The 135,532-nt window shown below is 49.4% G+C and overlaps 2 protein-coding genes and 1 pseudogene across 3 annotated transcripts; 2 read left to right on the top strand and 1 right to left on the bottom strand.

Moving 5' to 3' along the window:
* Positions 1-13,837: 13,837 nt before the first annotated feature.
* On the top strand, positions 13,838-100,740 carry LOC149363294 (glutathione hydrolase 1 proenzyme-like). 2 transcript variants are annotated; one of them, XM_089573439.1, is made up of 13 exons: positions 13,838-13,957; positions 26,258-26,551; positions 46,086-46,208; positions 51,251-51,336; positions 52,100-52,292; positions 54,768-54,904; positions 56,085-56,244; positions 60,945-61,007; positions 69,905-69,971; positions 78,765-78,922; positions 81,838-82,066; positions 96,825-96,932; positions 100,575-100,740. In XM_089573439.1, exons 1-13 carry the CDS (start codon positions 13,944-13,946, stop codon positions 100,722-100,724), a joined length of 1,782 nt encoding a protein of 593 aa, XP_089429565.1. In that variant the 5' UTR covers positions 13,838-13,943; the 3' UTR covers positions 100,725-100,740. The 2 variants fall into 2 exon arrangements, with proteins under 2 accessions (XP_089429565.1, XP_089429566.1); XM_089573440.1 differs by lacking the exons at positions 96,825-96,932; positions 100,575-100,740 and adding an exon at positions 81,382-81,496 and having other exon boundaries at positions 81,838-82,044.
* Positions 61,607-67,760, bottom strand: LOC149363295 (uncharacterized). Its single transcript, XM_089567495.1, has 2 exons — positions 64,731-67,760; positions 61,607-61,627 (listed from the first exon to the last, which is right to left on the bottom strand). The coding sequence occupies exons 1-2, from the start codon at positions 67,641-67,643 to the stop codon at positions 61,607-61,609; spliced, it is 2,934 nt and encodes a 977-aa protein (XP_089423621.1). The 5' UTR covers positions 67,644-67,760.
* Positions 100,741-109,781: 9,041 nt separating the features above from the next.
* LOC149363293 (uncharacterized) lies at positions 109,782-124,177 on the top strand (annotated as a pseudogene).
* The last annotated feature ends 11,355 nt before the right edge of the window (positions 124,178-135,532 follow it).

The raw sequence follows: 135,532 nt of genomic DNA, 5'->3' as shown, positions 1-135,532 counted from the left end.
GCTTGGTTCCAATATAAGCGCCAGTGGGTTCGGGCGGCAATTGAAAGAAAGCGCGGCTCCTGTTTTTCGGCGTAATTCACACGACGTTATCAGGCTTGTTATATGCGTCTTTGCTTGCTGGGATATTGCTCCCAAATTCAAACTCATGAGATTGTCATCGTTCCTCCGCATGCATTCTACGCTAATGTTTGGTTTGGTTTATGGGGTTTAACGTTCCAAAGTGACTCAGGCTATGAGAGACTCCGTAGTGAAGGGCTCCGGAAATTTCGACCACCTGGGGTTCTTTAACGTACATTGACATCGCACAGTATACGGGCCTCTAGAAATTCTCCTCCAAAGAAATTCAACCGCCGCGGCCGGGATCGAACCCGAGAGCGCAATTGTCGCCACAGAAACGGGAGACGCGCTTTCTTTCAGCTGTCGCCCGCTGCCACTGGCACTTATCTTGGAACCAAGCGCAACGTGAAGCCCTGTCTTTGGCAGCACGAAAGTCACGAAGCGAGTGATGGTTGTTACAAAGCACGGATGAGAGCCGCGGCGCATCCGGGCGCACGGAGCGCGCAGTCACGTAGTATTTTTTAAACTCCGCGGGCTTCCGTTTTTCCCGAATAAAAACGGCCACGCTAAGCCAATCTCGTTGGAAGTGCCTGGGTTGGACAATATTTCTGGAGCTCCACAAAATTCCTATTGACGCCTGAACGTTACAAGCTATATTTAAGAAGTTAATTTTTTTTATCTCGACTAGTTATTCAAATCGGAGGACCGAAATAATAGTACTGTAACTTTAGATAAACCCTAACATCCACGCAATTTCAGTTCTGAAGAACTCTTAGTTTTTATAAATCTTGCTCCAAGTTAGCTGGGACACCCTGTATATATATATATATATATATATATATATATATATATATATATATATATATATATATATATATATATATATATATATATATATATATTGTGCTCCTCTGAACCGTGGCTAGAGTGAACGAAATCAGCTGCAGGCAAGGCGCGACGACCTCATTGCTCCGGCAGGCCGATATGTCGACAGTGGTTGCGGCGCCCGCTCGAGCCAGTTAGCAAGCGTGATGGTGCAAGTTGCAGCGAACGCATCGAGCATTGTGACTGCGATGAAATGGCGAAAAGTGACAATACACAAATGCGACGGCATTCCCTCCGACTGAAGCAAGTATTTTACTTATCTTGTTTTGCCTCTTAGGGACGAATAAAACTCGCCGCATTTGTGTTTTGGTGATTTGTTTTGTATTTCGGGGGCTTTCGTTGGAGGTCGGAAAAATATACTCGCGAGGCTTTCCTTATCGCAAATAAATGGAATGGGGGTTTCTGAAGGCGCTCTCTAACTTAGCTATTCACATCTGCTGTCTAAAGTCAATATTTACGCATTTAGAAAAATTATCTTAATTGCTAAATAATTAATTGCAAAACAAAAAAAATACCTATGATGCGCAAGTTGGTTGGTAGCAGTATGTAAGTGGTTTCCCTGGCCTACCTCAGATTTTTTTTACCCTTGGCTAAAGTTAGCCTGGACACCCTGTATATGAGAGAAGCCAACAGCCACAGCAAGGAAGGAACACAGGGGATTTTTTTTTACATTTATTTATTTTGTGGTGTTGATCAAGGCAGAACATTACTGAATATTGTAACGTGGCGGCCAGCCGAAGAATGAGACGTGGTGAACCATGGCTATGAGATGATTTAATGGCCGCTGGCCTAGCGCGAGCGCTTCGTCCCGCGCCACTACCAGCGTCACACTACCCGCGTCACACTACCCGGGGCCTCCGAGCGATCGTCCCGATCGGTGACGAATAGACGGCGAAATGGCGATGGTCTTGAGTGGAGGGTCTTGAACAGTATATACAAGATGGTGCAGTGCTGGCCGCCACGATGAGAACGATGAGAGAATGAGTCCCGGTCCACGAAGCATCCGGGCCGGAGGTTGCCAGGAGCTGACGGCCGAGGTCCGTGGACGCACCGGACGGCAGGGGCAGGGGGGCGGCGTCTTCACGTGTGGGTCTTGGGTCTTGGGTCGGTCGGGTCTCGGGTAGGTCGGGTCTCGGGTCGGTCGGGTCTCGGGTCGTCGTGTCTTGTGGTCCGGGCGGGGGACAGGGCTGGGGTGAGCGGCGAGGTCGGTTCAGGTCCGGCGGGCTGGGGCACGGCCATGCGGCGCTGACCAGGTACTCACGGCCGACGTCCACGGCAGGCCCAGGACACCGAAGCTCCGTGACCAGGATGGCGATGAAGGGACCCCAGCACCTCCACCAAATGTAACGTGGCGGCCAGCCGAAGAATGAGACGTGGTGAACCATGGCTATGAGATGATTTAATGGCCGCTGGCCTATAGCGCGAGCGCTCAGTGTGACGCGGGTAGTGTGACGCTGGTAGTGGCGCGGGACGGAGCGCTCGCGCTAGGCCAGCGGCCATTAAATCATCTCATAGCCATCGTTCACCACGTCTCATTCTTCGGCTGGCCGCCACGTAACAATATGTTATGGCTTAATGTGGGTGGCGCTGATGAACACTTTCAAGGTTAGGTCACTTGTAAAAATAAATAATACCCCCGAAAGCAGATCTGATTGCCGTCGCCGTAGCTCAGCGGTAGAGAACCGGTAGAGGGTTCGGATCTCAACGGCGGCATGTCGTTGTTTTTTCTTCTGCTTTTAAAATCAATTGGCTTTAAGCGATAGAGTGTTCATCGGCGCTGATGAACACTGTAACCTTGAGGGTGTTCATCAGCGCCACCCACGTTCTTAAGCGGCGGACGTATCACGTCCTGAGTTACCGCTGATGTGACGTAGGACGTCATCGAACGGAGAGGGTGGAAGCTGTGTGAGCACGCTCTTATGCTTCCTATGGCGTCAAGGCTGCCAGTACCGAGACCCTCGCTAAGCAATTAAGCACGCAAGAGAAGGGGAATGAGGGGCTCGTTATAAATATGAGAGAAGCCAACAGCCACAGAAACGAAGGGACACAGAGAATTTATAATATATTGATTTATTTTGTGCTGCTATTCGATTTAGAATATCACTGAACATGTTATCGCTTAACGCCAATTGATTAGAAAAGCAGAAGAAAAAACAACCACATGCCGCCGGTGGGATCCGAGCCCAGGACCTCCAAATTACGCGTCCGGTGATCTACCGCTGAGCTATGGCGACTGCTGTCAATTCTTCTGCTTTCGGGGGTATTTATGTTTACAAATAAGCTAACCTTGAGAGTGTTCATCAGCGCCAGCCATGTTCTTAAGCGGCGGAGAGAGAGAAAAAACTTTATTTCAACAGGAATTCGAGGCACGCCCCAGGGTCCCCGCACGACCCCACTGCACTCAAGTGTTTATGTTCCTAAGGTCCATAACACTGGCAGCACGGCCGGCGGCGATAGTCTGCACGGCCGGGTCCTCCGAGCGCAGCATGATCTCCCAGTCCTCCCAGGTATTGAGGTTCTCTAGGTCCCACGGGGGAGGGTCCGCCGGGGAAAGGGAAATATTGTGGAGGTTACCGCTTATGTGACGTAGAACGTCATCGAACGGCGAGGGTGGAAGCTGTGTGAGGACCCTCTTATGCTTCCTATGGCGTCAAGGCTGCCAGAACCGAGGCCCTCGATAAGCAATTAAGCACACAAGGGAAGGGGAATGACGGGCTTGTTATGTATGAGAGAAGCCAACAGCCACAGAAACCAAGGGACACAGGGGATTTTTAATATATTTATTTATTTCATATATTTATCTCCTCGCGCACGACTTCATGGAGGGCAGCGGCTGTCGGATCAGGCGAGATGATGTGGAGTTTCCGGAGCTCCTCGCGAACTACGTCTCGGATCAACTCTCGCAAAGATTAATGTTCACCGGCGCTGCACGGAGCGGCCACCGTGCTGAAAGGCTGAACGCATGCAGACTCGTTATTCGGCAACGTTGCTGCAGGGCTCGCTCAATGAGGGTTGCTTCGCTGATGATGTCGGCAACGGTCTGGGGGGGGGGGGGGGGGGGGGGGGGATTCCGCACCAAACCAGAGAAAAGATGTTCTTTTACCTCCTGTATCAGGTGGCGCAACTTCGCGGCCTCCGTCATGTCGGGATCAGCCCACCGACAACGACGGGTCACGTCCTCGGCAAACATGGCGACGCTCTCGTTGGGCTTTTGGATACGGGCTTCCAGGAGGCGGCGTGCTCGGTCGCGGCGGTCAGGGCTGGCAAACGTATAGGGCAGCTGCTGGCGGAAGGCATCACAGCTTTTAAGACCGGTCTCCCGGTTCTCGTACGAGGATTTGGCGCCGTCTTCGAACGCGAAGTATACGATGCGCAGCTTCATGGCAGAACTCCACTGATTAAAGTTGGCCACGCGTTCAAACTGCTCAAGCCAGTCGTCGAGGTCTTCAGCAGGAGCGTCATAAAAACTGGTCGGGGGGTAATGCCACGTTTCCACAAGCAGCCGCTGGGCGGCTGCTCTTCGCAAGTCTCGTGCACCGGCGAGTGAAAGAAGAAGCTCGGTCCCGGCCTGCTCTGGGTGCTGTAATCTTGGCTTGCTCTCCGGTTTCGTCCAGGTCAACCCCCATTAAAGCCTTTAGGTTACGAGCTCCAACGGTTACGTCACAATATATACCAGGCGTCCCAGTTAAATGTAACCAAGCTTTTAAAAAACACGGGATGTCCGACCAGTCTGAAACCACCTGAAAATTGTTTAGAGTGGCGTGACCTAGTCTGCAGTATTTTAAGGCGAAAGCCTTTAATGTCTCATCGTTGTAAGCAGCAGTTGTCGACAGAGAATGTCACGCTTTTCAGTTGGTCGAAACGGTCGTGACGTCACAGTGCGCCAATTTCAAACGGGGCCAATTGTACTTTGGCTAGTAACCATGCAACCAATTGAAGGGACCATATAGTGATGCTCCAAGTGAGTGGGACTGAGCTTAGTTAATTGCTTAATTACCCAATTAGCCTAATTAACTTCTCTAGTCAGGCCATATAAATAAATAAAACCTAGTAAGAAATTGGTCGAGCTCGGGAATCGAACCCCGGTCTTCGGAGTGCGAGACGAGCATGCTAGCCACTCCGCCATGCCAGCTCGATGGTTTGGAATGAACAAAGGCACGTCTAGTGAATACGGTGTCTTCGCTCACTGCCATCCTCCTCCCTTCCCTTCCGGCGAGGTTTAGGTGTCCACCGAGATACGAGAGAGAAATACATTTCCTTTCCTCAAAAACCAATTTACCGACGAGCGAGGCGTAGAACCGAATGGGCGATGGCGTTCTATGGACTCCCTGGCAGCGTTGCAAGACGCTCTCACGTTCCACTCTTAGAGGCGAAGCTTAACATCTTAACCACACATCAGTGACCACACTTTAGGTCAAAAAAGTGCACCCCCCCCCCCCTGAATTTTGACGGGTGTCCACCGAGATATGTGAGACAGTTACTGCGTAATTTTCTTTCCTCAAATACAATTTTCATTTTCTTCATTACGGGCCATCTTCGTCTTTCTTCTTTCACTCCCACTTCCTCCGTTCCTCTACGGTGCGGTTCAGGTGTCCACCGAGATGACAGAGATTTACTGCGCCATTTCCTTTCCTCAAAAACCGTTGCGTTGAAACGGCAAGGCATCGCGCCGAACGGGTGGTGGCGTTCCGTGGACTCCCTGGCAGCGCTACAACACGCTGTCGCGTTCCACTCCTAAAGGCGAAGCTTAAGCTTAAGCTTAATTAGCAGTTAATTAGTATTCAAGCATTGATCCGTAATTAACCATTAATTAGTGATTGTCATCACTTAGTAATTAGTACTCAATTACATGTGACGCCACCAGTGCCACAGAAGCACTGAAAATGGTGCGGAAAACGCTTTCGCCTCTACGCACTTTAGACAGTCAAAGTGCCCCCTGAATTTTTTTTTGTTCTTCAATGCTAACTAATTAGTTGGCTTAATTAGCTAAGTTTTTAATTATTGACTTGAGCAATGAAGTGTCAATGGAAATGTTGTAGATCACATTGAAAAAATTGGCGGGGGCTTAGCTTTGGTTAAGCCTGGTAGGTTGCGAAAGCGCGCAGCGCCTCCAACTGAAGGAACGCAGTGCGCCGCGTCTACAGGTCACGCGTGGCTACCGGCTCTTTGAGGAAAGGAAATGGCGCAGTAATTCTCTGTCATCTCGGTGGACACCCTAACCACACCTTAAAGGAAGGGAGGAACGCCACCACCCGTTCGGCGCGATGCCTTGTTGTTGCGACTGAAAGAAAGAGAACTTGTAGAACGCCGCCGGGCTCGCCATTCTGCGGCATAGGCGTGTTGCTTAGCTAACCGCTCTTGCCTTTCTCTTTCTTCATCTGTCTCCTGTGCACGGCGCCGGCGTATGCGCGCAGCGCGTCGCTCCAGCGACGCCTTGTACAACTCCTCAGACATGACTAAGCGGAGCGCGCTTGCGGCGCCCCGTTTATCCTCTCCTAGCGAGCGCCCTCACGCGGCGGGCAGAGCAGGCCGTCACGTGGTAGCCGCCGCGCCGAGCGAAGGAACGACTACGGCCGAAGAGACGAATTGGGGCCCCTGCTCTCCCTCTCCCCCTGTCCTTTCTACTGCCCCCTCATCCCTTTCATTTCACTTCTACTCTCTGCCTGCTATCCTTTATTTCGCTGCCCCAGCTCAGGTGCTTCCAGTCGCGATAGCAGATGCCGGGGGTGGTGGTGGTGAAAACATTTATTCAGAACAGGAGGTGTTTGGATCGACCCGTAAGGGACCGATCCTTACAAACACTAGGTGGAGGTCCCTAGTTTGGGACCCCAGTGGCGGTAGCCGCCGCCCGGGCGCGCCCGACTAAGGCTTGTTGGGCCTGTAAGTCGTGGCAGCCGAGCAGGGTCGCCTCCCAGTCCTCCCGGGTTGGGTTGGGGATAGGGGGAATGGCCGGGTTGGAGGGGCAGGCCCACACCATGTGATAGGTGTCCGAAGACACCGCACCACAGTGCGGGCAGTTGCCGCTAAAGGAGGGGTCAAATGTTTTAGTGCTGCCGGGCACAGCAATGTATTGGTGAAGAGGCGGAGAAGAAGCCGCTCATCCGCCTTCTTGAGGCCTTTACATGGGCTAGGGTAAAGGCGATGGCTATCTTGAAAGTAGGTTGCGATATTTTTGAACGTATAAACCGGATTAAAATCGGGTTCCTGATCAGGTGGGGAGGAGAAAACAGCCCGGTGAGAGAGCGCGCGGGCTGCTGCGTCTGCTGCCTCGTTTCCTGCCAACCCCTGATGAGCAGGGGCCCATATGAGGTGACGGTGTGCGGGGTCCGTATCCCGTATGCAATTTTGGTATATTCGATAGGCTAGGAAGGGAGTGCTGCCTTGTTCGACGTTACGACAGGCCCCTCGCGAGTCGGTAATTATGTATTTTGAATTGGAATGTGAGGCCGCGAGAGCAATCGCGACCTCTTCTGCTTGTGTTGCACTGCGGGCTCTGAAAGTGAGGCCGTTAACTGTGTTGCTGTTGTGAACTACCGCGGCCGTGTACCATCTCCCGTGGTGAGGGCCGGAGGCGTCCACGTAGTATACACCTGTTTTGTTGCCATAATATCGGGCTAGCGCTTCCGCTCGTGCCAGGCGCCGACCATTATGGTCTTCATGTGACATGTTTGCTGGAAGAGGCTGCACGTGGAGGGCACGTCTCCACAGTTCCGGGATGCGAAACCTGTCTTCCATTGGAGGGGTGTGTTGTATATAGAGTCGAGCAAGAAGGCGGCGACCCGACTCCGTTAGCGACAAACGCGTGTACTGGTTTGTAAGGTGCGCCTCCCGGAGCTCCCGGAAAGTATTCACCACCCCAAGGGCCATAAGCCGGCTGTTTGAAGTAGTGATGGGGAGGTCAAGGGCACGTTTAACAATTTTGCGAAGGATGACCTCAAGGGCATCCTCCTCTTGTTTCCGTAGGTGGAGATAAGGAGTCGAATAGAGAATTCGACTAGTTACGAAGGCGTTTGCCAGCCGCAAGGCATCCTTACTTCGTAACCCTCCGCGTTTGTCGGAAACCCGGCGGACCATACGGCCCACCTGGTCCCCCACCTTACGGAGTTTGGCCAATGTAGTGTCTGGCCGCCTGTGTTTGTGGATGTAAAGTCCGAGTACCCGTATCTCATCACTTTCGCGTATGGGACCACTCTCGGGAGAAAGAGATATTTTAGTTGTGCACTTCTGTGAGGGGCGAAGGTGCACAAATTCCGATTTTTGAGGGGAACATTGAAGACCGCAGCGGCGGGCGTAGCGGTCTACTATCGTCGCCGCTGTTTGCAGGCTGGTTTCAATATCCCCTGTGCTGCCCTGCGTGGCCCACAGAGTGATGTCATCGGCGTACAGGGCGTGCTGCACGCCGGCGACACCACTCAGCAAACATTCTTTTACATTCCATATCAAATGTTGAATAAATAACCACTTCATCATCATCACCCTGCTCTCCTCTGGTCGTGACGTCACGCTCCGCCTACGGCAGAAAAGTGCTAGCAATATTGCTTTCGCAATAAAAGCGTTGCGTTCAAAGGGCAATGAATCGCGCCAATCGGGTGGTGGCTTTATTGTGATCGAGGTCCCAGCCAGCGGAAACAGGCGAGCCAGGCAGGCGCCATCAAGCTACCGTGACCAAAAGCGCTGTTCGGAGGAAGCGCAAGAAACGCCGGCGTGGGGGCGGCTACTGGCGATGACGTCGCCGTGAACAAAGGCGTCAGATCCCCCTTCGCCGGGGATGCTGAGTGCGGTGTTTCTCCCGGACTGCGCATTCCCGTGGACCGACGGGAGACCGAGTGGCGGCGACGGTGGAGGCGAGGGCGGCGCCAACCCATTGCCCGCGTGCACCCTGAGCAGCCGACAAAGCGGGGGTGGTCACGGCTGATTGTCCTTCCCTCGTGAAGAGTCCACCGGTTCGAGCCAACAGATCTCCTGTTTCCTGCGGCAGGATCGCCGCACAGAGGCCGACGACCCTTGGGCCTGGTCAGCCCGCGAGAAACCACGCGACTGCCATGCGCCGGGATTCCTTCTTGCCAGCACGTGTTTCCGTGTTGTGGGCGCGGTCACGTGGGGAGGGCGAAGCTTAAGTAGAGGCTCAAGGCCCATTGGACGCTCGACCAGATACCGGATTCCCTGGCTAGGTGGCTAGGGAATATCAACTGTACTTAAGCCGCAATCTGTCATGTGTACAGAGCTTCTTCCCTGACCTTTGGTCTCTCTGTTTATATTGTAAATAAAAAAAATAAACCTCCAAGCTTACTGCGACTCCTGGAGGCTTCCCTCCGCAGTCTGCCCACCTCATCCTCATGCGGTGAAGACCCTGGTCCGGACCACCAAGCACATCAGCATTCCGTGGACTCCCTCGCAGCGCTACAACACGCTGTCGCGTTCCACTCCTAAAGGCAAAAATTAAGCGTCATTAATTGACAGTTAATTCATGCACCAACAGAATGTGAAGTGAGAAATCGCGTAGCAGAATGCAGCACTCAGGTTTTCGCCTTTCACCACTTTAGTCGCTAAAGTTCCTCGTAATTTTTCTGTACCATCTGTGAGTACACACACACACCGGCTCTTCTAGTAATGGACCTAGTAATGTTTTCGCATTAAAGAATTCTCCAGAATGCTGAGGCTGATGTGCATGACAAGGAAATATTTGCCCGGGTCTGTAATCACAATGCGTTCGTTTAGCCGTTATAAGTTACCTGCGCCTTCATCAGGATGTGGCAGCCACGTGACATATCATCTCTCATTCCCTCATTTATCCCTTCAATTAAGGCGCTGTTCAGGCGTCCACCGAGACATGAGACATATACCTCGCCATTTCTTTTCCTCAAAAACCAATATTCAAGATGTTCAACAAATATTCCTTCATCACTGGTAATTATCTCCTGCCGCGTCAGAGGTGATCGGGCCGGGAAACCTACCAAAGTTTATGCTGACAAACGGCTAACTGGGAGTGATGAGAATCCCACACAAAAATTCACGGGGCACTTTGTCTGTCTAAAGTGCGTAGAAGCGAAAGCATTTTCCTCAACACTTTGACTGCCTCTGTGGCACTTGTGAAGTCACACAAAATTAATGACTGATGAATAAGTAATGAGAAATCAGTAATTAATGGTCATTTACTAATTAATTACTAAATACTGATTAACTGCTAATCAATGACGCTTAAGCTTCGCCTTTAGGAGTGGAACGCGACAGCCTGTTGTAGCGCTGCCAGGGAGTCTGCGGGACGGAACGCCACCACCCGTTCGGCGCGATGCCTTGCCCTTTGAACGCAACGCTTTTTGACGAAAGGAAGTGGCGCAGTAATTCTCTGTCATCTCGATGGAGACCCGAACCGCATCGGACAGGACGGGAGGAAGTGGGAGTGAAAGAAGAAAGAGAAAGAGTGGTTGTAATGAAGAAAATGAAAATTGTATTCGAGGAAAAGAAATTATGCAGTAACTGTCTCACATATCTCAATGGACACCCGTAACCCGCCATCCGTTTGTAGAGGACTTCGGCCGCTATCTGTTTTAGAGCGCAGCTCTTTGGCGTCCGTTCCTGGGTTTCGCGTCGGCGTCGGCCTCGTAACCAGCTCCGCCCCCAATGTCACGCTTTTCAATTGGTCGAAATGCTCGTGACGTCACAGTGCGCGAATTTCAAATGGGGCCAATTGTACTTTGGCTAGTAACCATGCAACCAATCAAAGGGATCGTATAGTGATGCTGCAACTAAGTTGGACTGAGTTTAGTTAATTGCTTAATTAATCAATTAGCCTAATTAATATAGAGGAGAATGAAGAGGTCAGAAGAAAAGAAAAGACGCGCGCCGCAGCGACAACAGCGTCCGCGGAAAAAGACGCTGCTGAAAAAAAAAAACAGATAAGTACGAAGCCGCGTTCCCTCCACCACCACGCACTTCCCCACTCAGTAAGACGTTGCTCGTTTCATATACGTTGTGTCGAACATCCTAGACAGTTCCAACAATTGACAGGTTAATGACAGAACACGATGGATAGAAATAAAATAATATAAATATGAAATAGTCTAATTAACCTTTCTAGTTAGACCGCATAAATCAATAAAACCGAGAACGAAATTGGTCGAGTTGGGGAATCGAACCAGGGTCTCCGGAGTGCGATACGAGCACGCTAGCCACTCCGCAATGCCAGCTGAATGGTTTGGAATGAACAAAGGCGCGTCTAGCTAATACGGCGGCTTCGTTCACTCCCATCTTCCCCCTTTCCCTTACGGCGAGGTGCAGGTGTCCACCCAGATATGCGAGAGAGATACATTTCCTTTCCTCAAAAAATAAATTTACCGTCCAGCAAGGCGTACAGCCGAATTGGCGATGGCGTTCTGTGGACTCCCTGGCAGCGTTGCAAGACGCTGTCGCGTTCCACTCTTACAGGCGAAGCTTAACATGTTAACCACACATCAGTAACACACGCAGACAGCCAATGGACGCGTCATTCGCTGGCAGCACTTGATTCATCATTCACAACCACATTCTTAACGTACGCTCCCTTGCCGCACATGCCAAGGACGTACACCACGATCACATTCTGCGCCATTCCTCTGTACTTTGCTTTGCTGAAACCTGGATGGATCCCGAAGAGCCTCTCGAAATCATTTCCTATACTGCTGTGGTGCTCGCAGAGACCACAACAGAGCGGCGGGAGTCGCTATCTACTTGCGCACAGGTCTCTCTGCAATACCAGTCGAAATGTTTGGCACGTCACATGAAGTTGGCGAACTGTGCGCCGCAAAGTTGCCCAACGGCTTGCTGGTAGTAGCTGCCTACTTCGCCCCTACCGCACTCACGAAAGACGTCGTGCACTTCCTGCAACTCGCATTAACCGTCCATCGATCCACACCGATGTTAGTAGTGGGGGACTTTAATGTTGACATAAAGACAAACAGCAATTTCCTAACACTTATGCGGGAGAACATCCCGTTCCTCTCGCTCGTAACGCGTCCCACGGCTGTGACAACCTCACGAGGCACTTGTATAGATCTCGTCTTTGAGAATCAAGCATTGCTGTACCAAGTCGAACATATATCAGTCTATTTCTCCGACCACAAAGCTTCCTTCATGACTGTCAAGAACTGTTAGTGGAGTCTTTGTTAAAGGAATACGTGTGAAAAATTAAAAAAAAAAATTTGTGATAGCGCATACATGTGTTGCTCGATTTCTTTGCCTCAATCTATCGAAAGGGTGAAACAGCTTATTTGCTGCGCTCAAATTTCGCATTAGGAAGTAACGTAATCGTCGGTAATTTTTTTCAGCAGCGTCCGCTCCGGCGGACGATGATGTCCTCAGACGCAGTTGTTGTTGCTGCGACGCGCGGCTTTTCTTTCCTTTTTCTCTTTCCTCTGATCTTTTAACTCTCCTCTATCTGCACACAGATCCGGGTTGTGACAAGAGCCCTAGAAGTCGCCGAACGGCTCGGGCTCATGGCCACTTGATGGGGCTATAACCCCACACCGTCAGATACATTTGTAGACGAAAATAAAGTTTATCCTCCTCCTCCTCCTCTATCTGCACGTGGCAGCGGTGGTGGCTTGGCTCGAGCCAGTAGGCAGGCCCGTGCAATTTCCTTTTCATCCTTCTCTCAGTCAGAACAACAACAACACAGAGGAAGGGAGGAAGTGGGAGTGAAATAAGGTAAAGATAGAAGGGCCGTAATGAAGAAAATGAAAATTGTATTTGAGGAAACGGAATTACGCAGTAACTGCCTGACACATCTCGGTGGACATCCGTCAAAATCGTGACACCTCTGCTGACAAGCTTCTGCTGACAGCCTTCTGTCGACAACGATGAGGCATTAAAGGCTTTCGTCTTAAAACACGACGGTCAGTCAATGACAACGTTGCGCCGTTATTGGCAGTAGATGGCCTTCAGAATACTATCAGCTGACGAAAGACGCCTTGCTTGCCCTGGGTGGCCCGCTTCATGGAATGACTCCAGCTCGTCGGAATTAAAGAGAGAGAGAGAGAGCATGCGTAGCGTTCAGTCAATAATGCTCCGGCTGGCATAGGCGACAAATTCTTCAGCATTCGAGTGCGTGGTAGTAATCGGAATCTAACATAAGAGCTGCAAATTAAAAGAGAGGATGCATGTGCAAATACATTTTCTATAAAAAAATCGTCTAAACTTTTTAGATGTACAATCGACAATGCATAAAGAAAAATCACTGTGCGTTGTACTGATTGGCCACTGCAATGCGAAGGTAGAGCAGAAGCAGACGGGAAAGTATCATGGAACTGCTGCATACTTGGAATAACAGATTGGTACTCTGTTAGAATTTGCAAAAAGAAAGAACCCATGGATCACGAATATCTCTTTCCACGAACGCCAGAGCTGGGAATGGACATTGTATGAGCCCGCATGCGCAGTTTAAAGACGAAATAAACCACAACCTGCGCCTATCAATGCATCATGCAGAATCTAGACGCATATCAGTTATCCGGGGAATTTCGCTTTATTTGAAACACATAATTCCGATACTGCAGTTCTCCTCTATCAGTTCTCTTCTTATCGTGCATAGAGAAGAACGGATATCATAAGAATGTAAAAAAAGAATAGATCAACATCACCACCAACATAACTTCGTTCCAATCTTCGTCAATAACAAAAGCAAAGTTGGAGAAGAAAAAGAGTGTGAAAGACGAAAAAGAAGAAAGGGAAGAAGGAGAAAGAAAAAGAGTAGTAGTACCAGTCATTCCACTACTCCACTTCGCCGCCTCATGCCTTTTTCTCCCTGCGCAAATACTATACGGTTTTCCTCGGCTTTCACCACCATACCTTGGCCATTTCACCCGCATGCGTATGCGCCGTGTTCACTGAGGTAAACGAGAACACGGTGTCGTCTAGAAGAAGAAAAGGAAGCGGTTGCGGTGTCGGTGGGCGGCCGCGTCAGCAAGGGCAGCAGCAACAAGGTCGTTCTTGTCCCGGCCCAGGGAGCATCACTCAACGCACCGACGATGAGTGCTCCGGAGTAAGTGCACATTTTCGTGTGAAGCCTTTCTGTGTGGTTAAGCGGGAGTAATAAGGCAGACAGAATCGGTGGCCATCTTGCCTCGAGCAACTGATGATTCGAAGTCCGAGGTGGTGGCGTCTCTAAAGTCTAGTCCCCTCGTAGTTGCCCCTTTCATGCTCTCGAGGTTTTTCTGGAAGTTGTGACTAGGGTAATTCTGCTATCATTGAAATACAGTTCATTTTGTCCCTTGGAGACACGGCAGTGGCATGTCTTCATAAATCGAAGGGACGCGCCTCAGCAGTCGGGAAGAGCGGACGTGTCTCACGTCGGCTCCGCCGAATTTTATGATCCTTTCCCGAAGCATTTGCCGAAGCGCTGCGACACCATCTGGCTACACTTCCAGAACAACGAGGAGACCACCCACCCTTGTTCAGGTGGGACCGTTTTCTCAAATCCTTCGAGAATTTGAAGACCAAGCGGATCGCGCGAGTTGCTAAGCCTAACAGTTAGGCCACGACTCAGCTGCCCGCCGCGGCTCCGCGGGCAAATTCTGCCGCAAACCATGACGACCCTGATGGGATACGACCCGGAGGGGATGCAGATTGTCACCATGCCGCAGGCGAAAACCCCAGTTTTCGACAAGGTTACGGAGGCGATTATCCAACGCAAGATAGAAGAGTGGGAACGCGCATCAGCCCGTGACAACCACTCGGCACGGCAAAAAGGTCGAACGCCAGATGGACGCGTCACCGCGGCAGGGGATACGCCGCTGCAGCAGACGCCCCGCACGCAAGTCAAGCGTTGGAAGCCTCCTCCGCAGCCGCGTCTGGACAAGCAAGATGCAGTGATCATAATCAAACCTAAAGGAACGCTGGATCTCAGCAAATTCAGGGGAAGCAACGCGGTCGGAGACGCCTTGCACATTGCTGCTGGCGTCGACAAGGGCTCAGCCGAGCTCAGCGTTTGGCCCATATGGGAACAGAACATCATCGTCGTCGGGGCGCGAGACGCCCAAATAATCAGAAAGATCCTGGCAATTCACGAAATTCAGCTTGGGGACAAGGCACAGGCAGGGTACTCCTACCTCCGCCCCTCCGACGACACTTGCAAAGGAGTAATACAAGTGGACCCGAGGGTTTCCAACGAAGACATCACGAACGCGCTTCGCTCCCCGGACGCACCAGTGGTGAGCGTGAGAAAATTAGGTTCCTCCAACGTGGCGGCCATCACGTTTGAAGGAAGAGAGGTTCCGTTTCACGTCTTCTACTACGGTGAAGCGGTTCCAGTACGCCTATACAAGAAAACAACGCCAGCCTGCGCACTGTGCGGGAAACTTGGACACCGGGCGGATGTTTGCCCTTGCCCTTCGAAGTCAAGATGTCCGCAGTGCGGTCAGCAAGATGCTCCAGAATCCCACGACTGCCAACCCAAGTGCACGGTCTGCGAAGGTCCACATCCCATGGGGTCGAATCAGTGCAAGTACAAGTACCGAACATCACAAAAAACCAAGCCCAAGACAGGAGAATTCAACCACCGGTCAAGATCCAGGCTTCGGAACCGGTCTGGCAGCAGAGGTCCATCGAGCAGCGGGGACCGACTGACCCACCAGGACCAGTCCAGCGACAACTCAGCACCACCCGGCTCACGCTCTTCAAGCAATGGACCTGGGACTACCGATAATGTGTCGCCCAACAACGGCAGTCGTCCAGCCGAGAAGACAACAGGACCCCATAACAAGGAGCAGCGCAACGGCATCAAGGTGAGCTGGGCAGATGTAGCTGCCTCCTCCCCCGAAGCGTTGGCTTACAAACGACTTAAAGCAGAGATAGAACAACTAAAATCAGAAAATAGCACATTGAAACAGCAGTTAGTCATCGCAGTCAATCCAAACAACACATTACCTCCATCGACGCAACAGGCATGTCCGATGGAAGAAGATAGGGCAGAGCTACACCCTCCGTCTCCACACCAGTTAGATGCTAGCACCCCCGAGAGGCAAGCAACTACACCAGACGCACCCCACCAGGCACCAACTCCGCAGGCACCACCATCGCAGGCACTAAAGCAGCAATATACAGAGCACCCCCAAACCCAGGAACGCATCACTCGCTTGGAAAAAACAATTCAAGACCTCATTGAAAATAAATTACAAATTATGATCGAGACGACAATCAAAAGTATGTTCGAATCAGTTATTAAACCCATGATAGAAAACCTCGAACCAGTTTTAATAAGGATGCAATCGCAGGAGATCAGAATTGACCGCAAACTTCAGGAATTATCAGATGTTTCTCACAACAGAGGCACAAAGCTGCAGGGTAAAATGGGAACTCGTCGTCTGCCAAGCACTCAGCCAGATCTACAACCTGAGGGCGCACCACATGATGAGGCACAAGTTTCTAGCGTTCAGCATGGCTCCACAATGTAGACATAAACTTACTATCCTACAGTGGAACTGCAGGGGACTAAAACGGAAGAGGGAAACATTACAGCAATACATAGACTCTCATCCCGATACGCCGCAAATAATAGCCCTGCAAGAAGTGAATATGGAGGCTAAGATCAGAGGATACTCAACACATCAAACAAATCCCTCGACATGCATCTTGGTCCACAAATCATGCACGGCAATCACTGTAGACCTTAATCTAGACAGCGACATTGAATATACCTTCATAAAAATACTGCCACAGCACAGAAACAGCAAGGGCACCTATATACTGAATATATATAGTCGCCCCAAACAGCACCGCGTAGCCTTCGACGTGATCTTTCTTAAAGCCCTAAGAGAAGCCCAAAAAGCTCCCCTAGCTATAGTTGGCGACTTTAATTCTTCTAGCTCCCTATGGGGATACCCCAGGGAAGACACGAAAGGCAGAAAACTAGCATCCGCCATCGCTGACATGGCCCTGACCCTACTCACGAACCCGCAGCACCCGACGCGAGTCGGCACCAGCGTAACGCGGGATACTTCTCCCGACCTCACGCTCGTCCGCAATGCCCGCAACTATGAGTGGCTCAATACAGGAGAGACCCTAGGCAGCGATCACTACCTGCTGCAGACCATCTTCGAAAGCAACAAGCACAGAAAACCACGAGGGCAAGCCAGAATAACAGACTGGGAGACATTCAGAAAGGACACCAAACTAACCACATCCGAACAAATAACCAGCTACGAAGATTGGGCGGCTTCCATTCTCGACCTTAAAGAAAAGCTCACAAAGTCTCTTGCCACCACGGAGGACCACCCAGCTGTTGACAACCACCTCCTACACCTTTGGAAAGCAAGACGTAGTCATATAAAACGGTGGAAAAAACAGACACAATAGGAAACTAAGACTTCGAATAGCCAAGCTTACTATTCAAGCAGACCAATACGCATGGGACCTCGCTCGCACCAATTGGCTAACGAAGTGCGAATCCCTCAAAGGCCGCCTAGACACCAAGGCTACATGGAACCTTCTGCGATGCCTAATTGACCCTCCGAAAGCGAAGAGTGAACAACACAGAAATTTGCATCGAGCCCTACACAGCTTTCAAGGCACGGATCATGAACTCGTGGATGAACTGACGCGTCGCTATATCTGCACCGCGCGAGACCCACAACCCTACAATAAGGAGTACCGTGGGGAACCGAACGAAGACCTAGACAGAGATTTCACTTCAGAGGAAATCATTGCAGCACTAGCAGATATGCGCCGAGGCACAGCCCCGGGACAAGACAAAATTACTGTCGGACTTCTGGCCAATCTCGGCACGGAGGCTCTGCAGCAACTCACGGATTACATAAACGAATGTTGGCGTACCGGCACCATTCCACAAGCATGGAAAACAGCCAATGTACACTTTATTCCCAAACCCGGCAAGAAAATCAGCATTGAAAACCTGCGCCCCATATCCCTCACGTCGTGCGCAGGCAAACTCATGGAAAAGGCAGTCCACACCCGTCTCTCCAATTATCTTGAGGACAATGAGCTACTGCCACACACGATGTTTGGATTCCGGGCACACTTGTCCACCCATGATGTGCTTCTGCAAATCAAACGTGAAGTCATTGATCCCGCACGCACAAACAGTAACCGAGCGCTTCTAACACTTGACCTCAAGGGAGCGTTTGACAATGTCAAGCACTCAACAATCCTCAACAACCTCCAATGCATGAACTGCGGACAGCGAGCCTACTCGTACATCTGCGATTTCCTTACGGACAGAACCGTCAACATCAGCACCGGCTCAAAACACACAACGCAAGTGAAGATGGGCACGAGAGGCACTCCGCAAGGGGCAGTACTATCCCCACTTCTCTTCAACATTGCACTCCTAAATCTCCCACCTCTTCTCAATCAGGTACAGGGCATACGCCACGCCCTGTACGCTGATGATATAACCATCTGGACAACCACGGGAAGTATGGGAATGATTGAAGAACAACTACAAACCGCGGCGACAACAGTTCAAAATTATGCCCGGGTGTGTGGACTAACGTGCTCACCCAAAAATCCGAACTGATAGTCTTCCGTCAACGCAAGAATCAAGACACCATCAATATCCGCGTAGACAACCCACCCATCAAGGAAGTTCAGACCATGAAGATACTGGGTCTGTACATAAATATCAACGGCAACAACCTTCTTGCCCTCCAGAAACTACGGCTCGTGAGCGAGCAAGTCGCCAGGATGATCGCCAGGATAACGACGCGCAAATCAGGGATGCGAGAAGACGATACTCTGCGACTGGTGCAAGCTTTCGTTGTAAGCCGCGTCGTCTACGTAGCGCCCTACCTCCGCCTTAAGAAGCGTGACATCAAAAACCTCGACATCATAATCAGAACTGCCTACAAGAAGGCCCTGGGACTCCCTCTTGCGACATCGACGGACCGGCTCTTGCGACTGGGTGTGCACAACACGATCGATGAGCTGATAGAGGCACACCTTACGGCGCAGGTGGTACGGCTCTCCACAACTCGAACTGGCCGACAAGTCCTGAGTGATTTAAACATCAATTGCCCCCGACAGCTAGACACCAAAACCGACATCCCAGCCTCATGGAGAGGACAACTCAAGGCAGCTCCACTACCCAGGAATATGCACCCTGATTTTCACCAGTCAAGACGACAAGCACGAGCCGAAGCCATGAAAAGACACTACGGCGGGCGCGAGGGCGTGTTCTATGTCGATGCTGCGGGTCCCGAGCAGGGAATGACGGCCGTCGCGGTAGTGCACCAAAATACAACAGTAGACGGACTAGTACTGGCTAGCCAGGACATACTGGCTGCGGAAGAAGTGGCGATTGCTCTAGCTGCAACACACACTAGCTCAATATACATTCTCACAGATTCACAGACAGCGTATCGCAATTACCTCAGGGGCAGGGTCGCACCGCTAGCAGCTAAAATCCTGCAAGATAGCTACATCCGTGGCTACCAACCCACATACAAACACTTAATATGGGTACCAGGTCACCAGGGCATCCCAGGGAACGAGAGCGCACATGCCTCAGCCCGAGCATTTCTCCCCCGGGCACCCAGTGCGGATGCCGTGGAACCTCCTACCCCACTACTAACTTACAATGACATACTTCAGCACTTAAGATTATCCCGTCGGGTCTACCCTCCGCCGGCTAAGACACTAGATAAAGGGGAGGAACAACACCTCCGAAAGCTACAGACCAACACTTACAACAACCCACGAAGACTACATGCCATAGACCCGGAGTCATTTGACTCACAATGCAAATTCTGCGGGGAGAAGGCGGACCTGTACCATATGGTATGGGCCTGCCAACGAAATCAGGCGATCACTGTTAATAACCAGCCAACGCAGGAGGGGTGGGAGGCAGCTCTGTCCAGCACGGACGGAAAGAGTCAAAAGCAACTCATCGAAAGAGCCCGGACAGCAGCCTACGCCAATGGGGTTCCGGACTGAGAGCTCCAACCACGGCTACAACCTCCTAAACCATTTCATTAAAATATTTTCACCACCTTCATAAATCGAAGGGGAAAATGGTATAATCCCGCCCTTTGAATTCGGGATGTGATGAAGTGAGTAAAAATGCTCAAGGTTCTAAATACATTCTGAATATTTTCTGATGATGCTGTCTGGGCTTTGTGGCAGCACATTGCCCTAGACACAACTAATTGGTCAGTGCATACAGTTGTCCTTGCTTTGTTTGCACATTACATGCATAGCGTCCGTTAAACCTGCAAAGTGGCAAAGTCAGTCCTTGCTAACAGAAGCTATTTTTAAAGGAGCTCTTAATGCGTGTGCGCTTTCTTTATACCTCACATTTAGGACGCCGTGGTGGCTCAGTGGTAATTGTGTTCGGCTGCTGACTCGAAAGACGCGGGTACGATCCCGGCAGCGGCGGTCAAATTTCGATGGAGGCGAAATTCCAGAGGCCCGTGTATTGTGCGATGTCAGTGCACGTTAAAGAACCCCTGGTGGTCGAAATTTTCGGAGCCGTCTTTCATAGCCTGAGTCACTTTGGGACGTTGAACCCCATAAACCAAACCAAACCAAACTAAACCGACTGGTATACCCGAGTGAACCGGATGAGCTTCTACGTAAGCCCATGTAGCCACCAACCGGGTCTAGCAGATTTGCTTGGTTTTCTCGAACATGCGGGAGCATATAGCCCATGTGCGCAAGCTAAGAAATTCCTGTGTAAACAGCCAAGTGTTTTCAAAACGCTTGCTTCAGGTGGCTGCAGACATAATCACCCTGTTCCCCTGTTCTTCTGAAGAGCGCTAGGAGAAACGGCAGTTGCAAAGGTGACGGGCTTGTGTTGCTCTTGACGAGCTGAGAAATCAAAAGCATGCCAAGGCCTACACAAGCTACGAGTTATGGATCCGCTCACAGTGACACGAGGGACTCCGCAACCCCATACCAGGGCCATGTTTTGTAAAGATTTCCGAATTCATTTCATTTCGTCGCGACCTCAGGCATGACATAAACAACACGAGGCATAAGTAAGCAAACGAAAGATCACAAACGCGGCTCCATCGCTAGTCACCCTACGGCCCCATACTCGGGCCGTGCTCCGCCGATTTCATCGCAGAACCACTGCAGTTTCCTCATAGGTTTCCTTGCTAAGTCCAGATTAGTGCGACTAAGGTGTCCACTATCCCAGGGGGCCATCCCCAACCCAACCCGGGAGGACTGGGAGGCGACCCTGCTCGGCTGCCACGACTTACAGGCCCAACAAGCCTTAGTCGGGCGTGCCCGGGAGGCGGCCACCACCACTGGGGTCCGATACTAGGGACCTCCACCTAGTGCTTGTAAGGATCGGTCCCTTACGGGCTGATCCAAACATACCTCCTGTTCATTCTTAATAAATGTTTTCACCACCACCACCAGGGGGCCAGTTATGCGCCTTTCCTTTGCTTTAGAAGCTCCCGCTCATCAATTTCCGTAGCCCTTCACTACGGCGTCTCTCATAGCCGTAGTCGCTTTGGGACGTTAAACCCCACAAACCAAACCAAACCATCTTCATCGGTTTCGTAGCTTAAACTGCGACTGAGGTGTCCATGGTCCCAGGGGGGCCAGTTATGTACCTTCGTTTCCTTTGCTTTATATGAAGGTCAAATGAAGGTGAAATCTCCAGACATGGTGACCTTCGCTTTACCTAGCGTAGTGAAGCTTTCGCTTCAAAAAATGGCTGATTGAAATCTAGAGGTAACGTAAAGTTTGCTGCGCATGTATGCTTTTTTTTTCATCTGTTGTTGTTGTTAGTGGCTATTTATTGCTAAGAAAAATAAAAAAATGCCGACGATTACGTCACTTCCTAATGCGAAATTTGAGCGCAGCTCATCAGCTGTTCCAGCTTTTCGATATACTAAGGCAAAGAGTTGCAGCAAGACATTTATGGACAATTACAGGCAGCTTGTTATTTTTCACACATTTTCCTTCATCAAGAAACACTGCACTAACAGTTCTTGATTGCCATGAAGGATGCTTTGTGGTCGGAGAAATTTATAGATATAAGTTCGATTTTCTGCAACAATGCCTGGCCCTCAAAGGCGAGGTCCATGCAAGTATTTCGCGAGGTTGTCGAAGCCTTGGGAGGCGTTACGAGCGAGAGGAACGTGATGTTCTCCCGCATAATTGGTAAGAAATTATTGTTTGTCTCTGTATGCAAAAATTCAGGGTGCACTTTGACTGTCTAAAGTGCGTAGAGGCGAAAGCGTTTTCCGCACCACTTTGCCTATGTGACACTGGTGACGTCACCTCTGGATGATGTCACACATAATTGATGACAAATTAATGGCAAATTACTATACACTCAGCACTAATTGACTGCTAATTAATGGCGCTTAAGCTTAGTCTTTAGGAGTGGAACGCGACAGCGTGTTGTAGCGCAGCCAGGGAGTCCACGGAACGCCACCATCCGTTCGGCGCGATGCCTTGCCCTTTGAACGCAACGCAAGGAAGGGAGGAAGTAGGAGTGAAAGAAGAAAGAGAAAGAGGGGCCGTAATGAAGAAACTGAAAATTGTATTTGAGGAAAGGAAATTACGCAGTAAATGTCTCACATATCTTGGTGGACACTTGTCAAAACGCGGACACATCTGCCGACACGGCTGCCGACACGGCTGCTAACGACAGTATGAGGCATTAAAGGCTTTCGCCTTAAAAGGAGGGTCTGAGAGAAGAAAGGAAGGAAGAGATGCCGCAGTGTAGGACTCCAGAATGATTTCGACCACCTGGGGATCTTGAGCACTTACATCGCATAGCACACAGGCGCCTTTTCAGACACGCATTTCCTTCCCTTAAAACCAATTTTCATTTCATTTCATTTTCCTTAAGGCCCTTACGGCGCGGTTCAAGGTATCCACCGAGATATGAGAGAGACAGGCGTCGTTTCCTTTCCTTAAAACCAATTTTCTTTTCATTTTCCTTCCCTTACGGCGCGGTTCGGGTGTCCACCGTGACGTCACGTAGTTCGCGTATGCGCACCTGTGGCTTTTTCTGACGACGGGACCCACGCTAGCCTCGGTGTTGACTAGCCTAGTGAAGCTTTTCGCTTCAAAAGCCAAGCGGGCGTCCCCGCCTTATCTTCTCTTCCTTCAATGTTTACCAAACCACCTTGTTCAAGTGTTACTGTGGTTTGAGCGCCTTTGTGGGGCACTTCATACTTGTGTAGTAGACCGCCGCGGTGGCTCAGTGGTTACGGCGCTCGGCTGCTGACCCGAAAGACGCGGGTTTGATCCCGGCCGCGGCGTCTGAATTTCGATGAAGGCGAAATTCTAGAGGCCTGTGTACTGTGCGATGTCAGTACACGTTAGAGAACCCCAGATGGTCAAAATTTCCGGAGCCCTTCACTCCTCATAGTCCCTCATACCCTGAATTGCTTTGGGACGCTAAACCCTAATAAAACAAACCAAACCATACTTGCGTAGTAGGAGACTACTTGGTTTGGTTTTGGTTTAATCGCATTTAAGGTCGCAAAGTAACTCAGGCTATGAGGGACGCCGTAGTGGAGGGTTCCGGATAATTTCGGCCACTTCGGGTTAACGTGCACCGACATCGCACAGTACACAGGCCTCTAGCATTTTGCCTCTACCAAAATGCCACCGCCCTGGCCGGGATCGAACCCGCGTTGTTGTAGCGAGAGCTACACTACGCCAGCCGCTTCGCGAAGTCAGTGTGACTGAGCGCTGAGCCGTGGCACCACGGGCAAGGCGTCGCGCCGAACGGGTGATGCGTTCCTTCGTAAAATTGGAAATTGGTTTTTGAGGAAAGAGAATACGCAGGAACTGTGTAACATATCTCTACGGACGCCCGAACCACGCCATAGAGGAAGGGTAAACAGTGGGATCAAAGAGGTGGTTTATGGGTTATGAGGGTTAAAGGTCCTAATGATACTCGGCTATGAGGGACGCCGTTGAGAAGGGCTCCGGAAAATTCGACCACATGAGGTTCTTACGTGCACACTCATCGCATGGCCTACCTGGTCGCCATACATGCGGAGTTTCGCGAGTGCTGTGTCCGGTCTGCGTTGTTGGTGAATAAAAAGGCCAGGTTGCGGATCCCCTTGGCCTCTCTAACCGGACGGAGTTGAAGTAAAGGGTCGTCCCGAGGGGAGGGACCATTCTGGACAAATTGTGATTTGGTGTGGCAAGGAGGGGGACCTTATACGGGAGCACACCACAGGCATTTTCTGGAATATGTATGAAGTATGTGCATCCCAATATTTGCTACATAAGGCGTGAAAAGAATTTCATCGTCGAGGCGCGCTTCGTGACGAAAAAAATTATAGGGACCTCTGCTTGCGTAATGGCAAAGAGATGGCATTAGACGCTATTGATGCATTTGGAAGCGACTTCTCTAGTGGTATGGTGACGTCTTTTCCCCGCAAGCAATGGGCGAACTTTCACCAATGGCACATTTTTTTCGGGGTGAATTTTTACTGCTGTCCCATGATTATTGGCCGCAACTGTACAAAGCTGCTGGTTCTGTGGTACGGACTGTTTACTCTGGCGAAGGTCAAGGTAGGTAACCGCACCTGACGCCCAAACCCGGACCTTGATGGAGAGTACACTTCCTCTCAACCCCGAACCCACCCATCCATTTATATACCAATCATTTCTGGGAAGACTCTCAATAATTTTCAAAAATATGTTTTTTGAGGAAAAGGTATGACTTTTTCAGCATACTATACCAGCGTTCGCGGACACCAGAAAACCGGTGAATCGTCTAAAGTAGTAAGCTGGTTAACTAGTTTTAATAATTAAATATTAACTAGTAGGGTTATGTGCCTAGTTAGATTTGCAGCCGGTCGTTAGTAATAGCCATATCAGTTTCTAGAATTTCGAAAACACGATTACGTGGGTTCGATCCCGGCCGCGGCGGTTGAATTTCTTTGGAGGAGAAATTCTAGAGGCCCGTGTACTGTGCGATGTCAGTGCACGTTAAAGAACCCAGGTGGTCGAAATTTCCGGAGCCCTCCACTACGGCGTCTCTCATAGCTTTAGCCGCTTTGGGACGTTAAACCCCATAAACCAAACCAAACCGAAAACACTATTATCCTTGGCGCTGTGGCTCGACAAAATTTGGTTGCATCGTGCTAAAATACATGCACTTTCGAAAAGGATGCAGGCAAAGCAACCTTTCCAGTGCACTTAAGAAGTCAAAAAATTTGGCAGAGGCTTAGCTTGGTTAAGCGCGGTAAGTTGCGAAAGCAATAGCCCTGGCTGCGCCTGGTTTGGCTGGCGGTGTGTCTTGGTAGTGCTCAGTAAAGCTTATGTTTATGAAAGTTTTGCCCATTTGTTTTACATGGCATTATACTCATCACACGAGGGTCCTCACGTGCTGGGAGATTTATGCGTGCCTCGGTCGCCAAAACGAGCGGCTGACGCTAACAGATGATTGTCTAGAAGCTTCCCTCTTCTTTCACTCCCACTTCCTCCCTTCCTCCACGGTGCGGTTGGGGGTCCACCGAGATGACAGAGAATTTCTTTTCCTCAAAAAGCGTTGCGTTCAAAGGGCAAGGCATCGCGCCGAACGGATGGTGGCGTTCCTCCCTTCCTGTGGTTCGGGTGTCCACTGAGATGACAGAGAATTACTGCGCCATGCCTTGCCCTTTGAACGCACCGCTTTTTGAGGAAAGAAAATGGCGCAGTAATTCTCTGTCATCTCTGTGGACACCCGAACCGACCGCTAAGCGCGCCGCGCGCGGCAGGAGCGGGAGTTAGGCCGCGCTTGGTAGCTGCGGCCTCGCTACGCGACGGCGCAAGTTGGAGCCCCGCTCTTGCAGCTGTGACGTCAGACGGCTAAGCGCGCCGCGCGTGGCAGGAGCAGGAGTTAGGCCGCGCTTGGTAGCTACCGGCCTCGCTACGCGATGGGCTGAAAGTGCAACTAGTGTTGCTTTCGCAATAAAAGCCAAATTTTATCGAACCACAACGCCAAGTGTAATCGCGTTTTCGATATTACGACCAGTTGCAAACATCTAATTATGCCTAGGCGCCTACCTCTACTAGTCAAATAGTTAATTATTAAAAAATTAGTTAACCAGTTAACTAGCTTACTACTTCAGTCTACAAACCGGTTTTCTCGTGTCCGCCAGCACTGGTAACGCTATGCTAAAAAGCCGTATTTTTTCCTGAGAAAGCCTATAGTTGAGAATTATTGCAAATCTTCTCTGAAACACCTGGCATGCAGGCTATACGGCAATTCGTGGTTGTTAAGTGGCGCTAATTCGCCGCCGTGTGTGGCGTCATCAATGACTTAAATCAGTTCGCTCAACAGCTAGCGCTGAAATGCCCTTTCCCTTTCTGCGAACAAACTCAACGCACTCAGCGTCCCGCATTGCCGCTTGCGCAGGGGGGACGAAGGCAAGGGGGGCAGCCCGGCGGCAACCGTAGTCGCCGAAGGCGGCGCGCCCCCCACGGGCACAGGCGGCGAGACCAAGGCTCCCTCAGGCTACAGCTCGACGACGGTGGCGCTGGGCCTGTGCGGCTGTTGCTGCTGCACCTTCATCGCGGTCGTCGCCATTTCCACCCTGCTGGCCATCTGGGAGGCGTACGCGGAGCTCAGGCAGCAGCTCATGCCAGAGAAGTTCGAGTACGGCCAGTGGGCGACCGTCTCCGACGTGAGCGAGTGCTCCAACGTCGTACAGTAAGCGCCCCTTGCGGAATCACGCGGGGAGAAAAAGAAGGAAGAAGCCAATCTATTAGGTGCTCGGGTGAAAACGAGTGCAATCGGACACACCGTTCCCTGGCAGTAACAGGGCTCGATCTGTGCTACTGTTGGTTCGTCTGGCAGCCTGCCATTGGTGTAACGATGTTGTAGAGCTAAGATAACCGGCTCACTGTATGGCGGAAGCTAAGGACCTTGTCAGCACAGCTGCACCCTATTAGCAGCTGGACGACGCTAGGTTAAGAAAATTAGAGCTTAAATAACTTGGTGAATATGTATTACCCTGTGGAATTACTTCGTACGGATTTTGTTCGGACACCTTGAAGATTCGAGTAAATAGCAATGTTAACAAATGCCGCAAAATATACAGCATATGGTGTTTCAACGGATGGTACGATTAAAAAGAGCATGGCTAAGTTTTCAGACGTTTTACTTACAGAGAGGATACGTAAGTACGTAATATATACAAAACAATATTTCAACCATGCGTTTAAAAGTGTAAAACCTAAAAGCAAATTTAACCAAACTTCAGAATTTCTTTTCATCTGGGCTAGACAACAGACGATTTGAGGCCAAGCGAGTCACGCAAAAATTTGGTGGGGACACTTAAGCTCCGCCTTACGGATCTGACGCTATAGCGTAATTAGTTAATTCCCATATATGCTCAGGCTCATTCTCTGCTTTACATTCATAGATGAATGGGAGTCTTCACATCTCTCCTGGAACAGTGGTGCAGTGGTTAAGCGATGCTCCACTGACCTACGATGGCAGGTGCTGTCTCAGGTGGGGCTTGTACGACAGAGGTTGCTCTTCCCGAGCGACCAATCATTAATTTATCTGCCACCTGTCACGCTGTGCAGTTCGCTGACATTCCGGTGGGCAGGTGGTGATGGCGCCGCAAGGTCACGTGACCTGAGTGGCCCACCTGCCTCCTAAGTGGCTTCTCTCGGGATTTTTCGCTCACGGTCAACGACGCCTGCGGCGACGCTTGATTTTCCACGACACGAGCTCATTAACGCTGTCGCGTTAAAAGCGTGTAGATCACCGCGCACTATTTCCACATGTTTTGTGCTGCCTCTCAGAGCACATTTACGCGCTACAAGAGGTCTTTATTGCAGAAAATTAGCTGCGCTTTAACTACTGCTGAACCAGACAGACAGACAGACAGACAGACAGACAGACAGACAGACAGACAGACAGACAGACGGACAGACAGACAGACAGACAGACAGACAGACAGACAGACAGACAGACAGACAGACAGACAGACGGACGGACGGACGGACAGACGGACGGACGGACGGACGGACGGACAGACGGAGAGACAGACAGACAGACAGACAGACAGACAGACAGACAGACAGACAGACAGACAGACAGACAGACAGACAGACAGACAGACAGACAGACAGACAGACAGACAGACGGACGGACGGACGGACGGACGGACGGACGGACGGACGGACGGACGGAGTATACGCGGCTTGGCGTGTGTAACGTTGAGTGCGTTCCAACGCCTTTCCTTTTAGGTGTCCACTGACCCAGGAGGGGGGGGGGGGGCGGTAGTATTTTTCAGCAGCCCCGTAGGGAACAGCGCTTCACAAGTGATAGTGAGGTGCTGGAAGTGGTAAGGGAATAAGGCTATTTTACTTAGGGCAGGCAGGGAGCGCTGATCCGCATCATAAGATGGAAATAACGAGAGAGCGCGTATGGCTGGTTCTCTCAGATCCTGAATGGCAGTTTACCAATATCCCTAAAGAAACAAGTATTCAATATTTTTTTACAGTTGCAAGTTAACTACGAACATATTAAGGCGAAAGCCTTTAATGCCTCATTGTTGTTGACAGCCGGCTGTCAGCAGAAGCTTGTCAGCAGAGGTGTCACGCTTTTGACGGTGTCCGCCAAGATATGTGAGACAGTTACTGGTAATTTCCTTTCCTCAAATACAATTTTCATTTTCTCCATTACCGCCCCTCTTTCTCTTTCTTCTTGCACTCCCACTTCCTCCCTTCCTGTACGATGCGGTTCAGGTGTCGATGGAGATGACAGAGAGTGAGTGAGTGAAAACTTTATTAGCTCTAGATTCGGATTGTGTTCGGCGGTTTTGAGATGGCTTCGTCCATCTTGCTCAAAGGTCGGTTGCCCTTAGTCCAGGGCTCCGCTGGATGCTGCTGCCAGTTTTGCTCGCCGAATCAGGCCTTCTTGGTCGACCCGGCGATCGCTGGAGAGCACTCCCTCCCATTGCTCCGCACTCGGGTTTGTTATCACTGGTACCACGCTTATCCTCTGGCATGCCCACGTTATGTGGTACAGCATGGGGGGTTCTTGGCACCAAGGGCATTTGTCATTGTATTGTGTTGGATATATTTTGTTGAGTACGTGTAGGTTCGGGTAGGAGCCCGTCTGTAGCTGCCTCCACGCGACAGAGTCCTCTCTGCTAAGGGAGTTGTCCGGTGGTTGATACCGCTTTCTGCAGCCCTTGTAATAATTTAGTATCGCCGAATAATCTTTGGGTACAGGTTCGTTCCCCTCGAGGTCGCCTACGTTGGATGCTCGGTAATAAGTGTACCCTCGAGCTATCCTGTCCGCCTCTTGGTTCCCTGTTACTCCCGTATGTCCCGGCGTCCATACTATCGTATGCCTGATTGGTTCTTCGTTTGTTTTTCGTTGTGTTATGTGGCCCCCAGAGCGGAGTATGCGGAGCGCTCTGTGCCCTATTCTGCCGCGTAGGTAGTTGCGGCATGCTGTTTGTGAGTCTGTAAGGATTTTTAGAGACCGTTTAGACCGATAGCCCTCCGCTGCCGCTAGAGCGACGGCCGCTTCCTCAGCCTCGACTATCGTACAGTCTTGTAGTGATGCGCTGGTGATCTCGCGTAGGGTTGAGTCAATCACCGTTGTTGCCGCATTGCTGTTGTGCTGCCCCGCTGTTCTGGTGTATGTGGCTGCGTCCACGTATACCGTCGTTTCTTGGGGTGCTAATGTCTTTTGTAGGTATTCAGCCCTTGCCTCTCTGCGTGCTTTGTGTAGGTTGGGATCCATGTTCCGGGGTATTGGCGTTACTTTTAGTGTGTTGCGATATTCGTCCGGAATTGTTTCTGTCCTCTGTATTTCTTGAATTTGATCGGCGCGGCCCAGTTTCTTTAGGAGCTCCCTGCCAGATGGGGTCTGTTGTAGTCTGCGCAGTTGGGAGACTAGTTGTGCCTCTCTCAATTCATCGAAAGTGTTGTGTAGTCCTGGGGCTAGGAGCTTTTCGGTTGAAGTGCTGTGAGGGAGGTGGAGTGCGGTTTTGTAGGCTTTGCGTAGAATCACGTCTGCCTGTTGTACCTCACTCTTGATGGGATTGTAGTAGGGGAGGCTGTATGTCACTCGGCTGACTACCAGGCTTCTGACCAACTTGAGTGTGTCCTCCTCTCGCATGCCATGACGTCTGTGTGAGATGCGCGTGATCATGCGGGCCACTTGTAGAGTGGATGCTTTGAGTAGGGCGAGAGTGTGAGTGCAGCGTTGGTTTGACTGTATCCACATCCCCAAGATTCTGATGAGTGTTTTTTCCGGTATCGACTTCCCCTCGAGGTAGACGTTCAACTTTAAGTCGTCGCTAGTGGGGACTGTGCGATTTTGTTTTCCTCTCCAAACTCTTAGGAGCTCTGATTTCTCGGTGGAGCATGCTAGCCCTCTTGCTCTGACGTAGTTCTCTACGCAGGTGGCTGCCTTTGTAATTTCTCTTCTTTCTCTCCGAGCGAGCCTGTGTTGACCCAGATGGTGATGTCGTCGGCATACATGGCATGGTGTATGCCGTCGATTGCTTTTAACTGTTTTGCCAAGCCAATCATGGCTATGTTGAAGAGCGTAGGGGAGATGACCGATCCTTGAGGTGTTCCTTTATTTGGAGTAAGAAATTTGTCTGATCTGAGCTCCCCCAGGCCAATCGTTGCCGTTCTGTTTGAGAGGAAGGCTTTGACGTAGCCGTAGATTCTCCTTCCGCAGTTCAGGTCGTTCATGCCCGTAAGGATAGCCTCGTGACTGACATTGTCATAAGCCCCCTTGATGTCCAATGCCAGTATTATGTTTTCTCCGCTCTTGGGGACGTTCCCAAGTACTTCTTCTTTGATTTGAAGTAGTACATCTTGGGTCGATAGTTTTGCTCTGAAACCGAACATGCTGGGGAGCCGAAAACTCCTGGTTTGCTCCGCACTCGGTAGGGATAACTAACAAACAGAACACAAACACAAACAGCAACCGCGAACAACCTAGACAGGAGGACGCGGAGAAAACAGCGCTGAGACGCGAATTAGAACTATCACGCGCTAGGCAGACAGAGCTAGAGCGCCAAATAGCAGAGCTCACGAAGGCAGTACGAGACCTTAAGTCGAACAGCCCTCCGCAGCCACAAACATTACAAACCCAAGCCCAGTCGCAAACAGGCAACGAGGATCTCACTAAATTTAAGGCAGAAATCCAGCAAATGATGCAGCAGATGATGACAGAGAATTACTGCGCCATTTCCTTTCCTCAAAAAGCGTTGCGCTCAAAGGGCAAGGCATCGCGCCGGAACAGGTGGTGGCGTTCCATGGAGTCTCTGGCAGCGCTACAGCACGCTGTCGCCTTCCACTCCTAAAGGTGAAGCTTAAGCGCCATTAGTTGGTTTATTGGGGTTTAACGTCCCAAAGCGACTGAGGCTATGAGGGACGCCATGGTGTTAATTAGGAGTTAATTAGTATTTAGTAATTAGTAATTGACAATTATTTGTAATTTGTCATTCCTTAGTAATTAGTACTTAATTAGGTGTGACGTCACCAGCGCCACAGAGGCAGCCAAAGTGGTGCGGAAAACGCTTTCGCCTCTACGCACTTTACACAGTCAAAGCGTATTTTTTGTTACAACCAGGGGTTTATTGAGCCGGGAACGTGCGACTGAAACCAGGTGGGGCTGCTTGCTGAGTCTGAGCACGAGACGCGTCTACCTCATTCTCCTTATCTACACATAGCCTCTGTGTTGCGACTGAAAGATCAAAAGGAAATTGCATAGGTTTTCCCACTGGCTCGAGCTGAGCCACAATCTCGGCCACGCACAGAGGGGAGTTGATTGGTTCGGTTTGGTTTATTGGTTGGGGTTTAACGTCCCAAAGCGACTGAGGCTATGAGAGACGCCGTAGTGAAGGGCTCCGGAAATTTCGACCACCTGGGGTTCTTTAACGTGCACTGACATCGCATAGCACACGGGCCTCTAGAATTTCGCCTTCAAGAAATTCAGCCGCCGCGGCCGGGATCGAACCCGCGTCTTTCGGGTGGTGGTGGTGGTAGCAGCCGAGCGCCGTAACCACTAAGCCACCGCGGCGGGGCAGAGGGGAGTTGAAAGTTGTGAGAGAAAAGACAGAAATAACCGACGCGAGTCGCAGCAACCGCGTCCGCGGAAGCGACCACGTCGACTGTAACAGACACCCTGTCCCCCACACATAGCCTCTTCATGGACGTTAACGTTATATAATCAGCGTATGTCATCTACAATACCTCAAGGAGGCTCAGTGGTTATGGCACTCGGCTGCTGACCCTAAAGACGCGGTTTGGATACCGACCGCGGCGGTCGAATTTCGATGGAGGCGAAATTCTAGAGGCCCGTGTACTGTGCAATATCAGTGCACGTGAAATTTCAACTACGATCCGTCACAGCCTGAGTTGCTTTGGGACGTTAAACTCCCATAAACCATAAAACAAGGAAGCTGTGGCTGGTGGAGTAGTACATGTTACCAGCGAGCGTAACCGTCGTTTTCTCATCTGCATTCGCGTTTTTACAAAACAAAAATGATTTTTATGACGGGAAAGGCGCAGTAACAGTCATCTTCTCGGTGGACACCTCAACTACGCCGTGATAAAAGGGATGAAGGAGGTATTGAAACAGGTGAGCGAGCGAAAGGCGTCAGAGTGGAGGGCTCCGGTTAAATTTTGACCGCATTAGGCCACTTCGCTACTGAGCCAGAGTTCTTGAATTCGAACCCGGCCGCGGCGTCTACCTTTCGATCGAGGCGAAACGCAAAGACGCCCGTGTGCTGTGTGATGTCAGTGCACGTTAAAAATGGAAATTACTCCGGGGCGTGTCGGCGGGCCGAAAACGAGAGAATCGACCACCCCTTAACTGTGGAAGAGGTTTACGTGGCCATAAGGAACACGACCAGAAACACGGCAGCAGGTGCGGACAGAATCGATAACTTCCTGATCCGCAACCTGAGCGAGGACCTCATACAAAAGCTCGTAGGCTTTCTTAACAAACATTGGAAGGTTGAGACGGTTCCCGAAGGCTGGAAACACGCCGAATAGTGATACCTAAACCTGGTAAAAAGTTACAAATTGAACACCTCAGGCCCATCTCGCTCACGTCGTGCCTTGGCAAGCTTTGGGAGCGGGTGGGTACTCTAAGGCTGCAAAATTACAGGGAGTACCCCATGCCATGTTCGGCTTCAGACCAAAACTCTCGGCGCAGGACGCACTCCACCAAATACACGAAGATGTGGTACGAAACACACCCACAACGGGTGAAAATTTCATAACGGCCCTAGACATCAAGGGGCATTCGATAACGTCAGCCACGAAGCAATGCTTACGGGCCTAGACGACCTGGACTGCGGACGCACCATACGGATTGCATACGGGATACGGACCCCGCACACCGTTACCTTATAAGGGCCCCTGCTCATCAGCGGTTGGCAGGAAACGAGGCAGCAGACGCAGCCGCCCGCGCGCTCTCTCACCGGGCTGTTTTCTCCTCCCCACCCGATCAGGAACCCGATCCTAATCCGATCTATACCTTCAAAGATATTACAACCTATTATCAAGACAGTCATCGCCTTTACCCTCGCCGATGTAAAGGCCTTAAGAAGGCGGATGAGCGGCTCCTTCTCTGCCTTCTCACCAATACATTTCTGTGCCCGGCAGCACTAAAACATTTTGACCCTTCCTTTAATGGCAGTTGCCCGTACTGTAGTGCGGTGTCTTCTGACACCTATCACATGGTGTGGGCCTGCCGCTCCAACCCGGCTATTCCCCCCATCCCCAACCCAACCCGGGAGGACTGGGAGGCGACCCTGCTCGGCTGCCACGACTTACAGGCCCAACAAGCCTTAGTCGGGCGCGCCCGGGTGGCGGCCACCGCCACTGGAGTCCCATACTAGGGACCTCCACCTAGTGTTTGTAAAGATCAGTCCCTTAAGGGCTGATCCAAACATCCTCCTGTCCCTTTTAATAAATGTTTTCACCACCACCACCACCACCATCGGCTTAGGAGACCTTCTATCGGACAATATTAGCACTTCAAACAAGGGAACACTCCAAGGGTCAGTTATCTCACCCATACTTTTCCACATAGCTATGATAGGACATGCTTGAAAACTAGGCATGCCATGTATGCCGACGACATAACAGTCTGGACAAACATGGGCTCCCTCGCAGAGAAGGAAGAGAGGCTACAGGAAGCGGCCTCCTTTGTAGAGCAGTACCTCGGAGACAGAGGACTCACATGCTCGACCGAGAAATCGAAACTGCTGCGAGTCCGGAGAGGCAAGCAAAAGCGGACCGTCCCAACCAACGAGGACCTGAAACTCAAGGTATAGTACCTGGAAGGGACACCCATACCGGAAAGGACAACAATAAGACTCTTAGGCTTGTTTCTTCAATCACACCAGCGCCGTGCTCACACTTTCACCCTGCTCAAAGCAACAACGCTACAAGGGAAGAAGATGGCGGGAAATAACAAGCGCCGACAAATCGTTAGACATAAACAAAAAGAGAAGTTTCGGCTCCGCTACGGGAGCCTTGTTGACAAGATTGTGAACAAGGCTGCCGTAGGGGAGCTGATATGTCTCATTTTGTTTGTGTCTAACGATTGTTCAGCGCTTGTTATTTCCCGCCATGAATTTTCTCGACCAGACGGGTTTCCGTCTAACCTTGAATTTCAAGGGTTAGAAGATGAAGCGTAGCCTGGACCGGACGCATTTCCAGTGCGCTCTATCAATTTTGACCACTTGACCAGTGATTTTCTGCATAGCCATCGCCGCAGCTTTGCTGCGTGCGGTGGTTAGCCGTCATCTAATCGCGGGCTCGCCTTACCCGTAGTCGACGAACTTCGCCGAGGTCTGGGGTGGCACCGCCGCTCCGCCGCTGCAGCGAGCTAGGGCTACGATGGAACACTTTAGTCCTCCAGGGTCTACGTCTCCTACCAAACATGCTGTCGAAATGACATACCACTCTGAAACATCCTTCCAAGGAACAGCACAGAAGAGAGGCCAGCTGTCGTCGCAACCTGGCGTATCGCCGCTATACAAGGGGGTGGTTAAGCCGCACGAATGCTTCGATATTGCAACTTTGTCGCATCGTCTCCGTCAACTGACCTTCAACAAGTGCCTTGGAACACGTGGATTTCATGACTTCGCAATTCACCGCCCCACAAACACCGTGACCGTTTGGGTGCGCTCCTTATCCGACGTCGACCGCCTCCGCGAACTGAAGACATTGCTGCCTCCGCTTCGACCGCCGTGATTGTTCAAGCTTACCTGGCATCTTGCTCAGACCTTCGGCGTAATGTCTTGTCGAGTGTCGACCCAGGCGTTGCACGCAAGGAACTTACTTCTTCGTTAGATTGTTCCACACATAAGGTGGTGGAAGCTCGCTACTGGGTCATCTTAAGGAAAGTATATGCAGCGAAAAAAAAACAGGGACAGCAGAGGAGACACAAACAACAGGACTGGCGCTGCGGTCCCTGTTTTTTTCTCTGCATATACTTTCCTTAAGATCATCCACCGACTAGCCCATACCAAAATTTTGATCGCTACTGGGTACGGGACATATTTGTCTTATCACTCTGCAGGGACCCCTGTCTGCTCCGACTCGGATCTCATTTTATGGAGGCACCTTGCAGCACCACCCCTACAAACCTGGAGTCGTTTACTGTGATCGTTGCTTCCGGCCAGGATATATGAGAGCGTGTGGCCCGTATCCCGCAGACAGCTCTGAGGGAGCTCCCAATTCCGTGCAACTTTGCTGCGGCCTTAGTCGCAAATATGATCACGATATTACTTCCAAAGACTGCTGATGTGCTTGGTGGATCCGGACCAAGGACCTCATCTGCATGAGGATGAGGTGGGCAGACTGCGGATGGAAGGCTTCAGGAGTCTCAGCAAACTTGAGGGTTTCTTTACATTATTTGCAATACATACAGAGAGACCAACGGTCAGGAAAGAAGCTCTCGACAAACAACAGTTTGCGGCTTAAGTACAGTTCATATTCCCCAGGCCGCTATCTAGGGAATCCGGTCTCTGGCCTAGTGTCCAATGGGCCTGGAGCCTCTACAAAGGCTCCGCCCTCCACCACGTGACCGCGCACACACCACAGAAACACGCAGAGGCAAGGAGGAATCCCGGCGCCTTGCGGTCGCGGACTGCGTGGTTTCTCGCGGCCCGACCAGGCCCAAAGGTCGTCGGCTGCTGTGCGGCGAGCCTGCCGTTTTGAAGCAAGAGATCTGACGGCGCGCACCGGTGGACTCTTCAGGAGGGAGGTACAATCAGCCGTGTCGCTGCTGAGGGGCAAGCGGGGTATGGGTCGGCGCCGCCGCCGCTCGCAGTCTCCCCCGCTGGTCCACGGGAGAGCACAGTTCGGGAGGAACGTTGCATTCCACATCACAGACGAGGAGGATTGATGCCTTTGTTCATGGCGACGCCATCGCCAGAAGCCGCCCCCAGTCCCGCGTTTCCTTGCATTTTCTCCGAAAAACAGCGCCTTTGATCAGCGTAGCCCGATGGCGCCAGCCCTGCTCGCCTGTCTCCGCTGGCTGGGCCCCCAATCACAACACTGCCCAGTGAAGCGCCGCGCTATAGAGACACGGCGTAAACGTTCCAAGGGTGCTCGCCCGAAACCAATGAAGGAGTGAGATGGTGTCTTGCCTACATCGAACCTCTTTGCACTACTGGAGCTTAGCGAAGATGGCACCACCGCACAACGTGATATTGATAAAGGTCTTACCGCCACACAAAGGCACAGCCAAGCATTGAAGCGGGGCAAAGCATGTTCTGCTAGATCACCTCAAAAATCGGCTCTTGAAGACCAACCTTCAAATGAAATTGTCGAATTGGATAAACGGCTTGCAGTTCTGCAGGGGCAGGTGCAACGTCTCTCCCAGAAACGAGCGTTACTTGCCCAGTCATTTAGTCGCCATACTACTCGCTCATCTTCTGTGACGCAGTCAAATGCGCACACATCGCTTGCCCCTTGGTCAACACCACAACCTGCTCAATTGACTTCTGTAGAGCTGCTCCACTTCGTTGCCCGACAATTGCAACAGCTGACAAAGGTTTGATAGCTAACCTTTCTTCGGTTTCCCAAATACGAATTCAACGTTGAACCCCCACCGATATGTGTTACAATGGAACTGCCAGGGTTTTCTGAACAAGGAAGGCGAGATCCGTCAACAACTGCGCTTAGGTAATCTTCCTGCGTGGCATTACTTCTACAAGAAACTTGTTCTGCCTCCGCTTTCTGGCTTTACTGCCTATTCCTGTCCAACTATCATAGACAGCAGTTGCACTACTGCCTCCAGGACGCCTGGAAAGGCCGCCGTATGCGTAGCCGCTTGTTACCCTGAGACTGAAGTTGCACTGGAGTGATGGTGAAACAATTGGCAAGAAGTTGTTGCTGTGCTGGTTCGCCTTCTTCGCACTGACGTGATTCTTATCTAGTGCTACATACGTCCCTACAGTGGCAGAGCGCCTCGTTTACAGCTAGGATGGCTAGCTCACCTTTGCGGCGCATACCCGGGACGTTCTATCTTGGATGGCGGTGATTTTAACGCCCCGCCTCAGACCTGGAGTTAACCCTGCACTAGTGTGCGGGGAAATGTAGTGCTGGAGACCTTTAATGGCGCACAGTTCATGCTTCTGAATTCCTCAGGCACCGCAACCCACCGGTGGCATCATCCCCAGTCTCATCCCTCGTCTCCGGACTTAACAAGGTGGTGTGGTGCACGCCGTGAATCCTGGGACCGAGAAATAGACTGCTGTGGCAGCGATCACCACCCTTTGCTTATTGGTTTGGATCCTGATTCCCAGCGTCGCCGTAAACGCTGTTGCCATGTCACAGAGTGGGATTTGTTTAGGGCTGCACTCAACGACTGCCTGCTATCAGCTCCATCTACTCTGCAGAAAGCGTTGTGTGCAGCGCTTCAAACTGCCACTCATTCTAGCTGGGTGGAGGAAAGCCGACCGCCTCCACATTTGCACCTTCTTCGGCTCTGGGCAGCCCGTCTTCGGGCGGAACTGGCGGTCACTCGAGACCCATCTTCACCGCAACGCCGATACACTTTACACCGGCTAACAGCTGCGGCTGATATTTATTTATTTGTGGCGCTGAGTGTGCCGCGCGGCATAAAACGCTGTGTTAGTGACGAACAGTAGAATACGTTACAAAAATGCATGAAGCCCGTTTGCGTGTAAAAAGTCACATGAGAAGCCGACATGAGAAGCGCCTTTCTCGCCAGCGATGGCAGGATTGATGCGTGTCTCTTGGCCCATCGTCGACTACTGAATCGATAGGGCGCACATTTCGTCTCATGGAATCGGCAAGCGTACAAAAGACCCAGCAAGTTCAGCATGTCTTGTTTCGGGACAGGCGCCAAGTCAGTTTGCTTCAGAGGTCTTCAGGACTTCATTTCCAGCTTTTTACCAACCACCTCCGCCGTTATTCTATCCGAATACTCTTCCTCCGGAAGCGGGCTCGCTTCCAAGAAACGAGGACGTTGAAGGAATGAAGAAGCAGTTCATCAAGGCTGAGCTTCTCAAACGAAACTGCGTAAAGCTGCTCGGCCAGATGGGCTTACATATGAGGTTTTGAAAAATATCGAAGGCCCGGCATTGCAGTAGTTACTTGAAGCCCCGAGCAGAATTTGGGCATCCGGAGACGTCCCAACATCATGGAAACATGCCGAGGTAGTGCCGATCCCTAACCCCGGAAAGGATTCTAGCAGGTTAAGCAACCTTCGCCCGATAGCGCTTACGTCCGCACTATGTAAGCTGCTAGAACGGATGATAGCTACGCGGCGCTCATGGTGGCTGGATTGGTATCACTGGTACCACCCAGCTCAGATTAGCTTTCGCCCACACTTGGGCACTGAGGACGGATTGGACCACCTATTAAGCATCGTGCTGCTCGGAGGCAGATCTCGCAAAATCAGCACTCTTCTAACCATGGACGTCCACAAGGCGTAAGACAACGTCAGCTACTCGGCGATCTTGGCCATTGTACGTTGGCTTCATCTCCCTACCCGAGTGCGCAACTTTGTAGCTTCGTTATTGGAAGACCGTTCCATCGCCATACGCATCGGCAAGGAACGTGTTAGCCATTTCACCGTAAAGAGGGGTGTACCTCTAGGATCCGTGCTTGCCTCAGTATTATTTAACATCGCTCTGCTTCCTTTGGCATGGCAACTGGCTGCTATTACTAATATCTTTTATTTGATGTATTCGGACGATATAACCGTTTGGTGAGTACACACGGCCCTCACCCGCCAAGAATTAGGCCTTCAGGCTGCTCTGGTCAATACCTCTCAGCGGTGCATCAAGATTGGCCTGGCGCTGTAGGTTTAAAAGAAAAGGTTGAAAAGGTCTATCACAAACCGATGGGGTAGACGCCGCCTTTTGCTCGCACCGATACAGCTGACCTTGTACGGCGAACTCCTTACTACAGCCTCGTAGATGCGAGTGCAAGGTATCGACCTGGACAACTCTGGTTCTGCTGCACCCTGGGTACGATCTGCCCTACAGAAGGCCGCCAGTACGCTGCACCTATTCCGTCGAATTGCCCAGAAAATAGGTGATGCATGCTTTAATATAGCTTGAACGTTAATCCGCTCTGTGTTTCAGCCTCGGCTCGTTTATCAAGCCCAGTTCCAACGCCTTACCCTAAGAGATTGGGACCGATTGGAAACAGTCAACAGAGGCGCCATGCGAGCTATCACTGACCTTCCTCGCTCGACCCCTATTCACACACTACAAGAGGAAGCTCAGCTGAATACGACTGGTGAGCTTGTGGAGCAGCGCCGTAATGCGCGCAGCCTCAAATGATCAGCAATACCTGCGGCATCTGCCCTCGCAAATTATTTTGACCCTACTTATCCGCTTCTCCACACAACCGCTTTGGAACCTCCTCTTTGGCAGCATCCCCACGTCATCGACAACCGACCCCTATGTGTCACGCGCATCGCTCATCGTTCAGTGCGAGAAACAGAGCCTCCTCTCTCTGCAGAATCCATAGGCGCCCTTCAGTTTCAGTTTTCAGTTTATTCACTTTGGATGAAGGTTGTACAAACAGGGTGATAAAAGCATCTGGGCCCTTAGCAAACTGCTAGTTCGAGCCCATGCATTAAGTGCACAGAATAGCGTACCCAGGCGTCAACATAAAAAAGTGTACATTTTATATGAATAGAAGATGTTACACAAAACTACGATGAACTGAAGCAATCATATGCAACCAATGAATGAAAGAAAAGACAACAGAGGACGTTCTTTACAAGCATTGAATAATACATAAATACAGATACAAGAGTATTAGCTCATTCTATACAAACCAAGTAATACACTTTTTAGTAGACTACATTTCTGCTAGAGATTTAAAGTTATTTTTATAGATAATGTCCTTTACCAAGCGACAGAAGTTTGGACTTCTTTTAACCATTACTAGAAGAGCGTTCCAGATTTTTGTACCAGTATATATGTTAATAATCGCCTGCTGTGTGTGTTGTAAACGGCGGGTAAGTTAAAATTATAATGATCCTCACTTCGTGTGTGCCTTTTTGAGGGTGTAAAGAAGGTGGAGGGAAACGGGTTATTGCTTGACAGAATTTTATGCATAGCACAAGCTGTTTTGTAATCCCGTGCGACTGTGAATGGCATAATCTGCAGTTCCGGAAATCGTGCTGCAGTGTGTTCTCTGTAACCTGAAAAGGTTAGAATGCGCAGAGCACGTTTCTGCAGAATGATGAGTGGCTCTAGATATGAAGGATAGGTATAGTCCCATGATTCAACGCAGTATGTGAGATGAGAGTGAAAAATTGCGAAATATATTGCTCTGCTTCAAGGTTCGTGGACGCAAGCTCTAAAGATCGCATACTGCACACCACTGTCCAGCTGTACCCAATGCACGCCAGACATGTTCCTACATCGTAGATGCGCCATTTCCCTCTGTGATAGCAGAGCTCGTTGCCATCTGCGACGGCTTGTCCGCTTTAAAGGACCTCCTCTCTACCCCACCGAGCTGTGTTCTCCTATATACTAACTCACCACAAGCAGTAGGGGCTCTACGGCGCGTAGTCTGTCCCCTGGACATTGTTGTCGACGTGTGCATCATCGTACACTCGTATCTATGCCCAGTCCGAGTTCTGTGGTCTCGACGCAACACGCACCGTCTTAGGTAAGCGGACAGTGCGTCCCATTCACTGCAAGTGCCTTACCCGCTTGCTCTACTGCAACTATCCGCAGGAGACGCCTTCCTGTCTAACAAGGAATTTTTTCGCCGCTCCACGCATGCTTTAATACTACAGCGTGGATCCAACCTTCCCGGCGATTTAACACGTCGCAAGGAGGTGGCGCTGAGGAGAATCCGGGTGGATGCTGAGCTGACAACTACCGTCAGGGCCTGCTAGACATCGCCGACCCCGCTTCTGAACTGCCCCTTCTGCTCCGCTTCTGCTACAGAAGCAACCTCAAACCACTTTCTTCTAATTTGCCCCGGACTTCGGGATGCACGCATGCGACACCTCGGAATTCAGGGCCTCCCAAGCCGACCACCAGACACTCGAATCTGGACCCATGGGCCCCAGTACCGGCCCTTGCTGGCATTTGTAGCCGCCACTCGTTTGCACATGTACTCCACACGGCGGGAGCCGGGGCAACAGAAAAGTGCGGCATTTTGGAGAGCTAAAGCACGAAACATTGAAACGAGCCAATCGACATGCCTGCTGATAATGAAGGTCATGCATTGGCTGTCTCGATCCCAGATGCCGCCTGTAGATGGTGTTGCAACACAGTTTTCCGTTGCTCCGGCTCCCGTCGCGTAGAGTATACCACTTTTGTCCCCGATAGTACCTATAACATTCATATGCCACACGGCACATTTGCGCAGTTAAAGAAAGAAAGAACAACGCTACAAGTCGCAGGCATGATCACCCGCATCACCAACTGGCGACATGCCATGCGTGAAGAGGACACAATAAAACTAGTCAGAAACCTGGTAGTTAGCCGTATCACGTACAGCCTACCCTACCAGTGCCTCAACAAAAGCGAAGTACAACAAGGGGATGCCCTGCTGTGCAAAGCGTATAAGACAGCGCTCTGACTACCGCACAACACGTCTACTGAAAAACTCATTACCCTGGGACTGCAAAACACCTTTGAGGAGCTACAAGAGGCGCAGCTTGAGTCGCAAAAACTCACGCTGATGCAGACAACGACTGTAAGAGCGCTCCTACAGAGACTCGGATACCGCGAGCAGATGCAAGAAATGATGAGGACGGAAACGACCCCCACGGGCTTCGCAAGTCACTCAAGGTAGCCCCAATACCAAGAAACATGGACCCTGCTCCACCGAGGCAGAAGAGCAGTGAGGGTCGAATTAATCGAGAAAACATACGCTCCTCAAGACACGACCGTGCATGCAGACGCGTCTTAGAGGAGGTGACACCAGAATCGCCGTGGCCGCGGTGGTCGATTCGTCTCTACGCGAAACGACCAGCGCATCTATGCGAGACTGCACAGCTGCAGAGGCCGAGGAAGTAGCCGTTGCTCTAGCGGTGGCGGAGGGTTGGTCGCTAACGATACCCATGGACTCTCAAACAGCCTGCCGAAATTACATGAATAGCAGGATAGGTCGTCACGCGCTCCGTATACTCCTCGCAGCGAGCGACAGAATTAAAAACCACGAAGAACAACACGACAAGACCACACACAAAATTGTGTAGTTATTGTGGAACGCGGTGCTGGCAGGGAACCAAGAGGCCGACAGGATAGCTCGAGGATACATTACTTTTCGAGCATCCGACGAGACCACGGAACTCGAGCCAGCACCCAAAGAATACTCGGCCATACAACAAAACTATAGAGGCAGAAGAGTGGTTTATTCCCCACCGCGCAAATATCTCAGCAGAGAGGAAGCTTTCACTTGGAGACAATTACAGACAGGCTCTTACCCAAACCTACATATAGTAAACAAAACGCACCCTACGATATGCGCGGACAAATGTCCCTGATGCGACGAAAAACCCTCTCTATATCACATCAAATGCGCATGCCAAAACATAGACGTGGTCCCCAAAGTACAAAAGCCGAGTGCAAAGCAATGGGAGACTCTACTGTCCAGCGACCGCTGTGAAGACCAACAAAGTCTGGTACAGCGAGCTCAACGGGCGGCAGTGGCCAGTGGAGTCCTGGACTGAGGGCAACCGACCATTGATTAGAGGTGGACGACGTCGACAGAGAAGACTCCTGGGGATACAGACAAGGAGAGAAGGAATCGGAAGATTCCCCAAAACCGCAAAAAAAGCACTACAGAAACAGTTTTTCCTTCCTTCCTTCCTTCCTTCCTTCCTTCCTTCCTTCCTTCCTTCCTTCCTTCCTTCCTTCCTTCCTTCCTTCCTTCCTTCCTTCCTTCCTTCCTTCCTTCCTTCCTTCCTTCCTTCCTTCCTTCCTTCCTTCCTTCCTTCCTTCCTTCCTTCCTTCCTTCCTTCCTTCCTTCCTTCCTTCCTTCCTTCCTTCCTTCCTTCCTTCCTTCCTTCCTTCCTTCCTTCCTTCCTTCCTTCCTTCCTTCCTTCCTTCCTTAGCCCTCCACTTCTTTCTTCTTTTACTCCGCCTTCCTCTCTGTCCTTAAAGATGCGGTATGGGTGTCCACTGAGATGTGAGACTATTACTGCGCCATTTCCTTTCCTCAATAACCAATTTTCGTTTTCATTTTTCTAATTCTCCACTAACATCGCATAGCACATGGCGCCTTTTGCTTCATCGAAACACGGCCGCCGCGGCCAGGTTCGAACCCGCGTCCTTTGCCCCAACCGCTGGGCGCCCTAACCACTGAGCCACCGCGGCATCTCAGGCGCGCCGTGAGTGAAGTGATTAGAAGGAGAAACAGGGGAGAGAGGAATTGCAGGTACTGTCGCGCTCAATATGAGCTGTAACGCACAAGGTGTGGCAGTAACAGAATTTCCGAAGCAATGTAGGAATTTTGGAAATTGATGCAGATGCATGTCGATGCAAAGACGAAGTACACTGAATCTTTCAAATTGGGTGCCCTGTGTAAAGACGCGTTGGCTTACTATCAAGCGAAAACACGAGTTGGATTACATGGGTGTCGTTGAAAGCCTAATTGAGCACGGCACTACATAACCACAGGGGTTCTTTGGATTGAATTAGTATCAAGTTTTAATACAGAATACAATTAAGGGCTCCTCTCAGAAGAGCCCTCATAATAAGTAGAAAAAGTAACCTGGGAAGGTTGTATTTGGCATCAGCATAAAATTCAGTCTTATTACCTAAATATGTAGTTCTAAGTATCCGAATTACACTTGCATCACTCTGACAGGCTCATTAACACCAGGTAGTATCAGCAAAATTGTACATTTTGATCCCCATCAGACAACGGCACAACCGTTATTAACATAACACTTCATCGTCACTACTCCTGGCGGCTCGCCTGTATGAACTGAACCCTGTACGAGCCCTGTACGAAATGAACAGCGGAATTGTTCATTTCGTACTCTTCTTCGTGTACCTATTGCGCTGTAGTCCTTAACAGTTCATCGGACTGAAAGTTTTCACATCGTCAGCTGTTAGAGGCCAGACCATCTTCCGAGATCCCGAGTCGTCGCCAACATGAAGTGACATCATCCACGCCGCAGTGAAGGGCTCCACAAATTTCGACCCCCTGGAGTTCTTTAACGTGCGATGCCAGCGCACGGTAAAGAAACCCAGGTGGTCGAAATTTCAGTAGCCCTTCACTATGGTGTCCCTCATAGCCTGAGCCACTTTGGGACGTTAAACTCCCATAAACTATAAAACAAGATCACATGATCTATTGTCTTTGGTCACCGGACCTATGGGTCACCTGACCAACTTCCTTAACCGCTGACACTGAAACGCTTTCACATTAGGTGAGCGCCTCTTAACTCATTTTTCATAGCCTCTCAAAGGGTTTTCGGTCCAACTAGTGGCACATCTCAATTGTGCTTGCTGCCGGGGTGTCACAGCTCGTCCTATGGACATGGCTGACTTAACCTCTGGCCAGTTGTCACTGTCTACGGTGCGCCTGGCAAAACCCACCTCCATTTTGTCAGATGCTTGACCCATCGCAAAAGTTTGCCGTGTGAGCAAGGGTGCTGCTGGCCCGCCTTACTCATGCGCACACCAGGTTTCAGGGACCTCTTCGACTGTTTTACACCCGTAGGTGTTAGCACGAAAGCACTACGGAAGCTGGGGCCGAGGGGAAGAAGTCTGCCACTGCGTTGCAGGGGCGTAACGTCGGGGAGCAAAACAAGCACTACATGCATCAACACCGCAGATTTGGCTGAGTTTATAGCATTGCAAAGTACGGCGTAAACTTTGTAATTAAAAAAGAACTAGCTCATAAAGCTTTGGGTAAATAACAGTAACACATACTCGCAACCACTGCAATGTTCCATGTGACGTGGAGGGCGTCCGAGTAAGGAATGAAGTTGAATTTTTGTGTCGTCGCCTCCACTGTTTGCTCAACGACTCAGCAGTTCGCATAAATTATTTTTAACCAACAACGCCATGCTGAAAAGCCACCTTGGCTTTTAGGAGCCGGTTCGAGCCAGAGCTGGTTTATTAAGGTGGTTATCTAAAAACACGACCCCCTAATGATACCATACATGTTCGTCTCTGCGACACCCTACAAGGTTTCCGGCAAGAGCACTCACAGGGAACGATAAATCAGCATCCGACACAGATTTCTGAAATATGTCTTGCACGTTCGTGTAACTCTACTATTTTGAATGCGTTGTTAGCAATACAACCCCAATTAGCTCAAAAAATTGTCCGGCGTTGGCACTGGTGTGTGAAGTCGGGGGCGAGAGGAGAGTGGAGAAAAGAAAAGGGCGAGAGTGAAGGAGCGGATGTAGGGAAATGAAGACGCCGGGTGAGGTTGAGAGAGGGCGATTTGGTAGGAGCTGACGGTGGCGAGAGGGAAACCACTGTCGCCATTCACAGTCGAGGACTGGGAAGAATGGCAAGGGGGTACGGCGAGGTGCACTGTGATTGCTGGATTGGATTGGGAGAGTGGAAAGGGCTTACGGCGTGTCACGTGATTACTGATGAGACGGAATCATGCCACCTGCCATCGTCAGGGGGAACACTAATTCTAACTTATATTGTGTCGCATGAATCACCATCATCGCCTGTGGCCTTTTTTTTTCACGTGCTGCAGCAGCCCGGCAATTTTTTCTAATCTTTCCTTCTGTTGTATCTTTCGTGCAGGGATACCTTCAAGAAAGGCGGAAAGCTTGCCGACGCTGCAGTGTCGACGCTCCTCTGCATGGGAGTGGCAGCTCCGCACCTGATGGGCTTAGGAGGGGGCTTCATCGCACTCCACTACGACCAGTGAGCCTTCTGAAGCGCACGAGAACCTGCTGGCGCTTGAAACAGTCCGCACTCGCTTATTACGCACGCCCAGCCGCAAAACTGTTCCAGCGAAGAACTCGAAGAAGAACGTGCACTACGCAGTGTGGTTCTGATGCAGACTGTAGGATTGAAGCGCATGCACTGAAGGCAATTCTTGTGTATATTGTCTTCATCCCAGACAGTTTCCCGTCGTGACAAAGACACTTCCCAACTGGCCTCTCTTGCCCCAGTCACGCAGTATTAGTAACGTTTCTGCACATTTCTCAATGGAACGAATCTGTACGATTCCGCCGTTTGCCGCCACCTTCGTTTCCCTTTCTTCATTATACTCTGTCACAGTGACAGATCCTTGGTTACTTGGTCCACACTCACGTCCTGCAGAAGCTCATGTCAGAAGTCAGAAGTCAGTGCCCGTTAAACAAAGCAAGGTGGTTGACATTAAACCGGAGCCCTCCACTACGCCGTTTGCCATAGCTCTTTTGCAGCTTCAGGACGCTTAACCGCATCTACCAAATCATATAATACGATACCATACCGTACCATACTACCAACCCCTTTTACCAACCCCTTACCAACACCTACCAACCCCTTTTATATTCTGGGCTGCGTAACACCAACACTTGCGGTCACTACTCGCAAGGGATTTCAGGCGCTTGGTCGTTACTCTCAGCACTGAGTTGTCGGATGTAGGTTCACGCCAAAGTGTGGTTTTCGGTGCAGACGTAAATTCTAAGGCTCGTGCGACAGATTATCAATCACGTTGATTTCTGCACTTTGCGAGAGCACTTTTTTCTTTGTCTGCACTCTAGAGCTCATCTGGATTGAAGAAAGGACGGATGTATGCAACGAACACTGTGAACACGGCCGCGTACAACATAGACTGCATAAACTGACGCGTTCATTGAAGGCTAAGTAGTTTGTTATCGAGGTGAGCTTGGAAGGATGTTAAGATGAAAGGGAGAAAAAAGCAGTAACCAAAGATGAAAAAAGTCTAGACAAAACACAGTGACTTATATGGCGGTCGGTAAGAATGCATTTCTGTAGCCATTGTGCTCAACGTTCCGCGTGTGTGGCTGCTTTTTTACTCGGCTGCACACAAGAGCGGACCAATTGTTTCGATTAGATTAATCTGTTTAGGCAAGGTTCCTGTGTTCACTGCGGAAGCGGAAGGAAGTGAATAAATAATTTCACGTTGGAAAAAATCTGTCGAAAACGGTCATTACACTTAGATGCAACTGTTCACTACGAGTTCAGTAATCCACATCTCAGAATTACACCTTAGGAAGTTTAACTATTATGACATCTTCAGTTTCCTTTCTATGCACTATTTCTTTATTGCAAAGCGGGATCCGCGAATTTACCTTCGTCTACATAAAGCATTACGCGGCCAAGAAGTAGGGTTTAAATTTTGTGCTCATTCGTAGAACACCGTGAGAGAGTCAATATTGGTCCAGTGTTTAGGGGAATCCTCCAAGGTGGAGTAGATTTGTAATCAGGAAGTAATCCTTACGAGCGTCCCTTTCTTTTGGAGTGCGGCAAGTTGGTAGCGAAATACTGGAAACGAAATACACAGGTGCTCCAATAAGGCAATGTTATTTCGCCGCGGTCCAATTGGACATCCCGCCGGTAACGAAAGAGGAAGCAAAAACTTAGAAGCAATGCAAAGGATGAAAACAGCTGAAGAGTACCAAGTAACAGCAGATCTGTTGTAGGATGGTGGGGATATAGTGCTAAAGAAACTGAATACCCCGTATACGCAATGCCTCATGGCCTCGACCGTACCTGAATCTTCGAAGAAGGCTAACATTATTGTATTTCATAAGAAAGGGGACGTCAAAGAGTCCAAAACAACTGTCCGATCAACTTAATGTCCCTTGCCTACATGGTATTCACAAGGTAATCGCTATCGCTAAAATAATCAGGAGAACTTTAGACTTCTATCAGCCAAATTACTGGGCTGGCTTTTGTAAAGCTTACTCAACAACAGGCCATATTCACACTATCAACCAGGTGATTGAGAAATGCGCAAAATATAACTAACCCTTATATATAGGTTGGTTGGTTTATGTGGTTTAACGTCCCAAAGCGACTAAGGCTATGAGAGACGCTGTAGTGGAAGGCTCCGGAAATTTCGACCACCTGGGGTTCTTTAACGTGAACTGACAACGCACAGTACACAGGCCTCTAGAATTTCTCCTCCAAAGAAATTCAACCGCCGCGGCCGGGATCGAACCCGCGTCTTTCGGGTCAGCAGCCGAGCACCATAACCACTGAGCCACCGTGGCGGCCCTTATATTCAGAATTTATTGATTAGGCGAAAGCATTCGACTCAGTCAAAACATCTGCAGTCATGAAGGAATTGTGGAATCACAGTGTAAAACAGCCATATTGAAAAATAGATGTACAGCATTCTTGGACAAAAATTTTGAATATTGGAAAACTGTAAAGTACTGTTATAGAAATATTGAATGTCATGGTCCATTCTTCCAATATGCAGCAAAATCTGTCTTTTTTAGTGTTTTCATCGATCGCATCGAGCAGTTAGACTGCCATAGAAAACCAACGGGGAACGCTTTTGACGATAGCAATAACGTTAATAGCAAAAAACATTCAGGCGTTCCGACGGGAGATATGCAGACATGTTTATTGCAATAGCGCAATCTTACAATATGTGGAAAACATTTCGCTCATAAACTAGTTCCCGTTCAAAAATTCATTTTTCCAGAATAGTTGGGTATGTCTACAGCGGCTGCACAGCCACCCTAGTCATACACAAAGAAAGTAATAAAACCCCAATGAGGAAGAGTGTCAGGCAGGGAGACAATCCATCCAGTGCTAATCACCACGTGCCTATAGGAGGTATTCAGAGACCTGGATTAAGTACAATTTGGAAAGTTAATGCAGAACACCTTAGTATATCTGGGATTCACTGACGAAATTTCCTTGCTAATTCACTCAGGAGATATATTGAAAAGCGCAATCAATCACTTAGAGTAGAACGGTTGATGTAAAAATTAATATGCAGAAACCAAAGTAATGTTTGACAGTCTCGCAAGAGAACAGCAGTTTACGATTGGTACGGAGGTGCTGGAAGTGATAAGAGAATACGTCTGCTTGGGGTAAGTAGTGACTGCAGATCACGACCACGAGAGTAAAATAACTGGAAAAAATTGGTACGTCTTTAAAGGTGCACTGAAGAGGAATCTGAACTCGTCTTTTTGCCGCGGGAACTCAATCTGCACGTTCCGAGCATTCTTAGAAAGTTCGATTTATTGCCCTGTGTGGCTGATTTTCCTAATTAAATCGAATTAACGTCCGGCTCCCGCCTTGGGCGGAGTCGACCAACGCGTGGAGTGCCTTTCAGCCAGTCCCGCGGCGGCTTGCCGCTCTGCCATCGGCGGAGTAATATGTAGTAGTCCGTAGAAGCAAATAGTCCGCGCGTATTTTTATTTCTGCGGGCTTATTTTGCGGCTATATTATCTGCGAATGAAACTACTTATTCACGGAAACCTAAAAACAAAATAAAGTGAAAGCAAAGCCTCCACGGAGCTGGCTGCAAGGCACTCCACGCGTTTGTCGACTCCGCCCACCGTACGAGGGAGAATTTAAAAAAAAAAGCGGCAGCCGGACGTTAATTCGATTTAATTAGGAAAATCAGCCACACAGGGCAATAAATCGAACTTTCTAAGAATGCTCAGAACGTGCAGATTGAGTTCCCGCGGCAAAAAGACGAGTTCAGATTCTTCTTCAGTGCGCCTTTAAAGACGTACCAATTTTTTCCAGTTATTTTACTCTCGTGGTCGTGATCTGCAGTCACTACTTACCCCAAGAAGACGTATTCTCTTATCACTTCCAGCACCTCCGTACCAATCGTAAACTGCTGTTCTCTTGCGAGACTGTCAAACATTACTTTGGTTTCTGCATATTAATTTTTATAACAACCGTTCTACTCTTAAGTGATTGATTGCGCTTTTCAATATATCTCCTGAGTGAATTAGCAAGGAACAGGGCAATAAGTCGAAGTTTCTAAGAATCCTCGGAACGTGTAGATCGAGTTCCCGCGGCAAAAAGACGAGTTCAGATTCCTCTTCAGTGCACCTTTAACGTAGTGAAATCGTGCAGACGTGCGAAAGCATATGCTTAGCCTGATTGCCTGATGGTTTAGCTTTGCTGGGTCGTCGGCACGTCTGGCGACGACATTAGACTCAGGATAAGCTCTGATCGAGGTTAGGCTATCTGATCTGTTCGCGCCGCCACGAGTTCGAATCCCCGTTGCGGCAATGTATTGTTTATTTATTTATTTAAGCCCAAGGTAAAGGTAACGGCTTCAGCGAGGGCCTGACTTCTGCAGCTTTGGTCGTGAAGTATAGCTTTCGGTCCGAAATAAGAAAAGGGGTGGAGAGCATTTGGCAGGCATTCTCAGATCATCAGTGACAGTTTATCAATATCCCGCAAGAGAAAGAGATATATCAGCTGCATCTACCTGTACGTACATGCCTACGGAGGAGAAGTGTGGAGAATAACTAAAACGATTCTATTTAAATTGAGTACAACTCAGCGAGATATGGAAAGGGACTTTTGTCCCTGACTGTGCCTACGGAGGAGAAGTGTGGAGAATAACTAAAACGATTCTATTTAAATTGAGTACAACTCAGCGAGATATGGAAAGGAAAATGTCAGGTGTAATGTTACGAGATAGGAAGAGAGCTGAGTGGCTCAGAGAACAAGCACGTGTTAACGACATCCTAGTTCGAATCAAGAAGAAATGTTCATGGGCAGGCATGTAATGCAAAGGCAAGAAACTGGATTCCAAGCAAACATAGCAGTGGGGAGGGGGCGTAGTTTGAGGGGATATGGTGGCCTCAGCTGGCACAGGACCGCGTTAGTTAGCGAGATACCAGAGAGGACGTTGTCTTGCACTAGGCGTCGTCAAGCTGCTGTTGATGATGATGTATTGTTTACATTTGCTGATCTTATCCTCAGCCTTGTACGTCCTTTCTTCTGCCGCTCTTGTTTTGCAGGAAGAAGGACCAAATAAGGGCCTTGAACGCCTTGGGAACGGCAGGTTCCAACGTTGAAAATGTCAACCCAAAGGAAACCAAACGAGGTACTCTCATTCGCTAGGCGTCTAGTAAGCGTCGGAGCGCTAGTTTAGCAGACAGGGTTTCACGAATGCGAGTACACTTCTGTACACGCCACTGAAGCGAGACTCGCCCGCACATCCACCGATAGGGCGCAGACGCTGATGTTTTCGTACTATAAGTGAAAGCTCGTTAATTCGAACCTCGATAATTCGAATTTTCGGATACTTCGAACTGCACTACGTGGTCAACAGCCACGCAAAATGCTTGTTAATTTGCAAAATAAGCATTTTACGTGGTTGCGGTTCGGTATTCTTTGCGATCTCAATGCTTTGCTAACTGTGGGCCATGCATGAAAAGAAGCTAGAAAAATGAAAATGGTTGTTGATTTGAAAAACAGCGCGCCCCGGTGGCTCGGTGGTTATCGAGCTCGGCTGCTGACCCAAAAGACGCGGGTTCGATCCAGGGCCGCGGTGGTCGAATTTCGATGGAGGCGAAACCCTAGAGGCCCGTGTACTGTTAGATGTCAGTGCGCGTTAAAGAACACAAGGTGGTCGAAATTTCTGGCGCCCTTTGCTACGGCGTCCCTCATAGCCTGAGTCGCTTGGGACGTTATACCCCCATAAAACTAATCTGCAAAATAAAGAAAGCCCCATCGACGCCAGATTTCTGACAGAAGCGAAAAGATTTCAAGAGGCAGAATAGTATTGAGAGCATTGCCATTTTCGCTCTTTCCGTTTCCTTCTAGGCGTTTACACAACGTATCTCATTGTGCCGTTGAAATTTCAGGCGGGAAAGCATCGATTATTCCGGGTGCTCTGGAAGGCTACGAGACATTGCATCAAGATCTGGGCGGAAAGTTGACCTGGCAACAGCTGTTCGAGCCCGCCATTAGTTTAGCCAACAGTGGCTTTCCCATCCAAAAGCACTTCGCGGACATCTTGAAGAGCCATGAATCCGAAATAGCGTCGAGCGCCCTCAAGTAAGCATCCATGTTGACAGCGGCCTGTTTGGAACCGTAGCGAGCGTCGGAATTTCGATTTTTCGCCACTTTTATTGTGTTCACTGTCGTTTCCCGTATACGCGTTTATTGTCATCGCAGGCTAAGCTAAACCGCAGGATAAAATATTTTGGCTGGCGCATGCTTTATGTCTGCGTTAACTTAACGTTACGTACCTCATCGAAGGCCCTCGGCGGGATTCGGAGAATGAGACGGCCTTCATTGATCGTTGCAGCACAGACTTCACAAATGCGCACGTGCACAGCTGGTGCAGCGGCCTAAGGCTTAACGTCTTACCGGTGGTCTTAAGCTTGAGGCATAACTGAAAACATGACCCTTATCTAGCCATATTGTGGCTTATACCAAGTGTTTCAGGGAAGCCCGCCACTAGTTTTAGGAATAGGGTTTTTGTGGTAGACAGAAGCTGTTTGAGGGATAGTTGTTGGCGGATGTCAAAAAACAGGCAAATCATATTGTCGCGAATCTTTGTAGCGTTTGTTTGTTGTGTTTATTTGTTCATGCTTCAAGGCTGCCGGCACGCCGCTTTAGCACTTCGTTTGTGACGCAAGACGCACCTAGAATTATCTCGATTGATCGCATCCAGGCGGAGCCGATTCTACTTTGTGCCAGAATGTTCGAGTAACTTCCCAAGCTTTATCTCGAATGTTCGCTATCAGCTTTAAAAAGAGCACGGCCGACAGCGGCGGGCATTCTGTTTGACGACCGCAGAGCACGCTTGTTGCTACGCCGCCGCCGAGTGATTCATTTCTCTGCTGGCGCAAGTCAGCCCAAATAAAGAGTTCCGTTTCGAAGTCTTCCTCGTTGTTTTCCTGTTCGCCGGACTGCAGTCACCACTACGTGACATTATTATCTAGTAAAGTCATCATCTAAATTCTAACAGTTAACTTTTCAGCTATTATCGATAGACGCCCGATTCAAATTAGAGATTTGTAGCCGGCTGTTAGTAATAGGCACGTCAGTTTTTAGAATTTCCGAAATCCCAGTTAACCTCGCCGCTGTGGCTCAACTATTTTGGGCTATTTTTTGCGCCATTCGAAAACCGCGTCACTCCATGAGGCACGTAGTACGCGGTGATAGGGACATTTAGAATAGGGTGACGCTGTCGGCTAGGGGCACAACGCAATAGCTGGGTGCCAGTGCGCAGACGCAGGACAATAACCGGGGAGAGGGGCGCTATTGTACTGCGCCTGCGCACAGCCAGCCTCCCCCCCCCCCTCCCGCTACACCCCAATGCCCCTAACCGATAGCTTCACCCCGCTCTAAAAGTCTCTACCTCTGCTTGATACGCGCTGGAGCTTCGAAGTGGTGAGGAGCGGTGAGCACCGCAGCACCGCAGTGGTAACTTACCATATATATGAAAAAATTGCGTTCATCAACAACTTCCCGTTAAAAAATGCGCTTGTCGAGAATTTCGGGGTATGTGGAAAGGCTCCAGCGTTGAGGCTTTCAGTTAAATAGTGTTCATATCGTGCGCGCATCCTGACATAGTGCAGTATGTGGAGGTGTTTGGAGAGGTAGGTGCAGTGAACATAGGATGATAAGGTACGGAATCAGCCTGGAACTGAAGATTGAATGGAAGAAACCTCTGAAGAAGAATGCCATCAACGAGTATGCGGTAAAAGGAAAAGTGGAGGAATTCAGGATCTCGCTGGAGAGCAGATATTCGGGTTGAACTGTGGACGACCACCTTATAGCGCTCAAGCGATTAATGTTAATTTCACTTATATCATTACGTGGTTGCAAAAAAAAGTGGGGGGTTAAGGTAGCTAAGCAGGATACTGGCAAGCACTCTCAGGAGACGAAATATCTCAGTAATAAATGCCAAAACATGGATGCATCTAACCTCGCAAAGAGCCGAACTGGCATGACTAATAAATGTAATCAATGATCGTAAAACAGCCGAGATAAGTAAATATACTACGGAGAGATTGCAGCATGCTTTTAAGAACAGTGATAATATAAAAGTAGTCAAGGGCGCGTAACCAAGCATAGGCAACAATCAGAGGTATGCATCAAGAGGCAAGGAGGGCAGTGACATTACCAATATGAGTGGGATAAAGCAGCGGAGAAATTATGCACAGTGCTATATATTGCCAAAAATAATTAGGGCGGTAATGGTGGAGGCATTGACGTAAAGGAGTTGGACATCCAGAGTGTAACGAAAGAGGAAGAAAAGAAAGCAGCTGATGAAGATCGGGTAACTGCACACCTGATGAAAAAATGGTGGGGAGATTGTGGTAAAGAAAACTTGCCACCCTGTATACACAGTGCCTCAGGACTTCGAGCATGAATCTTGGAAGAACGCTAACGTTACTCTGATCCAAAACAAAGGGAACCGATTGGCTGGTGTTCTCTAGTGTTGGACATTTGCAGTGCAAGACGTGTGCGTTTGTGTCCTGAGAATTCAGTGCAAATTACCAATCATTTTTCACACAGGGACATTTTCAAAGATGTCAAGAAAGAAGGCGACAAGCTCGTGCAAGTGGGACTCGCCAAAATACTGAAGGAGATTTCGGAGGGGAACGCGGATGTCTTTTACAAAAATAAGGCCGCAGCGATCGTCAAGGACCTTGGTGCGTACTGCCGTCGCGTCTACGCACGGCAGTCAGTCAGCGTCGGTACTCGCTTAACTGAAACGCGGCAAACTCTGCTAAAATATTTATGACGCAGTTGATAACGTCGGCCCGTATCGTAATTTCGACCCCGCTATAGTCTTTTGGAACAGTGAGCTATCGTCGAAAGCGGTTTTCATGCTCATCTAAAGCGAGAAGTGCGGCGCTATGGAATGCTACTGGAGTGCTGGAACGCTAGAGAGTTTTAGCATAGCGCAATCCGTGATCCGCTAGCATGATCCTCTGCGAATCGCCACTGCGCATGCGCTGATCGCCCAGGCAGCGCCAGATGGCGCCAGGTGTCGGCAAGCTGCGGCACATGTGCCGTGTGTGGTAGATCTGTATAAACGATTGAACTCCACTCAAATGTGACGGCATCCATCCGGATGTCGATTCAGGCACATTCACTCTTCCTGAGGCCCTATAGGTTAGAGATAACGATGGTAATGTAAATAAAGCTGCGGTGGAAGTCAGCCAAAAGCGATTGGAAGATTGACGGCTCACAAGCAGCAAGGCTAGAAGTGTAGGAAACCGTATTGAAAGAAAATGGCGAATTTTAATAACAATTTGCATCACAGTTAAACAAAAATAAAAAAACAAGCATGTTGGCAACTGCCACCACCCCGTTTCAAAGGGGACGCGCCTATCTTCATACATACAACCCTGCGGGCCCGCCTTCCGCATCGAGACCAATCAGCGCGTACGCACTGACGACACGCGGAAGCGGTTCACGGTCTTTTAGAGCAGCCGGTAGTTGTGCAACTGTAATCAGCAATCAAAACCTGTGAACTGCACTCTGCAAAAAGGGTGGAACTGTGTCTATCACAATCTGTGACTGTGGAAGCCATACTTGACAGTCATTTCAGGAGGTGGAAGGGGGCAGCTTATAGACTAAAAACAGAACCCGTAAGGTTAAAGTTTTGTCATTGTAGCGGCGTAGAAAAACGATGTCACGGCGCCCTAATTGTTGTCGATGTCGTCTATCCGTCCCATGTCTACTGCTGCGCTACTGCCTCGTGATAACGTAGCCCGATTTATCTGCTGCGGCGACGCACTCCACCAGGGGCTTTTCCTGAGCGCCTGGCGACAATGCCGATGTGCACACGTGGCATGGACTCCAAAGGGTCATTTCGGTTCGCAGGTGGCGAATCAGCTGTAACTGCAGATGACTTAACGGGCTATCAAGCCCATTGGGCTGACCCTGTGGTGGAAATGCCGTACCGAAACGAGGACTTTTTCATGGCGCCATTCCCGTCCAGCGGCGTCCTGCTTATCCCCGGCATCGAGAGACTTTCTATTGGGTGAGCGCTTCCTGCGGACGAAGCCGTGGCCTCATGAAACGATGCGCGGTTGGAGCAAATATCGGTCAGTGAGAATTGAGCGGTGTCGCAGGCAACAGCAAAAGATGAAAACACGCTTAGCTATAGTACGAAGCACCTGTATCCCACACTGATTGGAAGAGTGATTGCAAGACTGGCAGCAGGCGGTAGGCAGAGGGTGCTTTGATCTACAGCTTGAAGTGGACACGGTTTTAATCCAATGTTTACGAGATACTCCAGGGTGGAATAAATTTGAAATACGGATATGGCTACTCTTTTAGAGTCCTAGTTTGCTTAGCTAGTACAAAATCTTCCATTGACAGGCGGTGGTCCCGGGTTCGACCACCGGAGCAGGATCAATTTTTTTGTAACTACGAAGTCCTGCAAAAGCTGTAGATATATATTTTCTTATGTAACCGCATGGCTGCGCTTGGGCGGAGGCCAGTAAATAATTGCTCCCTTGAGTAACTACAAGGCTCCTGCAAGGTAGCAGAAACGTCTTGTTTTCCTTCTTTACCATATGGTTGGCACCGCTATTTTCACTTTGTTAAGATCGTCCCAGAAAAGAAAATTCTTTTGTTACTTCATGATTACTCGCTTCTTTTAAATATATGTCAATTTCAGAAAATTTCCAAAGCACATTGCATATTAGGTGAGCGAATACGCGAGATTCAATCACCCTGTTTTCGTTGTATTAAATTTTTTAGACAAAGTAAACGCCTGAGCCCTCAGCGATGCCGCCGAACAACGAAGTAGCAATAGTGCGAACACGCTATCTATGTAGCCGTATGGCTGCGCTTGGGTGGATGTCAACGAGTAATTACACCCTTATTACAAATCTACTCCACCTTGGGGGATGCCCCTAAACATTTGACCAACGCTATCTATCAAGTGTGGGCGCCGCCAGGCTCAGTGCTGATCGCCATATTGACCTTCTCTTGAAACGCAGCTATGTTAAAAAGAGGCTCGGCGCGCTTTGCGATAGCTACAAGACGGCCGCATGGAAAGGATTTCGGCACTGTCATCGACTGCGGAGTTCTGTCCCATTCTGCTCTATATCTGTGTCTGGGCTTGCGCGTTGTCCAGGCGGTGACCTCTCTTCAGCCAAAGTACTCTCTGGCCGCAAAAAGTGCCTTAATTTCCTTGATCATTCTTATAATCCCTTTAAACACGCCAAGATCGTCTTATCCCTATAGCTTTAATTTGTTGGAAAAATATCCGAAAAAGAGATTTTCCCGTTTGAAACATCACTGTCTATAGGATTTTCATTCAACTTTTGTTCGGTCCACATCTACATCGTTCTCACTGCTCTCAGCGGTGTCGTCCGCCTTGCATGGAGGAGGTGGCGGTTTTAGTCTCGCTCCCCTTCCCCTCCGATAGGATGGGTACAAGCTTTCACCTGACCTGGTGCGCAGCTTGACTGGTGTAAACTGATTCTGATCCCACCTCGCGTAGACAGAAATACCTTGTGTCATGGCAGTCTTTTGCCAAAGTTGGCCTTGCGCCATAAAGATTCACCACCACCGCAACCACCATCACCATCGGAACCACCATCACCTCTTAGAAGGCCTTTCGTATCATTCCATAATCACCGAAAAGCTTAATTTCACACCCCATATAAAAACAACACGCAAGTAGGAAATCAGGTGCTACAACCGAGCAAACTTCGGTGTAATAAACGCTGAGTTGTCAGTTTTTGCTGAGCACTACCTTCAGTTTTTGCAACACGTTCAGTTGAGGACAACTGGAACCTTTTCAGGAACAAACTTGCTGCGCTTATCGACGAATTCATCCTTGTTATCACAATACCACACACTAACACCGCGCCTTGGCTTAACAGCCATCTACATCGCCGAACAATAAGAAACAATAAGAAGAATCGTCTTTACAGACAGGCCAACAAAAACAGGCTCTCCTATTCTTGGCAACGCTACAAAGTATGTGATCAGAAATATCAGACGGCGCTTAAATCTGCTTGTCACAATTTCTTCACTCGTAAGTTCTCGCAGACAACCCTTCCAGTCATCCTGATATAACTCTAACCAATGCCGGGGGAGGCAGCGTTCCTGTGGCTGAATGCGCACAAGCACTCAACGACGCATTCCCATCAGTCGTTACCCGAGAAGAGGTTTATTTAGCCCCTGCTACAACGAATAATTCTATTACCTCAATGTCCGAAATAATTGTTAGCGAAACTGGAATCCTATCTTTACTAAAGAAAATTAAAACATCAGCGTCTGATCACCTTAGATTTAATAACAAAGTAGTCAAGAATTCATCTGAGGGTATCCGTCACATCTTGCCCACTATTTTTTTGCCGTCTCTTTCAACTGGTTTGGTTCCACGTGACTGGCACCTAGCTAATATTGCGCCCATTTTCAAGTCAGGTGACAGTTCTTTACCACTAAATTATCGACCAATTCCATTAACTAGCCCGATTTGTAAACTCATTGAACACGTGATTCATTCCCAGCTATTTAACTTTTTAGAACAACACATCTTTTAAAAACCGACACGGCTTCCGTAAAGGGTACTCGTGCGAAACGGAACTTGCTGGTTTCATCCAAGACCTTCATTCGTCTGTTGATGCTGGTATTCGAGTTGACTCCATATTTCTTGATTTTTCCAAAGCGTTTGACGGGGTACCTCACAATCGGTTATTATGTAAATTAACACTTCTTAATATTCACTTTCTTGTCATTAAACGGGTTAAAGATTTTCTCTTTTACAGGTTTCACTTTGCCGCTGTCAATAACCATGCTTTTCGTGATTTTTATTAAAGATTTACCGAACCTAATTTCTTACCGAATCAGAAGTTTCGCTTATGATTGCGTGATTTATCGCAAAATTTATGCTAACTGAGATAGCCTAGCCCTTTAATCCGACCTCGACAGAGTAACAGCATGGTGCTCTACCTGGCTCATGCAACTTAACCTTTCTAAAACAAAATTTGTCTTTTACTAACCGATCGTCTAGACTTCAAACAGCGTATTCTTTAAATAACACTCCAGTTGAGTTAGTAACCACGTATAAATACCTCGGTCTTCACGTTCTTCCTGATCTAACATGGAACCACCGTATTAAACTTGACTCTGCATCCGCTAATCGGTCTTTAGGTCTCTTAAAACATAGCTTAAACCCTGCTCCCTCCCACTTCCATTTACGTGCTTACACCACTCTTATTCGACCTAAAATTGGTAATGCTTTGGCTATTTAGGAGCCTCATCAAGCACACTTAATAAATAACGTCGAATATTTGCAGAATCACGCGGTTCGTTTTATCTTCTTTGATTTTTCGCGTCATACCAGCATCACAGCCTTCAAGAAACGCTCTGATCTTCAGGATGTCTTCGTCGTAAAGTTGCACGTTTGTCACTTTTTCATAAATTTTATCATCACTCAACGCTTCATAATGACTTTTTTCTTTGCATCTTCCGTTTTTAACCACCGCGACCATCCGTTTAATGTTCAGCGCTTGTCATCTCGTACATCTAAATATGCTCATTTATTCAACCAAGTACTATAATTGACTGGAACGCTCTGCCTTCACAAGCTGCTACCGTCCCTGATACGGATAAATTTTATAATCTATTGGCTGCCACTACCTCTGCTTAAATTTTTTGGGTTCATTGTTAACTTACTAGTGCATTAGGTTTCTGTCTTGTATTTCTGTTATTAACGATTCTCGTTTTATTTTATGCCGTTGTTTATGAGACATTGCACAACTTGTATTAACGTTAATGTCTGCTGCTGTGTTCATGTTTTTCTTTTTCCCCTTTATTCTTCAATGTTTAATTTTATGTTTTGAATTTTTCTTGCAATGACTCATATGCTCTTACCTGTTTCGTTGTAGTTTCTTGAAATTGTGGTTTATTTGTTTACTTTTGATTACATGCCCCCCCCCCCCCCCCATGTAATACCCTCGAACCGAGGGCCCTTAGGGGTATTTTGTAGAAATAAATAGATATAAATAACTGTTCTCTTTTTACAGCGCAGCTGTTAAACGCCCCTTCCTTAGGTTGGGCGTCGTAGCCGTCGTATTAGGCCTCTGTAGTAACCGGCAGAGCTAGCGTAGGAGTAGGGTGTGGCGAGAGCGGAGGAATGCGGCATGCTCCGTCCGCGCGAAACGCACCCCCTAGTGGAGGGGCTCTGCCGCACAGGAATGGAGAGGCGTGCTAGTCGACTAACCAGTATGTGTAGAAAAAAAAAGAGTGGTCTATAAACGTACAGAGGTGTCCACTTCCAACCTGAACACCGCTCCGTGCGGCCAGCGCGGCCGGCGACACCTCTGTACATATGCATGAACAGGCATGTACTATCGCGCTCAATATGAGTTGCAACGCTCGGTCATCGACCGGAGCTCGTTCCGTGGTGTGCCTCCTCCAAACAGTCGCTCGGAATTCTGGGAGAAACTGCTGTTCCAGGAAAAAACAGCACCCCCGCTCAGGAAAAAGTTTCTCCCAGAATTCCGAGCCACTGTTTTGAGGAGGCACACCACGGAACGAACCCCGGTCGATGACCGCGCGTTGCAACTCATATTGAGCGCGACAGTACATATGTTCATGCCTCTGAAAACCTGTACCTCAAAATATCGCGAAATGAAAATACCTCGACAGCGGCGCTCAAAATTTGCATTATCGAGTATCGCAATCGTCCAGAACATTTCTTTTTTTCCTTCGCAGGTTCACAAACAAACATGAAGAAAACAAGTTAGGAGCCGGAGATTTGCAAAGATTGCGCCCAGAGTGAGTGCATGGCGGTTACATGGTCACTGCAAATGCGATACAACTGCTTTATTCCATATATTGTCACGTTGTAGTGACGGCAGTCCAGCGGTCAGAAAGACACCAACCAGTCTTGGAAACGAAGCTCTTTATTTGGGCTGACTTGCGCCCGCAAAAGAACTGAATCACTCGGCGGCGGCGTAAGCAACAAACGTGCTCGTCGGTCGTCGAACGACGAAAGCCCGCTGCGCGCGGCATCGTTCAGTTTAAAGCCGGCAAGGAAACTTCGAGATAACAGGTCGAGCTCATCTAGAGTAATCTGGAAACACGTAGATGCCGCTCTTCGTGGCTGTGATCAACCGAGATTAGTCCGGTCGCTTCTCGCGTCACAAACAAAAATTATAACCCCTTTCATGCGGCCTTGCGCGAACGAACGGAGATTACAATGGTACGTGGCAATATTTCAATCCAGTTTCCCAGGTTGTCGAAATTTCCGGAGCCCTCCTCTACGGCGTCTCTCATATCCTTAGTCGCTTTGGGACGTTAGACCCCCATAAACCAAACCAAACCAAACCAAACCAGTTTCTCTCGCACTATGCCACCACGTGGATAGCAGCTGCTCAGCCCCTTGATGCGCCCATCTGCGCGCAAAGCAGCACACGAAAGCAGTCAAACTGGGTGTACATATGTGTTTTACTCCGTCCCCCTTCATCTGACTCCCTCCAACCTCCCGACTCTCATTGGCGACTGTACTGTCCCTCTCCCCAACCGTCGCCTCCCACCCTCTCATTTTCTTCTTGTCTCTCCCACTTTTCCTCTCCCTTATCTCATTTGAAAGTGGAGACGGGTATTCCCTCCCTCCGCTCACCCACCCGCCAACTGATGCTTTAGACATACAGATGGACTAATCAATTCTTCCCCCCAACTTGAGGGCTGTAACGCATTAAAAACTTTTTGAATAACCTCATTACGGAGTTTATAGGAGAGGCTGTACTAGAAACTGAGATGCTATTGGTGTCGCATTAATGCATTGAAATATTCATTTTACCCGAACAATACTACCGACTGCAAAATGCTGCCAAACTAAATTGTCACTGCATCTGAATTTGAAGAGACGACTACAAAACATTTTGTACACGGACATCAGCTGACTTCGCCTTGATGCTTCTTTTGTACTGTATGTTGTTGAGAACGGGAACGGGCCCACAAGCCCTGGGCTGGAACCAGTGTTAAAGATGGGGCTTCTATCCCACCGCTGGAACCAGAGTTGAAGACGGAGGGGTCCTGGAGATGACTAACTCGTTTAGCCCCGCAGGTACCGGCTCCGAATGACGATGTCGGACTGCGTTATCGAGGACACTGTACAGAAGGGTTTATTCTACATATTTACAGAAGAGAATCGAATGCAATGCTCCGATCACACAACAACATCCCGTTAAATACGGTTCGCGTTCCCTAGATCCCTGACTGGGGAACTTGGTTCGAATAACGTTGTCCAATCGGATGGGCCATTGATGACGCTGGCGGTACCACCCACGGCACGGGGCGGTGCTGAAGCTCTCTCGCTCTCTCACAGCTCGGGGGATGAGAAGGGGAAGACAGTCATCAAACACAGATGCGTCACCTTGACCACTGCCGCAAGTGTTCTGTGCGTTGCCTCCGTGGGAAAGCAGAATCCCGCAGACTCCTCGCAGGTGGTTGAACCTTCTCGAACTCCCACGCCGGATGGCCGAAGCACGAGACTCCTTCGACACAGCGTCTTTCAATTAGCAGCCTCGCTCAGCGTGACCTTGCGTAGCATCATCCAGTCCGGTGACCCGAAGGCCGACTCAGCCAACGTATACCGCTGTATACAGCTGCTTCCGCCGTGCTTCCTGTGCATCTCTGCTTTCACCGTTGCTGCTGTGCCGCCGCAAGCTCTCGCCGCATCTTTGCCTAACGACGGCACTCGTTTGACAGTAATTTCTCCCAGGCCCGTGGGAGACAGCGTCCTTCGATCGGTTCGGAGGTTCGGTGATTTGGAGAGCAACAGCCCCGGCCGTCGTCGTCTATGCTTCCGCCGCCGGCGCCAGGCCTTGTCATATTCCTTGCTTTGCGATGAGACACACCCGGCTCTCAGGACCACGTTGTCCACTCTTAACAGCTCGTCCGCGGCCCGAAAAATCTCGAATGGCCAGCGTTCACGACCGCTGGGCAGGAAGAGATGAGGCCGGAGTCGGGTGGAAGGGCTGGTTTCCAGAAATGGCATCCAAGCTCGAACATTCAACAAAGAATGGCATCAGTGGACTGTTCCACGAGACAGGGCACTGACCCACAAGCAAGCGCTCGGAATTTGCCAAAGACCCACCAGGCTTCCCACAATGACAATAAATGTTTAATAAAACATTACTGAATTTTGGCGTAATTTTGGTGCCAAGAAAGCGCAAAATATCCCCTTTGAAATCGCCCAAGACGGACCGCTTGGGCCAAGGTTAAAGAAAAAAAAAAAAAAAACACACACACACAGTAGGTGGTCCTAATTTCTCCCGCTTAAAATAGTCGGCTTAAACCATCAGCATTTCCGTGCAGTTTTCCCTTCTTGTAACGCACCGAGAAATTGTACTGTTGGAGAGCTAGACTCCATCTGAGCAAGCGACCATTTTTGGGAGACATTTGTCGCAGCCAGGTTAGAGGGCAATGATCAGTCTCAAAGATGAACTTTGCGCCGTACAGGTAACACGACAACTTCTGTGCCGCCCAAACTAAACACGCGCACTCTTTTTCTGAAGCGCTGTACGCTTCTTCTCTACAGGTCAGCTTGCGGCTGACGTACAGAATCGGGTGTTCTTCGTGGTCGTCGCCCACTTGGCTTAAAACAGCACCCAGTCCTCTATCGCTGGCGTCACACTGGACTATAAACTCCCTACCATAGTCAGGGGTCCGAAGCAAAGGTCGGGACACGAGCGCTTCCTTCAGGCTCCGGAAGGAGTTTTCTTTTAGGTCATCCCAGTGTACGTCACTGGGTGCTCCCTTTCGTAAGGCGTCAGTTAAGGGACTTGCCCGCTGTGAGTAGCTCGGTATGTACCGCTGGTAGTATCCAACCAATCCCAAAAAGGAGCGAATGTCTGTCTTCGTCCGTGGCTGCGGAAATGCCGCTATCGGGGCAATTTTTAACTCGGATGGGCTCCTAGTTCCCTGGCCTACAACGTGGCCCAAGTAGGACACATGAGCGCAACCAAACCTACACTTTTCCCTTTTCAACGTCAGTCCGGCCTGTCGCAAACTAGAAAGCACGCTCGTTAGGTGCTCTAGATGCTCTTCCCAGGTGTCCGAAAAAATAGCGACATCGTCTAAATAGGGGAGCGCAAAGCCCTGCATATCCTTTAGTACGATGTCCATGAGTTTCGAGAAGCTGAAGGGGGCATTCTTCAACCCAAAACTAAGCATTAAGGGTCGAAAGGTGCCTGCTGGCGATATGAAAGCAGCATACCGGCTCGCGCTTTCCGAGAGGGGAACCTGCCAATATCCGCGCACGAGATCGAGGGTGGAAATGAATTTTGCGCCGCTCACCCTTTCTATCCTTTCCTCTATGTTGGGAATCGGGTAAAGCTGATCCTTGGTAATCGCATTCAGCTTTCTGTAATCCACGCATGGGCGAGGATCCTTGCCTGGGGTTTCAACCAGGATCAGCGGTGAGGTATAGTCACTTTCCGCGGGCTCTATAACCCCTAACGTTAACATGCGCTGAATTTCAGCTTCCATTACCTCTTTTTGCCGTGGTGATACCCTGTAGGGCTTCGACCGAATCGGCTCATCAGACGTGAGCTCTATTTCATGCGTCAGGAGATGTGTCCTTCCTGGGCGGCTGCTAAATAGATCGGCGAATTCGCTCAACAACTGCTTTAGCGCGTCGATCTGGGCCGAGCTTAGAAATTCTGCACCTATAGAAAGAGCCAGGATGTTCTCCATGGCGCCGCTAGCGCCAGCGCTTTCCTTCCAATCTGGACTCTCGCCGTCCGGCTCTTCCGGTTCATTTAGCGTCAGATTGACGATCCCGCTACGTTCCACGAACGGCTTCATCAGATTGCAGTGATAGATTTTCACCTGCTTTCCTCTGCCTGGAACCTTTAGCGCATAATTAGTGTCTGAAAGTTTCTGCAAAACTTCCACTGGACCATCCCAGTGAACTTCTAGCTTGTTCTTTCTCGATGGCCGGAGTATCATCACGCGATCGCCCACGGTGAAAGCTCGAAGGCGGGCGTTCTTGTCATAATAGACCTTGGCGGCCTCCTGGGCAGTTTTCATATTTTGGTTTACTAACTCCCTTGTATCGTTAAGGCGGTCCAGTAGCTGAAGCACGTACTCAACCACTGTCTGGTTCTCTCCTGTCCCTTCCCACATTTCTCTCAGCATTCGGAGGGGAGAGCGGAGGGTTCTTCCGTATACAAGTTCTGCTGGGGTGAACCCCGTGGCTTCGTGGGGCACTGTTCGTAAAGCGAACAGTGTGGCCGGTAGACAGTCCTCCCAGTCGGCTTTGTGCTCGTAACAAAGAGCACGTAACACCCGCTTCAGCACCGAATGCCACTTTTCTACACTGTTAGACTGCGGATGATACACCGAGCTGTGTAGCATTTTTACTCCGCACCTTTCTAGGAACGTGGTCGTCAAAGCGCTTGTAAAGACTGTCGCCTGATCGGCCTGGATTTCGGCCGGAAATCCTATGCGCGCGAACACCGACAAAAGAGCGTCAACTATTTCTGCGGAGCTCAAATCCTTCAATGGAACTGCTTCGGGAAATTTTGTGGCGGGGCAAAGCATAGTGAGCAGGTACTTATAGCCTGACTTTGTTTTAGGCAGCGGGCCTACTGTGTCTATTACAAGCCGGCGGAAAGGTTCCGAGATCAATGGCACAATTTTTAGTGGAGCCTTCCATGTCTCTCCCGGCTTGCCCACGCGCTGGCAGGCATCGCACGATTTCACGTAGCGTTCTGCATCTTTGAAACATCCTGGCCAGTAATATTCCATTAACAGCCGCTCCTTTGTTTTATTGATTCCGAGATGTCCTGACCAGCCATTACCGTGGCAGAGACTCAGAATATCCGCTCGGTACCTTTCAGGCACGACCAACTGATCAAGTGTTTTGCCTTTTCTGTCCTGATAGTGTCGGTACAGTAAGCCTCCTTTCTCATGCATCGTTATGTTGCGTCTCGCGATTCCCTCTTCGGCTGTAAGGCGCAATCTTTCCAATGTAGGGTCCTGTTTTTGTTCTTTTATTAGGGACTCCCTGTTCACCTGCAGAAGGCGATCAAAGTTACGCGAAGCTGGAGATAAAACGGACCCTTCAGCGCTCTCTGCCTCATTTACCGACTCAGTGATCGAAGTGTCTGGTCGCTCATCTGCTCGGTCATCCGTCTGCCTTTTATGCCCTAGTGGCTCTTCACCCTCCTGATTGGCTTCCAACGATAAGTTGGCTGGTGCATCTCTAGCTACCTGAAGTTCGGGAATCTGGCTCAATTGAGACGCGAGCTGGAGAGTTTTAGACCTTGTCAAAGCTTGTATCACCCCACTTCCGAGTTTCTGGCCTCTCTCGCGTAGCAATTGGTCGGATCGATTCGAGAAAAGGTATGGGAATTGAAGTGGCACGGCCTTCGAAACTGCGGCCTCAGTTAACAGCTCTCCAAACGGCCCGCAAATCCTCACTCTAGCCATCGGCAGGCATACACTGTGTTCTTCTACCGCCTGTTTTATCCACGACACTTCCCCCGTGAAATCGTCCGCTGTAACATAGGACGGATGGACAACGTCCATCGTCGCGGCGCTATCACGAAGCACTTTGCAAGGTTTCCCGTTAACCTGCATTTCGTGCAAGTACGGCCTAAGGAGCTCTAAATTCTCGTCGCTATCATCGATGCACGAGAACACAACACGCTGCTTTGGACATTTGGCTGCAAAGTGCCCGACACGATTGCAGTTGTAGCAACGCTGTGGCCTACTAGCCTCGAACTCTCTTTTCCCGGCTTTGTCTGCTCCCTCTCTCTTTGACTGTTCTTCTTGCTTTTCTGGCGCTTTCTTTGACGCCTCCGACTGTCCAGAACTTCTAGCAAGCTGCTTCTTTCGGCTAGGTCCTTGATCTCGCATTGTGTTTCGAGCGTGTGACGCACCCCCTTCAGTGCTCAACCTTCTGCGCGAAACGTACTCCTCTGCCAGCTCAGCGGCTCTTTCAACTGTGTCGACCTTTTCCCTGTCTTGAACCCACAGTTTCACTGCTTGTGGAATGCTTCGGTAAAATTGCTCAAGGCAAAAACACTCGATGATTTTGTCTCGGCTTTCGTAAACCTCAGCTCCTTTTAGCCATTCTAGCAGGTTAGTCTTAAGGCCATACGCGAAATCCGGATAGCCCTCGCTATCGTTTTTGATTGTGCTCCTGAAGCGCTGTCGGAAAGCTTCGGCTGAAAGCCGGTATCTTTTCAGCAGGCTGGCTTTTACCTTGTCATAATCTGCTGCGTCTTTCGTGCTAAGTCTCGCTATGACTTCAGCTACTTCACATGGCAAGAGGGTCAGAAGCCGTTGTGGCCATGTACTGCGAGCAAAGTTCTCTCTTTCACAAGTTCTCTCAAAATTGCCCAGGTACAGTCCTATGTCCCGACCAATTTCATACGAATGCATGTACCTGTTCATTCGATACGATTCTGCATCGCTTGCTCTTTCAGGAGTTCCGGCTCTCGCACCAACGCCCTCTTTTTGTTTTTCGTTTTCAAGCTGTCTACGCTTTAGATCCCTTTCAGCGTTTTCAGCTTCCCATTTTTTTCTTTCTTTCTCTTTTTCCCACTCCCGATCAGCTTCCTCTTTACGCGCTTTTTCCTCTGTGCGCGCTTTTTCCTCCTGTTCGGCTTTTTCTCTTTTTTCTTTTTCCTCCTGTTCGGCTTTTTCTCTACGGGCTTTTTCTTTTTCCTCCTGTATCAAGTTCCATGTAACTTCTAGGTGATCGTTATCCTTGACGTGTTTAAGAATGATTTCGCCCAGTTCAATTTTGGTTACTTTGTTCTGAACTTCCACTGACAGTTCCTCGCATATCAACAGCAAGTCCGACTTCAACAATCTCATTAGGTCCATTGTGACGCTTTCTCCGCTTTGGCTCTGCTAACTCAAAAAAAATGCCTTGAGAATAACCCTTCTCAAATGACAAACCCTTGATTCCCAGTCAAGATTTTTCTCTGAATCTAAAGCCTGGCGAATCCCATAGCAAAAGCCAAAACGCTCACCCGTGGAGAAAGCACGATGTCGCACGGTCCATCCCAGCTGCTGCCAACCAGTGTTGAGAACGGGAACGGGCCCACAAGCCCTGGGCTGGAACCAGTGTTAAAGATGGGGCTTCTATCCCACCGCTGGAACCAGAGTTGAAGACGGAGGGGTCCTGGAGATGACTAACTCGTTTAGCCCCGCAGGTACCGGCTCCGAATGACGATGTCGGACTGCGTTATCGAGGACACTGTACAGAAGGGTTTATTCTACATATTTACAGAAGAGAATCGAATGCAATGCTCCGATCACACAACAACATCCCGTTAAATACGGTTCGCGTTCCCTAGATCCCTGACTGGGGAACTTGGTTCGAATAACGTTGTCCAATCGGATGGGCCATTGATGACGCTGGCGGTACCACCCACGGCACGGGGCGGTGCTGAAGCTCTCTCGCTCTCTCACAGCTCGGGGGATGAGAAGGGGAAGACAGTCATCAAACACAGATGCGTCACCTTGACCACTGCCGCAAGTGTTCTGTGCGTTGCCTCCGTGGGAAAGCAGAATCCCGCAGACTCCTCGCAGGTGGTTGAACCTTCTCGAACTCCCACGCCGGATGGCCGAAGCACGAGACTCCTTCGACACAGCGTCTTTCAATTAGCAGCCTCGCTCAGCGTGACCTTGCGTAGCATCATCCAGTCCGGTGACCCGAAGGCCGACTCAGCCAACGTATACCGCTGTATACAGCTGCTTCCGCCGTGCTTCCTGTGCATCTCTGCTTTCACCGTTGCTGCTGTGCCGCCGCAAGCTCTCGCCGCATCTTTGCCTAACGACGGCACTCGTTTGACAGTAATTTCTCCCAGGCCCGTGGGAGACAGCGTCCTTCGATCGGTTCGGAGGTTCGGTGATTTGGAGAGCAACAGCCCCGGCCGTCGTCGTCTATGCTTCCGCCGCCGGCGCCAGGCCTTGTCATATTCCTTGCTTTGCGATGAGACACACCCGGCTCTCAGGACCACGTTGTCCACTCTTAACAATGTCTTCAATGCTGCCGTTTTACATAATTTTATTTTGTTTTCGCTGGGCCGACTAATTTGTACCTCTTTGTATCTAGATCTTTTTTATAATTTGTAAAGCTGGCTTCCTTTCATTTTACTTGTTACTAATTATGATGTCAATGGAAATTAGTAAATATTTGATGACGTACTCAACGCCGATGGTACTGCTGTACAGGAACACGTTGTGATGTCGCGAGAACCAAGCTGATTTATTCCGCTTAAAACGCAACACCCGAACCACGGCTACATGTAGTTTTAAAAATTTGCTCTCCTGCCGTCGTAGTCAGGTACAGCTAGTCTTAGGCCTGCTCAGCCTACACAGAAAATGTTTCTCAATCATTATGAAAAAGTTAAGATATCGAGGTGTACTTTCGGGCAGTACGATGAGAATGACGTCAAAACGATATGGGAATGACGTGCGTAAAACAAAACATTTGTACAATAAGCGAGTAAAATATATTCCCGAAGTGTATTGTCGATGGTCCCAGTATTTGCGCTCTTATTGCAGATTCTAAAAAAAATGCATGGGGGAGGCATTGTTCTTTGCGAATATAGAAGCCCATCGTGCTAAGAAAACTGCCTTGCCGCCAACATTTCTCATTACTGGGGCGCCTGCACTGATCTTTGCTTTCACTCAAAACCCAGCTGGCAGAAGCGAATGCAGCACGTGCTCTCCGCGATACCTGAGCTGGATGGAAAAGGATCAGACGTAGTAAGTTGACAGCGCATTACTTATGCCTGGGTTTCTTAATACTGCAAATGGCTTTTCCGAACAACTTTCTTGCCGATACTGGTGTGTGTGTATGCTAACAACTTGGGTTACACTTAAAAGGGCTCTGAAACACCTTCCGACGAGAGCACATCAACTGTCTCAAACAATACATCGTGTTGCCATGAACGCGTGAACCCAATAATACACTTCTACACGCTGGAGAGAACCCACACTCAGGCGCAAAAGTTGGCAAGCCCTTCCCGGCGACTCGTTCATGCTGGCACTCTCCGCTGTACACTCGCACCCACGTATACAATTTGAGAGTTGGCTATTGCTTAGATTTCTTCAGACGTCAGGCAGCTACCATGCCCGCGGCCAATAAGCCGCGTAGCTGAGGCAAGTCAGGAAGCTCCGCCCCCGGAGGTGGGGCCGGGGGAGGTGCGCCGACTTTCCAGCGTGTAAAAAGTGACGAGAGAAGAGGGAAAGGCGCGAAGACGGTGAAATTCAAATTTTTAATACAGATAACTCAGCTTCCACAAATTCTTGCAGACAATACTCATGAAGCGGCGTGTTTTAACACCCCAGGCATATCGCAACTTTGTTAGAGCCCTTTTCAGAGCCCTTTTAACGCACTTCTCAAGGTGCACTAAAGAGGATTCTGAGCTCGTCTTTTTACCGCGGGAAATCGATCTACGCGCTCCGAGCATTCTTAGAAACTTCGAATTATTGTCCTGTACAGCCGATTTCTCTATTCAGTCGAATTAAACGTAAAATCGAAAATCGCAATATCGTAAACTGCGACACCACCGAGTTAAGGCCATTCCATCGATGCTGCTTAAAAGTAATTCAACCTTACCCGCTGCGCTACCCACACACTAAACATGAATACACCTGTATAGGAGTAAAAAGGGACTAAGCGCTCCTCTAGCGCACTTCCGACTCTTTCTGTTTGGAGTGTAGCGGCTCAAAATTGCCCAGGAGCTTCGCGCCACCAGCATTGGGCGCATGCCACTCCCGCCACCTACTTTTGTGACTGGGTTATCCGACAGGACAATTTTAGCGCTTAGTCCTTCAACAGCGACTATTTTTGTCGCTTAGTTTTCTTGCAGGTATCCGCCGGGTTGGGACAAGGCCGTGACGACAGTTGTAACGTCACGGAACGTGTGCAACGAGCGCAAATGCTGTGTACTACGACAGCCAAGATATTGCCTTTCTTTCGTTATGAACTGAACGAGGCAAACTCGATCGCAGAACACTATTTGTTACGTTTTACCGAATGGTGTGTAAGATATCGCTTCTGGCGTTTTAAGCGAGCCTTATTTGATGTTTTCGCCTAAATACACAGCTCTGCCCGTGCAGAAAAGATAAGTTGCTTAGTGTTTTTCGTGTACGGTGGAAACCAATATGAAGGGAATCATTTTAGGGCAAACCTGCTAAGTGCTCCGGCGTCGCTCATATTCACAGGAAAACTAAACAAAACACTCGAGAATAGCCGCATCCTTCCTGCTACGCTTTCTGAAAAATCAACGATCGTCAGATCAGAAAAAAGTTATTGGTTCTGTTCAGCCGGCAGAAAAACGATCGCCTTCATATTGACGTTGACTAAGTGCGCGCATTCGTCGATACTGTCACGTAGTGGTGACTGCAGTCCGGCGAACAGGAAAACAACGAGGATGTCTTCGAAACGGAACTCTTTATTTGGGCTGACTTGCGCCGGCAAAGAACTGAATCACTCGGCGGCGGCGTAGCAACAGGCGTGCTCGGTGGTCGTCGAACAGAAAACGCCCGCTGCTGTCGGCCGTGCTCTTTTTAAAGCTGACAGCGAACATTCGAGATAAAGCTTGGGAAGTTACTAGAACATTCTGGCACTTAGTAGTATCGGCTCCGCCTGGATGCGATCAATCGAGATAAGTCTAGGCGCGTCTTGCGTCACAAACGAAGTGATAAAGCGGCGTGCCGGCAGCCTTGAAGCATGAACAAATAAACACAACAAACAAACGCTAAAAAGATTCGCGGCATTACTCCCCTCTCAAAGAAGCATCGACTCGATGCTTTAGAACATAATGCGGCTATAAACAATCAAAAACGGATTGTGCAAAAATAAACACCGAATATGGAAACACGGCATCCTTTAGCGTGCATGATAGGGCTTTAGGCGTACGACATGGACTACTTCTAGCCGTGCGCGGCGTCGCTGGGATGCAGTCATTTGGTCTGGGACGATTTCATAGTCCAATTCACCTAGCCGACGAAGAACCTTGTACGGGCAGAAATAGCGGCGCAAAAGCTTTTCACTCAATCCTCGGCGGCGAATGGGCGTCCAAACCCAGACTCGGTCTCCTGGCTTGTATTCCGCGTTGCGTCTTCGTAGGTTGTAGAGTGTGGCGTCGGTCCGCTGGTGGTCTTTGATCCTTAATCGGGCAAGTCTTCGGGCTTCTTCTGCGCGTTGTAGGTAGGCGGCGACGTCGACGTTATCTTCCACGGTAACGTTCGGCAGCATGGCGTCCAGCATGGTCGTGGCCTCTCTGCCATGGACGCGCCTAAAAGGCGTCATCTGGGTGGTCTCCTGCACTGCGGTGTTGTAGGCGAAGACTATGTAAGGCAAGATGACGTCCCAGGTCTTGTGTTCGGCATCGAGATACATGGCGAGCATATCGGCGACGGTTTTGTTGAGGCGCTCGGTCAGTCCGTTGGTATGCGGGTGGTATGCAGTTGTTCTTCGGTGTTTGGTTTGGCTGTAATGGAGGATGGCTTGCGTCAGTTCCGCCGTGAATGCTGTTCCTCTGTCTGTTATGAGCACATCGGGGGCGCCGTGTCGCAGAATAATGTTCTCCACGAAAAATCTGGTGACTTCTGCTGCTGTTCCGTTCGGTAGAGCTTTTGCCTCGGCGTAGCGGGTCAGGTAGTCGGTCGCTATAATGATCCACTTATTTCCAGATGTTGATTTCGGGAAAGAGCCAAGCAAGTCCATGACGATCTGCTGAAAGGGCCTTGAGGGGGGTTCAATGGGGTTCAGAAATCCTGCTGGTCGGGTTGGAGGGGTCTTTCGTCGCTGACAATCTCGCAGGTTTTCACATAATGTGCGACATCGGCAGACAGTCGGGGCCAGTAATACTTTTCTTGAATGCGGCGGAGGGTGCGTGAAAACCCGAGATGTCCAGCTGTCGGCTCGTCGTGTGAGGCCTGAAGAACTTCTCCACGCAGACTTACGGGTACAACAAGGAGGTAGGCTGTCTTGTTCGCTGCAAAGTTTTTCTTAACGAGGACATCGTTCTGTAAAGAGAACGAAGACAATCCTCGCTCTAAAGAGGCGGGGGGTAAAGAAACCTTGCCTTCCAAGTATTTGATGAGGCATTTTATGTCGGGGTCCGTGCGTTGCTGTTGTGCAAAAGAGCTGGAGCTGATGGTTCCCATGAAGGCGTCCTCATCGTCGTCCGGCGGCGGTGCATCTACAGGGGCTCGTGACAGGCAGTCGGCGTCAGAGTGCATGCGTCCGGACCTGTAAACGACGGTTACATCAAACTCCTGGAGCCGCAGGCTCCATCGAGGGAGGCGGCCGGAGGGGTCCTTCAAACTGGCGAGCCAGCACAGTGCGTGGTGATCGCTGACCACCTTGAACGGTCGTCCGTACAGGTAGGGGCGGAATTTCGACGTAGCCCAGATGATGGGAAGGCACTCCTTCTCAGTTGTCGAATAATTAGCTTCGGCTTTCGACAGGGAGTGGCTAGCGTACGCGATGACCTTCTCCACTCCGTCAATTTTCTGAACGAGGACAGCAATTAGGCCCACACTACTTGCGTAGGTGTGAATTTCAGTCTCGGCGTTTTCATCGAAGTGCGCGAGGATCGGTGGGGACTGTAAACGACGCTGAAGTTCCTTGAAGGCTTCCACTTGCGGCGCTTCCCATTTAAATGGCACGTCTGCCTTTGTCAAGTGGGTCAGTGGCTCGGCTATGCGAGAAAAGTTCTTGCGTCTAATACTGTTCGAAGCCTTTTTAGGTGTTCCTCAAAGTTCGAAGCGAAGCCAACGACGTCATCTAAATATACCACACCAATCTGCCACTTCAGGCCTGCCAGCACTGTATCCATTACTCGCTGAAATGTGGCTGGTGCGGAACAGAGACCAAATGGCATCACCTTGAACTCGAAGAGGCCATCTGGAGTGATGAATGCGGTCTTCTTGCGATCTCTTTCATCGACCTCAATTTGCCAGTAGCCGCTCTTGAGGTCCATCGATGAGAAATATCTGGCGTTGCAAAGCCGGTCCAGTGTGTCGTCGATGCGAGGGAGGGGGTAGACATCCTTCTTTGTGATGTTGTTCAAGCGCCGGTAATCAACGCAGAATAGAAGTGCACCGTCTTTCTTTCTCACTAGAACAACAGGTGCCGCCCAGGGTCTCTTTGAAGGCTGAATAACGTCGTCGCGCAGCATTTCTTCCACTTGGCACCGGATGGCTTGCCGTTCTCGCGGCGACATTCGGTAGGGGCTCTGGCGGAGAGGACGGGCGTCCTGGTCGGTTATAATGCGATGCTTGGCAATCGGCGTTTGTCGGACCTTCGGCGATGACGAGAAGCACTCGCTGTAGCTTCGAAGGAGATTGCGGATCTGGTCTTGTCTGTTCCGGGGCAGGGCTGGGTTTATGTCGAAAGTGGGCGAATATTCTTGGTCAGGCGAATCTTCTACGGACGGGTCGGAGAGCGCGAAGAAGTCTCGTACGTCGGATATTTCGTCGAGGAATGCAACCGTCGTTCCTCTGTTAACGTGCCGGTATTCTTCGCTGAAGTTAGTCAGCAGGACTTCGGCTTGCCCTTTGCGGAAATGTGCGATACCTATTGCGATGCCGATTCCTCGGTCGAGAAGCAACTGCATGTTCGCTTCGATAATGGCTTCAGCGTTATTCGCTTCCGTGGCGCCTACGGCGATGATAACGCTTTAGCGGGGTGGGACACTCACTTGTTCTTCCAGGACACTTAAGCGCAACGTGATGTTCCGGAGTTCTCATCGACGAGATGGCCTCGTCTGTGGAAAGTGTGATCATCTTGGATCGCAGGTCGATGATAGCTTGATGCTCATTAAGGAAATCCATGCCCAAGATCACTTCGCGGGAACATTGCCGTAGCACTACGAAGGTCGCGGGGTAGGTATGTGCCTTGAGAGTCACTCGCGCTGTGCATCGTCCTGATGGCGTAATGAGGTGGCCCCCTGCGGTGCGAATTTGAGGGCCGTCCCAAGCGATCGTTACTTTCCTAAGCTGCGCAGCGAATGGTCCATTCATCACCGAATAATCGGCTCCTGTGTCGACTAGAGCGGTAACTTTTCGGCCTTCGATAACGATTTCTAAGTCGGATAACCTGGCTCTGGCGTTGCATTTCGTCTTCGGCGTCGGGTCACGGCTTCGTCGGATATGTGAATTGTTGGTGGGGCGTTTGGTCGAAGCTTTTCCTGATGACGGCGCCGTTTTGAAGGCGGTTCGCGTCGTGGTCGAGGCTGTTGTTGCATGCGTCGTCGGCGTATTAGATGCGGTGTCTATGTACAGGTGCGGCCAGAATAATACGGAGCACGCGAAAGGCGGCCAAGCCAGCAGAAACTGCATCTAAGCTGCATATCTGATATGCAGTTTAGATGCAAACTGCATCTAAACTGCATACCAGCACAACACAGACACCCGTGGCTATCCGCGCGCAGCGTACCTGCCGCCGAGCCCCCCTCTTTGCTGCAACCCTGCCGTTATCACTGTTCGAAAGATGCTGAGCTGGTTCGGGCAACACTGCCAGGTGCTGCCTTCATCCAGGCGCGCTCACTTCAGCCTCGGTGTCGCGCGCCGTCGAGTAAACTGCAAAGCGGTGGCCGCGCGGACTGAAGGGCCGAGATAACACGTAATGCCAAAACGGCCGTCTTGCGCCCGTTTACTGCGCGCGCCGCTCCTCGATGCGAGAAACGGGGCAACGAAGCGCATGGCGCTGTCAGCAGAGTATCAGTCGATCATAGAGCAAGGGATTGCATGCTATATGCTGTGATGTTGATAGGCCTGCGGAAAAAGTGGGTCCGTGCTACCGGCGCCATCTCGCCGCGTCCAAATTAAGATAGTTCCTGTCGCCACTGCTAGGCAGCGCGCATAAGCACGTTTCCGCTGCTCCGCGACCCTTCCTGTGCTCCGTATTATTCTGGCCGCACCTGTACGGCGTGGTCGCCGGAGGATCTTCGTCGTTTCCTCGGCAAGCATCCTGACCTCCACAGGTTGCTTTGTTTAGTTTCCCCCTCGTGGGCTAGGGGACCTTCCTCGGACAGCCGCGGCGTAGCTGCGGCCCGGTGATGCGAAACGTGCGGTGGACGGCGACGGCGAGCGGGAAAGACGGCTTGACGACACGTACTCTCCTCAGTGCAGGTAGTCGTCGATTTCCCGTGGTCGCTGGCCGGGGAATGGTCGTGGAGCGTCGATAGCGAAACCACGCAGGCCGATGCGTCTGTACGGGCAGTGGCGAAGTACATGACCGGCTTCGCCGCAATGGAAGCACAGCGGGCGGTTGTTGGAAGTCCTCCAGGCGTCGCAATTTCTGTGGCTTGGGCGTCGGTCGTAGGCTGGGCGGGCGGGGGCAGGGGGACGGCGTTCGGGAACAGCTGGTTCACGTCGAAGAGGCGGAATGCGGCTCTCGCTTTGGGGCTGAGGACTGCGTAGTGCAGCAGCGTAGGTTAAGGCTGGAGCTTCAGGTGGAGGCGAAGATGACGGAGTGCCAAGCGCATGCTGCACTTCTTCGCATACAATTTCCTCAAAGGTCGCTACTTGAGTCTGGTTGGAAGATGGTAGCAGGCGACGCAACTCTTCTCGTACAATTTCGCGGATAACATCTCGCAGGTTGCCTCCGAATGATGTGCCATCCGAGAGGGCAGTCGAGGTCACTTCGGGCTGTCGAGGAAAATGACGGGCTCGTGCTTCCAAGGTTCTCTCAATGACGGCTGCTTCACTGGTGAATTCCGCGACCGTCTTCGGTGGTTGCGGGTCAGACGGCCGAAAAGTGCCTCTTTAGCACCACGCATCAAAAGCTCCACCTTCTCCTCCGCCATGTCAGGATCGACTTGTCGAAAAAGGCGCTTCATATCTTCTACATATGCGGTCACTGACTCGTTCGGGTGTTGTATGCGTGACTGTAGGAGCAGCTGAGCTCTTTCTTTCCTGATGATGCTCGTGAAGGCCTTCAGGAACTCCCGTTTGAATGATTCCCACGTCGCTAGAGAAGCTTCGTTGCTTTCGAACCAAATTTTCGCTGGTCCTTCCAAGGCGAAGAAAACATGGCTCATCCTAGTCTGGTCGCCCCAACTGTTGAACACAGTGACACGCTCAAACTGTTCCAACCATTCCTCGGGATCCTCGCCCGGTGAAGCGTTGAACGTGGGCGGCAGTCGGGGCTGGTGTAAAATAATGGGGGCTGGTATCGTAGCCATGGCTGAAGTCGAAATTGAGGGGTCCGTTTTCGTTCGCATGCGGTCCGGTAGCAGTCCGAATTCTGGTGGACACCTCTGAAGACGACGGCTGCTTCGCCCTTCGCCTGAGGGAAGGGGGGGGGGGGAGCTTTCGCTACTGCGGCTTTCGCGTGATCTTCTTCGAGACGGCTCGGGCTGCTCTGACGGCTGCCAGGGGGTGAGGGCGACAGGGACATCCGTTAGAACCTCCACCAGATGTCACGTAGTGGTGACTGCAGTCCGGCGAACAGGAAAACAACGAGGATATCTTCGAAACGGAACTCTTTATTTGGGCTGACTTGCGCCCGCAAAGAACTGAATCACTCGGCGGCGGCGTAGCAACAAGCGTGCTCGGCGGTCGTCGAATAGAAAATGTCCGCCGCTGTCGGCCGTGCTCTTTTTAAAGCTGATAGCGAACATTCGAGATCAAGCTTGGGAAGTTACTAGAACATTCTGGCACTTAGTAGAATCGGCTCCGCCTGGATGCGATCAATCGAGATAATTCTAGGCGCGTCTTGCGTCACAAACGAAGCGATAAAGCGGCGTGCCGGGAGCCTTGAAGCCTGAACAAATAAACACAACAAACGAACGCTACAATGATTCGCGGCAATATGCCGTAAGGTCTCACTACTTGTGCGTGCGCCAATTTTGGTATAGGATGATTTATTCTTGGAAAAGACAAAGAATTAAATTTCGCGCGCATGATTATGCAACTGCTTTTATAATTGTTCAGTTCAGCGTGCAGCCGAGTATAAAGACCTCAAGTGCTTGCCGCGTAAAGGCACACTTCACCAAGTTCTCCTCCTTCCGGTGGCGCTGCCAGAAACACCAAGCTCACGTGACTGATTTGTTTCGTTTCCCCTTCTAGCAGATAGGTCCAAACAATGCGTGCCGGATCTTTCAATTCGTCGAAGAATTTCCCGTCTATGCGTATTTCACAAAATCTACCATTCAAACCATCATCTCAGAGATAACGCTGCTTGTACCGCCGTCTTACATTTCATCCCGCAGCGACCACCAGTTCAAAGTTGGCGTACCCAGCAGTCGCACCAACTTACACTTCGCCTCTTTTATCCCCAAGACTGCTAAGGAATGAAACCACCTTCCCGCTTCCATTGCCTCCATTACAAACGCCGACTTGTTTAAAAATGCTGTAATTGATTTTACATTGTAGTGCTGCGTTACCTGTTCTGCTTTTGTTGTGTACCACCCATTCCTCTCTGTAATGCTTCGGCCCTGAGAGTAAATAAATAAATAAATAAAATAAATGCCACTGTATATTCTGAAGCGCTATTTCACTGGTGTGTTTCCATTCCCCATAAACGCGCCTTTTCAGAACTTTACAAAATTGGTCAACCAAATCAAGGAGGGCATTAATAGCGAAAAGGATCCCACACCATCGGAGCACCCCGTAGTTCAAGACTACGGCGGCGTCCACCTGTCTATCATCAACGAGGAGGGTGCCTTGAGCATCGTATCAAGCCTGAACGAACCGTAAGCAGTTGAGCACAACGGCGGGCTACTGAGCACGGGTTCGCAAACCTCCTTTACTGGAGCAAAAAGGAAGTGATATAACCTCTAACGCACACCCTTTTAGGGGCAAGGTATATTGCCCAAGTCCAGGCGTGGATTTCAATCACTAAAAATGCATCCAAACATGAAAAAGACGCCTGTGTGCAGTGCATGTCAACAAGGCGCAGTCCAGGTGTAGAGTCTCGGAACAAAATAATCATGACCCATCTGCAGTCACTACAGCTAGCACTGTCTTGCACGATTTACACTCTTAGAAGTAAAAAAACTCCAGAGATTCTATTAGGCAAGTAAATGCATTCGACATATTTAACTCATTTTTCTATATTTTCCGCTGTACTGGAACCGGAGTGAAATACGCGTGTAACGCACTTCATTAAAGAGTAAAATTACTCTTCTCTCAGCACGGGGCACTTTAGGAAAGAAAGCAGGGTGAGCGGGAGTCAAACCTTTAAACTTTTGGTTGGAAGCCGAAGCGGTATACGTATTGAAAATCAAAAGAATGCTTGCGGTTACTTTTAATTTGGTGCGTATGTTGCAGTTCGAATCATGCGATCTAGGTTGGGCTACTAATGAATGTTTTCTGTCACGTTTAGCGCTTTGAATTGGCCGTCATCGCAGGTTCCTGTCGCATAGAGTTTGCACGGCCGAAGACAGCGAAGAGAACAGCTGTGTAGCGGAGAAAAAGAACATATGCTAGAGAGTTCTGCGCCAAGTTTGGATTAGTGCCCTTGATGAATGAAAAGCCCTGACAATTACATGCATAGTTCGCGGTCGTTAAAACTGATGCAGCATTTAAGAACACCAAAATAGCACTGAAATCAGATATTTTTAGCCAGATTTCTCGGCAAAGTTTGTAGATGTACTCGCATCTTTAATATATGGTTTGCTCGAGCCAAAAGTCGATCGTTTGTATACCTTTCTTTCCTAAAAGTCGTAAAGTCGAGAAAGTAACACGCCCCACAAAGACTGCTAAAAGCTAGTAGAGAATGAGTTCGAGAAAAAAGTACGTGGGGCATGAAGGACGCAATAAGCTTTACCTAACAAGGCCGATCTGGAAAGAACGGAAGAGATGTAGGCAACAAGAAATCATCGAAGTTTTATTGAATTGATTTTACTGTGCTGTCTTCGCATCTATCATACTTTTTAATCAATTTCATCCTCAGTAAAAGAGAAACCTCTACGTGAAGCACATGAAAGCTTGGTCATAGTAAAAATTTTGTATACTCAAGTCTAGCTCTATTGAGCATCACTTTTTATTGAGAGGTAACTGTGGAATATTATAGGATACTGTTATGGACAAATAGATGGGAACTGTCTAACCTCCGGTGCGTAGCAAAATCTTGCTTTTAAAGTTTGTCCCGAGCTCGTACCGCGTACTTAAGACATCGTCAACCAATAGGATTCGTTTTCTAGAATAAACAGGAGTAAACTACAAGTGCTCCACGCAGTGGTCTGCGGATGTATTGTTATGGTGCAATCTTACGATATGAAAAAAAAAAACTGCTCTCGTAAACAACTTCCTGTTGAAAAAAAAAATACGCTTGACAAAAATCTCTGGGTAAGTGTAGAAAACTTGACAAGTTATCACAAAAAAAACAATTCACCGTATTGTACGACGAATACACCCCTTTCCATTCGAGGATGCTTTTAGAGGATTCTCTTGGAAAGGAATCTCTTGTCCAGTATTTTTTCAGTTTATACCATCGTAAAACTATCATGTCTCTTTGTTTGTACAGGAAGGAACTACTTCATGGACATTAAGTCTCTAAATATTTATTTTTTTCTTTAACCCTATATAGAGACAAGTTAGCCTGGTGTTAATCCAATCGCAATGTTAGGGGTCCCGCGGTTGAAAAGTCAATTGTTCGTTGACCCGACAGACCTTTTCCTTCTCTGTGCGTAACCGAGCCCAGAGAAGAATTTCCTCGAGAGTGTGCGTGGTGTTGGCACTGTGCTTGGGCCCTGGTCAGGCATAACAAAGATTATTTACTTAGTGCAGAGCTCCCAATGCCTTATTATTTGGTTTCGCCCTTCATACACCCATTCATTCATTCATTCATTCATTCATTCATTCATTCATTCATTCATTCATTCATTCATTCATTCATTCATTCATTCATTCATTCATTCATTCATTCATTCATTCTTTCTTTCTTTCTTTCTTTCTTTCTTTCTTTCTTTCTTTCTTTCTTTCTTTCTTTCCTTCTTTCTTTCTTTCTTTCTTTCATTCATTCATTCATTCATTCATTTAATAAGTCACTGGCATGCTCGCTTACCCAGTATGTCCAGTACATTAACTAAATTCCCTGAAACACCTAAAGTTTTCCTTAAGGCAGATGCCTAAATGAAAGACTCAGGGAGCACAACCGCAACTGTCGCCAGATTAACTCACCTGGAAATCTTGCGGCGCACTGCGCTAGGTGCGATAGCTGCAAACCCCACTTCCAACAGACAACAGTTCTGCTGAAATCCAGAGATAAGACAATCAGGGAGCTGTGGGAAGCCTGCTGCATGGAATCGGGAAAAGGGACCTGTGTAAGTGACCCCTCGATTTTGCTTTCCAAACAGGAAAGGCAACTCTTGGATCAGTGTGAACGATTGTAATCCAATCAGCTGGGACAAAATCTTTCTTTTGATGCTTGTTGAAATGATTGAAAAACTTCTGCTTAACTCTGTTTTTTGGTGATTTATGTTATGACGTGAAGCTTATATATGTGTGTTCATCGCAATAAAACTTCAGTTGACAGTTTGCGCACGAGAGTTTGTGTCGTCCCTGTTTTGTCCCGTCTTTTCAAAAGCGCAATTATGTTTGACCATGTTAACTACCAACTAGCCCAATTTTAAACCCTCTTAAGGTTTTCCTACTGTGTTTGTAGGTTCGGAAGCAAGATGGTTGCGCTGGGCGGGATCATCATGAACAACTATATCCACGCCTATGCCTCGAAAAGTGCTGATGCCACAAAACCAACACCGAACGACCTGTCGACAGCAAAGCAGCCGAGGACATCGCTTATCCCCCTTATGGCGAAGCGTAAGGGTGAGAAAATGGTTCGCCTTGTAGCAGGAGCCGGCGGAGGCCTCAAAGGAATGTGGGCGTTGGCTGAGGTAAGTAAAGAGAGTTCTTTTTCAAAGGAACCCTAAATGATCTGCTTTAAAAGGGAGCCCTGAAACTTGGTCACCTTATTCGCGAGCGCGCCTCAACATTATTTGTTATTTGATTAGCACACCCTATAAAAAAATACAACACAACATCCTGCTGTAATGACACAAGATCCCGTTACAATGAAAACTTGTGTTGTACGACAAAACACAGCTTTGTTATACGGCAGACTGAGTTGTTGTGCACGACAGAAGGCTGCCCTGTTAATACGACATACTGCCGTGTTGTACGACAGACTAAGCTTTTGTTCGACCAGCGCCTCCTCTATTTTTACAATGTAGGAGACGCTGGTTCGGCAGGAGACGGCCCTGTTGTTACGAGTGACTGATCTGTTGTTCAGAGAAGGCATATACGCTGAAATGAGTCTTTTTATTGATGGAATTATTATTCTAAACAGTGGATTTTGAGCCATCCTACAGTGCAGAATACTTACTAGGGAAATACGCTACCTATCTCGTGTGGTAAAGCTACAAACATTTCTCATTGACTTTAATATCACATTGCTCATCACGCATGGTGGTTTTATGACTATGCGCATGTTATCTATTTGCCTTGCGGAATCCCAATGAGGTTGATTTGGTCGAATCTGCTCCCTGCTTCCAGAGAAGACTGGCGGTTCTCTCCCAACGCACACAACGCGCAAATCTGAACGCACACAATGCGACGCTTTCATAAGAAAAGTTGAGTATACCGAACCCATGCTAGCGAGCGCAAGCTTTTAAAGGATTATCGACACCTAACTTTATGGCATGCTTTCCTCAAAATGATGTCTTACACATTGCGATACATGGATCATCGTCTGGTAATCGGCCATAACTGCTAAATAATTTATAACCAAATTTTTCATGCTGTTTCGGTTTCATCAACCGAATGGTGGTTGTGACGTGCAGTCGAGCTTTAAGCCACGTGAGGCACGGAAAAATAAACTGCAATATAAACACTGATGCGTAGTTCTAACTCACTACAGCACTTAAGGCAGCCTTCTTCAAGAGCTAGAATTACAACAAATGAGGTATCAGCATTTATATTGCCGTTTTGTATCCCCTACGTGACCACACCCATCGTTTGGTTGATGAAACCGATACGGTGTCAAGAAGAAATTCGATTATAAATTATTTAGCGGTCGCAGGCGGATACCACGGAGTGCTTCATGTATACCATCGTGTAATAGATCTTTTGACAGAAGAAAAAAAAAGCAAAATTTTGGTGTTTATAGTCCTTTAAGCAATGAACTTTGAGACGTATCGCGCAAAAAAGTGGTGTCCTAGGACACGTAGGACGCTAGGCATATATGGGTTAGGTAGTAAAGAAATGTTGGCGAAACTAACCCTGAACACGAACTGAAGTTGAACTTGGTGAAGGGATTGCCATTTTCTAACTGCAAAGAAGCGGACTTCGCAGGAAAGTTGGGGAGGCACTTAAGCCCGGCTTTGAGGGCATGACGCGAGAGCGGTTCCTCTTGCCCACGCAGACGTGGACACTGTCGCCTCCTTGACAATATATACAAACCCCCGCATCACCGTACGAATGTGCCTGCGTGGTGTAGCGGTAGCGTGTCTGACTCATAACCCGAAGGTCACGAGTTCGATTCCTGTGTAAGTTACATATGTGCGGTTATTAGGAATACAGCGATGAGTCTGCCGCGTAGCAGTTGGACAGGAGGAAGACAGCGGCCGATGGCCCGTGCGCTTGGCGCGTTGCTCACGACTGCTGCGATCGCTGAGGATCCGATGCGCCCCTGATGTAGCTTTCGCTATCTATGGGAGCTTCTTGTAGCAACCACCTTTTCTAGTAATCCCGATTTTTCCGTCCTGCCGACGGCAACGCCGGCATTTCTGCGACACGGCGCCCTTACGGTGTCGCGTAAAATAGAAGTTTTTATCAGGTACAAAGGAGCAAAAATTACAAGCAGATGTCGCCCCCACTGGTCCTTTCTGCTACTAGAATGCGGTGACATCAGGGGATATTAGCAGGAAATAGAACTAAATATGCTCCTGAATATTCCTCCGACTGAAAAACACTCAGGAAACGCGTTGATATTGAGGTAACGATGGTATCTCTACCTCTGATGGGCCTTCATCGGGCAGGGAAGAAAAGAAGCCACAAAAAAAAAAAAACCGGACAAACTCATCGCATTTGGCCTCTTCAGAAATGTGACTTCAGAAATGTGGGACAACGTTCAAACTTTTTAACTCGAAGTCTCTAAACAATGAAAGTGACATACGCTGCCCGACAAATGCTAACAGAGCGGGGTAAAGACCGGCTCGCATTTTGTTAAGAACAAAAAACAGCTAGAGCTATTCTCAGTGTTACTTTAAAAGTTGCCGCTATAACGTTTGATACTGTTCCTAGCTAGTGGCCGAATATAGGTTCCGATACGTAGCCTTCGCTCCAAACTTAAAGGCGTTAAACTTCAGAATCAATCTTGGTCTGTCTGAAACTGTCATTGCATTCTTCTTGATTCGCTCTTCTTGTGTACGCCTTTCCACTGGACGCAAAATGTGTCATTATTTAAGCCTCTGCCTCATATTTTTAATGCATGAATGCATTGTGCAGTGACTTCCCCGTGCCTGACCATCATTGTCCTTTTATTTTTGTTTGCCCGTCCACTTAGACGCATAGGTGCACAGGTGCAAAGAACAGCATGAATCAACTCTGCACCTGTGGTTATCCTGTACATGGGTTCATCTGCGTGATGATAAGGACTGCGTGATGATAAGGACTGTATGATGATGATGATGATAAACATTCGTTTTAGTGTGCTAGCACTCACAGTGGACGTTCCCCTTATTTCGCCGTTGTCTGTCTGTCCGTCTGAAGCCTGTTTTGCAGCAGACTGCCAGGCTGCTCACCTGCACACCGAGTGGTGGGCAGGTAACCAGGTGTGTATATATATATATATATATATATATATATATATATATATATATATATATATATATATATATATAGTCGGGAACCAGGCGTGGTAGGAAGGTTCCCGGGGATCTGCGAATGGAGAGCATGACCTATTCCGCACATATGGACATCAGCCCGTTCTCGCAATATATATACGAGGTCTGTTAGAAAAGTATCCGACTTTATTTTTTTTTCCGAACACCTGATGGATATGAAACAAGCGCGCTTGCATCAGGCGACCTTGAACCTTCATGCGCATGCACGAATTTTTTCCCGCCTGCCGATAGCGTCAGTCGCTGGGACGCAGCATTTGAGTGAGGCAGGGCGCAGTGCAGTCGTCGGTTTTTTATTGCAAGGAAAATGGCGGAGTGAAAGGAGCAGCGCTACTGCATCAAATTTTGCCATAAACTGGGCGACAGCCAAGTGGAAACCATTCGAAATATTCAGACGGCTTTCGGTGACGATGCTATGAGCAGCACACAGATTAAGCAGTGGTACAATTGATTTAAAGATGGCCGCACATCGGTGGAGAACGAGCCAGGCTGCAACCGGCCACCAACATGCCAAAATGACCAGGTCATTGCCGAACTGAACGCTATGGTGATGCGGGACCGTCGCGTGACTATCCGAGAAATTGAGGAAGAGGTGGACATGAGCAATTTCTCCGAACATTCTATTATCACCGAAGATTTGGCCATGGAGAGAGTTGCGGCGAAATTCGTGCCGAAGCTGCTCACGGTGGAGCAAAATCAGCTTCGTGTTGAAGTCTCACAGGACATGCTGGATTCCGCAAACAGGGACCCCGACTACATCAACATCATAATCACTGGTGACGAGTCTTGGGTGTACAGGTACGACCTTGAAACCAGATCCCAGTCGTCACAGTGGAAACATTCCACGTCACCAAGACTTAAGAAGGCCCGCCAAGTGCGCAGCAATGTGAAAGTGATGCTGACTGCTTTCTTTGACACCCTCTGTGTGGCAGACCCCGAGTACGCACTCCACAGGGTCAAACAATGACCAAAGAGTACTACAGAGATGTCCTCCGTTGCCTACGTGATGCTGTGGGGCGGAAGAACCCGAAGCTGAGGTCAACAGGAAATTGGCGCACCCATCGCGACAATGCTCCTGCACATTCCTCGCACTCGATTCAGATTTTTTGGCGAAAAACCAGCCTCCTGTAGTTCAACAGACTCCTTACTGTCCTGATATGGCCCCTGCGACTTCTGGCTGGTTCCCAAAATTAAAAGGCTATTGAAAGGAGCGCGATTTTAGACAAGGAAGAACATTATGGCTGCAACGACAGCTGAGCTAAACTCCATTCCGAAAGGGGCTTTTTCGGAATACTTCGCACAATGGCAGCACCGCTGGGAGAAGTGTGTGGAGTCCCAAGTAGACTACTTTGAAGGTGACTAGGTTTGGAACGCTCCAGTTATGCAAGTTTTTTTTTCTACGGCCGAAGGTCGGATACTTTTCTAACAGACCTCGTATATATATATATAGACCTATATATCAAATCAAATCTTTATTTCCATCGGTGCTACAGATGGAGGGCTACGGAAAAAAAGCTGCCACTTGGCAACTTGACGAGTCCGCAGCCCCAAATATAAGGCAGCGTGTAGACAGCACCAGATAATGAAAAAACAATAAACAAATCAAGACACTTCATCAGTGCAGAACAAAGAAAGAAAGTCCTGAGCTAGGTAAAACAAAGATCAGAATAGATAAAATCAGGTTAGTCAATCGGCAAACATGTCTCTAAGTTTAAGAGTGGAACAACTAAATAAATCAAAATTCAGTGACTGATAGTAGTTTAACAGAGATGGCAAAGAATAACACAATCGCTCCATACCAGAATTCAAGCGTGGTACAGCAACCTTCCAGTTTTCTCCATGTCTAGTCTGATAACATTTAGCATTTCCTTCTAAATGTGCCAAGGCATCCAGGCTGTGAATATTTTTTTTCACTTCATATTTAAACCGAGCACTCAAACGTTAACGGTATAGCTTGTGGGCTGTGATAACATGAGCACTGTGAAAAAATTCTGCAGTAGTTGCATTGTAGCCAGCATTGTACACGTGACGTAGATACCGTTTTTGCATATGGAATATTTTTTGTGTGTTAGAGAATGTAGTTGTGCCCCACACAAGCTGGCAGTAGTTGACGTGTGAACAGAAAAGAGAATTATAGACCAATATTTTTGTTTTAGTAGAAAGCATATATCGGAGACGACCAACTACACCGGTTATTCGAGCAAGTTTCACTAATACAAAATTCACATGAGATTCCCAGGACATATTGGCAGTGAATATCACACCAAGACATTTGAAATGGTCAACAATGTCAACAGGATGAGAGTTTAAAACAATATCAGCATGAGGAGGAACAGGTTTATTTTTCGGCCGGAAGACAACTGCTTTTGTTTTATTTTCGTTAATCTTCATGTAATTGGATGAGGACCATTGCTGCAGTTACCAGAAAAAAATATTACCAGAAAAAATATGCTAGTATCATCTGCATATATAATAAATTTGGCGTTCCGGTTAATGTTAACAATGTCATTAATATACAGGTTAAATAGCAAGGGGCCCAATATGCTGCCCTGTGGGACACCACAAAGCAGTGGCAGGACTGGTGATCGCGAGTTGTTTATTTGGACTACTTGACATCGATGGGATAAATATGATTGTAATAACTGTAATCCACACCCTCGTATACCGTAAAAGTCCAACTTCTGCAGCAGAACATCATGGTTCACCAAGTCGAATGCCTTGGAAAAATCGACAAATATATATATATATATATATATATATATATATATTGTAGTGTGCCAACTGTGACAGGTTCCGCTACCGCCATGCGCCGACACTACGCTGCACCTGACGACGACGAAGTTATGCGCCGACACTACGCTGCGCCTGACGACGACGAAGTTGCCCCGCTCTCTTGGTGCTGGCTACGCCCGTCTACGCTGCCAGATCCTGCACGGCGGTTCGGTCTCTTGAGGACGCCTAATAAACGCACCCCTACAATTGGTGCAGGTGCTGGGTACGTCCCCTACCAACCTGGAACTCCGGAGCCGTACGCTGCCGCCTGTGTCAACCATGCCAGATGAGACTGCCCCAACACCGGCGGCCAATTCAACCACCGTCATTTGTTCTGGCGCCATCCGGCAGCGTGACCCTGCCCTCTTCAGTGGCACTGCCGACCAAGATGTTGACGACTGGTTGTCATCGTATGAGCGAGTGAGCAGCTATAACAAGTGGGATGACACTATCAAGCTGAGTAACGTCATCTTTTATCTCACGGGCGTGGCGAACCTCTGGTTTCGAAACCATGAGGCGGACATACCCACTTGGCCCGTATTTAAGAAGAGTTTTGCGGAAGTGTTCAGCCGCCCTACGGTGCGCAAGCTCCGTGCCGAACAGCGCTTACAGGACCGCGCTCAACACACCGACGAGACCTTCACGAGTTACATTGAGGACATCGTTGACGTCTGCAAACGTGTCAACGCCGCCATGCCAGAAGCGGACAAGATCCACCACATCCTCAAAGGCATCGCTGACGACGCATTTCAGATGCTCCTCGCGAAAAATCCCACCACCGTCAGTGAGGTTATTAAGCTTTGCCAGAGCTACGACGAGCTCCGCAAGCAGCGTGCTTCTACACGGCGTGCCGGTGTCTGCGACGAGGCCCTCTCCACACTGGCCCTGGGTGGTACTACTCCTGAGGACTCCCCTCTCCTCAACCAAATCAAAGCCTTCGTTCGTGAAGAGGTCGCTCGCCAGCTGTCCCTCATATCAGATATTCAAGACCCCGCCCGCCAAGTTCCTGACTCGACCCCGTCTTTGGCTCCTACCATTCGCCGTGTCGTGCAGGACCAAGTCGCTGATCTGCTACCGTCCAGCCCTGTGCTCCCGCCTGTGACAGCACCCCTGACGTACGCCCAAGCGGTGGCCAGGTCACGACATACGCCGGCACCCGATTCCTACCAGGCCGCCCCTTCTTTCCGTCCTCCGCCTCCGTCTGAGCCCCCGTCTCAAGCTCTGTTCTCAAGGGTTCGCCCACATCTTACGAATCCCTGGCGTACTGCGGACAACCGACCCATCTGTTACGCCTGTGGTCTGCCCGGCCATGTCGCGCGGCTTTGCCGCCAGCGCCTTCCGTCTTCTCGACCTGATCTGCGCTCCTACCCGTACGATGCCGAACTATCCTCGCCGAGAAGGCCACCTGGTCCCCCCTTTGTTTCCCCTGATCGCCAAATTTACACCACTCGCCGATCGCCTTCCCATCGACGCCTTTCCCCTTCTCCGATGCTGCGACGTTCTAGCTCCGCGCTTGAGGGAAACTAACAGCCGCAGTTCCGGGGGCAAGAACTGCGCTTGTTTCGAACTCCTCAAGTCCTCCGTGTCGTCCCGCTAATGTAATCGTAGTGTTGTTGGAAGGTGTCAAGGTTCTCGCCCTCGTCGACACGGGCGCTGCAGTATCTGTTATAAGTGAAGCTCTCTGCCGCCTACTCCGCAAAGTGACTACCCCACTTTCTGACTTTTCGCTTCGCACCGCCTCATCACAGCGCATTCATCCCTCAGCCGCATGTACGGCCCGTGTCCTCATTCAAGATGTTTTGTACACCATCGAGTTTATTGTGCTGTCTCACTGCTCACACGACATCATCCTGGGATGTGACTTCCTTTCGACTCATCGTGCCGTTATTGACTGCGCTCGAGCTGAAATTGCTTTTTCTCCGCTGTGTGACGCTTCCTTTTGCGACGTACCTACGCAGTCTGCCAAACTTGTGGTCGCGACTGATACCGACATTCCTCTGTTTTCTGCTGCCCTCGTACCCCTCTCCTGTGCCGGCGTCACTCATTCAAATATTTTCTTCACGCCTTCCGAAACCGCTTCCCGCCGTCCCTGCCTCCTGCTTCCCTCTGCTGTTCTGACGATCGACCACGGACAAAGTGCAATTTACGTTTCGAACCCATCTTCGTGCCCGTCAGCAGTGCTCCGAGGTGAATGCCTCGGGCGTATTGAAGAACTTGATTCCTGCCTTCCCTACCCTATTCTTGATACCACCGCTTCCTTCGATGTCGATATGCTCAGCTCTTGTGATGTTAAGAATGATCCACCGCCGTCCGACGTCTTCCACCGTGCCATTGACGCCGACCTTCCACCCGCGCTACGTGATCAACTCGTCGCCCTCCTCCAGCGCTTCAGTTCTTCTTTCGATCTTCCTCAGACTGCCTTGGGCCGTATGTCTGTCGTTGCGCACACCATCGACACCGGTACACACACCCCTCTTCGCCAGCGCCCCTATCGTGTCTCGGCTTCTGAGCGCCGCGTCATTTCTGATCACGTGGATGACATGCTCCGTCGGGGTGTCATACAGCCCTCCCACAGTCCCTCGGCGTGTCCTGTTGTGTTGGTAAAAAAGAAAGATGGTTCCATCAGGTTCTGTGTTGATTACCGCCGGCTCAACAACATCACACGCAAGGACGTCTATTCACTGCCACGAATCGATGACGCCCTGGACTGCTTGCAGGGAATGACGCCCTGGACTGCTTGCAGGGAGCTGAGTATTTCTCCTCGCTGGATTTTAGGTCGGGCTACTGGCAGGTACCCATGGCTGACGCTGATCGCTCAAAAACTGCCTTCATAACGCCTGACGGCTTATATGAGTTCAACGTCATGCCGTTTGGCCTTTGCAACGCCCCGGCAACTTTCGAACGCCTGATGGACACTATCCTTAGAGTTGTCTTCGCTATCTCGATGACATCGTCGTCTTTTCTGCGGACTTTCCTTCGCATCTCATCCGCCTGGAGCGCGTTCTGACTTGTCTTACTGACGCTGGGCTCCAGATGAATTTGAAAAAGTGCCGCTTTGCTGCCCGACACCTCACCATTTTAGGACATGTAGTCTCTAAAGACGACATACTTCCGGACCCCGCCAAACTTCGTGCAGTTGCCGAATTTCCGAAGCCCACCTCACTGAAGCAGCTCCGTAGCTTCGTTGGCCTTTGCTCGTACTTCCGTCGCTTCATCTTGAATTTCGCCTCGATCATCGCTCCTCTGACCCAGCTACTCGCAGGCAGCTCCAACCTCTCCGCTTGGACGCCTGCTTGCGATGACGCCTTCGACACCTTGCGCCGCCTTTTGGTTTCGCCTCCTATCCTGCGCCACTTTGACCCGACTGCGCCTACTGAGATCCACACTGATGCCAGCGGTGTTGGACTGGGTGCCGTTCTCACCCAACGCAAACCTGGCTTCCGTGAATATGTGGTCGCCTACGCCAGTAGGGCCTTTAGCAAAGCGGTGGCCAACTATTCTGTTACCGAACGAGAATGTTTGGCCATCATTTGGGCCATTGGAAAATTTCGTCCCTATGTCTACGGTCGCCCGTTCTGTATAGTAACCGACCACCATGCCCTGCGCTGGCGGGCCTCTCTCAAAGACCCGTCAGGCCGCCTAGCTCGCTGGGCTCAGCGATTGCAGGAGTATGACATTCATGTCATTTACCGCTCTGGCCTCAAGCATAATGACGCGGACGCTCTTTCCCGCTCGCCGCTACCTAGTGCTTCATCGCCTGCTCTTGTGTCTGCTTACGACTTGTCCTCGCTTGCCACTGCCGACATGTCCACCGAGCAGCGGAAAGACCCTTGGATCGCCACTCTTATTAACTTCCTTTCGAGTCCTACGACTGATAATTCGTCCCCTTCCCTCTTACGTCAAGCCCGTCACTTTTCTATTCGGGACGGTCTCCTCTATCGTCGTAATTACCTGTTCGACGGACGCAAATGGCTTCTAGTGATCCCCCGCCATCTACGCACCGACATTTGCGCCGCTTTCCATGCGGACCCCCAGTGTGCCCACGGCGGCGTGTTGAAAACCTACACGCGCCTGCGTCTTCGATTCTACTGGCGTGGCATGAACCGCTTTGTTCGCCACTTTGTGCGATCTTGCCCATCCTGTCAACGGCGTAAATGTCCGCCTAACACCTCGCTTGCTCCACTGCAGCCGTTACCCTGCCCTGCCCGCCCGTTTCACCGCGTTGGCATAGACCTCTACGGCCCCCTCCCTCCCACTCCCGCTGGTCACCGCTGGATTATCGTGGCCGTGGATCATTTCACACGTTATGCTGAAACGTCTCCATTACCATCTGCCTCCGCCCGCTACGTGGCTTCCTTTCTTCTAAAGAACCTGATTCTTCACCATGGTGCTCCTCAAGAACTGCTCAGCGACCGTGGACGCGTATTCCTGTCTGACGCCCTTGAGGCCCTCCTCAAGGAATGCCGCATTATCCATCGAACCGCTTCGTCTTACCACCCTCAGACCAACGGCCTGACCGAGCGTTTCAACCGAACCCTCAGCGACATGCTGTCCATGTACGTCGACGCCAACCACTCCAACTGGGACCAAGTTCTTCCCTTCGTCACCTACGCATATAACACTGCGACACAAACCACGACTGGATTCTCTCCCTTCTTTCTTCTGTACGGCCGCGAGCCCGCCTGCACGATGGATACTCTTCTTCGCTACCGGCCCGACATTTCCGAGTCCACGCCACTCTCCGACGCTGCCAGGTACGCCTAAGAATGCCGTCAGCTTGCTCGCTCGTTTACCACGCAGACCCAGTGGCAGCAAAAACATGACCGGGACACTTCCGCGGCCTCTACCTCCTACCCTGCCGACTCCCTTGTGTGGCTCTGGGTGCCTCCCACAACTCCCGGCCTTTCGCGGAAACTGCTGCATCGGTATCATGGTCCATACCGGGTTCTCAAGCAAATCTCTCAGGTCAATTACATTGTTGAGCCCGTTGCACCCGCTGCGGACTTGCGTCGCCGTGGCCGCGAAACCGTCCGCGTACACCGACTGAAGCCGTATTACGACCCCTCGGTTCTTCCTTCCCCTTAAGACGCCAGGCTGGCTCCTTTTCGCCAGGGGGAAACTGTAGTGTGCCAACTGTGACAGGTTCCGCTACCGCCATGCGCCGACACTACGCTGCACCTGACGACGACGAAGTTATGCGCCGACACTACGCTGCGCCTGACGACGACGAAGTTGCCCCGCTCTCTTGGTGCTGGCTACGCCCGTCTACGCTGCCAGATCCTGCATGGCGGTTCGGTCTCTTGAGGACGCCTAAGAAACGCACCCCTACAATATATATATATATATATATATATATATATATATATATATATAGCCCATCTAACGCAGGTGCTGCCATTGGTGGCATTTCGGTTGCGACACAGGTATATATATATATATATATATATATATATATATATATATATATATATATATATATATATATATATACCTGTATATATATACCTGTATGTATACCTGTATATATATATATATATATACACACACACACCTGTGTAGCAACCCAAATGCCACCGATGGCAGCACCTGCCTTGCAAGGGCAGTGGCGCATCGCTTCACCGCTGCACCACTGCGCCAGGAGGAGTGGTAGGAAGGTTCCCGGGGATCTGCGAATGGAGAGCATGACCGATTCCGCACATATGGACATCAGCCCGTTTTCGCTATCCGAAGAAATGCAATCGGTGAACACTGGAGGAGGAGGAAGAACATTTATTTCCGCCGAATATGGCGCGGCAGCCACCTCCGGTCCGCACGCAGGCGTCCCGGGAGGCAGTCAGTCCCACAGCTGCCGGAGGACATCCAATCCCGTCTAAGAGATGAGGTCTTCAGCCTCGACCGCCAGGTGGACGGCGAAGCGCTGAGTTTTTTCGTCGGAGCTTCTCAGCGTGGTCTCCCATTCATCGCTAGTTTTAATCGCGTTGCGCCCTGGGGCACGAACGCATCTCCATATTATGTGGTGTAATGTTGCCACGTGGCCGCAACAAGTCGGTTACAAATTTCGGTTTCCGCACCGTCTCTCTTCCGCCCTCTGGCACCCGTCCAACTCCTCCACAGGGGCGAGAAGAAATTTCGAGCTTGCAGTTACTTCTCCAGTCGTACGACTCCTTTTTACTCAGGGATCTATCCGGTGGCGGATATACGAGGGGGTACCCAAAAGAAACCGGACTAAATTTTTTGGTCGGCAAAGCTTCTGTGGTACCGCGTTTTGCCACCAGGAGCGCATAGAGCGAACATTCTAGAGTCAGTAAGCCGAGTGCCGTCGTTGAAGGAGGTCAGACTAGTTTAGGCAGAATTTTAGAGTGACGACTGTTTTGTGTGAACGTCGTTTTTGCAATGGCTGATTTTCGTGAACAGCGTGCGCCGGTGAAATGCTAATTTTTGCTCGGAAAAAGTTGAATGGAAACTCTTGAAATATTCAGAAAGACGTACAAGGACGATGCTATGGGGACAACTCAAGTGTTCCTGAATCGAATCCTGAATCAATGTAACAATCATGCCAATGGAAACCTTCAAATTCACCTCGCCTCAAGAAAGCTCGTCAGGTGAAACCAAACCTCAAAACAATGCTGATTTGTTTTTTCGACGTGAGAGGAGTCGTCCATTGAGAATTTGTTCCGCAGGGTCAGAAGTTAGCCAGGCTTTCTACTTGGATGTTTTTTGAAAAGATTGGGCAACAGTGCGCGGTGGAAGCGGCCAGATTTGTGGCGGTCGGGTGACTGGTTTTTCCATCATGGCAATGCCCCTGCTCACGCAGCCCTGTCTCTACGACAATTTTCGACCAAAAATGGCATGACCCCTATTCCTCAACCCCCATACTCTCCCGACCTTGCCCAGTGCTACTTTCTTTGTTTCCTAGAATGAAAAAAATAGGTGAATGGAAAGCTATTCGCTGATGTTGCTGAGGTGAAGAAAAAAACGACGGAGGCACTGTCAAGCATTACAAAAGATGAATTTAAACAATGTTTTGAAGAATGTAATGAAAGATTCGACAAGCGTATCATTGCAAGTGGGGAATACTTTGAGGGAGATTGAAGGTCTGTGCTTAAAATGTGAACAAATAAGTTCAAACAAAAATAAGTCCGGTTTCTTTTGGGTACCCCCTCGTATCCTCCGGTCTTTCTTCAGATTTTCGGTTACATTCGTAAACGTACCAATAGTTTCTTTGATTTTAGATGATGTTGTGGAGGCGTCCGCAGCACTCCGAGGTAGCGAGGAGCGGGCGAGCATGTGGGCAGCCTCGTTGCCGGCGAGACCGGCGTGTGCTGGGGTCCAGATTATAGTCACGCTTTCGGCGAGAGACGAATAGTTCATAATTTTGGCAGCACGATTGCTGACTCTTCCCTTGCTAAAATTCCTAACCGCCGCTTTGCTATCGCTGACGACGTGTTTCCTGCCTGGTCTTGCAATGGCAATGGCTATTCCAATCTCCTCCGCCTCTACCGGCGGTAGATCTTGGTTTCTTTCGATTCCTATGGCGATCCCGGTGTCTAATAGGGCGACTGAGGTTACGCCGACTTCTTTCCAGATCGCTGCATCGGTGTAGGCGACCGATCCCGGCGGGAGTTTGTCCAGTTGGTTAACGAGGTGCTTAGCTCTGCTTTTCCTCCTCCCCTCGTCGTGTACGGGGTGCATGTTCTTCGGTATGGGCGAGACGTATAGATGCTTTCTGATTTCTCGATCTATGCTTTCCCTGACACATTCGTCTTCCCCGGGCGCTAGTAGGTTTACCCAGTCGAGGATTTGTCTACCTGCCGTCGTTCCCCCGAGTCGATCTCTCTCGGATATCTGGAATGCCTCAGCCAGCTCTTTCCACTCATTATGCAACCGCATTTTCTCTAGAATGTCGTTAGAAGTAGTTGTGAGGAGCCCTAGAGCGCACTTCGTGGATCTCTTAATTATGGTGTTTTTTTCCCGTTCTTCGCTCTTGTTGATATTTAAGAATGGAGTCGCGTAGCGGATTCTGCTCGTGGCAAAAAGCTTGTACGAGTCTGAGTTTACTAGCCTAAGTGAGGCCGCTCCCTCTGTTGGACGTCTTCTTAAAAACTCTGACTACGAACTCCGCCTGGTCTTTTAATTTCTTAATCAGGGTTTTGTTACTACCCCTGCGGTTGATAATCATACCTAATATTCTAATTTCATCTACTTTCGGGACCTCGTTCCCGTTGACTTTAATTTTGATATCTGGAGTTATCTTCCCGCTACTGCTGGTCATTACCAGGTGCTCCGATGTTTCTGGCGAACAGTATAGACCTACGTCCTCTGCGTGTTTGCTGATTATATCTGCTGCCTCTTGGAGCGTGGATGTGATGTACGAGTCGTTCCCTTCGCAGATCCAGACGGTCACACCGTCCGCGTAGATGCTTAGCTTTAAGTCATCGAGATGCCCAAGCTTACGGGGGAGCTTCCTCATTACGATGTTAAAAAGGAAGGGTGGGAGCACAACCCCCTGCGGAGTGCCTCTATTGCCCAGCGGGAACTCCTCCGATGTTAAGCCCTGAAAGCTGCGTGTCTCGCAGGAATAATCTAATGTAGTTGTAGGTTCTTTCGCCTACTCCTAGCTCAGCGAGCCCGTCGAGAATGGCGTCGTGAATGACGTTGTCGAAAGCTTGCTTGGGATCTAAGCCTAGAATGGCTTTCGTATTTTTTTCCTGAAGTCGCTGACTACATCGTTATGTAGTCTGAGCATGGTGTCTTGCGTACAGCGGCATTGAGTGCATTCAAAATTGGTGAACACTGGATCTGAACACCGAAACCGAACTGCTAGCACACCTAATTCGCATTTGGCCTAACCATGCAAATCAACCGTCATTTGTTCGGGAAATAAGCGCCACGAAATTTCCGCTAAACACAACTTTCGTACTGCATGCACTTTGCTCCGATAGACGCTGCAGCGGACGCTACGTTTTTTTTTTCCTCGCAGCTTCTGGGCTGCTTACAGGGCATCCAGGCTTCCGTCTGCGTCCGAGAAAAAGAGAGAATGGCACCCGTATTCCCAGCAGGCACGGACGACACGGTTAAGGATATCCAGGTACGTAGTGTCCGCATCCGTTCAGACCTCGCGTGAACACTGAGCGGGTTTGCCAGCAGTCCACTAAATAGGGGTTTCTTTTTCCATATGTTTTGCTGGCCAGTGAAAGTTGCCGGAACTCGGACAGGCTCTGGGGACAATGCATTGCGCTATGGGCAGCTTGATGGCATTTGCACCACTCGAGACGGAGGTCGGGAGAAGGCTTTGTAAAAAAAAAACAAAACAAAAAACAAAACACAACACCCCATTTAGAAAGAGCAAATATCGTGACCAATTCAGTTATTCCTGTTCAATTAAACCGTGAAACTGTAAGTACTGAAAAACGCAGTTTGCGTATTTTCAGTGCCATGATATGCAGTATACACTTTAAAGGACAGACGTGGGTTCGATTCCGGCCGTGGCAGCCGAATTTCGATGAAGGCAAAATTCTAGAGGCCCGTGTACAGTGCGGTGTCAGCGCACGTTAAAGAACTCCAGGTGGTCGAAATTTTCAGAGCCCTTCACTGCGGCGTCCCTCATGGCCTGAGTCACTTTAGGGCGTTAAACTCCCTTAAACCAAATTAAACCTAAATTTAAAGGACAATTCTGGAGGATTTTTTAGCTATTTTGAGTTGATAGTCATACCACATTCCCTAGATTCCCTTTTTTCCGGTGCCACAAGCCATGGAACCTACTTAAATGAAAGCGAAAACAGCAAACTCAAACTCAGTCCGTGGCGAGGGACGGCGCCTCGCGTAGCGCAGGTTCGACGTCACAAACAATACCAAAAAAGCATTCGTACGAACGGTGAATGGCTGAAACAGCGAATGAAAAGGATGAATCCATTCATGAAAACCCGAGCCGGTATTTATAGACAAACTCAGCCAATTCTGTATCGCTAAGACCCTATATGCGGGATATCATCGCGGGAGGATTTGAGATTTCATACTGGAGCTCGTAATATAACTTACGGTCAGTTAAAGAGTTGGCGATGATGAATAAAACCGCGAAATACGCGTCTGTCAAGCCGCCATAGTTTTCAAGATATGCCTATATGGAGCTCTCGATCCCGTACATGAGTTGATCATTTAAAGGTGTGCTGTGTACTTCTGGCCTAATTTTTTTTCTTTTATGCGTTTATACTTACCTTCTACCATTTCAGTCGCATTTCCGTATTAATATACGGACCTTGGCTAATCAAATTCAGTTGAGGATTCAGTGTCCTCTCATGTGCCTATCGTTCTTCTCGGTACGCCTTTCGCGCTGCCTTATGAACAATGACTATAGCTTGACGCTGACGCAATATCATCTTAGAAATAAAAGGGGTGAGATGCACGACGCGGCAGAGGAAGACCCCCCCTTAGCGGGGTGCCGTGTTTGTGATGATTTGTAGAGGAGCGGGAAATTCCACCAGCAGCTCGCAATGTCAGACAGAGGATACGAAGGAGGATGCCAGAGCGCAGAACACAGCTCTCGTACGCGAGAGGTCACTGACCTGCACTCTCCTTCCTTTCACGAAGCGAACACCGGGACTCCTCCAATTAAGTAACTGATATTACGGCAACACGTGCGCAGCATACATGCGCGATAGATTCAGTTCCTCTTTGCTGTACGGGTGTAGTGTGCACCCGCAGTACACCAGGCTTAGAATAATGTGACCAATGATATCCGGGCGGAAAAAAAAATTGTGGCTACAGAACAGCTTGCAGCGATTTTAGGTGCACTAAGATCTTAGAGCCCACTGTAGGAGAACACAATATTTTATAGCGAAAGCTTTATTCACCTCGTCGAGCCAAGGTCATCGGCGTGGTACATTTGACCTTCAAGTGGAGGTTTGTGAGCTGCAGATGTAGCACGTGACTCGCCACCGCTGCGCCAGTCGTGTGCACGTGACTAAGCACGTGACTCGCTGTTCGCTTCAAAGGGAGACTGTGCCGCTCTCGCGTGCTACACACTGCCGCCTCGAAGTTTCTCGATATGGATGAAGTGAGTCGGCGGGGACAGTCTACGCCGTCGGGACGGTTTCGTGCTGAGTCTGATCATCCGGCTCACGTTGCCAATCATGCTCAGTATTTAGCTTAGAGGTAGTGAAGTTAAACGTACCAATCTAGCAGCAGAGACCGACAAAGAACGGGAGCGTCGACTGGCTCAACGGTTGTTAAAGGATGCCGAAAGGCGGCAGCGATGAGCTGTGGAGGCAGTCGCTGCTGCTTCTGCCTCCGCCAGCCAATACTTCAGTGATGGACGAAGATTTTGAGTCTAACCTGGCTACAGTGTTCTCGAAGGCTAAACACTGTAACCTGACTTAGTAACGCAGCATAACAAAGCTTTCGCTTGCATACCGGGCTTAGCCGAGCTAAGCCGCAGCCATTTTTGTATGGGTGGAGGTATTTTGCTGCGTTTTTGACGTCTGCACAGTTACCCCTATGATGCCCGCCGTACACCACGTATGACGCAGATTTCCCAGACAAAGAAATCTAAAATTTCGGCTGGTGTGCCGAGATACTAGATGATGACTCATTTAAAAATATGCTATTTCTGTATTTCGCCGCCCGAAAAAAATTTATTCGGATGCAGGCGCGCAAGAAAATTCACTTCTGCGTACTCTTGCTACTTTTTCTGCTCGTATTTATGTCAGGCTATGTCCCCCCAGGCTTCTATGATTTTCAGCAAGTTGTTTTGCCTGACTGCACAGCGAACTGGCATTTACTAACGTTTGATCGAGGACTCAACCCGTCTGTGCACGTACGAGCACTTTACCGTTCTTTGTCAAACACGAAATTGGTTGAATGTGATATTTTTTATCTTTGCAGTAATGCTTTTCTTTGTTAATATTCCAGCTTCATGCTCAAATTTCTGTAATACGAACGCCAGTAAAGACGAAATTCTTGAAGTTAGAACTTTTTCGTCATTTTCATTACCAAGGCTGACTAAGATTTTCCAAGGCGGAACTCAAGTTCAACGCCATGCTTAGACAAGTAGAGCCTATGAGGCTATGCAGCAGCAGAAATGAGAGTAGAGATTGTCCAGAGCACAAGCAGTGCATATCGAAGCTGCTGCGAAGTTCTCTATTTTAGAACACTGTTGGCGGGACACAAGTGATCGCAAGCTTCTGAGAACCGAAGGTTCTGCACATTCTTTACGAGAACCGTTCCGGCAAGACGTAGACTGTCCCCTGATAAGTTTTGGCTGTAGTACACGCCGAAAGTGCATCTTAAAGTGGTATACATCTGCTGCTCATCGTGTAGAGGCTTCTTTACGAGAACCACTTCGGCGTGATGCAAGCCATTGCTTGATATCAGAGTTTGGACGGCAGACATACGTCTCAAGTGCATCTTGTCATAGTATACATAATCTGTTAACTGTGTACAGCACCTGCGCGAGTCTTTAGCTAATTCAGGCTAATTGTCGTGGCGTTTTCTCGTAAAGATTCTCTATTCTTATTGTGGAAGGGGCCAAGGGTAAAGGAGAAATGACTGGCGGACACTGCGCCAGGAGGCCGCGTTCGCTATTCAACACGTCTGCTATTCGCTTCGCCGCATGACAACTTTAGTTAAAATAATTTTCGATGCATTCACAAACACAGCTAACGCAATGGGCGAGCTGTTTCTGTCAGCCTGTATCGGTGGGTTCAGCAAAGCGTCATTCATTATTTTTTTGCAGCCCACTGCCAGCGGAATATTTGCCAAAAAGCCATTTGTGTCCTGGCTGGCTCCGAGCGACAATGTGCACTGCGACGGAAGTAGCGGCGGAGGGACGGTGACCGTGGATGAAAAGATGGAGGCTTATGAGAAAATCAAAGACGACAATTAAATATTCACTCTCTGGTCGCGCGTTGGGACGGCTGCATTTTGGATGTTCGAAAAAGTCGATACGGTGCATATCATGCATTAACCTCTAGGCGTGCACAGACTGCTACCACCTTTTCCAACTTTACCCTCCATTTTGGACAAAATTTCACAATTACAACTCGTAGTTTACACTCCCGATTTAACGACCGAGGGAGACTACGCTAAGGTATAGACTCGGGTCATTGAGTTCCTCAAGTACTGCGAGATCGAGGTCATCCGAGCAGGTAATGCGTCCATTACAAAGTCACTACCTCCCCTTTTGGTTCGTGCCTTAAAGGGAAGCTGAAACGGTTTTTTTGAGAATTCGAGGTTATTCAATAATTCGAATCTATCAAGCATCTGGATAAAGCATGAAAAGTATTTTTGCACTATCGTTTAAAATGGTGTTATATTCATCGGTTAAAACCGCGACGTGTTTACGCTTCTCACTACGCTGGAGGAGTGCGGGGAAACTCGGCAGTGACGTCATTGTTCAAACAATTCATTGTGAACTTTACCTTCGACGGCGTCGGTTTTCTTCCATGGAATAACCGTTTCTTCGCTGGAAACGTACTGCCATCATACATGACGTCATTATCGGGGCCTCTACTCGTCGCTGTGCACTTCAGAGAAGCCTGAACGCCGACGACGACTTTTTTCGGCGATTATGCCACCATTTCAAATGCTAGAGCAAAATGATTTTGCTGGCTTTACCTGTACATTTCGCACATTGGGCAACCTTAAACTCATCGAATTCTAAAACCGCTTCAGTAGCCCTTTAAAGCGGCAACTCGATAAACACTTCCTCGGCGTAGGTGCTTATGCCTGCGCGCCCAGCACCGCGCCGCTACAGACGTCGGAAAGGGGCGCGCATCTCCATGCTCCTGGTGATGGCTCTCTCCCACGCTACCATAGATTCACTGGGGCTCACAACGCTAAACAACCCGAGTGATCACACACTCATGGGTAAAAGCGTACGTGTAGACACATCTCCAGTCATCTCCCTCTCTGACAAAGTCAGGACGCAAAGTGGGTCAACACCGGGCAAAATCTTCGTAGTGATCACTTCATCCTTGGCGTTACTTTCCCCACGACGAAATTAAAAAAAGCGAAAGAAACATTAACCACGGATTGAGACAAGTTCAGGGAACTTCGCAACAAAACAGCTCCAAAGGAGATCACTTAGCGACTAGGTAAGTTCCCTGAATGAGGATGTCAGCTCCACTAGCGTTGTGGTGCCAGTTGGCATAGAGGAGCAGATTGCAGACTCAAAACTCTTACACCTATGGAAGGTACAAAAAGGTCTTCAAAAACGCTGGAAGAAGCGAAAAAACTACTACTCCGCAAACATATCATTGAAATCGAGAGGCGATTCGAGGAACATACATTGGAGACACAACAATGGAACCAAATATGTGAAAGCATGAACGGACAACTCGGAAATAAGAAGACATCGCATCTTCTAAGGCACCTTCTGACTTGGAACAAACACGTCCCGTACAGCAAAGTGAGCTGTATAGGATCGTGCATAAATATGAGAGCACAACTGACGACCTAATCAAAGAGTTAGCAGAAGGCTGTATCTAAACACGGATGAGAGTACCATGTAACCAGACTTCCGGGCGACTCCTGATCCAAATTTAGACGCACACATTCCACACGCGGGGGTCTGGTAAGCAAATGAAAAACTGCGGACATCTTCGGCAAAAGTAACAAATAAGGTTCTCAGGAACTGAGATACAACGTTGATCGCGGCGGTTACGGACCTTATGAACAAATACTGGCAGGCAGGCAACATACCACAACAGTGAAAACACGCGAACATTCCTAAAGCGAATAAAAACCTCCTGCCTCCTACCTGAAATAATGTTAGGATTCAGGGCCCTACTATCTACCCAGGGCATACTCTTGCAGCTTAACAAGGACATAATCAAAGCTGACGAGGGAACAAGAACCAAAGCTACGTTTAGTTTAGACCTTATTAAAGCTCTCGACGACGTCGCCCATAAAATCATTTTAACAAACTTGTCAGAAATCAACCCCAGAGAAAGGACATGCAACTACATCCGATCCTTTCTCGCTAAGAGGACAGCACTGGTAACGTTCGGAACAATAGAGTCTGTCCCAACCGCACTAGGAACCAAAAGAACACCACAGGTCTCCGTCCTGTCTCGCTTCTTTTTTAAGCTTTCCATTTAAAAATTCCCCCCGTTGGCGCAAATACCAAGCATACATCATACGTTCTACGCAGATGACATCACGCTTTGGGTAACCAAAGGATGTGAAGTCTACATAGAAGACACACTCCAAGAAGCAGCGGACATCATTGAGGCATGCGCTTGGGTATCCGGCCTCACTTGTTCAGAGCAAAAATCTGAATTCTTTGTGATAAGACAAACAAAGAAGTAGGAGAACAGCAACTTGTCCCCCGCAATTCAACGAATATGTCAGTGGACGATCCGTCAAAGAGGCACAAACCATGGGAATACTGGGGTTGTATTTACAAATAAGTAGAAAGGATAATGACGCACTGACTAAGCTGAAATGGACGGTAGAAGCGACAGGGTGATTAATCCGCCGCATAGCTAGTCGAAGACAAGCGGTGAGGGGTAGAGATTTAGGACTAGTGCAGGCATTTGCGCTAAGCAGGATACTCTATTCTATCCCTTATCTGAAATTTGCGAAAGCAGACAAGGACAAATTGGATATGATGATACGGCAGGCCTGTAAGTCCGGCTTAGGACTCCCACTAAATGCCTCAACCGAAAGGCTTATGAAGCTAGGAATACACAAGAGCGACAATGAACTGAAAGAGGCCAATTTAATGACTAACTTCAAGATTAGCCAATTCCAGAACCGGCAGGAGTATTCTGACGAAGCCTGGAATTAACTTTAAACATACGAATAAAGAAAGACGTTAAAGTAGGGCAGCCATAATAATCAAACCACTTCCAAAAAACGTGCTCCAAATACACCATGAGGGTAGAAGACGAGCACGAGCCAAAGCCTTACATAATAAACACGGTCAGTGCGCCGGAACGATTTATGTATATGCGGCAGAATATAAACATACGAATGCCTTTGCAATTGTGGCTGTGAATGAGAACGATGACCACATCGTCTCGGAAACTATCAAAATGAAATCCTCTGAAACAGCAGAAGAGGCAGCTACAGCCCTCGCTCTATTGCATACCCACGAGAGCGCCATTCTCAGCGACTCCAAAATAGGTATCAATAATTTCTCAAAAAAGGGCGAACTACAAACATCTTCAAATTCCTTAACGCCCGTAAACTCAAACCAAATTACTCCGAACTGATATGGGTCCGAGCCCATTCGTGGAATCCGAGGAACGCGGCAGCCCACAATAAAGCCCGAGGTTTCGTCGACCGGGCTGTGGATGAGTCTGGCTCCCTGAATTTCACGAATGGCTCGATGGTCACGTATCATGATCTAACCAAACATTTTAAACTAGAGAGAAGAACTTTCCCTCCTACGGACAAAAGCCTGACTAAAGAACAAGAGGTTACGTGCCGTCATCTACAGAGGAGGTCGATACGCACCCCACCACTCCTCGCGCACATTTATCCGGATCTATACAACTCGAACTGTAAATACTGCGGCCAATGAGCCAACTATGATCACACCCTTTGGGATTGTAAAATAGAGCTACCTCCGGGTTGTCCAGTTACCGCTCCTTCTCCCGAGCGGTGGGAGACCGTGCTGGCTAGCTCTGACCCCAAAACGCAAGTTCTGGTGGTAGAGTGGGCTGGCAAAGTCGTCGAGGACTTTGTACTCTCCACCAATCAATGTGATCTCTTAGCTACGAGCTCTTTCCAACAAATGAAATGTTTTACCACGGCCGCTCAATGGAGGAGTGCGCTCTCCATTGAGCGGCCGTGGTTTTACAATCAATCCCCCTCTCGAGTCGACCGAAAGAATGTCAAGTCGAGGGCGAAAGGTTATTGTGGAGCTGATTCCGCGGAGCTAGAAGGGTACAACACCGTTAACGCAGCGCCGCTGCGGGAAGTTTCCCGCTAGTGTGAACTGGGCTTGACACTGACCGCACCATTCGGCCGCAGTGCGACAAAACACTCAGTTTTGAACAGTGCGAAAAAAATTCACGGGGGCACTTTGTCGACCGAAGTGCGGTGAGGCGAAAGCCTTAAGCGCGGTGTTGCTGTTTGTGTCACTGATGTGTGGTTAAGATGTTAAGCTTCGCCTCTAAGAGTTGAACGCGACAGCGTCTTGCAACGCTGCCAAGGAGTTCACAGAACGCCATCGCCCGTTCGGCTCTACGCCTTGCTCGTCGGTAAATTGGTTTTTGATGAAAGTAAATGTATCTGTCTCGCATATCTCGGTGGACACCTGAACCTCGCCGTAAGGGAAGGGAGGAAGGTGGGAGTGAACAAAGACACCGTATTCACTAGACGCGCGTTTGTTCATTCCAAACCATCGAGCAACCATCGAGCTGGCATGGCTGAGTGGTTAGCGTACTTGTCTCGCACTCCAGAGACCCTGGTTCTATTCCCTAACTCGACCAATTTCCTACTCGGTTTCATTTATTTATTTATCTGGTCTGACTATAAAAGTTAATTACGCTAATTGGTTAATTATGCAATTAACTAAACTCCTTCCCACTTACCTGAAGCATCACTATACCGTCCCTTCAATAGGCTGCATGGTTACTAGCCAAAGTACAATTGGCGGCGTTTGTAATTCGCGCACTGTGACGTCACAACCATTTCGACCAATTGAAACAAGGTCAGCGTAGCTACAGTGCGACGGCGACCACCCGAGGTCTGGGTTTGGCTGTAGGAGTGTTGCTTTCGCAACAAAAAGCAAGAGACATGCACAAGCGCCTGCTATGAACTGATTTTTTCCTTCCAGAAATATTCAGAGACAACCCAAGACATGACATATCCACGCCATCTTTAAGGCTGGGTCCCATGGTCGCGCGGCCATTATTCATATTGTGGGAATGCCCCCAACCTGTGGTCGTTCCACCCATACCTAACTCCTCCCTCCCCTTAATGGACTAAAGTGGCTGTTTGGGCTTGTTGGTCAGTGAACATGGTTAAATAATGCAGCGCGAAAAGACAAGGACAAACGGAGAAGTGGACAGGACTGGCGCTGACTGGTAGTCAGCGCCTGGTCAGACTGGTAGTCAGACTGGTAGTCAGACTGGTAGTCAGACTGGTAGTCAGCTCCAGTCCTGTCCACTTCTTCGTTTGTCCTTGTCTTTTCGCGCTGCATTCTTTAACCATGTTCCTTAATGGAGACCACTCTGCGAGTTGCTGAACCAGCTGGCTAGGCATGGCTAGTGGACAGAGCTCTCCGTGAAGCTCAGGCCTGTGGGCTCTTGGACAAGTGGGAGCACAACCTTGAGGACCTTTTGTTATTTTGTTATAATAAAGCTATTACCACAAGCAGCGCATTGTTCGTGCAATTGCTGGGGTCCTCCCGTTTGTGATAGTAAAAAGTTTTAACTTATTAGAAAGAGACATATCTACTTATTTTTAACACTATGTGCATTTACTGTTGGTACTAGTTGGTGCTAGTACTTGTTCGTTGCAGAAAGAACTTAACACAAGCAGGCAAGTCGAACAAAAGGAATTGTTTTACGAACATTGCTTTTTGCTCACTCTGGTCATGCCAAGATCTATTAACAAAACATCGTGTAATAGAGCAAGTACATTTGTCTTTCCAGTCAGCTGAAATGGGTTTTGTTATCATAAGCGGGAAGGCTCCAGCGATCGCGCGAACATTGTGAAAAATGGCTAATGGTCTCGCAACCGCGGAAAATCTGTCTCAAGGATGGTGTGGCAATGTCTTCTCTGGTAAAGAAGTCCTGCCATACGAGGTAGTGGACAGCTATCTTGCACAGGTTGCGAGGATTAAGGAGGCTGGATTTTGTGATCAGTCTCGCGAGTTTGACATGAAGTTTACTGAGGAAGGTCTCAGTGAGCCTAAAAGGGTAGTTGTCGCCATTCTGTATCTACACGGCGTCTCCCATCGGCTAAAAAAAGTGGCGACCAGGTACGGTGTACCTGGTCGCCACCGCAGACCACACCGCAGACCACAGAGTCGGCAGGGATGTGCGCTGCAGTCAGGAAGAAGTTGGGTAGGTCTCAGTCTAATTCAGCGCAGTGGTAAATTACATACGCCAACAGATACGTGCCACACAAAAGAAGGGTTGTATACACAGTACCTCTCCTGTGGGAAGGTTCATTACGGGCAGATGGGAAGTTGCCTGAACGTCTGCTTAAGAGAAAAGAGGTCGCTAGATGTTACGGCAGCGTCTTCCAATCCTGTCGTCCTTTGCTGTAGCTGCGAAAACGATTGCTCAATGGAGCTGGAGCGCGCCGACGTGGTTCACGCGCAACAGGAATCAGGTATGTTACGAAATTGTGGAAAGAGTAGAAAACTGAGCTAGTTGGTTCATACTTCTTGGTGGGAACAGCCGAAATAACATAACGCAGACACAGAAAGGAACACACAGAACGTAGACGAAGCTGACTGTCAACTAAAATATTATTGGAAAACCCGCGCTTTTTGTTTCCTTGTCAAAAAGATTTTGCTTTTATCTCCCGTGGGGTTCGTTCAAGAAGGAAATTTCTTTTTTTGATAGAGAGATTGATGGTGTACTAACGCACCGCTGTCCTGTTTCCCGTATCGCCAATGCCTCAAGGATCTCACGTGTCACTTGGTCTGCGTATCTTTCCATGACTTGAACTTCATGCAACTTGGGCTCACACTTGCACTCTTTTTTGCCTTTCTTGTTTTCTTTAAATTTTAGTTGACAGTCAGCTTCGTCTACGTTCTTTGTGTTCCTTTCTGTGTGTGCGTTTTGTTATTTCGGCTGTTCCCACCAAGAAGAAATTGTGGAGGCGCGCCACGCCGCCAGATTGTGTTCACCACGAGTCGCAAAACAGACCGTTCCGTCCTATAAAACTGGACTACCTGATGGGGCTTTCGCAGTCTCGTGAGGGTGCCGCAGGTGTTTCTGTTGGTACTGTCCTGCATTTCTTGTTTTGTTTTCGTGCTCCTACGCGCGCCTTCCTTTGTTCTCGTAAAAGTATGCGTTTTTCGAATAATAAAATCAGTTTGTCGTCATCGCTTGCGTGTGTCCCTTCCATCGTGAGCGTCACTTCTCGCTCTACTCAAAATGCATAATCAAAACGCACAAACTGCCCAACAGGCCTTACAGCTGTCGCTGAAGCAAATCTATAAGGAGCAGGCCGCGATGTAACAAGAAAAAGCCCATTTCAGAGAGCAATTGCTCGTACTAACAAACCCCAGATATAAACACTTAAGGGGCTCATACAGTAAACCTCAATCCACCCCCAGAGATAGCGAGACTAATTTGCTGAACGGACATGACTAAGCTGTGCACACAAAACCATCGAGGGATTTTTGGTACGCAGCGTGTCGGCAGTGGTGTATCCGACAGCGGAGCGCCGTCCGGGCCAGGCCCGTGTTGCGCATGTGCGCGTGCGAATGGTGTGCGCAAGGCAGGCACGAGGAGCGGAGAGCTGATGTGTCAGCAAACCGATGTGGACAACGCAGCACAAGTCTGGCCATTCAAGCGTGGAAGTGGCAGCTGGCGGACGTTGGCTCCGTGCTGCCGGTGACTTTTCTTGAATCATCGACACAAGACCATTGAGCCACATTCAAGCGTAAAAGTGGCAGCTGTCGGACGTTGGGTCCCTGCTACCAGTGACTTCCCTTGGATCATCGACGCAAGACCACTGCGTCCCTTTCAAACTTGGAAGTGGCAGCCAATGGATTGAGGGTCCGTGCTGCCACGGCTTCCTTGGATAGGCTGCACAAGCCTACGGTGTTTTGGAAGGCCTTCGACAGGACTTGGTTACGGTTTTCCTGCTGCAGCTGCCAAGTTCTTGGGGGCGGCTGACAGGAGTTCATCAGCGTCTCCCATGTTCATCTCCGTTCCTCACCTCCTGGTGCTCTACCACCGCTTCCCTGGACGCAACGCCAGCGACGCATCGCAAGTCGTCAACCCGCGTCTGTGCTGCCATCACGGAAGCAGAAGTCAGAGCGGCCCTCCTGACTCTCCGCTCTAACTCCACCCCAGGAGTTGACCGGATTTCGAATACTATGCTCCGCAATTTGGACAATCAGTCGATCGCCCAGCTCACGGGGTACTTTAATAAATGCTGGCAGGAAGGCACTCTCCCCCAATCCTGGCGTCACGCCAAAATCTTCTTCATACCAAAGCCCCACAAGCCTCTTACACCTGCCAATCTCCGTCCAGTCTCCCTAACCTCATGCGTGGGCAAGCTTTTCGAACACGTCGCACTCGCCCGACTCTATGTTGAAGTATTCTATGTAGAAGATAAAATTTTAAACGTTTTTTTATTTACAGCCATAAATTCTACTTTTCTTCGGGCCACCACGCAGACGCAGCATTTGTGGCCCCAGATTTCAGGTCGTTGCCCTCAGTTTGCGCGTGCCTTATGTCGGAGTGATGAAGCAGTAGAAGAAGAAGCAAGCACCGCCGTTCTAGGGCTGTCCTTCATTCCCTGTACATGAGTGAGTTTGTATCCGCTGTGCACCCTGGCCAATCCCCCGCCGTAGGTATGTGCCATTCAGCCTGAGGACATCGTCATCATCATTGCGAACGCCTGAGTCATGATCCCTGCCGTTAACGAAGACAATAGCAAGAACAAAGAGAGGCGCGGCTCCCGGAGTAGTTCCACGGGGTCCAACAGCAGCGGGTCCTCATGCGGCTGGGATTCCTCTGCTAAGCGTAAAGCGCTTCGCCGGTGTGTGATCAAGCCCGCCCAGCAAGTACCTGCAGTCACTGCTCAAGGGCACATGCAACCAGACACCGCCGCCGCTACTGCCTCCGATTTTGCGGATGCTCGTACGAACAAACCCTCTGGAACCGAGCGCGAGACCCCGAGCCTCAGAGACGTACAGCCCGACAATATCGCAACCCTGCCGGACGACTCCGCTAATCCTGTTCCATGCGAGGCACAGCCCGCTGTGCCTCGCATGGAACAGCCGAAGGAACAGCCGATGTCATCGCCACATCCTGAGGGCAAATACCCGCCAAGAATACGTAGATCCAGCACCCAGTGTAAGGCTAGGCGGTCGGGCTCTGTTGCTAGTTTACCGAGAGGATAACCGACGTCTACGACGCATCCTGAGGACAGGCGCCCGCCAGGCAGGCGCAGATACAGCACTGGGAGTGAGACTCGGCGGTCGGGATCCGATGCTAGTTTGCCAGGGGGTGGCCAGACAACTCTTTCTAGCAAGCGCAGTGCTTCAGACGGTAGCCTTACGGTGCCCACATCAACGCAGCCGAACCCTGCCTAGAATCATAGGCCATCGATGCGGATGGATTCCAGACCGCAACGTCGACTGTCGCTATCTTCACTGAGGTCGTTGACGACAGATGACCAGGGATCTCAGCGCCCACCGTCGCTGTCTTCTTTAAGGTCATCCACCAAGGAGGAGTTGGGGTCTCACCGCCAACGGTCTATGTCGTCCTTCATTCAAGGCCTTAAGACCTTCAGCAATGAACGCCACGGAGAGCGGCACTCTAAGGTAAATGCCTGAAGGCTATCGTGCCACACTAGATTGTTTAGTGCATGCATGCGTTGTTTGCGTTACGTTCTAGTCGTGTGCACAGAGCATTCGGGCTCCATCTCCGAACAGTACATTCTTGAAGATCCGTTCACTGCACGAAAACAGGTACGACAGCTGCAATCGCTTGCGACTTATGTCAGTTTCCAGTTCTCGTTGCGTTGTTGTAACAGCGATACGTGACAAATCTGCTCACCCTCCGGGTCTACCGGAACGTTAACAAAACTACATCAAAAACCGACAACAAACTAAGAAGAGTTTGTAGCGGGCACGATGGTATACGTTTGGCGCGTCGGTCCTGACCGTGACGGCAGCGAAACACCCGCCAGTTATGAAATTTGGCAAGCATTGCTCTCTGGTTCCGCTTAGTTGCTGCCCTTACATTGCTGCTTGGGAGCTCATCCTTTGTAATTATTCGCAGATGATGTCCTATATTCATCATGGTCCAGTAAGCTTTTCTAATAGGGGTGGCTCTCATTTTTCCCTGCCAACGTACGAAACTTAGTGTTTAGTAAACGTTGCAGGATTTTAGAACAGCTGTTTGACTATGGAGCACGCCGTATTTTTCTGTCACTTCTTTTTCGATTATTTGCTGAATCATGCATGCTGTGCTGCTTCTTCTGGAGGAGTTTTCCGTGGTAGTTAAGATCTCGATCCTGGACACCATTCTCAGTCTAGAGCATATTAACGGGTATTTAGCCAGACTCAATACTAGGTGTGTGCGAATCTTCGGAAATTGCGAATACCGAATCGATATCCTTGTATTCGATTATTCGAACAAATGAACTAGTCCATGTCCAGAAATATTAAAAATGAATCGAATATGTCCTGGAGTTTTCGAATATTTTTTAAAAATAATTTTCGTGAAATTCGAATAAGAGCAGTCGTATTTTTCTTCCACGACTATACCAAAAGCTCTCTGCGTCTCCCGTAACCGAAAGTAGAGTAAGTATGAAATGTTTACGGGCATAACACATTGGTTGTAGATGGTACTAGTCAAAATCTTGGAATGGGTCTAGTGTTCAACACACCACACCACACATACTGTGCATTGGTCCATGTGTTGGCAATAATTTCCTGTGAGTGTCTGGGGAATCTCTTCCGCCCTGCCTCGTCAGCTGTATCCGGTTTCTGTCAGGCTCCATTGCTCGGCTTAAGCAGCTGTGACGGTGGCGGTATTGAAATGCAGGACGACGCAGAAGCGTACGCGGACACGACGAGACGCAGGCCAGACAAGAATGTGTATGCAGCGCGTTCGAATACTCCGCTAGCGTGTATAGATCTGCCTGTCAAAGGGGGAAACGTCATGAGCTGAAGGCCCAGCGGCCAGTCTTTTACATGCGTGATTGTGGGACCGCTGCGTCATCCTTGGGGACGGCGCGGAAGCAGTTTTTCCGCATAAAGCCCTTCTCGCCCTGGAGCTCCCCTCTTGCTCTAAGCGGCCCTCTCTCTCAGAGAGTGTCGTTAAATCTCGTACGGTGCCCGGATGCTCTCGTTTCAGCTCCCGGATGTGTGGAATTCAATGCCCAGGTATTGGCTCTCGGTATCGGCGTGACGTCACCACACTGCCGACAACGGGAGCTAAAATCATTTCATGCTTAAAACAGGGGCCGTACACCACGCGTATCATGCTGCCAAAATCGGTGTGCGCAGGATGGAACGTTCAGCGCCGCGGTGCGGGCCATTCGCGCAGCGGCGTTCATAACCCTCACACATGGCCTCAGAGATTGGACGACGAATCAAGGCCCAGGCAAGCTCAGCAAACCTGGCCTTCAAGCTTGACTTCGGAGGCCACGTAGCTCTCGGCTGTCTCTTTATCTTCCGTTATTGACAGCAAAAGGTACTTTTCCTATGTGCATAACATGACAGTGATGAAGTTAATACACTGACTTTGTGTTGCAACCCAAAATTGGAGATGAATGTTGCGTCTTTTAACGGATACAGCTGTAACTGAGAAAACAGCGCTTCGCTGTTTCTCACGATCGGTCATTGAATATTCTCAAAATTAGCGAACACTCGTAAAAAATTGGCAGAGGCTCAGCTTGGTTAAGCCCGGAAATTGCGAAAGGAACTTCTTCCGTTTCTTCAGCCCGCATCCACCGTGTCTACCACCGCTCTGCGCCGACGGCACGAGCTGGAGCTCTGTTTATACAACTGGTATGATGAAATTGTGTCGTTCCATACTATTAATAGATTCTTCACCCATTGAAGTATCTTCGGCATTAAGAGCGTGCATGAAACTTGTCTCCAAATTGGCTATCTCCATAGTTTCGCTACCGTTAACACCACTCATTAAACATGACCCTGCTCTTTTAGATGCACCCGCATCAAGCGATGTTGACCGGCGTGCTCGCCAGGCTGCTTCATACGCACGTTGTTTAGCTAGCCGTTCTTCCCGTTCTTCGTCTGTTTCTTCGGCGCGGCGCCGTCGCTTGGCCGCAGAAGATCATTCTAGCCTCGCCTTGTACACATCATCCGACATAGCGCACTGAGAGGAGCGCAGCTGCAGCCCCCCCCCCCCCCCCCCCCCGTTTTATGGATGGATGGAAGTATGGATAGGAGCGCCCTCTTTGAAACGGGGCGGTGGCAATTGCCACCATGCTCAGCTTTTCTTTCTTTACTATTTTTTTTGTTTACTGTGTTGGCAATTCTCATTAAGATTCGCCATCATCTTTACCTACGGTTTCCTACAATTCTAACCTTATGCCACATTTCTGCTTTTCAGCCACCAATCCTCCAATCGCTTTTTGCTAACTTCCACTGCAGATCTATTTACATGACCATTGTTATCTTTAAGCCCTACGGCCTCAGGAAGAGTGACTGTGCCTGCATCGACATCCGGATGGATACCATCACATTTTAGTATGAGGTGTTCAATTGTTTCCACAGATCTACCACACACTGCACATGTGTCATCTTCTTCGTTAAATTTCTTTTTGTAGCTGCGCGTTCTAAGACACCCTGACCTAGCTTCAAAAAGTAGGGCACTGCCTCTTGAGTTATCATAGAAAAATTCTTTCCTGATCTGCCTTTTCCAGTATCGATATAGTTTTACACTATGTTTGTTTTTCATTGAATTCATCCAATTTTTAACTTCCGCAATTTTAACCTGTCGTTTAATGCTCTTTCTTTCTCCGTCCTCATGACCGGCATACTTACTGGTTAGTTTTCTATAGCCTTAGTCGCTTTGGGACGTTAAACCCTATAAACCAAACCAAACCAGTTCTTTTCCGCCACTGTGAGTCAGCGCTCTTTCTGTATAATATTTAAATACCTTAGCTGCCCACCTGTTATTGTCCAATTTCCTCAGGCGTTCTTCATATAGTATCTTACTCTTAGCTTCCCGTGCTTCGAACGATGCCCAGCCCATATCCCCTTGTACTGCCTCGTTTGTGGTTTTTTCCGTGGGCGCCTAGTGCTAATCTTCCAACAGCTCTCTGATTTACGTCTACTCTCGAGTGAACTTCTGCCCTTAAGCACAGAACCGCATTACCGAAAGTAAGTCCCGGCACCATTATTCCTTTCCAAATACCTTTTAGTACTTCATATTTGTTGTACCCCCATAATGCCCTATGTTTCATTATCCCGGCGTCTCTTCGTCCTTTTGCCCTAAGAGCCTGTTCATGCTTTTCCGTGTATAGCTGCCCTTCGTTTAGCCATATCCCGAGGTATTTGTATTCGGCCACTTTGGGTATTTCGTGGCCTTGTATTTTAAGCACCTGATAAGTTGTATCGTTAAAAATCATCACACCTGATTTAGTTGCGCTAAAACTGAATCCTAGAGCATCTCCTTCGTCTCCACAGCAATTAACCAAAGTTTGTAAATCTTCCTGGCTATCTGCTAACAGTACAATATCGTCCGCGTACATTAAACCCGGGAGTGAGTGCTCAACTACATTTCCGCCTAATCTGTACGACAGATTATAACCTAGATTACTTTCTTCTAGCCTTCTTTCCATATTTACCACGTAGAGCATGAACAGCAGCGGTGATAGAGGACAACCTTGGCTTAATCATTTGTGCACCCCCCCCCCCCCCCAGTTGTGGTACTTTTTTTCCCTTCCCATGTAATTTCAACTTCATTATCTCGGTAGATTTCCTGTAGAAATTCAATTACCTCATGACCGATACCTAAATCTTTCAATATGCCCCACAGGAGTTCCCTGTTCACGTTATCGTATGCACCGCTTATGTCCAGAACGGCTAAAAACAGAGGTCTGTTTTCCGCCTTAGCTATTTCTATGCATTGGGTAAGCACGAACAGGCTATCATCTAAACGCCAACCCCTTCTGAACCCATTCTGAAGTTCTCCGAGTATCCGATTACCTTCTACCCATGCCTGCATTTTTAATTTCACCGCCTGCATTGCCAGCCTGTACATAACAGATGTTATCGTAATCGGACGGAAGGATTTTGTGTTCATCTTATCTCCTTTCCCTTTATAAATCAATTTCATTTTACTCTGTCTCCAGCTGTGCGGAATTTTCTGATTTGTTATGACTGTCTCCAAAGCTTTTATCAGCGCTTCCTTGCTTCTTGGGCCAAGTTCATTAATCAGCTTAATTGGAATTTCGTCTATCCCTACGGTTGTGGTTCTAGGAATATTCGCTTCCGCCTTTTCCTAGTTAAGACTAGTCAGTTGTAAGCTGTTCTCTGTTGTGCTGTCCTGTGCTGCCGCCTCACTTGTGGAGATTACCCCATTGTCGATGCTAAAGACGCAGCTATAAATGACGTAATGTAGTTCACAGCATCGTCTCCCTCTAAATATTTTCCCTCAGCATCTATAATCTGTTCCTGCGTTCTTTGATTTGTTTTTCCCAACTAGCTTATATGGTTCCAGAATTTTCTTGGCCCCCCTTTATTTGCCTCGCGAACTTCAGCCAGCCATTTATCAGAGGACTGCTTCATTATAGTCTCGGCAGCGGCGCAGCTGGCGTGTAAAGCTGTACCTCCGCCATCGATGGCGCGAGCTGGGGCCCCGTCTCTCGGTCTGTCGTGACGTCACACGGTCACGTGACGCGCCGCTGTGTAAGGAGGCGCCCCGACCATCGATGGCAGAAAAGTGCAAGCAGTATTGATTTCGCAATAAAATATCCGATGCGTATTCGATTCGGTTCTCTCACTGTTCGATTCGTATTCGATTTGGTTTTTAGCTAAACTAGTATTCCATTCGATAGCAAACCTACAGTATTCGTATTCAATTCGGTTTGGTAAAAAGACTATTCGCACACCCGTACGCCAAGGCTCCTCTTCCCAACATGGTTCGAAATCAGTGGTTACCGTGTTCGTCGACAGGCATGTAAAGGTCGACAATTACGTTGTTCTGCAGCGTCAAAACGGGAAATGCACTGCACTAATCAGTAGTTAAGGTAAGGATCACGGCCACTTTTTAATGTTGCAGACCCGAAAGTTTGGCAAGTTTATGCGTATTCATCTTCGAACTCCAGCACGACTGACATTCCTGTACAGGGAGGCAATTGAACCAACCCCAAATATCGTATTGACACCAAGAGCCGGTGGAGGGTTGAAGGAAGGGCACACAAGCACTATCAGTGCAGGCACAGCTCAGCGAACCGACGCTCGAGCAGGAGAAGATGACGAAGACAGGCGGATGCCAACACACCTAGTCCGACGGCGTGGCGGCGCCAGTAAATGACCAACAGTGTGGCAATACGAAGGTTTATCTCTGCGAGCAAGGACTTCTTACACATGCATAAACTAGAAAAAAAAAGCGCACACAGTCAAAAAGAAGGAGATAAACTGAGTACAAAACCACTGGCTCTGCGCACGAATGAACAAAGGGGAAAAACCTCGTCATTGCGTCTGGAACGAGTGGTTGAATGCTATCATGAGACCAAGGTGTCGGGGATAAAAGGCGATGGACGAATGACCGATCCACGCCACCTTCTCTGCGACATGGAACGCTTCTGCTTTCTCTTGTGCCCTGGTATCGGTGTCGAAGCAAGATGCCTGTATCCCTGAACAAAGGCTCACCCCCGCGGTCACGGTAACGGACATCGAGGTGCGACAATTTGTTGCGTTGCTGCATTCTTGCAGATCCCCACGTTCACAGAAAGCACCATCTGCTCGACAGGTGGGCTCGGTGACTGCAATACGGCGCAGGCACCTAAACCACTCACTTTTGCGATGCAGATAACCATCCTTCTGTTTGCCAGACTGCTGCTGCCGTCGCTGGCGTGCCTACCTATGGCGGCGTCATCGCCAAGCGTACTGCCACGCAACGGATATGGATACGGCTACTACCACCAGACACCCGTCAGCCGCACTCCACCGCTGTATCTGCCGCTTGAGCGACTTCTGGAACTCACCAGATCATGGGTTACCGCATCATCATCGACAGCATCACCATGTTTAAAAGGGCATCATCCGCCGACGCGAATCTGTGAGCTCGGTGACTGCACTACGGCGCAGGCACCTAAACCACTCACTTTCGCGATGCAGGTCAGTAAACCGTATGTCCTCTTCGCTAAAAAATCAAGTAACTGTATGCTAGTGCAGTTCCCGAGCCCCCAGTGCTGTGTTTCCATTGTTGTTGTGTGCGCTCGTGTAATTCATTCTTTGTTAATGTTATCAGGCGACGTCGAAACTAACCCTGGTCCCGAAGACACGGCTGCTGCACTGGCTGCATTAGAGAAATTAACCGCCAGCCAGACACGACTGATTGCCGAGATACAGGGATTGAAAATCCAGCTAAGCAAGACGGATGAAACCATTACTGACCTAAACAAACGAATGGCTGAACTAGAAACACACTATCAAACACTTAATCTCTTAAGAACAGATATGGATGTAATGCAAGCAAACGCAATAGCCATGAATAATAAGATACACGAACTGGAAGCACACCTAGACGACGCAGAAAATAGATCTCGCAGGAATAATCTTATTTTTTATGGCATCCCCGACAATAGCAGTGAACCATGGGCTGAGTCCGAAAAACTAGTTTTTGCTATCTGTCAAAATAATCAAGGTATACGGGTGGAACCTACCGACATGGGGAGCCTGCGCTGCCCAGGTGGCACTGCAGTTATTTCACTATTCGACTAAAAACTGCTTTCGTCAGTCGCTTGGGCCGCTACAAACGCCGGGCACATTCTCAACGATTAGAAGCCCGCGTTTGGTTGATAGCACTATTTGCCTCGCTTCTGTAGACAAAACCCAGATAACTGACACGCACCACGTGTGGCTTCGACAGAGCGCAGAAGCTCACGCCAATAAGCTCGGGAAGGTGGCGTGGAATAGCACTACGAGTGCACCAAAAACTGCTTGCGCCTCTCGCTATGCTGCGTGTTACGGCGCTGCAATCGACACGGCAAACTTCAGCGCAGGTTCCCCATAGAAAGAGCACATCGTCTTGGTAATCACTCAGCCGATCGAACTCGTCCTGTAATAGTAAAATTCTTGTCGTACAAAATCAAAAGCGCTCTTCTATCAAATGGCCGGAAATTTAAAAACACCAGTTACAGTATTTTGTGAAGACTTTTCCCGCCCCGTTCAACACGCGCGGAAGCAATTGCTAACATTTGCCAAAGCACTCTGACAAGTACTCTTTACGCTTCAAAACATTGCATATCGGATCAAAACGCTACACTTTCGACGCATCGTCTGATACTGTTAAAGAAGTCACATAGCAGTTGCCTAGTCACCAACCATCAACAAAACGTCGACCTACCACGCCCCGCAATGTTCTTTCGTTTTCCATAACATCCATTAACATCCGAAGCTTCCTTCCTAAACGTGAACTCGTATCAAACGTCAACTCGTCATCCAGGAGCAACATACTCATATTAACAGAAACTTGGCTAAAAAGTGATGTAACAGATGGTGAAGCCCTAACTGATTTGCCTGATTTCAATGTATATAGAAATGATCGGAAAGATTCGCGGGGGGGGGGGGGGGGGGGGGGGGGGGTGTCCTTGCTGCAGTTCATAGGGATATATCATGCTCTGTTGTTGACGTCACTTCTGACTTCGAGTCATTATGGCTCATTTGTCGCACTCCCCCCCGTAACAGTACTGCTCGGCGTTTGCTACAGACCTCCGCATTCTAATCCTTACATCCCACGTCATCTCAATAATACAATTCATAAACTTCTTTCCACATATTCAAATGCTTACATCCTTCTTTTTGGTGATTTTAACTACCCTAACATTGACTGGCAGAACTTAAATAGCTCTGAAATAACATGCCATGCATAGGCAAAGAATTTTATCGAAATGTGTCTAAATTTTAACCTTACCGAGTTAGTGTCGCAGCCAACCCGTGTGACACAAGAATCAGCAAACACACTCGACCTGATATTAGCCAATATCCCCCAAAAACTAACATATATCAGTTTTCTTCCGGAAATCAGGGACCCCAAAGTCATACATGCTCTCTTTTCACTTCACTCTACTAAAAAACCGACATCTGAAAAAACAGTACGTCTATACGATAAAGGCAACTATAACGCAATAACTGCAGGTCTTAACACCTTTTTTTCCGAATATGAATCCGCATTTCACAATCGCTCAATTCATGAAAACTGGTCAATCTTCAAGAACAAATGAAACAATCTCACTGATACGTTTGTCCCGATGATTACTTTTCACACTAACCACAATAAACCCTTGTTTACTAGGCCCTTAGAACGCCTAGAAAACAAAAAGAAACGATTTTTTCGCTCCGACAAATGCATCGACACGCCTGCCGCATGAGAAAAATATTACGAAATCGAAAAATTAAACTTAAATTCCGCTCGTAATGCCAAGCACTCATTTTATCACCACGACTTACCAAACCTACTAATAAGCAACCCAAAGCAATTTTGGCAGGTCTTAAATCCTACGCACCGTTCCCATATTGTGTTAACTAATGACTTGCATGAGCCTGTTGCTGATTACGACTGTGCAGATGTTTTTAACTATGCATTCGCATCTGTCTTCACCACCGAATTTGACGCGCCTCCACACTTATCATCCTTTAACTTGGAATCCTTCATGCCGGCTATCACCTTCAGCGAAGAAGGCATCTCATCCATAATTCATAATATGAAACTTTCGCCTGCAGCTGGTACGGACCTAACCAAGTCAAAACTTTTGAAAAATGTGAACGCTATTTGTGCAGCCTATTTATGTCTCCTTTTTTTACAGTCACTGTCTTCAAGAATCATTCTAGCTGACTGGAAACAGGGCAAGGTCGTTCTAGTCCACAAATCGGGTAACAGAGACTCAGCTTCGAATTACCGCCCCATTTCCTTAACTAGCGTACCGTGTAAAATAATGCAGCACGACATATACTCACAAATCATCAATTTCCTTGACGCAAACGAATTTTTCCATCCTTCACAACACGGATTCCGCAAGGGCCTCTCATGCGAAACCCAACTAGCCCTCTTCCTTCATGACTTACATGCTAATCTCGACCTTAACATGCAGACTGATGCCATTTTTCTAGATTTTACGAAAGCTTTTGACAAGGTCCCTCACCACCAACTACTACTAAAACTTTCGCAGCTCAACCTTAGGTACACGCTAATATTTTAAAATGGATTGAAGAATTTCTAACTAATCGCTCGCTGTCAGTCTATGTTAACGGCCACCTGTCTAAGTCCATCCCAGAAACATCCGGTGTCCCACAAGGATCTGTCCTTGGTCCCCTTCTATTCCTAATATATATTAACGACTTGCCCATGCATGTTTCTTGCACAATTAGAATGTTCGCCGATGATTGTGTCATTTACCGTATCATTAACAATCGCGATGATCAACACACCCTTCAGGCAGATCTTAACAATGTATTAAACTGGTGCAATAATTGGTTGAGGTCCCTTAATCCTACTTAATGCAAACTCATGTCTTTTTCTCGTCATCGTAACCCTTATCGCTTTTATTACTCTGTTTCTAATACACCGATTGAGCAAACAGAATCGTACAAATATCTAAGAATCACCGTCTCTCCTGATCTCTCATGGCGAACTCATATTAGAAACATCATTTCAGCATCAAATAAAACACTGGGCTTCCTTAAGCGTCACCTACGTCTTGCCCCACCTGAAATAAAGCTGCTCGTGTACAAATCATTGGCAAGACCGAAATTAGAATATGCATCTGCCACCTGGAACTCGCATCAAGCATATCTAATCACTGCATTGGAATCTGTTCAAAATTGTGCTGTCCGGTTCAATCATTCCTCATACTCGTACGACACCAGTGTTTCAACTTTGAAAAGAAATCCGTATTGCCACTCCTTTCATTTCGTCGCCGCATCGCTAGCCTCGCTCTTTTTCACAAGTTTTTTAATTCTTCTCTGAATCAAGCACCATACATCACAGCCGCAGCACGCATATCTCACCGCACCAGTCACCCATTGCAAGTTGCACGCCCACTATCGCACACTACTACTTTTTCTGCTTCGCTCCTTTCTTGAACAGCTTCAGACTGGAACGGCCTTCCCTATGAAATCGTCGTCATCGCTTCGCCATCTGTTTTTCAAGCGCGTGTATCCCCATTTTGCACATATTCAAGTGTATTCCCACCCCGTATGTAACACCCCCTGAAAAGGGGGCCTTTAAGGAATAAAACTGAAACTCAAGCTGAAATATTCATGACAGACACAATCGATACACGACGCTTTCTAGGCAAGTTACAAGCGGTCAGGAACATTCGCACTCCGCACATCTTTCTTGCGGTATGGAAGACAACAGTTTGCATCGCAGCTACCCGCTGCTCACCTAGACCGGATGAATCATGCACGTGCGTTAAAACCGTAGGTACCGCAGTTAACGGCGCTTTGCACATGCAACTGCCATGACGCTATGAGCCGAATTCCACTAAGATACGGCATGTACAGCCGTTTATTTTACCTCATAAAAGTGGATGACTGGACGAGACGCTAAAGAGAGAGGAAGACAACCTGAGCCAACTATAGCCTGTCTTGCCTTGATACAGTTAATTTCTTGCAGATACTTGTGGGCTCTTCGTTATGTATAAGAGCGTGTGGTGTACTCCTCCCTTTGTGTCTCTCCCGGTCTGCGCTCTTTTTCACCATTATTAATCTGCACCAACCAGCCCAAACTTCTAATATGCCTTTTTTTTTCCTCCATCCCCGTCGCATCAGCCAGAGCCAATCTTGGCGCCGCTGCCCCTATGGGACAAAGTCTCCGAAACTATGTTTCGTGGGGTGCGCCAACTGGTATAGGTTTCATTTCTTTTCTATTTTTTTGTGTGTTTTGGTTATTTTGGCTTTTGACTGTAAAACATTTTATTCAGCGAAAAGAGTTTGGTAGGAGGTCGCGTTAAGTGGTCGAGAGTACATAGCCCTCGGCGACTTGTCAACCCACTGCACCGCCAGAACTTGCGTTCTGGGGTCAGGGCTAGCACCACAGCTCGAGAGAAGGAGCGGTAACTAGATCACTCGTAGATGGCCCTGTTTTAAAATCCAACAAGAGGTGATCCCAGCTGCCTAGCTGGCCGCAGTATTTACAGTTCGGGTTTTACAGTATTTACAGTATTTACAGTACGGATAAATGTGCGTGAGGAGTGATGAGATGCGAATCGATCTCGTCTGTAGAAGACGACACGTAATCTCTTGTTCTTTAGTCAGGCTTTTGTCCGGAGGTGTGCGGGGGGGGGGGGGGGGGTGTTTTCACTAGTTTAAAATGACTGGTGAGATCATGATATGTGGAGTCCTTCGTGAAATTCAGGAAGCAGACTCATCCACTGCCCGGTAGACCAAAATCTCGGGCTTTATTGTGGGCTGCCTCGTTTCCCGGGCTGCCTCGTTTCCCGGACTCCACGAATGGGCTGGGACCCATATCAGTTCGGAATAATTTGGTGGCGTTAAGGATTCTGAAGGAGGAGCATGAAATTCGCCCTTTTGCTAATATACTGACAATTATTTTGGAGGTGTTGAGAATGGTACTCTCTTGGGTATACGCTAGGGCGAGGGCTATAGCTGCCTCTTCTGCCGTTTCAGAAGATTTCGTTTTGATCGAGACGATGTGGTCACATTCTCTTTCACAGCCACAACTGCAAAGGCATTCGTATGTTTCTATTCTGCCGCATACACATAAATTGCTCCAGCGCACTGTCCGTATTTATTATGTAAGGCTTTGGCTCGTGCTTGTCTACTAGCCTCATGGTGTACGGGGTGCTGTTTTTTGGAAGTGTTTTGGCTGATTTTCCGGTTTATTCCTGTATAAAAAGCCCGCGTTCGCAGAAGTCAAGTTTCAGTTCACAGCGCATGAACGTCCTCGGTTTCGCGAGACGTTTGTTATGCCCGCGTGTTCCGGGATCTGTGCTAACACTTGAAAAGCGCGTTGCATAGGGGCAGTCTGTAAAATGGTTTGTTTTCAACCATGTCAAAACTTACGAGGGCGCCGTTTGTATTTCAAAAAGCGCAGATTCACGGGTTATGTAGAGGCATTCTCACAATCTAGACGTCTTATCTGGCATTCTTGGACTATGTCCGAAATTCTAGGAGAAAAATTTTGAAAATTAGAAAATTGTAAGAACCTTTTATGGAAACATTGAAGGTAATGCAACATTCTTCTCATATGTAGCAAAATCTTTTTGTTTTAAAGCGCTTTCATCGATCGCATCGAACAGTCAAGACTGCAATAGAAAACAAATTTGGAATGCTTTTGACAATAGCAAAAATGTTAGAAGAAAAAAAAAGACCGCCATTGGGTCATCTGCAGATATTCTATGAAAAACTTGCGTTTATAAACGGTTTCCCGCTGAAACACGCTTTTGTCCAGAATTGTTGGGTATGTGGGGGGAAGACATCACGCTACGATAGCGCACTTAACGGCAAGGATTTTCACTGGATGTGATTAGCTGTGTTTCCCCTCGCAGGGACCACCTACTCTTGGCGTCGTGTTCACGGCCGCTGGAGTACCGTTTAGGAAGCGGGATATCGTCATTGCGGCTTTGTTCGTGGCGGCAGTGACAGTCGTGATCGTTGCCGCTGTGATCACGCTGACGGGATCCAATGAGCCAGAGCCTCCAAAGCAGATCTGCAAAACGAAAAACTGTTTCGGGCACGCCTGGCTGCTTACCTCCAAGCTGAACCACAGTCTCGACCCATGCCGAAACTTCAGCGCTTACGTTTGCTCCGCCTGGTCTCCCCCCGAGCGCTACCTCGAGCATTCCAACTCGGCCATGGACGACGTGAGCAAATCCTGGTTCCGACCTTTCCACGCCATGTTGGCCGATGACTCGCGGATTATCAGCGCCGGACGCAAACCACTCACCATGTACTCCCCTTGCATGGGCGAGCAGTCGCAGTACGGCTCTAACGTGGCCATATTCTGGAAGTTCTTCAATCAATGCCGGCTGTCCTGGCCAGGTGAACAAGAGCCAGGAGACACCAGAGCCCTCGACGTACTGCTGACGTTGGCGTTCAAGTGGCACGTTTCCCTCTTGTTTCAAGTGAGGGTAGTGCGTATGCCGTCCATGTTGAAGTGGCGCTTTACCATTGATCCCGGTTCGCTCATACCTCTCATATTCCAACACCACGTCACGATTAAAGAGGCCGGAGGGTACACGAATTACTGGTCCGCATTTTTCTTTATCCTTAGCGACGAACAGACCGAGGCTAAGATAAACAAGACGCTCATCGATACAGCAATTGCAATGGAAGGGGATGTATTCAAAAAGCTTCTGACTGCAATGCAGCCTCCGGTTGTCCAGCCTGCGCTGGTTTCAATCACGCAGATAGGATCCTATACTCCACCGCTAGCCTCCGACCAGTGGCTTAGGGCTTTCAGGCAAACTCAGCTCGAGCCCGCGGAGATGCACCAACAGGAAGGGTCTGATCGATAGCGATAGAGAAAGAGGCGCGACGGGTTGATAACTGCATTCATTTGGTTGTGCCGAAGAAGGCGAGCCTCCGGCACCGTGAGTGATTGATGAGGAAGAGGGTAAAGGCGTTTATCTAGACGGAGCTCGAGGTAGACCTCTTTTATGGTGCGGCAAAGTGTGAGTCTCCCACCGTCCTTCGAGGGCTTGGGCCAGGGGATCAACGGTGCCCGGAAAAGTGTGTCGCGGGCGAGTTGATGGGCCAGCTCATTGCCGTCAATCCCTGAATGCCCAGGGACCCAGCGTAGGAAAACCATGGAAGGCTGCAATGCGGAGACCGCTCGTTCTACCTCCTGTTGGAGAGAAGGGGTTAGGGTGCGTTTCTGTATGTGGTGTATAGCGGCTTGTGAGTCTGAATAGACTGTAAACTCTTGGAGAGGGAAGGAGAGCAAATGACTGAAGGGCATGTGCAACGGCAAGGACCTCGAGGGACAGTGCATCCGGAGGGTGTAGATACGGCTCTCTGGTGTGGGTTTCAGGAGCGGGGAGGTGGGGATGGTACAGGGCGTAGCCGCAGGAACGTCGAGGAGCCACGAAGGAGGAATCCGTGTAGGCTACACCCGGGGTATCAAAGAGAGGGGAATGGGGCAGCGCGGCCGCATGACGACGGCTGGCGTGCAGGACGGTGGACATGTTGGTCGGGAGGGAGAAGATACGAAGATTGGGAGCCGGGGTTGGAATAGGAGAGGTAAAAGGGGCGATGTGAATGGGCGAGATACCCGCTTGAGTCAGTAACCACTGACCTTGGCGGGTAAGTTAAAAGCGGGCAAGCTGCGAGTCACGATGGAGAGAGAGAAGAGAACGGAGAGGATGAAAGAGGCCTGTGGCAAAGATCTTAGCGGTAGAGATAGTGATAGGGAGGTTGAGAGCTGCCTTGTAGAGGCCCACAAGGGCAGTCTCGAGAGTGTTAAGTTGAGTCTGATTGAAGGAAATGTAGGGTGCAAAGTACAAGACCTTGTTGAGGGCCAGCGCGTGGGCAACTCGGCACGCATGAGCCTCGTGGAGACCTGAGCGCCGAGTGACCACGCGCCGCAGTAGGTAAGTAACGGAGTGGCAGAATGTGACAGCGTGGTGGAGGGCTTGCACGTTCTTGGCCGCATGCAAAGGAAAGCCAAGAACTTTGCACTGCGTGGCGACAGGAATGGGAGAGCCAGAAAGGTGGAGAGAGACGAAGTGGTTGTGTGAGCGCTGGTATGAGGAATGGTTGAGAAGGAGAGGCTCGGATTTTTCGGGAGCAGGAGAGAGGCTAGCGGTGGTGAGAAAGGAGTCAATGAGATCTAGGCCACGTTGCAGGGTGTCCTTTACGTGACCGGGAGAGCCCGACGAACACCACAGAGTGATGTCATCGGCGTAAAATATATGATGCAGGTCGGGAATTTCAGCTAGCTCGGAGGCGAGAGGGGCCATAGTAAGACTGAAAAGGGTAGGAGAGAGAACAGCACCTTGAGGAGTGCTACAGGTGAAGTGGGGGGGGGGGGAGGGGTCGGACAGATGGGTGTCTACTCGAAAGCGAGCAACACGTTTAGAGAGGAATTAGCGGATATAAGAGTACATGCAGGAACCACAGTCTAGGGAGGCGAGTTGGGAAAGGATGTGGTCGTGGCAAACACCGTCGAACGCCTTGCGAACATCGACGGTGACAAGCGCGTGAATTTGACTGGGGGTAGGTGACAGAAAGGTGTGCTGGAGAATCAGTAACATGTCCTGTGCACAGACGCGGCGTCGGAAGCCGATGAGAGAATGAGGGAAGAACTCCCTCGCCTCGAGAAAAATAGAGAGGCGACTCAGGGCCATTCTTCGCTCAAGGGTCTTACGAACACACGATGTCAAGGAGATTGGGCGGAGGTTAGAGAGAGAGGGAGGTTTGCCTAGCTTTAGAATCATAAAAATGAGGGAGGAGGTCCAGGAGCTCGGCAAGCAGCCGCTGTCCCAGGCCTCATTGTATGTTTGAAGGAGGAATTCTTTGGCGCCGTCAGGAAGGTTGCGAAGTGTGGTGTATGTAATGGCACCCTCACCGGGAGCCGAGCGGGTAGTATTAGCAGCCAGAGCCGATTCGAGCTCTCGGAGAGTGAAGGGGTGGTCCAAATCGGGATTAGGTCCGCCCGAGTACACCGGGTAGGAGGGTGCCAGGTGTCGGGAGGTAGAGAGAGGCGAGCTGTTCAAAAACATCGGAGGGAGTCCTCTGAGTGAGGGCTTTAGCTTGAGTGGGAGCAAGGGCAGGATTAGTGTCAAGGAGGGATTTGAAGAGAGACCATGTGGATCGCGAATGCAAAGCAGAGTCAAGACGGTCGCAAAGGGCACTCCAGCGAGAGTGCTCGAGTGAGGCGCCGTGGGCGACGATCTCGGCCCGCAGAGCAATGATCCGGGAGGAAAGCTGGGCATTGTGGGGTTGGGAGCGAAAGGAGCGTTGAAGACGTTTACTACGACGCCATAAACGACGCCATTTATTTATGCTATGTACAAGAGAGGTATTGCTTGGACCGTGCCTGAAGGGCCCGGCCCTCACAATCACTAGGAGGGATCCCTAGTCCGGGACCCCTGTTGCCTCTGCGGCGGCTCGGGCTCTTGTCACCATGGCTCGTTGGTCCTGGAGAGTTGAGCAGCCGAGCAGGGCAGCCTCCCAGTCCCCTCGGGTGGGGTGGCAAGATTGGCCGAGTATGCCCACACCATGTGATACGTGTCCGCAAACACTTCCCCACAGTGTGGACACTGGCCCGAAAAGGCCGAATTGAAATGTTTAAGCACTGCCGGGCACAGTACCGCGCTGGTGTAGAGGCGAACAAGCCAACGCTCCTCTGCCTTCTTGAGGCCAAGACAGGGGGCTGGGTATCGGCCTTGAGCGGTTTATACAGGAGAGAGATCTCCCGAAAAGTAATAGCCGGATTAAAATCAGTAGGCGGATCAGGCGTCGAGAGAGGCGATGCCCGGCGGTTAAGCGCGCGGGCGGTAGCGTCCGCTACCTTATTTCCCTCTATCGCCGCACGTGCTGGGGCCCAGATGATGGCGCGCCGGGTTGGGAAATCCCGGTACTCACATCTGTGCAAAATTTGGAAGGCACGATCTGGAATTTGACCTTGTTCAAAATTGTGGCAAGCTCCCTTTGAGTCGGTGATAATGACTCGGGACGTTGGATCTGCGGCTGCAAGTGTGATAGCAACTTCCTCCGCGAATGTAATGTTGGGGGCACGGAAGGTGAGGCCCTGAACTGGGTTGTTTTGGTGGACAACGGCAGCCGTGTAGCAACCCTCATGGTGTCATGCCGCGTCCGGGTAAAATACCCCTGGTCGAGCGCCATACTGCTCGGAAATGGCCGCCACACGCGCGAGGCGGCCGCCATCATGGGCATCTTTTGTCATGTTATTGGGGAGGCGGCGATCCTTTAGTGCGAAGCGCCAGGCCTCGGGCATGGATACCCGCTTCTCCTCTTGGGTTGCGTAATTGATGTGGAGGCGGGTCAGTAGGCGGCTACCCGCACGTGTTTTGCTTAACCGCAAGTATTTATTGCTGAGATGAGCCTCGCGCAGCTCCCCAAAGGTGTTCGTCATCCCCAGGCCGAGGAGACGTTGGTTGGATGTTGCAATTGGGAGGTCGAGAGCTCTCTTATAGATTTTTCGGAGAATCACTTCGAAAGCGTTCTCATCGCATTTGCGCAGGTGGAGGTACGGTGCCGAATACAGGATTCGACTGGTTACGAATGCATTGGCCAGCCGCAGGGCGTCTTTGCATCGCAACCCCCCTCGTTTGTTTGATACCCGGCAGACCATACGGCCCACCTGATCCCCCACCTTGCGGAGTTTCTTCAGCGTGGTGTCAATCTTGCGGTTCCTTTGTATGTAGAGTCCCAGTACTCTGATTTCATCATGGTCAGGTATCGGGCCACTAAGCAGGGAGAGGGCAGTTTTGGTTGTGCACCTTGGATTGGGACGTATGTGCACGAATTCCGATTTGCTCGGGGAGCACTCAAGGCCGCAGCGGTGTGCATAATCGTCCACAATAGCCACCGCTTGCTGCAGGTTGGCCTCGATTTCTGCAACCGAACCATGTGTGTGTGTGTGTCTGAGTAATTGCTTAACATATTGGAATGTGTTGTACCCACAGTTCACTTGGGACAGGATGGAGAGAATATCATGAGTCACATTGTCGAAAGCACCCCGCAAGTCCAATGCGAGGACCACCTTGTCGTCGCTAGGGTGCTCGACGGGATCAAGAATCTCTCTATGAAGTTGCAGCAGCACATCTTGTGCGGACCGGTGTGGGCGGAACCAGTACATGGTGTCTGCAAAGGCGTTGTGCGTTTCTAGGTAGGTGGACAATCTGTCACGGACCATGGTCTCCATCAACTTCCCCACACAAGAAGTGAGAGATATGGGCCATAGGTTGTCGGTGTTGAGAGGTTTGCCTGGTTTTGGTATGAATGTGACGAGAGCCGTCTTCCAATCCACTGGGAGAGGCGTACCTCTCGTCCAGATGGCATTGAAGTATTCGAGCAGCCGCTCGTAGGCCTGTTCGGGTAGGTTAGCGAGAAGTTTCACCGTTACCTTGTCCCTTCCCGGGGATGCCCCTCGTTTCATTTTGGCCAGGGCCGCTTTGAGGTCGTGAAGCTGGAACGTTCGATCCAGCTCTGCGTTCTCAGAACCCGCATAAGAGTACGCCGGACCACGCGAATCCTGGTCTGTGTACAGATATTTGTCTCGGAGCGCGTCAGCCAGTTTGGCTGTGTCTCCGTTGAAGGTGTGAATTGCTCGTTGAAGATGTTTTTGTGTTTGGATGCGGGTTTGGGTCGGATCAATGAGGGCGCGGAATACGCGTCACGTGCTCCGGTTCGACATTTGTCGAGCAGCGGTGTTGCATCGATCTACCCAGTTCGAGTCGGCGAGTTGGGCCTCATACTCTGCCGCTTGTTGGGAGAGTTCCGTGATGCGGATTTTGAGTTGCAGATTATGCTTCTACCAGCGCCACCGGCGGACGAGGCTGTGCCGGGCCTCCCAGAGGTAAGGAGGTGGTTGTCCACTGCCGGGTTCACCTCTGAGAGCTGAACGTGCTGCTCGGTATCTTTGAGTTGGCAGATGAGGTGTTGTGACCAGGTAGTGTAACCTTGATCCGCTATAGGGGTAGGGTTAGTGTAGTTGGATCTGAATTTGGTCCAGTCAAGAAGGGTTGCTTTAGTGTGAGGTCTTGTAATGGGTTTGGTGCGGATTGTGGCCATAAGAATGCAGTAGTCGCTACCCAGGGTTTCCTCGGTGTTGTGCCATTCTGCATATCTAATATTTTTGTTAAAGGTGAGATCTGGGCACGTGTCGCGTGCCACGGAGTTCCCGATGCGAGTTGGTTGTACAGGGTCCGTGTGAAGAGTGAGGCCCAACGTTGACGCAAGTTCTGCCAGCTTGCGTCCTTGTTTTTCTTCACGTATGTATCCCCATAAGGGGCTGGGGGCATTAAAGTCCCCAACGATTATGAGGGGGTCGCTGTTCGCCACCTTTAACGCCCGACTCAATGAGTCTGCAAATGTGACGTTTGGAAGTTTAGGAGAGCTGTAAACATTGAGTACGTGTAATGTGGGTTACAGTTTGCGTAGCGGAAGGACCGTCACCATGACATACGAGAAAATCGCGTTGTAATCCGGGTCCACCGCGGAGGCCGTATAATTTTTATGCACGCAGAGGCAGCTCTGCGCATCGTGCTGATACACTGAGTAATTTGTGAGGGTGGCGGCGTCCCCCGGCTCTTGGAGGATCACTACAGCAGGAGGATTGGGGAACGTTGTTAGGAAAAGCCGTAGGTCGGCCCGCTTAGTACGGGCCTTGAAACCTCTGCGTTCCACTGCAAAATTTGGACAGAGGCCGAATTGCTGCGTGAGTACCATAGCGGTTTATGAATGTCTGCCATGATTATGAGGCGAATTTATGCTTCCTAGGAAGGGGCCCGCCTCTGAGCCGGATGCCCCAATGACAGCAGGTTGCATCACGCTGGGAAGGTTGAGGGCGGGTTCCTGTTCCTCATGTGCGACTTTTGGTCTACCAGCCTTAATATTGGGGCTCCTTATACTCTTGAGTGTGCCGGAGCGCCTGGTAGTTATAGTTTGGTTCGTAATGTGTGCGGCTATAATGGTCGGAATTTTTTTCTAGAGACACCTTGAAGGTGGCTGCGATTTGCATTTTGAAGGCGCAGAATGCGGAGTTCATCTCGGCCTCCAGTGCGCTAACCCTCGCCTCAAGCACAGACTGCGCGGTTGCAGTCTGCACGTTCGCCGGTGTGTCGCTATTCATCTCCTCCACCGCGGGGAGAGTGGGCCTCTGGGCAGGCCAACTCCAACCAACCAACCTCTGGGCAGGAAAATTATGGCGCGCCTCAGCCAGGGCAAGACGCTTCTGTAGGTTAGCGATTTCCACTTTGAGGGCGGAAATTTGGGATTGCTCGGCCGTTTTTGTCGGCGGTTTGGAAGGCGGGGGGGGGGGGGGGATGAGGAGGGGCTGCCCTGCCCTTGCTACTCACCTGGAATCCCCGGATGACGGCTTGCGCCCACGTCCGCGAAGAACCTGGTGGGGGAGCACCCATTCGTTTCTCCACGTCGGCTTGGGTGCGTAGCGTTCAGTCAATAAAGCTAAGCCTGGCAAAAGCGACGAATTATTCAGCATTCGAGTGGGTGGTAGTAATCGGAATCTAACAAAAGAACTACAAATTAAAACAGAGAATGCATGTGCAAATACATTTTCTGTAAAAAAGATCGTCTAAATTTTCTAGATGTACAATCGACAATTCATAAAGTAAAACCATTGTGCGTTGTGCTGATTGGCCACTGCAATGCGAAGATAGAGCAGGAGCAGACGGGAAAGTACCAAGGAAAGAATTTGCAAAAAGAAAGAACCCATGGATCACGACTATCTTTCCACGAACGCCAGAGCAGGGAATGGACACTGTATGAGCCCGCATGCGCAGTTTAAAGACGAAATAAACCATAACCTGCGCCTATCAATGCATCGTGCAGATTCTAGACGTGTATCGGTTATCGGGGGAATTTCGCTTTATTTGAAACACATAATTCCGATACTGCAGTTCTTCTCTATCAGTTCCCTTCTTATCGTGCATAGAGAAGAACGGCTGTCATAAGAATGTAAAAAAAGAATAGATCCACGTCACCACCAACATAACTTCGTTCTCATCTTCGTCATTAACAAAAGCAAAGTTGGAGAAGAAAAAGAGTGAAAGAAGAAAATGAAGAAAGAGAACAAGGAGAAAGAAAAGGAGTAGTAGTACCAGTCATTCCACTATTTTGCTTCGCCGCTTCATGCCTTTTTATCCCTGCGCCAATACTATATGGTCTTCCTCGGCTTTCACCGCCATACCTTGGCCATTTCACCCGCATGCGTATGTGCCATGTTCGCTGAGGTAAAAGAGAACTTGGCGTCGTCTAGAAGAAGAAGAAAACGAAGCGGTTGCGGTGTCGGAGGGCGGCCGCGTCAGCAAGGGCAGCAGCAACAAGGTCGTTCTTGTCCCGGCCCAAGGAGCATCACTCAACGCGCTGACGATGAGTGCTCCGGAGTAAGTGCACATTTTAATGTGAAGCCTTTGTGTGGGGTTAAGCGGAAGTAATAACGCAGATTCGTAGCGTCATCACTAGACAGAATCGGTGGCCATCATGAATCGAGCCCCTAATAAGATTTCAAGTCCGCGGTGGTGGCGTCTCTAAAGTCTGGTCCCCTCGTTGTTCGCCCCTTTCACGCTCTTGAGATTTTATTCCGAAAGCGACACTACTTCCAAGAAAGGCCTTTCGCGTAGCGGCGGCCACTTGGCACGTTTGACCTTTAGAATGACCCCTGCCCTACTGAAAAAACCGGTATGAATTTTAAACCGTAACCGCATACCGGGTTATTGTACAGGATTTGCGATACCGGAATACCGGAGTATCCTGTATAAAACAGGACAGTCCTTTATTGTACAGGCTAGCCCAGTATTATATAGGAGGGCCCTGTATCACAGGCCAAAGGCAGGAATAAAATGTTTCAAATATATCCCACTTGTACTAAATCTGCACAAAGACTGGAGCAATTCTCCAACAAGTGCCATAAGTGTACATGCCAAATGCTGCAATATACACAGCCTCAGAAACGGGTAATCTGCGATTATCAGCGACTTTCATTGCAGTCGATGTGCAATTGTGTTAATTGCTCCCAGCTTTCACCAAGTATTGGTAGCTTGGTGAGTATTATAATGCATCAAAAAATCCAAACAATGTTTATTTTTCTCGCATGTCTTGAACCAGCTCACTGAGGTAATAATTTAACTTGTTGCGACGATCTGCGACGCCAATGAAGTAGTCAAAAGCGCCTGCAGAAAAGAAAATGTGATTGCTAGTACATAATGCCCCCAGCTGATCATTTAAATGGGCACTGACAAGCAACATAATGCATGAAGCACTGTTAAATGCAACTTACAGCCAGTGGCTTGTAGTTGTTCAGGCTTCATTGGCTTTCTGCCCACTGTAGAGGCTTCCGACTTCAGGTACCGACGGCAAGCTTGCCCTGTCACGCTCCTTTCCAGTTGTGGAGTCGTCCAAAGGCTGCGGGCTGCGTCCTTGCAGAAACGCTAATCTTTGGGGGCCACCATAACTGCTGCCCACTTTGCCGAAGGAATAAAAATTCGATTCCCGAGGTGGAGCTGTATGCAATAATCACAAATGCATACCCCAGTAACACAAACGGGGCTATGAACTGCGGGCCCTCGTGGGCCCAGACAAGCCACAGACAAACCAGGCGTCTCATGACGCCTGGCCCTGAGCATTGGCAAAGCTCAGTATCGTGAATGCACCTCACGCCTTTCGTATTTGAATCAATAATGTTTTGCAAATCTGGGTCGTAACATTGTTGGTGTGTAAACAGGTTGCTCGGACGATTCCAATACTTGCGTGGTCATCCTCCTTTATTTACGGCACATTCCGCAGCATCGATGCGATGCGTGATGTTTTTCAAGGCCTTGAGCCGCTCCCCCTCAAGACGCTTATCGCTGATGGCTCTCGCACGTATGTGCGCATGTGGCACGTATGTACCATATGCCTTTGTAAAGAAAGAATACAAACCATAAAACTAATATTAGTCAGGTTACCTTGAAGGGCAAGCAATTTCGGTATGTAACTGAAAGAAAATTTTGCAGTATTTCGTCCCTTTACGCTGGGCAATCTACAAATTGCTAGTTAAAAAGATAGAGAACAGTTACAACGTTTCTGTTGACGCCGAGCATATAACCGAGACGGAGGCAGTACTTAGAGAACAGAGGGATTTGAAATGCGTACTTACGTCCTAGCAGCACGACGCCGAGGTCATAAAATCCGCCTTCACGGCCGAGGCCTCCACAGCTCAAATGTAAGTAAATGTTACTGTTCACCACTCACGTCTTTCGGAGCGAAGTCATTCAGCACTGAGACAAGGACGATAGGGTTCCACCATACTTGCACTGGACGTACGCATGGAAGGCGATGTCATCTTCGATCGTTGATTGATCAAGCAACACGAGGAAAGGCACAAAAAACTGTATAACACAAATTCAACGAGGACTAGCGAGTGCCAGCGTGTTTTCGCAGCTACCTTCATCGCTTCACACTCAACCCAACCGCAGGAGAGAAGAAAAACCTGTTGCAAACGAACGCAGGAAAGGCGGGAGGGCACTTCTGCATAACGTCACCGCGCAGCGACCGGACACAGTGAACAAGTAGAATCGGAGCCCCCTCTCCACTTCATGGAAGCGCCGCAGGGAGTGTGGTCGGGAGGGCGGCTTAAAATGTTCGGTAGTGGGTTGTAGACTGAGCGCGCCCGCGCCATTTCGGGGAAGGGGGCTGGGAGGGACAGGACAGACACAGAGGAGTCCTCGGGGAAGGAACAAAGGCAGACAGAAAAACCAGGGTTGAGCAGGTTTTTTGTTGCGAGCCACATGTGCTGGCGTAATTGAAGTGCATTGAAACAAGCAAGAAACCTTATGCTGGCAGCTTTCTCCGCGGCGACCGTAGCACACCAGAAAAAAATGCAATGCGATAAACGCAAAAGAAGCGCCAACAAATCTCAGAAGCGGGTTCTTTTGTTATTACGACGTTCAAAGAGAAGCTCTTCGTCAGAGTGAAACGTGCAAGGTCTTGCTATTTGGGCACGCTTAACCCTTTTACCTCTGATGTAGGATATACAGGCAGACTAAATGCCAGAATGTCAACTCTTCCCGTGTACAACTAATGTACGTGGGACTGTCGATGGGTGTTGCCCGGCAACTAATGGCGAATGATGTTTCTGCACTGTGAAGCCCAGTGTAACCTGCGCAGGATTTACGAAGGCTGCTGACGGATATATACTAGCCGTTTGCCAGCACACAGCCGCCCAGGCTTTGTCAGGGTGCTGCACGGGAAGCGAATATGGCGGTTTCCCGCAATTCACCTTCATGCAGCCCCCGTCTTTCATGCACAAACTGCATGTTTTGCCACTGCGCACTCACGCTTAGCCCTTTCAACAAAACCGTACATGTGTTGATTATTGCACTTGTGCGCACGCTGACCCCTCCCCCCCCCCTCCCCCTAAAAAATATCTGCTGTCGTACAACAGTCAATCTGCAGACCAAGCACCGAAACCACGCAGCACATATCGCTCTGAATACAGGCTGATTTGTCCGCTTTGAGCTCCGTACCGGACTGGTCTGTCCGGTTTGAGCTCCGTGCCGGACTGGTCTGTCCGGTTTGAGCTTCGAACCGGGAATTGACTGTCCGGTATGAGCTCCGTACCGGAGCGGTCTGTCCGGTTTGGGATCGATACCGGACCGGTATGAACCGGTGTAACCATCAAACCGAACGGGTCTCGCCGGTATGAGAGCGATACCGGACCGGTATGAAACCGATATGTTCCGGTAAAATCCGGTTTGCCGCGATATCGAATTTTTCAATAGGGTCAGGTCTCAGAATTCGGCCCGTGCCGTTTTAAATACATATGCAGTGCTGGTGCGGCCAAAATAATACGGAGCACGCTTCGGCATTGAACTTTCCTTACGAGTGCCACAAAGAAGATATGAAGCTATGTGATTGCATGAAGCCACAGAGGAGCAAAATACGTGCGGCGACCGTCTGGCATTGTCCAGAAAAATCACCATTGGCTGGCGTGGAGTGACGTCATCAGTGTCGTCACCGGGGTGGAGAAATTCCTCTGTCTGGAGGGAAGTGTCGTCAGAAGACCGGAAGCGATGTTACCAGACCAGCAGAGACGCCACCAGATTAGGTTCGTCTGAGGGAAGGTGGCAGGCGGCGTACAGGAAGAACAACCTGGATTGGACAAGCCTCACTAGTCACTTACGGCG

The sequence above is a fragment of the Amblyomma mixtum genome, chromosome 2 (assembly GCF_055824585.1).
Source record: "Amblyomma mixtum isolate Tamu chromosome 2, ASM5582458v1, whole genome shotgun sequence".
Classification (NCBI taxonomy): domain Eukaryota; kingdom Metazoa; phylum Arthropoda; class Arachnida; order Ixodida; family Ixodidae; genus Amblyomma; species Amblyomma mixtum.
This window is presented reverse-complemented; position numbering and strand designations above follow the sequence as displayed.

Bases quoted from the DNA above. Each gene is read 5' to 3' on its own strand.
- LOC149363295 (XM_089567495.1), bottom strand. From the start codon at position 67,643: ATGAACAGGTACATGCATTCGTATGAAATTGGTCGGGACATAGGACTG. The intron at 61,628-64,730 runs GTAATGGAAGCT...CTTTGCGCGCAG, and splicing joins TATCACCACGGCAAAAAGAG to ATGGGCGCATCAAGGGGCTG.
- LOC149363294 (XM_089573439.1), top strand. The intron at 46,209-51,250 runs GTGAGCCTTCTG...CTTGTTTTGCAG, and splicing joins ATCGCACTCCACTACGACCA to GAAGAAGGACCAAATAAGGG. The intron at 78,923-81,837 runs GTAAGCAGTTGA...CTGTGTTTGTAG, and splicing joins GTATCAAGCCTGAACGAACC to GTTCGGAAGCAAGATGGTTG.